The sequence below is a fragment of the Peromyscus californicus genome, unplaced genomic scaffold (genome assembly GCF_007827085.1).
Source record: "Peromyscus californicus insignis strain IS unplaced genomic scaffold, ASM782708v3 Scaffold_11__1_contigs__length_118956290, whole genome shotgun sequence".
In the NCBI taxonomy this organism is placed as follows: domain Eukaryota; kingdom Metazoa; phylum Chordata; class Mammalia; order Rodentia; family Cricetidae; genus Peromyscus; species Peromyscus californicus.
In genome coordinates, this window is record NW_026294402.1 from 9,282,090 (window position 1) to 9,426,268 (window position 144,179).

General features: G+C 40.6%; 1 protein-coding gene and 1 long non-coding RNA gene across 5 annotated transcripts; both read left to right on the forward strand.

Annotated features, from left to right (window-relative positions):
• The first annotated feature begins 33,919 nt into the window (after nucleotides 1–33,919).
• On the forward strand, nucleotides 33,920–102,414 carry LOC128119058 (uncharacterized). 4 transcript variants are annotated; one of them, XR_008221434.1, is made up of 6 exons: nucleotides 33,920–34,063; nucleotides 45,541–45,751; nucleotides 56,111–56,309; nucleotides 89,482–89,607; nucleotides 93,945–94,011; nucleotides 95,864–102,414. It is a non-coding gene; the product is annotated as an uncharacterized LOC128119058 (long non-coding RNA). The 4 variants fall into 4 exon arrangements; XR_008221435.1 differs by lacking the exon at nucleotides 45,541–45,751 and adding an exon at nucleotides 76,203–76,241; XR_008221436.1 differs by lacking the exon at nucleotides 45,541–45,751 and having other exon boundaries at nucleotides 95,864–96,052; nucleotides 97,810–102,414.
• Nucleotides 102,415–108,982: 6,568 nt separating this feature from the next.
• LOC128102904 (dual specificity mitogen-activated protein kinase kinase 4-like) lies at nucleotides 108,983–110,981 on the forward strand. The gene is given in 4 exon segments (XM_052726826.1): nucleotides 108,983–109,029; nucleotides 109,031–109,215; nucleotides 109,218–109,647; nucleotides 109,860–110,981. Coding segments are annotated over 4 exon segments (1,191 nt in total). The 5' UTR covers nucleotides 108,983–108,997; the 3' UTR covers nucleotides 110,404–110,981.
• The last annotated feature ends 33,198 nt before the right edge of the window (nucleotides 110,982–144,179 follow it).

Below are 144,179 nucleotides of genomic sequence, written 5' to 3' on the forward strand. Positions count from 1 at the left end.
GGTGTAAATGAGCTTAAGTCCATGGAGCATGGACACATCCGCAAGACTGGAATTTTATGTCCTTACCTTGTTAGAGAGGCTGTTCACAACTACACACATTGATAGGAGGTTAAATAGAACAAAGTAAGTCTGCTGGGTGTGGTCATACCATCTGTATTTCCTACTTAGGAAGCAAAATGATCACAAATTTAAGCCTATCCCAGAGAGTATTTCAAAGCTCTCTTTTGCTTACCAACCCAAATGCATCTCTTCTGCCCCAACTCTACAAAAATAAATATTACAGACTCCTCTTCACTGCTCTTACTTTGTATTTCTTTTATTTATTTACTTTATTTCAACACACACGGGAGCATGTTTCCTTGTGGTATTTTTACACAAACTTGCTTTTGGTTGACAATCCCTCCATCCATTCCTCTCCTGCATCTCTCTGTCTCCCCATTTAAGCTCAAACCTTTCCTCCTCTCCACCCTCCTTCCCTTTGATACCACATATATCCTGCTAGCCTACACACTATTCTCCCTTTTGACCTCTCATGTGGTGATATATTGTGTACCCTAATAAACTTACCTGCAGATCAGATGAAAGAGTCAGCCACTAGATTAGACATAGAGGCCAGACAGTGGTGACACATACCTTTATCTTATCACTTGTGAGGCAGAGATCCATCTGGATCTCTGTGAGTTCAAGGCACTGGGAATAGAGTCAGGCAGTGGTGGCACACACCTTTAATCCCAACACTTGAGATCTCATGCCTTTGGTTGGGAAGTACACATGACCTTGATCCAAGGAAGTGACATGGCTAGGTAGAGAATGGTATATAAGGCATGAGGAGACAGGAACTAAGCATCAGTTCAACTGAGACCCTCAGGGGTGAGGACTCAGAAGCTTTCAGTTTGAGGATTCATGAAAACAGGATTGGCTGAGGAGTTGGCAAGGTGAGGTTGGCTGTGGCTTGTTCTGTTCCTCTGATCTTTTAGCTTTCACCCAAATATCTGGCTCCAGGTTTATTTTTTTATTAATAAGACAGTTTAGCAATTCATGTTACACTCTCGTGGATCTTCCTATACTTTGTTGGCATCTACACATACTCACTCTAACATAAATACACAGATCTAAAACTTAGAAGCCAAGACCTCTATATTATAGATAATGCATAGCATGTGTCTTTCTGAGCCTTGGCTACCTCAACTGACATTTTCCAGATCCATCCATGCTCCCACAAACTTCATAATGACCTTTGTTCTCATAGATGAATAAAATTTTACTGTGAATATGTAGCACATTTTCATTATCCATTTGTGTGCTGGTGGACATCTGGGTTGATTCTATACCCTTGCTACCATGAACAGAGCAACCATAAACATAGATGAGTAAGTGTCACAGTGGTACAACATGGCATGCTTAAGGTACATGTCCAGAAGTGGTCCAGCTGTGTTATATGGCAGTTTCTTTTTTAGATTTTTGAGAAATTTGCACACTGATTCCCATAGTGGCTGCACTGGTTACACTTCCCTCAACAGTGAATGAGGATTTCTCTTTCCCCACATCCACACCAGCACTTGTCGTCATTTGTTTTCTTGATAACACCATCTTTCCTGTGTCTCATCTATACTGTTTCTCTGGATCTTCTTTACATTAAAGAGCATCTTTGAAATTGATGGAAACATGGCAGGACTGTTTAGATTGAATGACATGTTTTTGGAAAGAAGCAGGGGGAGAAGAGTGGGTCCTGAAAAATAACCAACCCTCTCTATCAGTATAGGGTACTACTCAAACACATGGAGAAGTGAAATCACTCAAAAACTGAAGTGAGAAAATCAAGAAATCAGGAACTTCTTGGTGAAAGTATTCTGTGAAGAGAATAGACTTTTGAAATGGTAGTTGAACAATTTCGGCTGTATCTAACTTTTTTGATGTTATGTTGTATTCCTGTTTGAAACTGTCACACATCTTCATTAATACTTAAGAACATTGCACAAATCCTTAAAAACATTCTCTTGAAATTATATCCAAAGCATAAGACTAAATGGGAAGATGAACCCATCCCCATTTCCACAAGAACCTCATTAGAGAAAGAATTTCATCTTTAGAATTGGTCTTCAAAATATGGAAGAAATGCAACCATAGAATAACAGGCCTCAGTACACAAAAAATGAAACAGCCAGAGATTTCTAGTTATCCCTTAAACATATTGTATTAATAGACCCATGAAAATTGTACATCATTTATATAGATATAAAGACGTCAGATGAGATGAAAGAAAATTTCATGTTTGATGGCAACAGAGTAGAGGGAATTCACTTATAGCTGAGAATCCAATAAAGAGTCAGCAAAAACTGGAAATTCCATATGCAGAACTAAGAGTGTAACAAATTCACAGCACTCAATGTGCCATTTAAGGCAATCTGCATAATCTAAGAAAATGTGCACCAGAGACTGAGGAGCTGGCTCAGCTGTCTAAGTGTTTACCATGCAGGAGGGAGGACATGAATTCACATCCCCAGAATCCATCTAAAAAGGCAGGTGTGCCAATGTGTTCCTGTAGCCAGGACTAGCGGGGAGTGGCAAAGATAGGAGGAGCCTGGGGCTTGCTGACGAACCTTGGCAGCCAGTTCCAGAATCAGTGAGAAGCCCTGCCTCAAAAAATAAGGTGCAGAGGCATAGAGCATTGGTTGGCTTTCTCCTCTGTCTCTTGCCAATCTGCCTGTCCCCATCCATCGAAAACCAATTGCTCCAACACAACTAGACAGAAAAACTAAATATTTACCACTCACTCACAAATATATAGGTTATTTCTCCCTTGGTTCAATTAAATTAGACTCAGAAAGCTTGGCCTCAAGCCCTGGATTGATGGAGACCTGACAGTATCTGTCTGCTTCATTTAATCTACAGTTACCTGAGTCATGTTCCTCTCATAATGAAGATTAGGAAGAGGCAAGTTTAATCATGTAAGTGACTTCAAACATCCATGCAAGCTTAGTGTTGAAAATCATTGACCAAAGCAAGCCCCAAAACAGCACCATGAATAACCATTCTAGAGTCAACAAAACTGGAAGCTCCAAACTTAGAGCTAAGAGTAATAACAAGTTCAAAGCACTCAATGCACCATTTAAGGCAATCTGCATAATCTAAGAAAATGTGTGTGAGGACTTTCTATTCATAACTTAATGCACCAGGGAAGGAAAGAGCTTTCTCTAGTAGAAATGACCAAGTTGCAAGCTTGTTTGATGAGGACACCTAGAACTGTAGTTTCAGAAGAATCTTTGAAAGTATCAGATCAGTTTTATTCAAGATGGGTTTATCTTCCTTCAGGAAAGACCAAGGACATTTTAGAGTAAAGGATGTGCTGTCTAAGCATCAATTGAAGAAAAAGTTGCATTGATCAAATTCAATGAGCTCATAGGTGATAATCACTGCAACAGACACTAAGGAAAGAAAGACAAAATGCCCTGGAGCTTCTCTGTGAAACAGAGAGCCCTTGGAAGTGGGAATTTGGTCTCTGGTCTCAAGGGGAAACAGCATTTCTCAAAGAATGAATGTGGGCAAGTGGTGGCATTGGTGGTGGTTCTCTATACTTCACATGACAAAATCAGGAATCAGAATTCACACCTTTGTGATTTTATTATAATAAAATTTCCCATATATGAATGTGAGCCATGGAGAAGATCTGAAGAGGCTCCAGTTCCAGGAAGCTGTGGTTCCATTTTGGGAGCAATGAAAATGCATGTGATGATGATTACTAATTTATGTCAAAACTATATCATCTCAATTATTGACTACAAGGGAAAGTAAGCCAAGCTTTAGGCCCATTTCATAAGGAAAAAAATAGAACAGAAGAATTTCATTTTTACCCATAAGTGGATGGTGGAAACACAAACATTAAGCACATTTATTAGGCATTTTCTGAAATCACTGGAAACTCACTCAAAGGTTCACTGTCATCATCATCACCACCATCAACATCACTGCCAACATTTTCAGAGTCCTGGACAGTATATCCAGTGTCTAACACATATGAGCTCACTAAACTCCAAGATGAGCAACTGAAAGTTGGTGTTAACTTATTTCATGAGAAAGGAAGTGTAGTAGTACTTTCTTATCAGGACCGCCAGCATACAAATAATGACATGGAGACTTATTATTAATTATGAAAGCTTGGCCTTAGCTTAGGCTTTTTCCCAGCTACCTCTTATAACTTAAATTAACCTGCTTCTATTAATCTATGTTCTGCCACAAGGCTCAGTTACCTCTACTGTCTACCATATGTCCAACTTCTTCAGTGTCTCCTGGTATCTGCCTCTCTTCTTCCCAGAGTCCTCTCTCTCCTAGGAAGTCCCACCTATTCTCTCCTGCCTACCTGTTGGCCATTCAGCTCTTTATTAAACCAATCATAGTGACACATCTTCACACAGTATAAACAAACATTCCACAAGGAAGGGATTTTTCTAGGAACATATGATCTGTAATTGGGACAAACAGATTTCAAAACCAGGATAAATCCAAGGGACAAGAATTAGGTTTGAAGATCTACTGAATATTGTGTGAACACATATGATCCTACAATTGCTTGGATTTGAACTATAGTTGGATTTGGCCATAACCAAAGACACAGACCAAGTTTTAACTAAATCTGAAAGTCCATGTAAGCATGTGACACTAAAGTGTTTAAGAAGACTAAAATCAAAATGAGTCCTAAAGAAAGACAGTTACCTTTCTTTGTGCTTTAGCACACAATAAATATCAAGTTGACGGTATGCTGGGCAGCGCTCCCTGACAACTACTTCAGTAATATGAAGTGAAAATGCCAGAATTAACTGAAATGAATTAATTCTCATGTAGCACAAAGCAAACAAATAAATTCTAAGCAAACAATACATAATAAAGATTCTACAAGGCAGTAGTTGGCATTTGGATAGTAAAGTTATAAGGGAAGTCTCTCCAAAAACCTGTATTTGATCCTTGCTCAGAAAAAGAAAGCAAAAAATATCTTCTTGACTGCTTTTTTTTCAATCCTGCAAGCCTTGCAAGTACACAACAAATTCAATAATTCATGTAACATGAGAAGGAATTGGTTGTGGTCGTGAAATATTGACTGTTAACCCTGACAGCAAAAACTTAACGTTCTTATTCCAAAAATACAATGAGGAAATTGCAGAAAGGAACAATTTTTCTAAGCATGCATTTTAAAAGCTGTAGACTTCAGCAGTGAAACACATTCATGATTCTGCTGATTTTCTTTTTTTTTTCCTCGAAATTTCTTTACTAACTAAACCTCTCACTATAGCAATAGGTAGATTGCAATATGGACTTCTCTATTTTTTCCACATTTTTTCTTTCCAGTCAATGTGTTTCTGAGTTTCACCCTAGATAGACCCCTCCTGGCCTCTCCAAAATCTGATCGTTCCTTTCAGTGCTGCTGCTAACCAACAACTTTAACCTTCCCATAGCTGGACATTTTTTCTTTCATAGATTTTTCTCAGTGACAATTTTTCTTGGCAGTCAATAAATTATATTGCCATCTAAATTGAGTATCAAAAAATATTTTTCTATGGTATTTTCTTACTGTATAGGGCTTCCTGGACAAAAATAGCTTTCAACAAGTTTGCAGTAAATTCTTAAAGCAAAGTTTAGATTTTTTTTTTCTCATTACTACATTTCTTCCCACATAGCAGTTATAAACAGAAAGCAAAACAAAATGGCCCTAGATTCTGTGACTTCTACAAGCACAGCTTATGGGGTTCCCCATTTATAACTTTGTGTACTCATTAACACTCACTTGGTGGCAAAACATCAATGCTCAGCTGAAGCTACTACACTAGAAGAATGCATGTTATTGCTCAACTGAAGCATGGGGTGCAAATGGCCTCAGGCAAGCCTGAAAATGAAGTTCAAACATTCAGGGACCCATGAAAGCTCCATCTATCTCCACTTCTCTCTCTCTCTCTCTCTCTCTCTCTCTCTCTCTCTCTCTCTCTCTCTCTCTCTCTCTCTCTCCACACCTACCCTCTATAGTGAATATTTTCTTTTCTGTTTTTTTTTTTAACTATGTAACATTGTCTGCCCTGGAACTCACTATTTAGACCAGTCTAGTCTCAAACTCATAGAGATCTTCCTGCCTCTTCATGTCTAAGTGCTAAGATCAAAAGCATATTTCGCTATTTTCCAAGACTACAGACAAATTTTTTTAGATAGACGGTGAGAATGGCCATTAGCAAGTCTTAAATTTTATTCCCATACTGAGGCCACCAAAGAGACAGTATGGGATATTTCATATTTTTTGATCTGCTTGTATGGGTGCTGAACCAGAGGCATGAGATATTATGATTGACTAGTCTTGAGGTCTATTCTTGAAGAACACATTGGATATCAGGTAACCCATGATGGGCCTGAATTTGTTAGATTCTACAGATAAGCATTATTGAACATGGATAATCAGTGTTTCTTACAACATTCCACTGTAAGCTGCTAAGCATCTATGCACATTTTTCTTTCCACTAATGCAGAACACTGTTATGCTATCACTTACACAAAGAAACTGAAAATACTAAGTAAAGGATAATGTCATGGTTTAGACATGATGCTTCCTCCAAAGTGGTTCATATATTGAAGGACTGGACCCTGATGCAAGCTGTGCTCAGAGATTGATTGAAGATGAGGGCGTTCACTTCATCATGTGTTGATGAAGTCCTACCTTGGTGTCATTATTGAGCAGAGGCAAGGCAGTGAAGCACAGCTTGAGGCAGTAGGTCAATGGGGACCTGCTTTAAATGGCAATTGGACATTTGTCCTGACATGCAGTGTAACCCTCCTTTGTTTCATGGCTGATGTAAGTCAAGTATTGTTGCTCCACCACAGTCTCCAGCCACCAAGGTGGCATATTTAACCACCCGCCCATAGCTCTGGAGCCAGCTGACCAGGACTGAAACCCAGAAACAGTGAACCAGACGAAATCTGTGCTTCTTTCAGCTGCTACCTGGGCATTTCTTCTCAGTAATAGAAAAAAAATGAACAACATAACAACACCCAGCCTCAACCAATACAGTGTTCACCCGAAGTTCTAGCATTGATAAACTATCTGCTATCTCCTCCCAACGTTTTTGATGTGGAATAAGTTGAAACAGTCAAATGGATAGATTTCAAAAATAAGCATCACTGTGTATTAAAAAGTGACCACAAGGTGGTTTTTGCTTTGACTCAAAATCAATTGCTATTACTTCTTCCCTGAATTAAGCAGAATTACCAACAGAATCAAGAACAAACAACAATAACAACAGACATTTTTTTGAAAGTGTCTTATGCTACATCCCCAAGAACAAAATAAAACATGTTTTCCAAGAGCAGTAAGGTCCCAGAGAGAGAACAAAAGAAAAGGATGAGCAAGACAAACACTCAGGTTCACAGTGAGTCTCATCTTTGAGAAGAATGGAGCTTGGGGACATAGTAAAATGTGTGGAGCACCTGCCTGGCACACACAATGAGTTCAATCCCAGTATCAAAGAGGGAAGAAATGATAGATGATAAATAGATGGATAGTCAGAAAATACTGGCCCCAGGAAGAAAAGGGTTATAAGGTTAAATGTTTCTTTTTCATGCTTATTTCAAACTATTAAACTGTAAGAAGAAAAGCTTAAAGGATTTTCTGATACATACTAACATTAGATTTGGGGGATTCATATTTGAGAAAACTGATCCATAAGTATGACAGGTGATTAATCAGCTATTTTAATATGCTGCTTATTTTGTTAACACAAAGAGACAAAGAATCTTCATATGCAGGGATAGAAGAATCCTTGAAGTCCATAGCAGTTTCAGTAATCCTGAATGAAATGTATCAAAATCAATGTTTTCTTGCTGTGGGATGTTAAATGTATTGCTCTGATTGGTTAATAAATAAAACATTGATTGGCCAGTAGCCAGGCAGGAAGTATATGCGGGACAAGGAGAGAGGAGAATTCTGGAAAGTGAAAGGCTGAGTCAGAGAGATGCTGCCAGCGCCCCCCCCCCCCCATGATGAGAAGCAACATGTTAAGATACCGCTAAGCCACGAGCCACATGGCAACTTATAGACTAATAGAAATGGGTTAATTTAAGATATAAGAACTAGATAACAAGAAGCCTGCCGTGACCATACAGTTTATAAGTAATATAAGTCTCTGTGTATTTACTTGGTTGGGTCAAAGCAGCTGTGGGACTGGCAGGTGAGAGAGATTTGTTCTGACCGTGGACCAGGCAGGACCAGGAAAACTCCAGCTACATTTCCTCACAATGTCCCACCATAAGTTGTCAAGAATCTAAACACATTTTTCCCACTAATTAGAAAACTATGAGTTAAATCATCACCTGCAAGAAAAAAGAACAATACAATAATAAATAGTTGGTAATACTACAGTTTAGACGTGAAGTGGCCTCCATGAGAGTTCATGTAAGAAAGGACTGGTTCTTCATGCAAGTCATATTCAGATGTTTGGATTTTCACAAGTTATTGGATGATAAGGCTTTGACATCATCATCATCTATAGATAGATTCCTAACTTGGTATAATTATTGGACAGTGCCAGAGACATCAGGAAGTGGGAATTGATTGGAGAAGAAGGTCAATAGACCCACACCCTGGGATAGACCACTCACATCTGTTTGAGTACATATACCACTACTTTAACAAATCTGCTACTTGCAAACACTATACCTGTCAATGTAATATTTGTTTATATGAGATAAGAACATGAGTCCAATATCTAAATAACAAAAGGTGCTTTGGGCTTTCTATCCTTAAAATTCAGAACAGCTAACTGTAGGCCAAAGTAGGTCTAACTGCTTTGGTCTTGTCTCTGTCTTTCTCTCTGTCTGCCTCTGTATCTGTCTGTCTCTGTCTATCTGTGTGTGTGTGTGTGTGTGTGTGTGTGTGTGTGTGTGTGTGTGTGTGTGTAGGTGCATGTGTGTGTATGTGCATGTGTGTATGTGTGTGTATGTGCGTGTGTGTGTGTGTGTGTGTGTGTGTGTGTGTGTGTGTGTGTGTGTAGTGTGTGTGTATGTGTATGTGTGTGTGTATGTGTGTGTGTTGTGGGGGGGCTATCCCACCCCCACTTCTCCCCAGAGTACTCTTGAGTAGAAGCGGCAGGAAATATTAGGTAGAATTGTAGAGGGGAGAGAAACAGATAGAAAATACAGGATAGCCTGGATCCTAATCCATCAGTCCCCAACTGTCTCTGCCCTAGGGTATTTATAGAAACAGCAAAGGGTGGAGCAAAAGACCTCCTCCCCCAGCACAGCCAAGTGCAGACCATCTCAGACACCTGCACTCAGGCCCATGGTCCTAATCATCCTCTCTATGCAGACCTGCTGGGTAAAGCCACGAGGAAACCTAAATGGGCTCCAACAGTGTGTAATTTGTGTGTGTATATGTGTGTGTGTGTGTGTGTGTGGGTGTATGTGTGTACATATGTATGTGTGTATTGTGTATATGTGTGTATGTGTGTATATGTATGTGTATATGTATGTGTATATAGGTATATGTGTGTATGTATGTGTGTATGTGTGTGTATATGTGTATGTGTGTATGTGTGTATGTATGTATATGTGTGTATATGTATGTATGTGTGTGTGTGTGTGTGTGTGTGTGTGTGTGTGTGTGTATCCTGCTCTCTCTCTCCCTGTCCTCCCATCATTTGCCTTGCTGTTTCATTCCCTGTGCAGAGCTGGTCCCAAAAGTGGTAAACAACTTCTTGTGCAAACGGGATCTAAGCGAATAATGAATCTGGAGATAAATGTACTAAACTCACCAACCAGAGGTTGACTTATTAAGAGAGATCAGAATTATATAAAAGAGCAGAAACCCGGCTCCCACAGGCCCACCCTTCCTTAGGCAGACCCCCCGTCTCTGTGCATGCACCTACCTTCACTTGGTGCTTCTTCTTTGCATGTTATTGACATTGTTTGGAGAGCACCCCTCACTACAGGACCCCTCACAAGAGGACCAGAACGAGTCCTTCAGAGGACAGCAGCTAGTGGGGACAAAGAAGTTCCTACCCACAATTTAATGAAGTTAAACTCTGTGAGTACTGAAGTCCAGACGCACTCCACGCTGCTTTATAACTGTGACATCATTTAAACCACTGTGTTTGCTATTACTTTCACAGTCCTTTTCTTTTCAATTTTCTTAAGAACCTTATACATGAGTATTGTACTTATATCATTTCTATTCTTCATTCTCTGCTCTTCACTTCCTCCCAAATTCATGATCATGATCACCTCTTTATCATTGTATACACACACACACACACACACACACACACACACACACACACACACACTCACACGTGCGCGCGCATACACACACATGCATATACATACACACACACACATACATATACATACACACACATTTATATTTAGTGTGTGTGTGTGTGTGTGTGTGTGTGTGTGTGTGTGTGTGTGTGTGTGTGTGTGTATGACAACTTATTAGGGCACTCAGGGAACTCTGGGAGCTAGTAATGCTCAGGAATGAGACTTCCAGGTCAGTTCTAGCTAGATTTCTCCAAGCCTAGATTTCTCCTAATCTAGGAATTAGGAAAATATAAATTTAAATTACCTTTGAATTTCATCAAACCCCAATCAGAAAGGCGAATACCAAGGAAACAACTGACCAAAAATTCTGGCACAGAGGCAGGAGAGGAAAGTCACTGTTGGTGGGATCCTAAGAACCATGCAGTGGTGCCTTGCTGAAGAAAGCACATGGTGAATGTCTAACGGGAAAACGTCAGACAACTAGTAAGAGCCCCTTATCTTTCATGGAGCTAACAGAAGTCAGGTAGGTCTAGACCTCATTAACAGTCTCCACAAATCACATTTAGAGCCTGTACTATATCCAGTGTGATACTACAAAATGCCGTTTAAAAAGACAAGTCTGACTCCCCTGTAGTATAGCGTAGCCTTGCAGAAACTGGGGAGACTAATTTTGACTCATGCTGTAATGAGTGCAAGCAAAACTCTAAAAGCCACTTGGCCAATCCCTGACTCTTCCAGACAGTGGGGAAGCCTTCGAAAAGCCTGAGTTTGGATCACTGGCACAATCGATGCTCTAAAGGCGCAGCACAGCAGCAGCCACCTGGCTCTTAAGAGATAACTACGGAAGGAAATGAAGTCTTACTTCGGGATCTATTTAAGTAAAAGTGGAAACCTTCTGGGTTTTTTTTTTTTTGATTGTCCATTAATTTCTCATAATCAACCCATGTGTGGGAGTGAGCTGACAGACTACACTGGTGGGTTTTCTTCTCTGCAGAGTTCTGTATGTGATCTGCTTAATGGGGATTTGTTCCCACTGATCTCATTACTGTTGGAGCAGGGCGGGTGACTGCTTTCTCAGGAGCAGTGATGGGACCAGTTGGAATTCTTTTATGGACACCACAGTAATAACTCAATGGGTGTCAGGAAGAACCCATCCTGGGCTGCAGGCTCACACCTGCTCATTCACCACTAATACTTGCATTGCATTGTAAAACTCACAGTGAAATCCAAACGATAAACAAGAATTTAGTTGTCTTCCTGGGTAAAACCACTCCCAATTTAGCAGGCTTGGAACTCTTTAAGGAAGACATTTTTAACAGTTCCTTTGCAATCTCTTCTCAGTCATTTCCTGTCTTACAATTTTCTATGGAACCAAAATAAATTTTATCTAAACTAGTGCCTGTTCTTGACAGACAAAGTTGGCCGAAAGAGCCTCTGTCTATGGTGAATTACACTGGCTTGATGTGTAAACGGTAACTCAACCTGAGAGTATCTTAATACCCTGGGACTAAGCTCTTACATGGAGTAAGAAGAAACAATCTGATTCAAGGAACTCAGGAGAAAATGGACTGTTAACCTGAGAGAAAGGATGATTTTGGAAAGGCCAAATGCTTCAGTGAATAGTTGACACTTGCACCTTTTTTATATTTAGGCACCTAATGTAGGCATCATATTTGCTGTTTATAATTAAGCACTAACTTGAATAACTAATACAAACTGTCACGGCTCCACCTCAGGATCATTTTAAGGACAGTTTTTGATGGCACCCAGGCATCAGAGCCTTAATAATGGCTAAGGATCAGCCTCTGAGTGGTGATATCAGGTACAAAGTAGAACAAATACCAATTAACCACCAAGAACTAAAAAGACATCTCTCATTTGCTTTATAAATTCCCTATTAACTACCCCCAAACTTCATATTGCTATGAAACCCAGATGTAAGAAAGCAATTGTAAAAATGAAGAGAGATTTTTCTCACTACCTTGGCAAATGAGACTTGAGATCCAAATACAAGCTAATTTTGAAAAGAATAAATTATATTTCCTCATTTTTCCTCAAACATTGTAAGGAATTTATTTATTTATTTTTTTTTTTTTTGCTTATGTCCCATTGAGATCTCACTCAAGATTACTGGAAATCATTTTAATATTTACAGTGTCATTATCTATTCACTAATCAAAATGCAAGTAGTTGAGCTTATCTGTTTTTAAAACATAGCCCAAACCCTGTTGGAGAACATAAAGCAGCCAGACGAATAATGTTAAAAAGCATGCTAACTGTTAGAAGAACAACACTGAGAACAGGGCACAGGTCCATGCCATGATTCAGTTTAGAGAGAGGTTTTATGAATGGTCAAAAACACCCACTGTAGGTAGTAATTGAGTTGTAGAAGATTCAAAAAGGAAAAGACACAATCACTCCATAGAGGACCATTTTCAAGTCCTATTTATCAATCTGAGAGACACTTTCTCAGGGAAGGAAGAGGAGAGACAAAGAGGGGAAGGGGGGACACTTGGCAGCAAGCTTACAAGTACGGTGGCTCTGCTGCGTCCTAAATGTGAAGATAAGCTCAGACATGGTCTATCATCTTAACAGAAAAAGCTGTGTATCTTCAACCTCTAACAGAAACGACGAACTCAAGGAAGATAATATAGAGATGGAAACACATTCCACAGACTCCAATTTTTTTTAATTTATTTATTTTTTTAAAAAAAGTTTTTTTTTTTCATTTTACATACCAATCCCAGTTCCACCTGCTCTCCTTCTCCCGTCCCCCCACCTCTCCCAATCCCACCCCCATCCACTCCTCAGAGAAGATAAGGCCTCCCTGGGGTGATCAACAAGGTCTGGCATACTAAGTTGAGGCAGGACCAAGCCCCTCCCCACTGTATCAGGCTGACAAGGTATCCCACCCTGGGAATGTGTTCCAAAAAGCCAGTTCATGTACCCGGGATAGGTCCTGGTCTCACTGCCAGGTATAGACACCACTTTTAAAAAGCAACCGAATCTTTGGGAGTGCCCATTTCTCAGATGATATAGCTGCAATTTTCGTTCAAAGGCCAAGCTGTTAGAATGTCATACTTAGGGCCTCATGACTCAGAGTGCTATAGCACATGGAGTGTAGGATTGAATTGCTCAATTTCCTGAGGATCACAGATCCAACTTCTTCTGTCATGGTGAAAACCAGAGAGCAATACAAAACAGTTTCTTGAATCTCCATCCAAATGAAAACGAAACCCTGTCTACATTTAACTAAAGCTCAAGGTTGATTGAGAAAATTTTGGCAACAAGACATACAGATTGTTTATCCAAAGAAAGAAGGGAGGTGTGTCTGGAGGCCATGGCCATGCCCTGCCAACCATACCAGATGGTAAGGACGAAGGCAGTAAAAAGCCGTGGGTGCTCTGACTTTCCTTGTGCAGACTCCCCAACAGCTCACTGCACAGCAGAGCAAACCTGGAACCATGACAAGTCAGGTGGCCTCTTCATCTGCTATCAGTGCTGTGCCTGGAAAGCACACAACACAGACTGAGGACAAGCCAGAGGAGCCAGCAGAGGCCAGGCTGGCAAAGGACTTGGAATGCTGAGTTGTCTCTGCTTTGAAAGCACCAGATGAGGCACAGAGTGCTAGCCACAGGGTTGCAGGAAAGATGCGCACAGACAACAGAAGTTGAGGATGACACACTTCTAGGTGTCTTTGTTTGGAGCAGTTCTAAGTTGTTTCTGGAGCTCTGGGGACAAACAGTTTAGTGGTGATGACAAGATGCTGGCAGAGGACTTGGAAGTCAGTCTTCTCTACCATCTTTAAAGAAGCAGCTGCCTGCTATTCCCCAGAATGCCTTTTGCAAAATTCCACCTGCACATCTCACTTCTGCAGCAGTCAGTCCCCACACACAGGCTTCCTGGGGCTATTCTAACTTGACTGCGAAGCCATCTTATCACTCTGCATTAAGGTTCTTCTGATTAACATCCATGTGTCATGAATGAAGATAGAGTGTTTAAATTGGGAGTTTATGTTCCTTAGCTGCCCTAATGGTCACTGTGCACACCTTGTGCTTGATATTCCTGCCTTCCTCTGTGCCTGGTCCTCCCCTTGGTGGACTGGATATGAGGAGAGCATTGCGAAACACAAGCCCAGCCATAATCATATTTGCCAAGTGATAACAGATGCAAACAGGGGTTTCCATAAGATGGCAACAGCAAGCCACCTTAAACCAGAAGCTGCCTGGGGTTGAAAACAGCATTCAAGTTTTGAAAATGACAGTGGTTACAAGTACTTTTAAATAAAATAGAAGAGCCCTGTGGAACAGGTTTTCTCCATGGAATTCTTGTTTATAATTATGACACAGAAAATCTTGAGAAACAGCTCAATAAAGGTATTTATACTGCTGGCTGATCATTGCTAAATCCTGGCTTAGTAGAACCTTCCAGAAAAGACAAAAATCAATGTCTCTCAAAGCTGGTGAGGCTGGTAGACCATGCACTTGTAAGGTTTTGGTCCTTATTTACGTCCTTTAATTACGTCATCAGCCTTCGCCGGCTTCCCAGCCTAAAAAAGCGGTTGAGCCCTCTGTGGGCTCTCTCTGTCCCCTCTTCTTTGCGCTCCTTCCCCCCCCCCCCCCCCCCGTCGGTCTCTCTCTCTCTCCCTCTCCCCCCCTCTCTCTCTCTCTCTCTCTCTCTCTCTCTCTCTCTCTCTCTCTCTCTCTGTCTGTCTGTCTGTCTTCCTCTGTCTCTCTCCCCAAATAAAGATCTAAAAAGGTAACCATGGCTATGATTCTTTCAATCAGCACGCTCCTCCGCAGGCATGCTCCTCCGTGGGCATGGCCGCCGCGGGAGGTGACCAGCCACAAGGGGCAGCTCGGCGGCATAACCAACAGCACTGTCTAGCTAGACTCTGGTGAAGGTAAAGTCAAGCAGAGCAATTGACTTCTGGAAGACAAAACCTGTGTAAACTAAATGGTTTTCTAAGCCAGAGCAGATTTGAGTAGGCAGCTTTGAGACAATCTCTTTAAGTCATGCAACAGGTACATCTCTGTGTGGTTATCTAGTTCAAGATTATTGGGAATCTTGAGATATAATTACTTTTCTGAATGAGATGCTAATGCCAAATGGTATCAGTTTAATCTAATGGAATAGACTGATTCCAAGACCACTATGGTTAATTTGTCAGCTTGATAGCATTTAGAACCAACTGGCATAAATAGCTCTTGGATGTCTAGGAGCGTTCTAGGAGGGCAGAAAGTGGAAGACACTGTAACTGATGTAATAGAAAGAAGGAGGAGTTCAGCAGTATGGTTCATTACTCTCACTTCCTGACTTAAATGCAATATGACCATCTACCTCAAGTTCCCATAGTCATACCTCTCCCACCTGACTGACTGCATCCTGCAACTATGAGCTAAAATAAATCCTTCCTTCCTGCCTACCTTCCTTAAATTGTTTTTGTCAGAGCATTTTTGTCATAGCAAATGTAAGGACTATTTGGTGGATTTTGTATCAGTACATTTAGTTATACCAAAATTAGTAAATAGTGTATTCATTGGTAAACCCATGAAGAATCATAGCCATGGTTACCTTTTTAGATCTTTATTGTGGGGGAGAGACAGAGGAAAATAAGTCCATATTGTTGAAGGCACCACAGATTTAGGATATGGGACTAAGATGGTTCAAGCTGGATCTAACCTGAAAGTCTCCTTCCTATGGTCTCACTTCCATAGTAACAGGAATTACTATGAAATCTTCACAGGGAAGAAATCAGTCAATTGTCCTGTCTAGCTGCAATGCCTATGAACTGCAACAGTGCCCAGAATAGCAAGATATCCTTAAATATGTAAGAGTGGCATTCATATCCTAGTGGTAACAAAGAGCTGTCCAATTAAGGCCTACTCAACAAGAAGGAAATGAAACCATTCCTGGTACTAGAAATATAGCCAACTACCCAGTGCTAGAGAAGTCTTGGATCTTAGAAGAAAACCTCCTACCAATACTTTACTAGATGATCATAAGTCCATTCTAAAACTCTCACGCCCACAGATAAATGTAGCTACTGCCCCTCATCAGAAAGAGCTTCTCTTTATAGTCAACAGAGACCGTTAAAGAAAACCACAACTGGACACAATGCTAAGATCAATGGATTGTGGGGAACCCAGCCCCAGTGGATACATCTACAACACAACTATGGCACTTAAGGCTCAGGGTACATTCTGGAAGAAAAGGCAAAAAGACTTTAAGAGACAGAGGACCAGGAAGTCTGATTTGAGATTGTGTCTCCTAGAAATGGTTGCCCAAACAATGGCAATATCAATAGACATGCAAATGAAGAAGAGAAAAACATCTCACAAAGTCCCACCCCTTGTCAAAGAACTGCAGGCAACTAATGGCTGTTGAGAGAGAGAGAATTAACCTCTCCTAGGGATGAACCTCCTAATTTGTATCCAATACCAAGTGGTTAGTCCTGAAATTATACACATCAGCAACAAAAATGGACTCATCATGTTGCATCTGTATATTCGTGTAACAACAATAATCAAACAGTAACAATCAAAGAAAAAGAGACCATCAATTTGAGGAGTGAGTAGGGTACATAGGAGGAATGAGAAACAGGGGGAACTGGGAAGAAAGGAAAAGGGGCTAGTGATGTTCAAATATATAAAACAAACGAGAAAACTGCAGCACATAAGTAGGTAAATAAATTTAAGAGTGTTTATTAATCAAAAAATCATGAAAAAGGAAGAACTCAAAACAAGAGGTTCATAGTTCCACTCAACAGTGGCCAGGGAGCTATTACAGAGAAAGTGTGGAGTAGCCCCATGCCTCAGAGCACAGCACCTGCCTGGCTTGGCCATAACATGATGGGTATTGCCCTCACTGGAGCATAGTCTGATCATCTGGCTGCCTGTGATTGGCTGCACTCAGCTGTTCTTGAATTGCCAAACCTGGTTGTTCACTACAAAAAGTATATTCTTATGTTCAAGTTTGTCTATCCATTATGTGAGGCTGTGACTTTTTATGTAGAAACTTAACATACAGAAAGCCTCATTCTAATGACCTCCTGAGTACTGAACCCAGCAATAATAATGCAGCGTGTTTAGTAGAGATAAAATTAATAAATACTGAAATAAAATCACACACACACACACACACACACACACACACACACACACACACACAGCGCATCAGAAGGGGCATTCAGAAAAAGGGCACAGCCCACGTACAGGGGACAGGCACTTCAGACAGAGACACTACACACTGAAGAAAGTTACCTTTTTGGGGCTATGCACTCATATACAGAACCCTAAACCAAGACTATAATGACTAAGACATACTTAGTGGATATGGATAAGCTAAAGACGTAGAAGGCAGAAGACCCAACCTGATTTCTCAGGAAATTCAACTCTCTAGAACCTCTCTTAGAGATGTGAGCCAGAATATAACTGCGGCACAGGGTGCAGAGGAACCTGCCAATGACATACCAAACTGAACCAATGCCAATTTTGGCTAGATGTTGGGAAAGACAGTATGCTTTACCTCCATCAACTTCAGGATCACAGCAAGACACTCCATGTCAGCCTCCTGCAAGGGAAGAGATGAGTTCTCAGAGAAGCAAGGGTCAAATAATTTTAACAAATTTAACGAAAATGTGATAAAGGAGTCATAGCTGGAAATTCCATCTTAATTCATTTTTCTTACACTTTCTCAGCCCAAGCCATTCTAGGATCATGCAGGAAATCCCCCCAAAGCCACTTGATTTACTTAATTCTTAAAGGCAAGACTTAAAATACTCAGGGAGAATAGAAATCATCAGAAACACTGGCTTAACTATGGGAGCAGTTGCTGAGGGAATGTGGTGCAGGGGCTCCTAACCACATTTGTAACAAGATGTCAAGTGCAGAAAATCTGAGTTCAGAAAAATATGGATGATAATTTGTGGAGGAGTTGTTTTATTTATTTATTTTCTTGATCTCTGATTTAGAGTCAAAAACTGAGATATATTGGATCCTGCTCATCTCCAGTAAGTGGTCACAGGCTCATAATCTAAGTACCCTTTCCTAGGAACTCTCATGTGATAGAATCTAAAATAAGAATTAACAAAGGTATCCACAGGCCCACCTGGTGCCACTGGGCTCAGGCAGATGAAAGACACCTACAGGTCAGCCTGGGCCCTCACCGTCTGGGCTGCCTGAAGATATTCACAGGCCTGCCTGGTGCCACTCGGCCCAGGTGGGCACAAGATACCCACGGGTCAGCCTGGGTCCTCACAGTCCTGATGGTGCCAGGTGCCATCATGATGAGTAAATATACAGTGGAGAAATGGGAGAGAAAGAGAAACAGAGTGGTCCATGTGTTGTGGAAAGAGGCAGTTCTGAAGAAACAAGCGTGGTGAGGAACAGGCTGATGTGTGTGGCCTGTTTGCTACCTGGGACCAGGGTGATGTCCGGGCCTGGGCTGCTGCCGAGAACCGTGTCTGGGTCCATTGCCCTGCAGTAGCCAGGGTCTGAGCTGATGTCTGTGGCTCCTGTTACCACTGAGGGGTGTGTGTGGATGCCTAGGGTCTGGTAAGACACCTGAGACCATGTTGGTATCTGAGGGCCTTGCTGCCACAGGGGCCATATGGATCTAGATGGCCTATGCTGCCTCCAGGGCCATGGTGATGTTTAGGCTTGAGCTGCTGCCAAGGGCCATGTCTGGGTACCTGTTCCTGCTGCAGCTGGGGTCTATGTTGATGTCCCTGGCCTGTGTTACCACAGGGGGTAATAGGAGCCATATGTGTTGAAATCCAAGGGCTTTGATGATCCGGCCTGCCTCCTCACTGACCTTGGGATAGCTGAACCTACCCTCAATGGACTCTGTGAGCAGAAGAGCTGACCCCACCCCTCATTGGAAAACTGGCCCCACACTCAGGAGAAATAGCCCCATCCCTCACCATGGGCATGGAAGAGCTGGCTCCACCTCTCAACTGAGGGAGGTGGTCCCAGTGGCCTGGACTGACCAGTTTATCTACCACCCAACCCCACATCCTGGGCCTTGGGTTGGCCCACCCTAATATCTACCACATCTATGACCTGCTGGAGTGTGTGAAGGGACCGGTCCTGTGGAATGATAACAGCAGGGTCTCCATGACTTGAGGCAACAGCAGAATATCCTAGAGGAGTTTCAGTGAGGGTCCAGTGATGATGGTGTGCCAGAGGCCTTAAACCAGGACAATGATTCATCACAATGAACATTTGTGGGTGGGGCTCATTGGACAAGAGGGTACACTGTGTGACACACTGCAGCTCCCGATCCCTCTAAGATGAATAAGAAAGTGTTGGAGAGAAAGGAAAGACAGAGGAGCGAGATGGTTTTGTTTGTTTTTAATTAATTTGGGGGGGCTCTTTTGGTGGAGATGCTGTAGAGGTAAGGGGAAGATATGGAGGGACTAGGAGGTGAGCAGGATTGGGGTGCATGATGTGAAATTCCCAAAAAAAGCAAAAATAAATTACGGTTTTGTTTTGTTTTGTTTTTTTAAAGAATTTACTAAACACATGGGGGCGGGGAGTCCCATTCCTGCCATCAAACCTTTGTGGTTATTTGGTTTGAGTTGGGCTTGGGTTGTGTTTTGGTTTAATTTTTGAGACTATGTACCTTTTATTGGCTTAGGCATGCTGAGCAACCTAAGCCGACCGAGAACTCATAATCCTCCTGTCTTTGCCCCCCAGCTACTGGTATTACTGGTGTGTGCCATCACACCTAGCACTTATCATCAAATCTATTTTGAGAGATAACTCAACTTGATATAGACTCTGATTCAAGGATATGTCAGTGAAAGATGAGCTCCAATTATAAGAAATAAAAACTTAGGTTCTACAGGACCATGGGGAAAGAAAGAATTCCATGTGTGGTCCTGGTTAAGGCTGAAACAAACCAGGTCTGAAGAGATTCATGGAATTCTCTAACGAGGCACTATAATCAATGGGGGAAAGTCTTTTAAGGAAAGCTTCCCGTCTCCCTAGGAAGGGGAGAGACTGAGGTGGCATTGTGTAGCATGATGAAGGCCTGGGTGGTCATAAGGCTGTGACATTGTATAGCATCAAGAAGGACTGGGTAGTCATAAGGCCATATATGTTACATATCTGTATAACCACTAAAGTCTGAAAACAGCTTTTCTTCATTCCACACACACATATGTCAGTAACACCTCAGACAATAGGAGACCTAGTTTAATGGAAAATGGGGAATAAGAGACAAATTTTGTTTGATTTGGATTATAGAAAGAAAAGTGGTGTTTCTTTCCCAGGTCTTAGGGCAAATAATTCCACTCTTGGTGTAGGTTAATACTTGCCTTTTAAACAACAGTTACATTTCTCTCAAAATCTACTGGAGGATAGCCTTTCTTGACTATATATTCTTTGTTCAACAAAAGATTTTGAGCAGAGTATATTCCAGATAGCTGGTACCAGTCATGAAAGTGTGAGCAAGGTATGGCTGAGTGTTTGCCTTGTGTGTAAGAGGTCCTGTGTAAGATCCCCAGCACCGCATTAGACTGGGTGTAGTGGCACAAGATTCTAATACCAGCACTCATCAGGTAAGAGTGGGAGCATCAGTGGAAAACTCCAGGTCATCCTCAGTTTCAAAGGGAGTCTGAAGCCAGTCTAGAACACATGAAACACAAATTATGAAGCAAGAGGGACTTGTCACACGCCCTCAAGACACTTTCCTTCTTACCCTTTGCCATTCATATGCTAACTTCCGGTTCTGTTTTCTCAGACTTCTCATTTCTACCCCCTTGTTGAGGAAATTGAATGCTTCCTGCGGTTTGCTTCCATCCCTAAACCCATAGTAATTAAACGCAAAACCAAGGCAGCTGACTTTTCAGTCCTTCAACATTCAATGGTCACAAGGAGCCTGTTTTGTAAACAGCAGTATTTAGGAGTATTATGCAGACACTAAGAAATGCAGAACTCCTTTGCATCATACATAGGCCCTAAACTATAGTTTAGCATAGTATAAGTTGTTTAAAACTGAACAACCAAAATAGAAGAGTATCCAATGGTAGTAAGTCTTACAAATAACAAAGGCAGGGGTTGACATTTTAATAGGTGGGATATTAAGGGTGTTGATCTTTTTTTGAAGGGCACATTTGAGAAATGATACCAAAAATGCAAGACATACTGTATACTGAAATTGTGATATTCAAACTTTAAGTACATCAGTACTTATCTTGATATTTTCTTGTCTCTCCAATCATCTGAAATATTATATCTAAACAAAAATATTTGTCTTCAGCTATTGTCAGCATAGTAAATACTTTCTACTGTTCTCAGTACCAGACTATTTCTCTAAAAAGCTAGCATTGTTGTCTGTCTGAGGTAATTTTAGAAAGTAGGAGATAGGCACTGTGTTCATTGTACCATAAACAGCACAGGCAGACCCAAATTCAGGCATCTCATAACTGTGATCACATGAAGAGAAACTGAACTTTGACACATGGAAAATCTTTTTTTTTCTTTTTTTGTTTTTTTTTGTTTTTTTTTTCTTTTTTGGTTTTGGTTTTTGTAGCTAGAGTTTTCCTGCCTGGCCCACAGTCAGGACAAATCTCTCTCACCTGCCAGTCCCACAGCCGCTCAGATCCGACCAAGTAAACACAGAGACTTATATTGGTTACAAACTGTATGGCCGTGGCAGGCTTCTTGCTAACTGTTCTTACAGCTTAAATTAATCCATTTCCATTAATCTATACCTTGCCATGTGGCTCGTGGCTTACCGGCATCTTCACACGCTGTTTGTCATCGTGGCAGCTGTCAGTGTCTCTCTGACTCAGCCTTCCATTTCCCAGCTTTATTCTCCTCCTTGTTCCGCCTATACTTCCTGCCTAGCCAATGGCCAATCAGTGATTTATTTATTGACCAATCAGAGCAACACATTTGCCATACAGAACATCCCACAGCAGGTTTTTCAAGACAGGGCTTCTCTATGTAACAGCCCTAGCTGTCTCAGAACTCAGTTTGTGGACCAGGCTGGCCTCGAACTCACAGGGATCCACCTACCTTTGCCTCCAGGTGCTAGGATTAAATGCATGTGCCACCATGCCCAGCTGACACATGTGGAAAACCTTAATGCATCTCCTATTTCTAGTTTCCCAAAATGGGATGTGCTAGGTAAGCAGTGTTTCAAAATTGATGTTATAAAAATGAGGAAGCATGGGGAGATGAACAGAGACATGGTGCCTGGGAGGTTTCCTTTTGAGCAAGATGGAGATAGATGCTCTCTCTATACCCTGTGATAGAGGGCCAACACTTCCAGATGGAAGGGGTTTGTGATCCTTAAAGAGTGGCAGTTCATGAAGGAATTACCAGGACCTAAATGCATTTGAGCTAAGAGATAGAGATGATAGGAACACCCTCTGTACCCTTTCGTGGGTTTGTTTTTCGTAAGCAGCATTTGTTTCGGTCATTAACTTGACAGATCTGACACTTCTTTATAGAAATATATTTTGCTCAGTAAACCATGAGAGAGAAATCAGTGGTTATTAGACCCTAGTTTGTAAGTACAGAACATCTGAAATGGAAATTAAACACAACTCTCCCAGTTGTAACAATCAGTTCACACATTGTATAAGGAACGACTACATCTATAATCACCACAGGCACTGAGGCCTCTGACAGTAAGCCCCTCTTCCCACTCACAGGGCAGGATCTCCTGTGGGTTCAGCTACCAATGCCTGTGCTCTGGACATCTGCATCTGGCATAGAATAAAGGCTTCATCTTCTCTGAACACTCTTTTTTTTTTTTTTTTTTTTTTTTTTTTTGCAATACAATTCAGTTCTACATATCAGCCACAGATTCCCTTGTTCTCCCCTCTCCCGCCCCCCCTCACCTTCCCCCCAGTCCAGCCCCCATTCCCACCTCCTCTAGGGCAAAGCCTCCCCCAAGGACTGAGATCAACCTGGTAGACTCAGTCCAGGCAGGTCCAGTCCCCTCCTCCCAGGCCGAGCCAAGCGACCCTGTATAAGCCCCAGATTTTAAACAGCCAACTCATGCAATGAGCACAGAACACTCTTAATGTTGAGTTTCTTTGGCAGCTTTATTTAGCCTTGGGACTACAGGACTTTCAGTCTATTATTCAACCCCTTTACAAAACCTGCACTGTAGAAAACACTCAGTTTATTACTTCAAAAGAAGCTGAATTTGAATAAGAACAACTTAGAATTCCTACATTCCATTTGTAATACCAAGGATCTGCCAAACTGTCCTCCTGTGAAATGTCCTTGAGTCTCAGGCCTTGGTGGCTTCTGCTAAGTCACATACCAAAGTCATACATGTTTATTGTTTGACTTGTCACAAAAGCCAAGATATGAAATAAACCTAGAGATCTACCAAAAGATGAATGGATAAGGAGCTATGAGATATGTATAGGATTTTATAAAGCCATAAAGAAGAACAAAATGACAGGATTTGCAGGACAATGGATGGGACTAGAGATATCATGTTCATTGAAGTAAATCAGACTCAGAACGACAAATATTGAATATTTATTCTCAGACTCAGGAAATAGATTGACATTTACACATGGCTGTGCGTCTGTGTGCTTAGGATATGAAAGTAGTAGTGAGGAGCCAAGACAAGATGATGGAGTATATGTGATATGACAACAGAGTGAAAGTTATTTTATATAAATGGGACCAGAAAGAGGGAGATAAAGGGGGAGGGCAATAAGAGCAAAGTATAACGATAAATATAGATACAGATATATAAAGAAAATATCACAGTAACAGCTACAGCTCCTTTGTTTGCTAACTAAAATAAATGTTTTAAATAGTAAACCACAAAGAAGCCCTATGATCAGCTTGTTTCTCTTAGTGTTAGGAAGCTTGAAAAGTAATAAAATATCTCAGTATCCCAAAATGAGCCATCTTAATACTGCAATCTGTCCTTCACTCCAACCCTGTCCACACCTGGAAGCCTTAATGTGGAGCACACTAGTCCTGTCCCTCTATGTCCCCCTACACTGTGAGATCCATCATTTGTGCCTCTCTGCCCCCACACAGCTCCCTTGCTCCATCACCTCCCATAACCAACCTATGACTACAACTTACCCATCTGTGACTGAAATTCGAAGACCCTTCTCCACCTGTACAAATACCTGTCAGTTTCAGTCCCAATCAGGGGTACATGAGATCATTACAGGATTTCTGAACCCCTCTAAGAATAGGGAATGTAGAAATCACACAGCCTGTTTCTCAGGGGTGTTCTGAATTCATCTCAACTTCTGAAAAAGCTAGTGAGAATTAACTATATCACTTTTGTGAATGAGAATTCCTGGAAAGAAGCTATGTCTGCAAGTGATGACCAACTGACCAGAGTCAGAGTGAAGTGGATGAGGTGGGAATGGTTCATGTCTAGAGCCCAGTTACAGTTTATCTAGGCCTGTCTTTCGCCCCCTAACCAGCCATTCCCTGACCTCTTCTGTAACAAACCTAGCTTCCTGTCCATAGAAAATTTAAATAAAAAAAAACTAACTTTTGGAATGAATTAACTTAACAAACCCCACTTTCCACCAATCATTTGGCTAAGAAGAGGATCCGAGGCTATAGCTGAGATTTCTCTGTATGGCTGTAACTTCCTCTCTGATGTTTCTACGAATGTATTTGAAAAGTGTCTTGATTAATGACTTTCTTTGTTCTGTTGCTACAAAAACTTCATGAAATTGCTTTCACGTTGAAACATGAATTTAGAGTAACCAAATCTGTGTTCTCAGGACATGGTGACTCATGTTTGGCTCTAGAATAAATTACCTCCAATCCCTTCTGAGGTACGAATTGTATTTTTGCATAGGCATACATACCATTTTTAAAACAGCCAAACTGTCCACTGCTAAAAGGGTCCTGTAAATAACTGAGAACACCCTGCATCCAGGAACAGAGGCTATGAAACTTTAGAGGGAAGACTTTAGTACCCATCTCTCTCTTCATTCCTAACAACTCACTAGTCAAAGATTCAAGATTTGAACATTAACGAGATGAGTCTGTCTATAGATAATGAGTAGAATGGAAAATGTTTGGAAAGTTAGGGTTACTTTGGTCTTTCTTCTGATTTACTAGGTTATTAGTTTTCAGTCATGAGTTATGACCATAAATGAGAGCTACTATACAAAAACATGATGTAAATGTCATTTTTTTCAGAAGCACATACATTAACTCAACAACACAGGGACCCACTGGAGGGAAAAGGCAAATAATACAAGGCAAACTCACAGTCTTGCAACCTAAAGATAGAGAAGAAAATAAGCCAACCAGCTCTGCCACCTACCACCTCCACAAATAGAAATACTTGCAGAAACTGCAAAGGAAATAACAGCACCAGATTCAGAGATGTGTGACCATAAAATGCAAAAGGAAACAAGGCCCCAATCTCATTCTCCTCAATGACTTTCCTCTGAGGAAACCTCACTCTTGAGTCCATGAGCAACTCCCCATTTACAGAGGCAAAACACCCCCCTCCCTAGCAGCAATCCCCCCCGCCATGCTCTGCTAGCAGACAAAGTGGCACACTCAACTGTAGGTACCACTTAAGCTTGTCCTAGTCACATCCCCAGTGCAGGACTGGCTGAACCATTTGCTTTTCCTTTTACATCTTTTCTCTCTCCCTAGAGCCTGTCAAAGCCTAGCATCACTCTGCTTGCTTCTGTTGCCCCAATAAACATCTCTGAGATCAATTTTCCAACTGGAGATGAGCATCCTTTGCTTTCTGAGAGACTGGCCATTGAGTGTCCTGTCTTTCAATGTACTCATGTTGCATTCCCTCTTAAAATTCCCCAAATCCATTAAACCTTCAAGTGCAAGCTAGATTGAGACACCCAATCCCTTTAAACCTCTCAAATAGGAAATACATTCTTCCATGTACTCACAAGGCTGCCACTGTGTCATGTTAGCCAGAAACACCCTCACAGTTTATGGTATCTTAACTCTATATCCAATGACCACTCTCTTATAAAGGAGGGTGGATGCAGATAGTACAAAATGATCCAAAACTTAAGAGAAATAGATGTTTACTCCAATTTCCCTACCGTTTCTAACACTAACACCATCTGGCTTCCAGCCAAACTAATACCATTCTCATTATGGTCATAAATTTCTGTTCCTTTCCACCCTTCACACAGATGCACTCTAGTTTTTCCTTTCCTATGGAAATCAATAGTGTGCCATGGCTCAAGGGTTTACTGAAGCCCCTGCTTATTTCCCCTGGGTCCTGAATATGAATCAGAAAAGCTTAACCTCCTGAAAATGTGCAGATTACTTTCCTGTCTGCTCACCTTATTTTGGCAGCTTGTTTGTGTGCATCTGATATTTATTACGAGCTCTTGCCTATAAGGGATGTAAGTTTCCCAAGGACAAATGCAGTTGTGCATGCCCCAAAGAAGTTACCTTGGTTGTTTGGATCGAACTGTTTGGGGGCCACCCAGGCAGGGGGATCGGGATCTGTCCCTGCTCTATGGGCAGGCTTCTGGGAATCCGGTGCCTGTGGTGTGACGCCTTGCACAGCCTTGGTGCAGTGGGAAGGGCTTGGACCTACCTAGGCTCAGTGTGCCAGGCTCTGCTGACTCCCCATGGGAGACCTTGATTTGGGGGATGTGGGGATGTGGGGTGGCTTGAGAGAGAGGGCTGGGGGTGGGAGGAGGGAGGAGGGGAGATCTGTGGGTGGTATGTGGAGTGAGTAGAAAATTTCTTAATAAAGAAAAAAGAAAAAAAAGAAGTTACCTTGGGACACAACGCCTCCTGTGGAGGGAGTATTCTTTCTACTCTCTAGATGAACACTAACTGACAAAGGCTGACAGGTTTGGCTGGCTAATGTCACACCTGGATCCTAACTTTTCTCTATTGCTTCCATTTCTACAGTGTAACCAGAGAAAACATCTGCAGGCCCATTGTTTAGAGCTGCTTTTTGTCTGCATTCCAAAACCTCAAGTCCCTCTATTATCTTCCTATGCTCTTGGACTGTCTGATCACTCCTTGCATTAATCCCTCCATTCTTTACGCACACATGGGAAAGATCGCTTTATATACCTTCATCCAAAACCAAAACTGAATCTGAAGCCTTGCTAGATGCTTTGTCCTCCCATTCCAACCTGTGATAAGTCATCTCCCCTTTGCTTCAGTTGCTGCTGCTGGCCACTCAGTGTCGACCACTTCCGGCTGAGCTCCAAGTTCCATATTCAGCCCCTGTGCTCCATGCAGTTCATCCTCTACTGCTTGTTGAAAATGCACAACATGGTTACTCTTCTGCACACAAGCTCTATGGGATCCACCTAACTTCCCTTGTCCATGCTCTCCACTTCTACCTAAACCTTCATCCTCTCTTCTTTCTCCGTCGATCTAAATGGACTCAGGACTTTCCATCACACAGTCTAGTATTTCTCCTCTCATTGTGGTGGTGTGGATGAGAATGGCTTCCATAAACATCTACATACTTGGTCTCCAGTTAGGGGAACTCTTTGGGAAGGATTGGGAAATGTGTCTTTTTTTAGAAGAGGTGTGTCATTGGGGGCAGGCTTTGAGGCTTCAAAATCCCATGCTTATTCTTTTAAACAGATTAGAAACATGTCAATGAATGGATTTAATATATCCTATTCATCTTTCTGTCAGTGTTGGAAATTTTACCATTCCACATTTGGGCTATTATGAATAATGCCATTGTAAACTTATAAACATTTGTGTGAACAGGCTTTTAATTTTTCTCAGGGATGGTCCCAAGAGCTCCATTGTAAATTATATGGTGATTCCATACGTGACTTTTGAAGGCTCTTCCAAACTGTTCTCTAGAGCAGATGTACCATGTTACACAGATAACAGAAGAGTAATTCCTATGTCCCCACATCTTTATCCATGCTTCTCATCTTTTTAATAGTAGCTATCTTTATGGTAGTGAAGTGGTATCTCACTGTGAATTTAATTTTCATTTCCCTAATGACCAATAATGTGTGCTTTCTCCTTTGTTTGCTGGCCATTTGGCTAACTCCTTTAAATGTTTCTTTTACCATTAGCTGTTTCTCCCTCTTGCCTCTTTTTCATGTGGTCTTCATTTACCTAGAAACATGCTCAGAAGTTTTGGATGGAGTCCAGTGAGTTGACTGCTTGTTTCTATCGCCTTTCTTATAATTTTTGTTCGCCACACCTTTTCCTCTGGGTTCTACCATTTCCTCCAGACTTAAATAACCCTTCGTATGTAGCTTAAATGGAGACATAACATCATGCTAGAAGAGATGGTATTTGCTTTTTTTTCAGTTAACAGATGCCCCTTTCCTCAGTTCCCCCTTTTGCTGGTAGAGCTTTTCACTGCCAGGTCTAATGGCCTACTTGCAATCTTTGCTATTAACTAACAGAAAATGAAAATTTTAATCAAAAAACTAGACCATTTAGTACAGTCAATAGAGAGTTCTAAAACCTTACAGATGAAAAGTCCCAATGAGCCCTGTGCATCCATACGGCAGGAAGCATGAACCAGAGAACTTCTGCCACTTCCAGTCTCCTGCATGCCCTGAAAATATGCTTATGTCTCCTGAGAGAAATGGACAGATTTGTGCTCTCAGGCCTTTAGCTCAACCATCTTCCTGTACTATTTGGATTCTTCTCCTTCTTCAAACTTTATCATCAGTCATAAATGCCCCCATTGCCAAACTGCCTCCCAAATACCAAGACTTGTATCAAACTGTGAGCTTCGGTCTTCCTTTCTCTGTGGATCTGAGACTCTATAGAAAGGAAACTAAGAGCTTGGGCTTGGTGTCTACATCAAATCACATGTGTACCACTACTGTGCCTTGAGATGACATACTGCAGTATGGGCCAGACAAGAAGTGATGTGAAGCTCCTCTATGTCCCCTGGCTGTCTAGAGGAGATAAACATCACTATGAACAATATGGTAAAGACTCGACATATTTCCACTCCAGAAACTTCTAGAGCTATATATTCACTTAGCATTTCAAAAGATCTGGGCATCCAGGGGAAGGACATATACAGGGCTCAGACCATTACCCCACATTTATTTCCCCAAATTTCTCTGACCTCTTCAATACTCTTAAGAACATTGAAGATACTTCCCATAAAATGATGTGGCATAATGGCATACCCATGATACAATCCTAGTATCAAAGAACCAGTACACCTCAATCCCTGCACTCCTTTGGACTGGTAATCAACTGGCTGTGTCCTGGTACTGTTATTTAAGATAGCCTCTAACAACTACTTTCCTTAGTATTCTCCCAGTCATCACTTCATTAAATGCTTTGCCTCCAGAACCCCATATAAGTTCCAGAATATCTTCAGATCAGCATAGATGGTTCATGTTGTGTTTCAAGAACAAAACTATCAAGAACCCAGTCAAAGTTTGGACTAGAACACCAAGAATTGACCCAAAACTTACTAAAAATACTCTAATATTTAACATTTCTCTGAAGCCAACAGTGGTTGTCTAAAATGAAAAGGGGAGGGGAAGAGAGGGAAGAGGAGAGGAGAGGAGAGGAGAGGAGAGGAGAGGAGAGGAGAGGAGAGGAGAGGAGAGGAGAGGAGAGGATCTAATTCTCCCTTTGCTGGTAAGGCCTGACATTGACATTCCAGTTTCCCAGACTTGGCCCCATGACTGAGAGACAAAAGTACTTCTTATAATTGCTTCACTGAGTTTATATAGATTTGACTCCTGAAGACAGTTAAGCACATGGAAGAAAAACAAAAAAATTCCTATTCAAATAAATGATTGAGGCTTCTATGGTGGTATTTTATTTGTACTGAAATGTGATTTTAATTGTATGTTAATAAATAAAGTTGCCCGGGGGTCAGAGCTATTAGAACCATAGCAAAACCTGGGCACTGGTGGTGCATGCCTTTAATCTCAGCATTTGGTAGGCAGAGCTAGGTAGATCTCTGTGTGTTCAAGGATACAGCCAACAGACAGTGACGAGGCAGTCATGTGGTTGGTTTTACAACCAATGAGAAGGCAGAACAGAAAGTCTATATAAAGACAAACAGACAGGAAGTAGGTCTCTTTCGGAGAGGTCTTTTGGCTGAAGGGGCTAGCTGTAGCAGGTGGATAAGGCTCTTATCTCTGATCTCTTGGCTTTCTTCTTTGCATTGGTTCTGTGTTTCTTATTTAATAAGACGGTTGGTTACATCTACAGGCTTTCTCTTCTCTCAAAGCAACTCCAATCAGAATCACCCTATCTGTAGCTTGTTTGCTCCTCCCTGTGAAAATCTAAGGCAAAGCTACCCTGCTGAGACACTCTGATATTTGGACAGTCTGATCTCAGTTATTTGCCTCCTTACAAAAGCCTGAACAAAATTAGTCACCATGCAGTCTGTTTTTGCCTTTGATAGTTATAATTGAGAAACTTTGATCAGTATAATCATGCAGTATAAGTGGCCATGCCCATTAATAGCTGTTCTTGCTTCAACACAGCTCCTCCTACCCAGCAACATCCATTATAACGAGGAACTAGCAATGTATGGTACTAATGTGGTTTGTGTCCAGGGCCCATGAATAATGCAGCTTTCTCCAAACCATTTCATCCTTCTCTCCAAAATCCTCCCTAGAAATAAATTCATATAGAAATAAAAGCAGAGGAAGAAGTTTTATCAGATAGGCTTATTTTTATTTATTTGCATGAGTATTTTGTCTGCATATGTATCTGTGCACCTTATGCATGCCTGATGCCTAGAGGCCAAAAGAGGTCGTCAGATCCCCTGGAGTCACAAACAGTTGAGAGTCCTCTGGAAGAGCACCCAGTGCTTTTAACTGCCGAGGCACCTCTTCTCCCCTGTCCAGGGTTTTTTAACAAGTAGTACACTATTTTAGCTTCAGCCATTTGGCTAACTATATAGCAATCTCCTTTCCCTAAGTCTAGACAACAACCAATCAAAGCAAGCCCTACAGCTTTGTGCTATAATGCATGCCTACACCCTTCCCTTCCCAAGAATGTGTCAGTGAAGAAGAGAAGGATTATCTGATAGAAGATTAGAACCATTTTTCAAATTTGTGCAGAAAAAGTCCCCTGGAAATCAACTAACTTCTCTACAATCCCATCCCTAAGGAACAAAGAGAAGAGAAGGTGGTCACACAGTAGCAACATTGTCCTTACACTAAAACATTTATTTCTTTTATATTTGATTCATGTATGTTTCTCTCTGTGTATATGTCACATGTGTGGAGGCCTGCACAGGCCAAAAGAGGTCATCAGCTTCCTTGGAGCTGGAATTACAGGTGGCTGTGAGCCTCGTGGTGTGTTTGCTTGGAACTGAACACAGGTCCTCCAGGAGAGCAGCAAGTACTCTTAACCACTGAGCCACCTCTCCAACATGAAAGGTTCTAAACAGAAAATAAAAAAAGACCTTTAACATTTATTATGTATTGTGCCCACCTTCTAATTCATTAACTTTTTGCACAACAGTTAATAAATGTGATAAATTAAAGGTTCTTATGAATTCTGTGGATAATTTCAAAACTTAATATATAAGATGCATCATTATGTTTGCTTAATAATTATTATTGACACTATTTTTATCAGATAGCTACCTACTTGCAGCCAGTTTTACTGGAGTAAAGTGTGATCTCTTTGTTTAGATATATATGTTCATGAAAAAAATGACAAATTTCTGTCTATTCTTTCACCTGAAAGTGGTATAAAAACAGATATAAATCAAGGCCGAAGAGATGTCTAGGTGGTTAAGAGCACTTACTGCTCTCTCAGAAAACGAATGTTCTGTCTCCAACACCCAGGTCAAGCAGCTCTCAGTTGCCTGTAACTCCAGCTCCAGGGAAACCAAGGCCCTCTTATGGCTTCTGGGAGGCATGCGCACATGCACGCATACACACACACACACACACACACACACACACACACACACACACACATACATACACACACACACATACACACACACACACACACATACATACATACACACACATACATACACACACACACACACACACACGTGCACATGCTGACATGGGAACTTGCACACATACAATGCATTTAAAAGTAATGATTTGTTTAATTAGTGAAGATGTGAATCAAAAGGTGGCTGAGTAAGTGCTGGAAGCCCGATCATTTAAAGATTTCTTCTTTCTTGTGTGCATATGAATATATACTTGTGAATATATGCCACATAGGTGCAGATACCCATGGAGGCCTGAAGAGGGTGTTGCCTACATAAGAGCTGGAACTATAGGGCTGCAAGCCACTCCTTGTGGAAGCTGGGAACAAACTCAAGTCCCCTATAAGATCAGCAAGTATTATTACCAGTGAGCCTCCAGGTAATTTTAGAAAGTAAAAGGTAATGAATCATTGTGATTTCTATTTTTCTTTTTTTTGTAAGAAATTTTTTATTCATTTTACATACCAAACACAGGTCTCCCTCTCTTCCCTCCTCCTGCCCCTCCAGCCTTCCCCCCAACCCTCCCCCCATTCCCTCCTCCAAAAAGGTAAGGCTTCCCATGGGGAGTCAGTAGAGCCTGGTACATTCAGTTGGGACAGCCCCTCCCCCTGCATCAAGGCTGTGCAAGGTGTCCCATCACAAGTAACAGGCTCCAAAAAGCCAGCTCATGCACCAGGGATAGCAGGCCCTCTGCATAAGCGAGACAGTTGTGTAGCTTGATCTGCTTAAGTGATTTCTATTTTTCATTGTTTTAGATTCAATGTATTGGCTCATCATCCATTTAAATTCTAGGTTTTTGTTAGGTTTCTATCTAATACTTATCTTTTATTACCTGTATCCTATAATGACAAATATTAATATTCTTCCCATCTTGGAGCAGAATTTGGAGAAGAGAAAGGAAGCTTCTTTACATTTTCCTTTGCCCTGGGGACATGTGGAAGTAAGTCTGAGCTCCCAGGGGGCTTGCAGCAGGAGGCTCCTAAGAGTATTTTAGAATCCAAACAACCATGAAAGAAGCTTCAAGTCTCAGGCAGCTTTAAGTGTGAAGTGATGGCAGAGAATACAAAAGGGGTTAGTGGGAGGGAGAGGCCACGAGCCTAAGGCAGTGAGGAATATTTCTCTGCAGATGAGAAGGGCTGCCTTAGAAATAAATCTATCCCCTTAGTCATAAAACAAAAGTAAAAAGACCCAAAAGGAAAAACAGAACAATGACACTGTGCTGATGGCAAGTTTCTTTTCCAAGTCTCGGTCCACAGTCAGTAGAGGGTAGAGAGACAATGTCCTAGGCAGCCAGGTAGAGAACTCCGGACTCATCCTCATCCAAATGGCTCAGATAACAAGAGATAACTTGGAGCCCTGGTGAGTTTAAAAGTGCAGATTAAGGCATCCTGGTTCTGGGATATTTTCGAGCTGTCACTTTACAGGACATCTGCACACTTTTCATTTGGTTCTGCATTTGTATCCACTTCCCCCTCCACCATAAGAAAGTTAAACATCACCTGTGCAGGCAAACAACAACAGGAGCTCTCTCCATGTCACACTAGCCTCCCCCCCCCCCCCCCCCCCCCGCTGACTACAAAGCACACAGTCTATCCATGTCACACTAGCCTCGCCTCCCCCCCCCCCCCCCCCCCCCCCCCGCTGACTACAAAGCACACAGTCTATCCATGTCACACTAGCCTCGTTGTGTGTGGCCCCCCCCGCGCCCCCCCCCCCCCCCCGCTGACTACAAAGCACACAGACAGCCTCTTTTGTCACTGTAAGGGATACCTGGGTGCCAGGCTCTCACCAGCAAAGTGTGACCTTGAGTGTCTGCTACTTAACCCTCATCAAAAGGCAGATTGCAGGCAGAGCATTTGGAGATGTGATCTGAAAGGTAAGTCTGGCTGTCTCCTCCCTCTCTGTCCATCTCTGTCTCTCTGTCTCTCTCTCACCAACTCTCATCCAGGACTCCAGACGTACTCTCGCCTGACCAGCTGTTCATAATTCTACCCCCAGGGGAATGTAGTCTTGAGAATACTTAGAGTAAGTAAGAGAAGGGAAATTAACTGCAGATCAGGACTACTTTGGTCCAATAAACCCACTGGTTCCCCAAGCTGGGCGAGGAAGCTGGTTGTGAATGGAATCCTTTCTTCTTCCTGCAGTGTCCTCTCTATCAGGGTTGAATGTCTTTATGGCTCACCCCAAGAAGTCACACAACAGTGAAGCATTGTTTGTAAATAAATAGGTAGGCTTTAGTTGATAAAGAGTCTGAATTTCGTGAGTGGTTTAATACTATTTTGTGTGTTAAATCTCAGAAGTAAGCATACAACAGTTCAGAAATGTACATACATCTATGCTTTTTCCAGTGTTTTCTCTTTTCCCACCCACACATCTCAGTTTGACCCTGTACCTCCCAAGTATAATTAGCTATAAGTACACGAAGATCATTAATAGTAAAATTTTTATTAGAGTCATTGGCATGTTGTAAACTGAATGACACTCTCAAAAACCTTTCCCAAAGTACACCCTAGCTTCACACAGATTTTCAATACTACAGCTGATAAATTAGCATTGCACCTATTCCAAGTTTGCCCTTCAATTAGCTGAGCACTCGGGTCATACTGATAACTTTAGATTGTTTTAATGCCAATTTCATTCTGTAATTCACATTTCAACATATTGGAAATAAAAGTTTCTTCTTCAATAATGTTTAAAAAAAATCTTTCCTTAGTGACATAACTAATGAGCCACCAAAAAAGCATGTGTACAATGAGGAAAGATTAAATAACAGCTGACAGAGTCAAATGAAAAATTACTGCATTTTGACATCTAAAGGATTATTTTCAATTATTTTTCTTGGACAATTAAGCGTATTCAAATTCCATAATGGGCTGTGTCAGTCATCATCATACATAAAATGCTTCCGTGGTGTACAATAAGCTTTTCTCCTCATACAAATATCTAAGGACCTGTAATTACACCTCATTAAACCTTGCCACCATCATTTGGAAGTCCCATTCATAATATTTAGCCTAAAATTGTACTAAATAATTAAAGTCAATTATCTCCAAAGTACTCATGAACTTTTTATCTGGGAAATATTTAAATATACACACAAAGTAAAGCTTCAAGAATTAGTCAATGATGATAAATGAAATGATGAGAACAGGTGGTTTTTACTACTGTAGAAAAGGTGTACTGAATTAACTTCAATTTTTTTATTTTATTTTTAATTATGTGTATACATGTGAGGGCATATACTTATGTCTGCAGATACACACAGAGGCCAAAAGAGGATGTCAGATTCCTTGAACTGGAGTTGCAGGGAGTTGTGAGCCCCCTGACTGAGTGCTGAGACCCTAACTAGGTTCTCTGCAAAAGCAGTGTATGCTTCAGCCCATTGACCAACTTGTGATGTGCTTCCTACATGTGCTTGTTCTGTAAGGAACTGAACCTTTTCTACCATGGTTCATCGAAGTTATTGAACTCAGTCAACACTTTACCTAATGCTAAGTAGGAGGCATCCAATTAAATACACAATGTCATTTTTAAGAAAGCATGCCAAGATGTCACTAGCAGCCTCCCCATCCATGAACAAAATAGTCCACTACTCACACAGCATGAGCAGGAAACAAAGTGTCAATCCTTTCCACAGTTCCTAAGTCCCATCCCCAGAGAGTGCCATAAGAGGGACCAATGGTGCCTGCACAGTCTTTGGGTTTCCCTGCAGGAGCAGTCAGGCTCAGAGACCCTGAATCTGTTTAGTGGATGGAAAACCTGCTTGATCTTTGTAATAGAAGAAACATTGATACAGCAGTCTATAAACCAACCTACTCCTTGCTCCAATGGAGAACACCGTGTCTATCTTTATACAACATCCTCAGAAAGACCCACAGCGATGACAGCCAACCAGTGTTTCTGCTCTTCTGCTCCTAGGTAAACACATGAGAAACTACAGCAAATTGTCTCCCAACACACAGCATATAACAAGTTCCAGAAGCATATTGCAAATATGCTCCCTAATGAAATCTCATATGCTTGACCAGAATCTCCTCTTATCATGCCTATACCTCTCACATCACACATTTGTATCCCACAAATGTATACAGTCAGGATCAGTTAGAAATAGATTAAAGCTATAGTAAGCACCTTTGATAGACTGTCTACGGAAGAATGAGAGTGGTTGTTAGTTAATAGCTAAGTGGCTCCTTCGTAGATTTTTCACTTCTCTCAAATAAGTAGAGAAGAGCAAGATAGGAAGAAGATAGAAAGAAGGGGGCAAGGAAATGGGGAGAAAATGGGTAGGGACGGAAGAAGGAAAGAATAAAATGGGGGGAAAGTGAAAGGTCTGATAAATGGCGCTGGTTGCAGTGCTGTTTACCTCGTGGAAAGGTCACAGTCACAGTCACGACAGAACCCAGTGTTAGTTTTCAGAGCTTTATTAGGAGGGGGAGGGGAGAGAGGAGAGCCAGGCCTGGAGAGAGAGAAAGATGGTGAGGTTGGGGAGAGGGGAGCAGAGCAGAGAGAGCAGAGATAAGAGTGGAGTCTGTGTCCGGGTTTTAAGGAACAGATTGTGTAACCACGCCACGTACGTAGTCGTCAGCGCCCACTGATCATGTAAGACGCAAGACCTTGAACTGCGCATGTGCAGTCATGTAGCTGGAGTGAAGGCAGAATTCCAACAGAAAGGGAGAAGGGGAAAGTGGTAAGGTGGAAGAAGAAAGAGAAAGCAGGATGAAGAGAGAGAAGGAAGACAGGCAAGAGAGAAAAGGGTAGGAATGGAGGAGGGGAGAAAGGAAAGAAGGAGAGAGGGAGACCTTGGCATTTTTCATATCTAATTGGAAATATCAGTTGGTTCTGTTGGTTTGTTTCAGCTACCATGGTTGCCTACACACCTATTCTAAATTTATGCTCAGTAACTTATTTGGTAATGGCAGACTATTTAAAGACAAATCCATATGCATTCTGACGTAGCCAGTGTGAAATGGGCTGAAAAATCTATTCTCAACAGTGTTCAAGATTCATAAACACACGGTAAGTTTTTCAGTTTCATAAATTACTAAGGAACACTAAGTGAATCTAAAAGGTAATTACTATCTTCCAATCAGATTGCACTTCCCCTAAAAGGAAAAAACAAAATGAAAACCTGGGTGACAATAAGAACCATACATAGTAGTGACAATGGCAAACTGGTACAACCAGCTCAGAAAACTGTGGAAATTCTTATGATGTAGCAGTGTTACTTCCAGGCTGTGACCACAAAAATGTAAGCCAGAAAACAGAGTGGGCTAGAGGGATGACTCAGTCAGGAAAGTACTTGCTTTGCCAGCACAAGCACCTGAGTTCAATCCCCAGGACCCAACTAAAAGTTGGAGGCATGGTGGCTAGCACTGGCTATCCTAGTGGCTAGCCCTGGCAATCCTGGTGCTTGAGAGACAGACAAGCAGACTCTTGCTGGGAAGGCCGACTTGTCTTGGGGATTGGAAAAAAAAGCTGCTAAGTAGACACGCTGCCCAAGTCCTTCTGAAGACCTTCCAAATAGTGCTTCTCATACACGGAAATGGATATTGAGAAAATAGGTAGGCTTACTTTACACATAGAAGGTACACATAACGTCTCATCAATATATAATCCAAACAAATACCAGGTATTTGATGTGTCCTGAACTTTGTGTTAGAGGCAACATGCTATGAAGGACAAAGAAAAAAAACATATACCATATTTTTTGTCTTTAGATGCCTTCAGCTGAATGGGAGATGAAAACTCTTACATTAAAAAAAAGGAACATTTCCAGATAACAGAAATCACACAGAATAATAACAACAGCAAGTTGGCACAGCCAGTATAATTAGATGGTAGACAAAGTATGGAGGAGGACACAGAGGATGAGAAACATGGAGGGAGGAAGGAAGGGAGAGCACTAAGTGGATTAATTTCTAGGCTTACTGATGCAAATGCAAAAATAAAAAGATGTGAAAAAAGACCAGCACTCTAGAACTGACCAAGACCAAAGCAAGTCAATCCCTGGTAAAGCTCTAAAGACCTCACACTAAGCGAAATCCAAGGGCAACAGAATCATGGCCCCATATTCCCAATGTTAATATCCATGAGTCCATCCATTTCCTATAACCCATGTGTTAATTTTAGTCTTTCCAAAGTTCCACTTCACTCTTAAGCTGCCGTCTTTAAGGATGGTTCCTTCTTTATTTTTTGATATTTCAGAGTTCATTTGAGTGTTACCAAGTCTACCTCCAAGTATCTCCTTAAATCCTCTCAGCTCCCACTGTGAAGTGTGGCTGATTATGAGGTTATATGCCAATAATTACTATTTAATTTAAATCTAAAATAAATAAGTTCTTCGTGATATTACTCTGAACTGTTGGTATGATTACATTGCTTGTTTGATGGTACTCTCAGATAGCCTTATCTATTTGAGTACTAATGGCATGCAATCAGAAGCAGAAGAAACACAGCATATTAAACAAATTCAGAATTTCTACCCTCCTAAGTGGGTGAGAAGGGCAATTCTAAAGGAAGCAAAGGTTTGGGGTCTTATTCCTTAAATTGCCATTGGTCATACTTCTGTTTAATGTATTCCATTCCCACAACACATTTCCTCTCTGTTTATTGACACTAATATTCCAAAGACAATACTCAATTTCTGCATTGCATAGCTTTTAGCATCTGATGTTAGCTGTTTCCAATGTAAAAGGGACTTGAGACAGATAAGAGACAATCCTTCTGTAGTGGTTTGAATGAGATGTGTCATTCATAAGTCTTGGACATTTGAATACTTCATTCCCAGTTAGTAGAATTGTTTAGGAAATCTTAGGAGGTGTGTCACTAAGGACAGGTTTTGATGTTTCAGAAGATCATTCCCAGCATGCCCCCCTGTCCTGCTTGTGAATCAAGATGTGCCCTCTCACTGTTCCTGTCACCATGTTTTTACTCTACCCTCACATATTTAGATCCTTTGAAACCATAAGCCCAACTAAATGGCTTTCTCTTATAAGATGCCTTGGTCATGGTATTCATCACAGCAATAGAAACCTAACCAAGACAGCACCAAGCAACGACTTCAATGATGGAGTCAACTTTACTGTAAATTCCTTCCGTGTCAGTCATGTATGTATGCATAAATTTTCTTCTAATTGACAAATAAGTGAAGGCAACAAACCTCAGGTTCTTGACCATGGAAGATGACCCCAAAGTTCTGTTTGAAAGCAGCCTCACAAGTATCAGAAAGTCAGCAGAAGTTCAAACTTCCATTCAGTTGAGTGTCAGAAACACACTGATTCATTTAGAGAGCACCGAGGATAAGAAGATAAGTGTTGCAGAGACGTGTCCCTTGAGAAGACAAAATGTTCAAGAGGACAAAGAGAATACTCTAAATCATATTGGCATAATGAGCTCATAGAAGAGCTCTCAACATAGGTTCTGGTGAAAGCGAAAAGGTGGGGTACTCAATAGAAGCCACAGGGACCAGAGAAAGGCACATGCTTAGGAGTTGACCAGTAAGGATGTACTACAGATGGGGTAGAAGGAAACTCAGATCTGGGAAGCACAGTGCCTGTATTGATTATTTGCCGATTTGCCTATTGTGTTTCAGTCCCATTTCTATAATACGGAGAAAGAAGATGAATGTTGATTATACACGTGTCATTTCCCAGACAAGTTTTCTATCTGGCTCCTTGTCTGCCCAGGGTAAACAGGGGAAGAAGACTGGACATGAGGGAAAGGAACCACTTCCGGTCCCAACCTGTCCACATGGCAAGGGCTACTTTCTCAGAGACCCAGCTCATTAAGTTATAGCCCTGTGTCCATGATTTTGATCTCAGCAACACTGCCCCGCTGCCCCACCCCTGCATTGTAGTGAGGCAACATTTTGTTTCTGGGCACCTAGAGTAGGAACTGCTTCTCAGAATAACTAGATTAATCCTTGCCCCTCTGTTCTTCCAGTCTTCTGATGGCTGATAGCTAAAGCCCCTCTGTTAAGTCTTTTCCTTCTGAAACTGAGCACAGCATCTCTTGCCTCCCTAGTAACCAGCTGATAAGTGTATGATCATGAGCTGGAATTCTCAGATTAGACACCTCATTTTCTTGAGTTTTAATTTAGTGAAGACCCCCTCGTTGGTATAATTAAAGACATGAGGAAAATGTGTTTTTGTAATGATGCAATGATTATTTAAATTATCGTGAGTTTGCTTGGTGGAGTATCTACAGAAAGCAAGACTGAGAATCCAGAGGGAGGCTGCACTTGACTGCTACAGTGGGAATGATGTCTCTCTCCTGAGCCTGTGGCTCAACTGCATGTGCTAACTGGTGTGTATTAGAGTTAGGCTCCTACGCTCCTACAGAGAAAGAAATTATCTTTCTCTATTGCATTGAGAGTTAAGGGAGGGTTTCTTGATGAGGATATTCTTCTGAAGCCTCAGACTTATACTCAAAGGAACAGAAAAAGAACTGTAAATTCCAAGTATCTAAAGCAAATGCTCTCCATGGGAAGTTAGGGATCTGCACTCACCAATAAACTAAACTTCTTGAGCTGAAGAGGTCTTAGGCTGCCTTGGTCTTCCCAGAGCTACATTTCACTGTCCTCCAGTGTAATCCAGAGAACAATCTATAAGTGATTTTATGACCTCGACATCTCACAGATCATCATGACAGTCTACTGCATTACAGCAATGCTAGTTGGACAGAGCAAACAGGAAGAAGTGAACACAAAGAGTCTATTAGTAAAATACAGATGTTCCAAAAGTTTCAATTCCAGGAAAACGCAGAGTCACACTCAGAATACAGTCAACTGGAAAATGTCAAGATGATCTCCTCCAAATACAAAAGTAAGAGAAAGACTGATTATAAAGGAGATGATTGCTACAGATGTCTGATGGCTCAAAGTCAAAAAGGAAAAGTTAGTGTGGGACTGGATTATCCTCCTGGAAGCAAGACTGCAAAGAACTCAGGACTTTAGCAAGGCAGTTTCATGTCACCCAATCAGTGGAAGAGCTCTGAGCTCACCTTCCTTTGCTGTGAGAGCTGAAGGCAGAGGGAGTGTCACAGTGGTCAAGAGCATTGTGGCCAGCTATGCAAAGAAGAACTAAGCAGTCTAAGAGTACGTTCTTCCTTGTTCAGTATGTACTTGATTAAATTCACTATTTTGCTTTCTTCTTTTCACCCTTATAAAGTAATTTAAAAATTATTGATACCAATTGACTTAACAAGTTGGCCTTCAGTTGACTTGAGAATGTTTCATGAGAACTTGACTGTATAAGAAGAAAAATTAGTACCACTCAAATATTGATGGTGACTATTGGAGCTCCTGCCATTGGGGAAACATTGACAATGCATTTGTTTTTAACTTGTGCGTGTGTGTGTGTGTGTGTGTGTGTGTGTGTGTGTGTGTGTGTGTGTGTACACAAGCACCTGCCATGGTATGACTGTAGGGAGAAAGTTCTGTCCTTTCATTGCATGGGTCCTGGGCAATGCACTCGGGTCAGGCTCTGTGCAGGCACCACGCATCTGTGGTTATAATGATTTGGTTTGTGCATTGAAACATCAGTAGAAACTCTGAGCTGATATTTGACCCTGAAAGACCGTGAATGTTGCCTGTTAGGAGTGATCCATTCCTGTGTTGCAATCCTTCTAACTTGTTCTACTGTCCTGAGGCCGGTGGTCCTGGATGCTCTCACCAGATGGTTTCACATCAGGTCCTACCAAGAGGGTCAGGAAGGCTTTAAAAATAAAATAGAAGAAATCCACTCTGAACTACAAATTCCTCTCACGACTTCAACAGGATGTAGCCACTAAAGCAGCTACATCTTTCAGTATCCAGGACAAGCACATGGTGTGTCCTCATTCTCTCCAGTCCCAGTAAAGAGTCTCCTTAAATGTCAGTACCAGCTAGGTGCCCACTCAGACATCTGCATCTGTACCCTCCATGCACCCAGTCTCTGCAGCTCTGTCTCAGGTTGACTGTTCCCAGTCCTTAGACGGTAGCAGCTTTTAGGGGTGGGAGCCTCTCAGACACTTACTTGCACCTGTAAAGGAGGCAGCGTCTGATTTCTACATTGTGACATTTCCTCCTTCTTTTCTTCCACTTACAGGTAAGAACAGCTTCCTGCAGCTACAAACCTCTTACTCAAAATTATTTCTAATTTTCAAACACCACAGAGCTACTTCCTACATTGTATTTCCAGTTCTTTGAACATACTGCATTGAAATAAAATAAAATTGAAACAGTGCCCACAGCTACAGCATGACTTCATACATGATTATCAGTGATGCATGGATTTATTGCTTCTTGTATTTCACTATCTGTTGTGAGCTTTCCAGAGTGTGCCCTAGTAGAGGCAATAGTTAAAGCATTATTTCCATGAAAGGCAATTAAAAGGACAGTTATAAGATAACAGCAGCTATATTCCCTACCTTGACCAAAGTGAGAAAATGAAGAGTATAAGGGTTACTTGAAACTAAAAAGCCTAAACTCTAGATCCTAGAGGTGATACCTCAACAGCAAAAATAAAATAGAATGGGAAAATGAAATAAAAAATGGGGAGTTAAGGAAGTTTAAAAACACCAAAGCAAAATAAGGGTAAAGTCTGATATTAATTCCATTAAAAGGCAAAAGATCAAAGCCCATATGTTCAATTTTCCCCTCTGCATTATCTAACTCTAGCATTCCACATTTCCTATGTGGATTTTTACTGTCTATTTTAATATAAGATTAAATGTCATCAAAGCTAAGATTCTTCATGAGTTTGTTATCCCAGTATTCACTGGGTATGAACCTATAGATACAGACATTAAAAACAGACCAGGGACTGGAGAGATGACTCAGCAGTTAAGAGGGCCCACTCTTCTTCCAAAGGACCTGAGTGAGATTCCTAGCAACTACACTGGGTAGCTTACAATCACCTGGAGCTATCTCCTGAGGATTCAACACCCTCTTCTTGCCTCCAAGGATATGTTCACTCTGGTGGCATATACCCACACAGACAGAAAGACGTGCATAAATTAAAATTTTAAAAAATCTTTTTAAACAGACTATAGCTAGAGTTTTCCTGCCTGGCCCACAGTCAGGACAAATCTCTCACACCTGCCAGTCCCACAGCCGCTCAAACCGGAACAAGTAAACACAGAGACTTATATTGGTTACAAACTGTATGGCCGTGGCAGGCTTCTTGCTAACTGTTCTTACAGCTTAAATTAATCCATTTCTATTAATCTATACCTTGCCACATGGCTCACGGCTTACCGGCATCTTTACATGCTGTTTCTCATCATGGCGGCTGGCAGTGTCTCTCTGACTCAGCCTTCCACTTCCCAGCTCTATTCTCCTCCTTGTTCCGCCTATACTTCCTGCCTGGCCACAGGCCAATCAGTGATTTATTTATTGACCAATCAGCAACACATTTGACATACAGACCATCCCACAGCACTTCCCCTTTTCTTTTCTTAAAAAGGAAGGTTTTAACCTTTACACATCTCCAAAGTCAGCTTGGTATATTTGGGAATTTGGGCGTAGCTTCTCTTACTACGTCCTGCTGGAGGGGGGCGCTGTATCTTATGGGGACACAAAGAATATTTTAGGATTATGGAGTAGTCCGTGAGGGTGTATCGTCTGAGCCAGTTGCCTTGAAACCATTCTGGATGTTGGATCATCTGGGCCATGGTGTCATCGGAAACCTTTCAGGGAGTCTTGGCTGGTCAAACCTGATGTATCTTAATCTGGAACAAATCCATAGCCTCTGGCTTTCTGTGGAAACAAAAGCAGAGCCTCCTTTCCAAAGCAACATATCCTTACATCCAAATTTTGAAGTCAGGGTACCTTTAAAATATACATTTTGGCATAACTCAACAGCTTTTGCAATCAAATGTTTTTCTTCAGTTACGAATATCAAAGAGAACATAATCCAGATTCTCTGTGTGGTAGCCAACTTTACATGGCTTATTTTTTTATATATTAGCTTGAGCCTATTGCTTTAAACTGCAACCTTCTAAGCCTGAAATGGTGCTGGCGCTATGGCTGCTGGCTCTGCCCACTTCAGCTTCCCAACATGGCGGTGGTACGTTTTCCGCCAGCTCTGGGAGCCATCAACTCTCAGAAATAGTGGGTCTATGCTTCTATCAAAGCAGCGTGTAGCCCAGAAACCTCTTTTTTTTGTTTTGTTTTGTACTAGCAAAGGCTAAATCCACCACACAGCTTAATGTGCCACTTGCAGAGGCCTCATTCCTGCCATACTGCAGGTCGAGTGTGCACGCTAGGAACCCACAAGTAGCTCAAACCGGCAGCTGCCGCTCATTTGAGAGAGACAATTAGGAACTGTTTTTAGCTCCGTTTTAGAATCTTTTTTCTCGGTTTTTAGGTGGAAACTCTTGCCACCACGTTGGACACCATTTGTAGATGTAACCAACGGTCTTATTAAATAAGAAACACAGAGCCGATTCAAAGAAGAAAGCCAAGAGGTCAGAGCTAAGAGCCTCACCCTTCCTGATTCAGGGATCCTCTTCAGCCAAGAGAGCTCTCCAAAAGGGGAAAAGGGGAAGTGCTGTGGGATGGCCTGTATGTCAAATGTGTTGCTGATTGGTCAATAAATAAATCACTGATTGGCCCGTGGCCAGGCAGGAAGTATAGGCAGGACAAGGAGGAGAATAGAGCTGGGAAGTGGAAGGCTGAGTCAGAGAGACACTGCCAGCCGCCATGATGAGAAACAGCATGTAAAGATGCCAGTAAGCCGTGAGCCATGTGGCAAGGTATAGATTAATAGAAATGGATTAATTTAAGCTGTAAGAACAGTTAGCAAGAAGCCTGCCACGGCCATACAGTTTGTAACCAATATCAGTCTCTGTGTTTACTTGTTCCGGTTTGAGCGGCTGTGGGACTGGCAGGTGTGAGAGATTTGTCCTGACTGTGGGCCAGGCAGGAAAACTCAAGCTACAACAGACAAAATACTTTCCCATCTAAAATGTAAGTGGCCTCTGGCTGGAACTCAAATACCTGGAAAATTAACTACTACTTATTCAGTTCTTTTAGTCAACTGATGAACATAGAGATGGAGGCAATGAATTTCACTTTTCTTAATATATGAGAAGATGGGTTCATCCAGTAACTCACATGAGAAGATTAAAATTTGATCATTTCAAACCAAAAGCATGTGTTTAGTAGGTTTTACCAATGGATTAAATTAGTATTCTAAATATTCTAGCAGTTGCCTTACTTCCAGAACATACACAAAGAGATAATTGGAGAAAGTTCTATTTGGGGGCACTCACTTCACACTTGGATATTATTACTGCTGTGTTGGGTTAGTTGTGGTTTTCTGTATCCATGCCCTTTACTATGAATTTTGCTGTTACTTCTGTTTCATTCAGTTTTAGAGGGAACAAACAAGGCCAGCAGCCTGAGAACAAGCCACCCAGTCTCAGAGACAACTGTGGATCTCATACGTGGGTGGCTTTGCTAACTATGCAACTGGGCATCAGACTCAAGGAAATGATGGAGGGAAGGAGCAGAGTGACCACAGCCTCCATCCGCAAAACATGGACGTTGGGACTGTCTAAGACCCATTATGGGTTAAAAGCAGTGAGTTTGATGTTGAGAATGAGTGCACATTAATTATCTCATACTTTTCACTATCTGGTGGTGTGTTATCGGAGGTTGGTGGTCTCGACAAACATCATGCTGGTTGATTGAACCTTATTCTTTCTCCCTCCTGAGGGCTAATCTTTACACGTCTGTATAACTTTCTGCCTATACTGGAGGGTAGGTACTCAATAAGCAATCATTAAAAGGGTCTACTATGTTCTGAAGTGGGTGTGGGTACATTATACATAACTGTACATATCATATTAAGTGGCAGAAAACTGATCCGTAAGCTAGAGGCTACAGTCCAGACAACTGTGTCTCATATAGCACAGGATAACATCTGAGAGAGGTCGAATAAATTAGCATAAGTGTATGTGATCATTTTAAAAGTATCAAGTGAATGCATTAATAAGTAAAAATTTCAAGAAATGTTCTCTTTAATTCATGAATCATATTAACTATTAATATCAAGACGGTGGAGGAAGGGTACATAGTCCAACTAAAAGGCATCCTGTATAGAATTCATGTAGGATAAATTTATTCTGCAGCCTACCACTGTGGAGAGATTCCCTGTTCCTGCATACCAGGCAGCCCTGAGCTCTCTCTCTCTCTCTCTCTCTCTCTCTCTCTCTCTCTCTCTCTCTCTCTCTCTCTCTCTCTCACACACACACACACACACACACACACACACACACACACACACACACACATACTGTTGGTGAAAGAAAACAAACTTCCATTGACCTGGTAGAGCTAGTCCCTCCTGCCTCCTTGGCAGTAGTAAGGAACCAAAACAAAATAAACGAGACTGAAGGTGGAAGCCCCATTCTGGAAACAGAGCCTTAGGAAGGGATAGGGTCCCTGCTGGACACCAGGGAAAGAGGGTTTCCAAGGAAAAGAATGTCTAGTATACCAGAGAGGTTGGTGAGTATTTCCCTAGAACCACAAAGGAAAAGATTTCTGCAAAGAGCTGTTAGATAAGTCCTGCACTCAGCTGATTCATCTAATTATAGGAAATCTAAGGTGTCCCATTAGTTCAGACTCCACTGTATTAAGCGACAGTTTTCGGAGATCGAAATGACTCTGAAATCAGAGAAAGATGCCTTGACTCTGTGAGTGAGCTTATCTCCCAGACGTCTCCCTAGCTCAGCTCTAGTGTCTGGAGTGATGTTACCCCAGACACAACAGTTATTTAATCTCACTTCGTTTTTCAATGTCAGGACACATTCATATTTTATTAGTAGAAACAAAGTCCATTACCAAAATTTTCACATGAATAAATGTGCAGCTGCATTTAAAGTGGCATGATTCCTTTTATTGTTATAACTTCATGTTGATGTTAGATACCTAAGTGTAGAGACCTGTGTTCTTCTCCCGCTCCATTTATCGTCCAGTAACAATGAGTAAACCAGTGACTCCCTTGATTCATTAAGCAGGAAAACAGGCTACATGCATTATTGAAATGATAGCTACCTAAAAGGAAACAGTTTTTATCAAGAAAATATTAAAAAGCTATAACTTAAAATCTTAAGAGTAAATTATGTTATCACAAGGCTATTGTAATTTAACTAAAATGCTGGTGTTATATTTGATATTTTTGTTGCCAAACCTTAATAATTTTTAAATGACCATTAAGTAGTAAATATAAAGAATTTAATCCACAGGACACAGTTCTAAATTTATTACAGTATTTGTGGTAGACAACTTAGAATACGTGGAGGAAATATCTCAGCTGAAGCAATGATATAGCAGTAATGAGCATGTGCTGCTCTTGCAGAGGACCTGAGTTCAGTTCCCAGCATCCACATGGGATGGCTCACAACTGCCTGTAACTACAGCTCCAGGGATTCTGATGTCTCTAAACCATCAGAACCTGACATGTATGATACACACACACACACACACACACACACACACACACACACACACACACACAATTAAATATAATAGAAACATTTTTTCTATTGTTTCTATTATAACATCTGGAAAACAATAATATCTCATCAGAACAAACCCATCCCTCACATTCTTAGTTCTAAGCCCCACTTTCCTGCAGTTTTTAGTGGCACAGATCAGACACAGCACAGTGATTTCACTAGACACTCAAAAGTCCGATGTTTTTTCTTGTATTTACCGTGTGAAAGTTTTTCTATCAGTTAATCACTTTCTTACTGAATACTTTGACAAACATACTCCACAAACACTCAACACCATAACATTTTAGAATTTAAATTTAAAAATAAATTTGAAAATGCTTGTGCTCCCAAAAGTAAACAAAAGATAATATACAAATTTCATACACTATTAAAACATCATAAGTATGGCCACCCACCACCCAGCTCAACCCTGCATCTATTTATTTATAAAGTGGATAGAGCACCTCACCTTCTTCTATGTAAACCATGGCCTGAGGCACATGCCACACAGCTATTCCTGGAAAGCCTGGATGTCCCTCAGGGGCCTCCCTGTTTGCTGGAATGGAGAGGGCTTCAGAGGCTGCGAGGCTGGGCTCCAGAACCTTCTCTTGCCACTGTTCAGTTAGATTCGTTGTCCATGGTCCCCCTTTACCCACAAGTTGACTGTCGAACACTATCTACAACTTTAACTAGGAGTGATGCTGCATACCTGTAATCCCAGCACTGGGGGCGTCAGCCTTGGTTACATACTGATGCTGAGGCCAAGACTGGAATATATGAGATACTGTCTCATAAAAAGTTGATGGATTGGGGGTGAAATTAAAAGGCCTACTGCTTTGATTTCACAATTTTAAGCACCTTTGCAGGGTGGCAACATGTCAAGAGGGCATTTTCTTCTTCCTTGTATGCTAATTCAAGAACCCGCAGTGTCACAGTGAGCGAAGGAGAACAAAGATGGAGAGAAAGTGTCAGCCATTTCTGACTGGCCACGTGATGCTCTTTCCTGTTATTCTTTAGAACACAAACCCAGGAAACAGACACTAAAAATTAATTGGCTTTCCACCCTCTATCCTTATCCATCAATTTTGAAATCATCTTAAATTCATGAGTGATATTTGTTTGAGATGTGGGTGCTCGACCTGGGATACTGAGTGCTATCTATTAAACGGACAGTTTAAAGCCTTCTCAGCAGGGTTGTGCAATTGGACTGTTTTATACACAGTGAGTGAAAATCAATGGTCTGTCTATGCCTATCACAGCATGTCACATCTGTGATTGAATCTTTTCAACCAGCTTATCAGACATACAGCACAGGGATAAATTTATCTTTACACTCTCTATATGTGTCACCAAAAATAGCCTGAGGATCAGTATAACCTAATGAACTAAGAATGTCTGATAAATGATCAGAATGTGCTCCTCAGTGAAAGCAGCAGCCTATCCTTTGGAGGTAGAGTGGAGGTAGTGTGTTTCTAAGGAAAATTTAGGTCCTTAGAATTTGCTTCCAAAAAAAGCTGTACCTGTGCTATTCCCACACCAGCCAATTGCACTGTCTTAAGAGTTCTGCCCCCACTTTATTTGGATGTTGATGAAAACATACACAGAGGTTGTTTGAATCATAGCTATCACACTGGGTTTTATAATTTTGTTTTTTGTACCAAACTAAAAGCATCCATATTTTTAACTTAAAAATCTGCTATAAATACATTTTAAAAGTATTTATCTAAATATTTTTAAATTTATTTTATTTCATTGTGTGTGAGCACATGTGTGTGGATGCCCCCTGAAGCCAGAAAGGGGTATTGGATTCCCTGGAGCTGGAGTTAGAGGCAGCTGGGAGCACGCCACCCTGAGTGCTGGGAGCTGTGCTCAGGCTCTCCGCAAGAGCCTCAAGAACTCTTAACTACTAGGCCATCTCTCAAGGTCCTTATCGAAATTTCTTTTGGAGGGGGTAATTCCTTGGTTTTTTTCATTATCACTGGAAATTTTCATATGTGTATACAATGTACCTTGGTTGTGTCAGTCAATAAATACCTTATGATCAATTGTTTCTAAGTGAGTCCAGCTTGGTGACCTTTACCTGAGTTTTTGGAAGGTTAAATAGTATGTTCTGCTGTTAAATTACTCACATGAAAATCAAATAAGAATAAACACCCTGAAAATCACTAAAAACAAAGAAATGAGTCAGTGAGGGAAATCATTATTGAAATGTTAAAATAAAACAAATTCTGATCAGCAACAGTTTTACACAACTCAAATTTGTTTCCTAATCCATGGTGATACTTATGTGTTCTGTCTTATCATTGCTACAGACTTTCCCAGTATGTTATTTCCAAGCATAGACTAGTAGTATTGGGCACTGGGGAGGTGGCTCAGGGATCAAAGCACATGCCTTAAAATCCTGAGGACTGGAGTTTGGACCCCAAAGTCAATATAAATACTAGGTGGGCATGGTGGTCCACCTGCTTTTAAAGTGTGTAGAGGGTGGAGACAAGGGATTCCCTAAGCAAGCTAGCTAGAAAGATTAGCCAAATATGGGAAATCTGGGTTCAACTGAGCCACTCTGCCAGCATGAATAACGTAGAAGTGACTAAAGAAGTCTGTCAAATGTCAGCTTTGGGCCTGGACTTTTAAGCTCACACAAAGACATGCACACACTCACACCCATGTGCCCTTATTCACATACCCACACACTTATAATAATAAAAAACAACCTCAGTAAACTTTAAAAAAATGGTATAGACTAAGGAGCTGGCTCCACAGATGAAGGCACTTGGTGCCAAAGTTGATGACCTGAGTTTGATCAAAGGGTCCTCATGGTAGAAGGAGAGATTTGACTCCCACAAGCTGTCCTCTCATTTTCGTGTGTACACACACGAACTGAAAATGAACACAAGGTAACAAAAGTAGTATAAGGCAATTACGTGTCTTCATAGGATGGCGCCTGCATGAGTAAAGGGAAAGCTATCAACTAACATTGCTAGGGTGGGTGTGAGGGTGATTGCTCCATGAATGGAAACAGACTTGCAATCATGCATGCAAACTTGCAAAACATCGAATGTCTGCAAGACTGGTGACATAAAAGGATTATTTATGTCTGTATGCGCATGGCTACCTAGGCTCACAGTATACAGACGGAGCAAACAGGTGACATAAAAGGACTGTTCATGTCTGTATGCATATGGCTACCTAGACTTACCGCATACAGACATAAAAGGAGCAGACAGGTACACACAGAAGTGGAACTTACTACCTTAGCTTCATTACAAACTCACATATCACATGAAAGACACAACATCACCTTTCCATTGCAAACACACAAGTGTCTCTAGAAAAATGCAAGTGAGGTTAGAAGGTCCATTCTGAATGTATAACTGTACTTCTCACTCCATCCTCAACTGTGTCCTCATCCATCTCACCATCTATGGACACTGTGTGCTGAGCCATCATCACAGGCACATTGGGCTCAAAATGAGCAAGTAATGATGTCACCCCTCAAGGAGTTTTCGTGTCAAGTGGGAAAAGAGACAGACAATAGTGTAAGCAGCCAATGTAACAAAATGCGTATTGTTTAAATTCCTTCAATAAAAGATTGAAGGAAAGATTGAGTTCTCAAAACAGAGGCCTGGAAGCCATCAGGGTAAAGGCTGAAATTTCCAAGCACTCAGAGTTCTGTTTAGATCTTTAGTGTGTCCTTCTTCCAGTTCAAAGTGTGCCCTGTCTGTTCTTGCATGATGCTTTCCCACGATCACAACTGCACTACAGATGTTACTTCCTTTTGGTTTGCTTCTACCCATCACTACATGTTGTCATTTCTTGATGTTTTCTTTCAAATTTCAATAATCTAGAGCCTACATCAAAAGAAGGGCTGTACTTGTCACTTTTATAGTCTACTATTGTCCAGTATCAAGGCACTGAACAAGAACTATGTCAGTCACTGGCAAATTAAAGTTGAGGGAAGGAATAGTTGTGAGGAAGCGGGATGTGAGACTCCTGCTAGGGAGTCAATCCACCTAGTATATGGAATGATGCACAGAACTGATGCAGCTCTAACTCCTGAAACATGTAAGAATTTGCAGCACCAAATAATGGTGATTAAATCTTGGAAACTAAATTCCATAGACCATATTCTTCTACTAGTATTTGCTACAGACTATGGCAGTGGGACAGCAGTCACCTACTGTGTACATATTTCATTGTGTGTGTGTGTATGAAATTCTCAAAAGTAATGTAAAGTGTTTAAAACATGCTGTTTTACCTTAATAATTTGAAATGCTCTAAGACTTGCTCTCTGCATTTGTGCCTCACCTAATCTACATCAGGATTGCTATGTTAACATTAATCTCTGGTACATTTATGTGATATACATTCAATGCGTGATAAATGATATTGCTGGTCAAAATGTGTCAGTTTTCCTGAAAACTACAGAAATGGGAAACTTTTAAATGTGCTGTAATTTGATCTTCTTGGACTCTGTGTGAGTCAGCATTCATTGCCAGAGTTAGGAGTTATCAGTTGCTAACCTAGGTGACAGCTGACTGTTTGAATAATTGTATTTCAGATGTGGAGACACGTTTTCTTTCTTTCTGAATCTGAGTCCTCCTGGCTGTCACATGGTAACTGGAGATAATTTAATGAATGACTGAATCTTGGAATAGAAAGATCCTTTACCCAAACCTTGTGTTACTCTACCACAGTCTTTCTCAATCCTGTCCTCTGGATGAGTCACACACACACACACACACACACACACACACACACACACACACACACACACACACTTCTAATTAGGAGGAAATGTAAGTCAGATACAAGTCTATGCAAGCTGGAGGAAACTGTCAGAGTGACTTAGAGGATGACATGATCTGAGAGCCACATTCCTCTCACCAGTAATATCACAGTGATCCAAAGGCACTCTGGTGATCAGCCTCCACCCCGGCAGGTATCCATCCACAGTGCTACTCTCTGGGTCCAGGTGTGCAATTTCCAGCTTCTTTATTTATTCAGGATGCACACCTGCGACAGCAACTGAAATAGTTTTTCTCAGCCAGTCTGGCATCTCAAATCAATGATATGTTGCTACATGTGATAAGTCCCTCAGGACAAAAAACAAAGGTAGAGGCAGCCAGAGACACGTATCTCATTCGCAACCAAGCATGGTGTTCCAAACACAACAACTCTGAATCTCCACCCGTGGTCACTTCTTGGCAGCTATCCATGGGCTTTAGAAGTTCTTGCTGTGTATATAGTCTTACAAGGTCAACATTTCAAAATGGTAACACCTCAGTCCCTCCACTTCTGGACTTTAATCTATATAGGCTACAAAGAGACCCTAATTCAAGTTTAGAAAAACATTATGTTAAAGATCTTTTGTTTATGTAAAAATCTGCATCTAGTGTCTGTCTCTAAGCTAGATGTGGTTGTAGGTCCCAGTAACCTCTATACTTGGAAGCCTGGAGAAGAAGTGTGATTTGTATTATGTAATGAGACACACACACTCTCTCTCTCTCTCTCAGTAACCTCTATACTTGGAAGCCTGGAGAAGAAGTGTGATTTGTATTATGTAATGAGACACACACACACTCTCTCTCTCTCTTTCTCTCTCTCTCTCTCTCTCTCTCTCTCTCTCTCTCTCTCTCTCTCTCTCACACACACACACACACACACACACACACACACACACACATACTCACAAATGAATGTCTCTAGTATCAGACACACACACATACACACACACACACACATACTCACAAATGAATGTCTCTAGTATCAGACACACACACACACACACACACACACACACACACACACACACACACACATGCTGTGGGATGTTCTGTATGGCAAATGTGTTGCTGATTAGTCAATAAATAAAACACTGATTGGCCATTGGCTAGGCAGGAAGTGTAGGCGGGACAAGGAGGAGAATAAAGATGGAAAGTGGAAAGCTGAGTCAGAGAGACACTGCCAGCCGCCACGATGACAAACAGCATGTGAAGATGCCGGTAAGCCACGAGCCATGTGCCAAGGTATAGATTAATGGAAATGGATAAATTTAAGCTGTAAGAACAGTTAGCAAGAAGCCTGCCACAGCCATACAGTTTGTAACCAATATAAGTCTCTGTATTTACTTGGTCTGGTCTGAGCGGCTGTGGGACTGGCGGGTGTCAGAGATTTGTCCTGACTGTGGGCCAGGCAGGAAAACTCTAGCTACACACACACATGAATCTGTCTCTAGTATCAATATCAATCAGTTTAGGAAGCACAGAAAAAGAAAATCCAGAGTTGGAGGGAGGTAGAAGATCAGGCTTGGGGTAGAAAGAATTTGAACCAATCATGATAGATCAATACTCTCCAGTTCCCAATGGGGAAAACTCTATTTCATAGTACAGAGTAGAGAAACTTTATGTTGAGCCAAGTGACAAGTGCCTGTGTCTTTCACAATGGTGACTTACTCAATTCTCCCTAAGAGTCTGGGCTGTGAGGATCCTAGTTGACTGACAGACTCCAGCCCAGCCACCGGGACTTTAAACCCATGGCCACAGTTCCTCTGGCAGCTGACCACAAGACATTCTCTACAGCAGAGACTGAAGCAGGAATTCATTTGCTACTCAATGCAGGGTGAAAGCTGGCTTGGAGGCTTCTTGTGAGGCTATCTGAGATTCAGAGATGAGCTTCCATCTGTGGCCATTTACCCAGCCATCCTTCGGTCCTTTTTAGCCCCCATGTCTATATTGCAGTCTAGACCCTGTTCCTGCTACCTCTATTCTCGTCTTCCACAGGCATATGCCTCCACAGTGCATCCCCAGGATGTCTAATCTCATTTGGAGTGTCTGTCCTTTAGAAGGTTTGAATTTTTGGTATATAACAATACAAAAAGCATGAAGTTATGCCCAAGTTCTACTCATACAGGCGATCTTTTAGTACCTTCATTAGCCTGTCTGTGTTTTAATATTCCTAGCAAAGACTGGATCTCTTCTATTACATTTTTCAAGAACTCTAACAATCCAAGCAGTCAGCATAGGAGACGCTAAATCCTCCCTTCATGCTTCACAGGAAGTGTGTGTTGAGTAGTTTTCAGGCTGCTCTCTCACATGGTTTTCATTACTACCAAGATATTTAATGACTATAACATGTGAACTGTCCCAGGAGCCTCTATGTACATTCAAACATGTCAAATACATAAAGAAACTAGGATGTACTAGCACTAGGGAGAGCCACATTGTAGGTAACAGTCAGCTCACCTTCCTACAAGCTCTTACTACTAATAAAAGCCATTTTCCCAATGTATAACATTATTTTCTGAGTGTGAACATTTGGGATATTCATTTGTAGCTATTGACTTACAATAAGAGCACACTTGGTTTTTACTTTTGTCCCTGTGGTCATTACCATTTTCCCCTCCTGATATATTTATCCCCTACCTTGCTATGACCAGACATCAGCAATATCTCTCAACCACCTGAAAGCAGTTTATGGTTCATCCATCTGTTGAACTGTCTGTTTCCTTCTTTCTGTTTCTATTTTATCTTTCCGGTGCTTGGTGGTTCTCATAAGTCTTTTTCTTCTCAGACTTGCATGACCCTGAGTTCTAATCCTTCATGTCTTATCACTATTTACAAGTTCTTCATGACTGACTCATCTCTCATGTCAACTACTTCATAAACAATTTTAAAAGGCACCAGGTTTGATCTATAAGATTGAGTATTATGTAAGACATGTCTCCTGGTGTATGAGATATGAGTACACAAAGCTTATGTGACATGCCCAGGGTCCAAACATGCCCCTCTTCTGAACTCTAAAGTCATGATTTCACACATTTGGATCAATGGGCACAATCTCCTGAATGTTTAAATACAAAAGATTGTTACATCCTATCTTCTAGCTAAATTGAATTTTTTCCAGGAATATCATTTGTACACTATGTGTTCACCAGAGTATCTCATACTTAGTTGACATTCAGAAATGTTCTATGCAGTAATTTTTTTTATTTGTAGCAGATGTAGGCAGGCACAAGCCTGATAAGATAAAAAGATATATTATTGAATCTACTTTTAGAAAGCAACTACTAGTTTTAAATATTTTACATTGGATTGGATTTTTGTATATTCTATACACATTTTGTATATTGATACAAATTTGAGATTAATTTTGTTAGAATATACTGTACATACATTTCTATCTTGTTCAAGGTATTGTACCTATACAGTTTATTTAACAATGTCCTTAAAATTTATTATTACCAACTAATTAGGAGATAAGAAATCCAAGTTAATAGGTAGTCATTACAATCAAACTTGTAGTCGTGTTAGGTATGTTTTCAGTGTCAAGCAGAAATATATTTTAGATAGACAGCTCATCTTCAAACACTTCAGAGATCTATAGAATATGGCATTTAAGAAGTTTTAATGACATAGATTTTTTTTTTCCTTTTTTAAAGACAATGAGACATGTCTGCTCCTGCAGCACCAATCTACTTCAGAAAAGATGATGGGCGTCGAAAAAACTCCTTACCTTCATTGTGGCAAAAGTTAGCCACTGGGCAAGAAAGTGACCTTTCCTCAACTGCTGACAGTATGCTGTCCAAAATGGAAAAGTAGGACACAAAAGAAAGGACTGCTGATCCTTGCCAAGACAAGGTAGGAAGGCTCTTTAGAAAACCCTGCTTCACAGATGAGTCTGTCAGATACACTAAGCCTATAGGCCAAAGATGGATGCCCCAATGTTGCAGAGGAACTCTGGGTGACAATTCAGGCAGTCAGCTGTTTCTATCATGTCTCACATTTTTTGGAAGTCATTTGTTTATATTTCCTGCTTACTCAGTTAGTATTATTTCCTTCTTGGGTCTCTGAGGGAGTTGAAGATTAGTTAGAGTTTTCCTTGTTAACAAATTCAGAGAAGAAACTCACTAAGTGGTGTAATAAGTGTATAATTTGAAAAATATCAAAAGATAGCTTTTGGTTGATAATATAAGTTAGGATAGAAAGTGAATTAAGTACATTCACCAAAATAGGCTAAATAACAGAGTTTTTGTCTGAATCTGTCAAATGTTAATGGACTAGATATTGTTAATGTGATTCTTGACTATGTATATTGTACATCCTTATTGTACTTATTGTATATAGTTTTTCTTATATTAGTTATAGCCTTCTTTTATTATTTTAGACACAAAAGGGAAAATGTGATGATATATTGTACACCCCAATAAAACTTATCTAGGGATCAGAGGACAGAGCCAGTCACTAGATTAGACATAGAGGCCAGACAGTGATGGCACACATCCTTAATCCTATCACTTGGGAGACAGAGGTCTGTCTGGATCTCTGTGGGTTCAAGGCCACACTGGGAACAGAGCCAAGTGTGGTGGCACACACCTTTAATCCCAGAACTTGAGCTCTCATGAAGAAAGATGGCAGGGCAGAAAAAGGTATATAAGGCGTGAGGAAACAGGAACTCATGCTCTTTAGACTGAGGATTTTGTAGCAGTGAGCTAGTGGCTGCAGCAGTGCAGCTGAGTCCCATTCGGGTGAGCACTCAGAGGCGTTCAGTCTGAGGAAACAGGATCGGCTGAGGAGTTGATGAGGTGAGGTAAGCTGTGGCTTGTTCTACCTCTCTGATCTTTCAGCTTTCACCTCAATAATTGGCTCCAGGTTTGTTTATTTTTTATTAATAAGAGCATTTAGTAATTCGTGTTACACAAGCCTCCTTAAATCTCCATCTAAATCCCCGCTTCCTTGGTAGCCTGGCTAGGTAACTAGTCATGGACTTTCTGTCAAGGGCTGGACTCCATAAGAAAGCCTGAAATCACAGAAGAAAAGGAACTGACTCACAAGGTACTTTGAGAGGCCAGGGAAATGACTGACAGTAGAATGCTTGTCATGCAAACTTGAAGGCTTAATTTCAATTCCCCAGAACCCATGTAAAAATCTAGGCATAGCAGTATGCCAGTAATCCCAGGATGGTAAAGAAAAGACAAGAGGACCCCTGAGTCTTGACAATCATCTAGTCTTTGTGAACTGGTGAGATCCAGGTTCAGTGGCAGACTCTTTAAAAAAAAAAGTTAGATGGAAAGATTGAGAAAGACACTCAACTCAATGTAAACTTCCATCCTTCACACACATGGATGCACATGTCAGTACATACATGAACATGCACACAGGTGTACATATGACAGTTTATTTAATTTAGTTTTGATGCTTTTGCTATCAAAGAGTAGACTGTTCTTATCTGTCACCTGGTTCTGAGTGAGTCATTTATAGTAACAGCCACTTTTCATCCCCTTTGGGCAGTTATTGTCCCAGTTCCAAAGTCCTGGTGATTCTTATAACTAAGTCAGGTTTGTTCCTGAATCAAAGTTTCCAGAGATCCAAAGCTATACTTAGTAAGCAGAGAATATATGCAAGTTGACATGTGTAGATCCATTTGATCAAAAATCATCAAAAAATGATGATTTTCAAACTGCATTTCAAGTATTGGAACATTATCTATGATGCTATAATTTACCTCTTATTTTATTTTATTTTATTTTGATAAATTGATCTAAATATGCTCTAGCTAGTCACTGACCAACAAGGTAGTCACTCTTCACATATGGATATTTTAAAAGTAAATAATTACATTCCATGTGCTAATTAGCCACATATGATTGGTAGTGACCATATCTGAGTGCATGCTGGGACATAACCATAGTGCATGATGGGATATTTCTATTGCTGTGGAAAGTCCTACTGGGGAATCTTTCTAAACCATCTACTAACCTAGAGTAGACATACAACTTTGATATCAGTTGTCATCGGTGCCACCCTTAAAATGATCATAATTCTTACAACTTAAGGGGAAAAGTAACCAAACAGTTTCATGTGTAAAAGGTGCATTCACAGCTACTGAGTTTCTGTTCCAGTGACCCCTGAGTTTGCTGTGGGATCAACAGTCCCAGATATCAGTATAGGACCAAAGCTTTGACTTCAACAGTGCTGAAGTTTACCAGAAGACCAAAGTGTATAATCCAGGATCCTCCAGTCGGTGTGAGACCTGAGTTTTAACTTGCAGAAATCACCAATGTTGTGGAATAATTACTTAACTATGCAAAGATGTGTTACAGTTGTTTAACTATGTAAAGATGTGTTGCTTTTTACCTTGCCTGTCTAAGGCACCTGATTGGTCTAATAAAAAGCTGAATGGACAATAGTGAGGTAGGAGGTATAGGTGGGACTTCTAGGCAGGGAGAGTAAGTAGGAGGAGTAACTTAGGCTCGGAAGACAAAACAAAAAGAGACAACAGGGAGACACCAGGGTCTAGACAGACAGACATGGAGAAAGCAGGAAAGTAGGACATACAGAATGAAAGAAAGGTAAAAGGTGCCAAGGCAAAATATAGAGGAATAGAAACAGGTTAAATTAAGTTAAAAGAGCTAGTGGGACAAGTCTAAGTTAAGGCTGAGCACTCATGATTAATAATAAGACTCTGTGTCTTTATTTGGGAACTAGTTTACAGCCCAAAGAAAATTCCAACTACACACCTAGGGATATGATTCCAGTAGTCCCAGGGTTCATCACAGGAGCAAGGCACATACTCCACTGTTCTCAGAGGTCACTGCAGAACCAGAGTTTTGATGTCTGAGGTTAAAGAGATGCCCTAAGGACCAGGGTTCTAACTATAGCTTCCAGCTAGTTCGAATAGCTCAGTAAATGACAAGGGCTGTGACCCTCCTGCCACCCTGGTGCTCAGTATGTGTTCCTGTCATTTGTCCTGCTGTCCCCTCACTAAGATCAAATCATCTCAGTGGTCCCACCCAGGAATCAACATCAAGACTCACTAGTCTCCACATCTGGACATGACATCATACAGAACTTTCTCTGGAGGACTCAAAGAAAGCAAGACAACCAGAGTTGGAAATAAGGGAAGTTAAAACTAGAAGGAAAACCCATTCCAACAGACATGCAAAATATGATAAGGAAAAACATGGACTATGACACTACTACCAGTCACAGCCCATCTCCAATGTCCCAACTATCCCATGGTATAATCCAAGGTTACTGCATAGCTGACACCTCTGAGAAAGAACGTAGAACCGTAGTTTTAAGAAAATCAATGACCATATAGAAAACCCAAACAAACATATACACAAACCATGGAAATAAATCTAATACCTCCACAAGACAGTCTCCAAAGTGAATGAAACAGTGAACTGGAGATGAAATTGCAAAATGTGGAGAAAAAAAAAAAATCATCAAGGGAACTAAAAAACCGAAGGAAAAAAAACAAGCAGAAATGGTCACTTGAATAAAAACCATATCAAAAAACATCAGCAAGACAAGACTATGCAGAACAACAAATTCCAAGGATGTAATATGAAGCAGAGACAATAATAAAAACATCCTTATATGTAAAAAATTATAAACCAGTATTTCCAAGAATTTTGGGATCCATTCAAATGGCCAAACTTGAGAACTCATTGGATAAAAGAAGGGACAAAAGAAATAGACTATTTAATGAAATGTGGTGGAAAACTTCCTCAACCAAGAGAATGAAGTAAACTCTGAACACCAGGCATTTAGGACTCCCCAGTAGACATGACAAGGGAAGAAACTTCATAACACAACAGACTCCACATCAGAGTATCACTACAGAACACTCAGAACACTTAAACTCCAAAAAGCTATAAAACCTAGAAGAAATTGGTGAATTTCTAAATGCACATGGCCTAACAACATTAAAGCCAAAAGATATAAAAAACTCAAACAGACCTGTTACAAACATGAAACTGAAGTTATAATCAAAAGCCTCCTCACATATAAAAGCCTGGATCTCACAGATTCACTGCAGAATTCTATTAGACTTTTAAGGAATATGTAATACCAACACTTCTAAATTTGTTCTACAAGATAGAAAGAAAAAAATGCCACAAAATTCATTCTTCAAAACTAGTATTTTCCTGACACTAAAACCAGTTAAAGACAACAAAAAAGAAAACTACGGACCAATTTCCCTAATGAACATAGATGCAAAATTTCTCACTGAAATACTTGCAAACAGTATTCAGGAACACATTTAGAAGATCATACATCATAACCAAGTGGGGTTCATCACAGAAGTGCCAGGTTGCCTCAGCATACACAAATCAGTAAACGTAATCCGTCATATGAAGGAATTTAAAAACAGAAATCTTGTAATCAAGAAATGCAAAGTTCATTTGACAGAGTTCAATATACCTTCATGATTAAAGTTCTGGGGCTATTAGAAACAGAGAGATTGTACCTCAAAGTGATAAAGCTGCATACAACAAACTATAGCAAACATTATAGTAAAGAAGGAAAACCAGCATTTTCCTTAAAATCAAAAATAAGACATGTATGCTCATTCTCACCTCTCTGATTCTGTATAGTGTTCAAAGTCTTAACCACAGTGATGAAGGAAGAGATAGACATAAAGGAGATGGAACAGAAGGGGAGAAGTCAAACCATGCCTACTTCCAGATGGCATGATTTTATACTCAAAAGGCCATATAGAACCTCCCAGAAAACTTTTAGATCTGATAAACACTTAAATAAAATTGTAGGAAACAAAATAAAGATTTCATTTATGAAGCAGCCTTCATATAATCCAACAAATGAAAGAATGTAGGAGGTTAAAAATTCATCCATGAGAGCTCAAAAAAAGGTGCCTTGGACTAAACCTAACCAAGTGAGCAACAGACTTATTGTGAAAACTTCCGGAAATTGAAAAGGGGAATCAATACTCAACAACAGAAGGACTTTGTATGTTCCTGGACTGGCAAAATTAATATCATGAAAATAGCTATATTAACAAAACTAATTTGCAGATTCAATGCAACTGCCATCAAAATTCTTATCCCACTCTTCACAAAACCAGAAAAAAACATCCAGGATTTATATGGAATAACAAAAGACCATGAGTAGCCAAAAGCACCCTATAGAAAAATTAAAACAGTAGAAAATATTCTTTCCAGTACCTGAACTCAAACTGTGTTTGGGCATATGCCCAAAGGACTCCATATCCTCCAAATACACTCGCACGCCCATGGTTATTGTTCTATTCACAATAACAAGGAAATGGAGCCAATGCAGATGTCCATTAACTGATGAACAAATAATGAAAATGTGCCACATAAGCACAATGAAATTTTAATGTGATAAAGAAACTGAAAATTACAAAATTTTCAGAAAAGTGGCTAGATCTGGAAAGTACAATTAACAGTAAGAGAGCTGAACTAAATTCAAAAGAGAAAACAATACATCATTTACTCCCCTATGCAAATTCTAGTTGGAATATTGCGTCTGCCCAACGCATTTGAAGAACTGGAAAAGAGGTGTTGAGCACATGTGAAGAAGTAATTATTACAGTGGGTCATGGTGTGCATCGTGAACGCAGGAGGAAATGATAATATCAGCAGGAGAGAATAAAAAGGTGCCAGAGTCAGGCAGCCATTATTCCTAATGGAGGTAAGAGTCAACTTTATCAGCAACCTTGAAAGGTATGAAAGACATCACATTTATGCTTGGGGAAACTAAGACTCGAATATGCTAATAAGCTTTTCTAAAGTGAATAGATAGACAAAAATCGGTAATGCTTTCATCCCAACCTGAATATTCAGGCTCTAAACCCAGTTCTCTGCCCTCATGTAATTAGCCCTAAGGCCTGCCCTGCAAGGACTTTCATCCTCAGGCAGTAATTCTCACCCAGGGTCAATTAGAATTCCCACATCACTATCAGTCAAATGTTGTGGCAGCTCATATTTTATTTTGATTTTTATAACACTGTAAATCCCAGTTTTCCAGAGTCGCTATTTGCTGTTATCAGATAGGGGACTTCCCTTGAAACTTTTTAGTTATGTCTCTCTAAGAGTCTCGTGCTGTGGACAATAGAGAACACAGCTCACATTTCCATAATCCATTCATCCTCTATTTCAATAACTTCCCCCCACCCTCTTTCCTCCTTCTACACTCTCTTCTACTCATTTTCAGAATTAAATTTTAAGCACACTATTTTTTGGTTCCACACATCAACTCCAAAGCACCAAGGACCGCCTTCTCAAGCAGCCTGCGATTCTCAGAACGTCTAGTTTTTTGACTATTTTCCCTCTCCCTACTAATCTTTCAAAGCCATCAATGTGAGCTATATAGATTGTATAATCATGACCTTGTAGCTTCAGACAGCGGCACTTTGGCGCTAGTTCTGTACAAACTGACACTTATTCTTCAGTAAGTAAGAACGGATACAAATGTGTCTGTCATCATTCAGGAAACTGTTGCTTAAGTCAGCCAGTTCTTACTCTGATGAGTCAGAGGACACTGAATGGTTCTGTTGTCTTCCAGGTGGTGCGCAGCCTTCTTTACAGCATCCATTTGCTAAGACTTTAAACCTTCGGGCGTTGGGAGATGCTCTAAAGCCCAGTGACACTGTGCTTTCACATCTCGGAGGACATTTGCCACACGTAGAAAAATATTCATCAAGAGCAAATTTTTCCCAAAGTTATGTCTTGGAAATAGTGTTATTAAAGAATGACAGTTTGTTTCAGAGGAAATAAAATAACACCTCATTTGAAAATTGGAATGCAGAACTCTGATTGTCCTCCATGGCTACACTCACCAACCCAAGGATGATCTATGTTCAAAGATACACTTACCTTGATATTTTTCCATTTTCATTTTACTCCTAAAATTCAGTATTTCTGCCTGAACTTATTCTCCTCCACTTACTTCTGAGTTCTCAACAGCTTTTTGTACTGGGTTTTCCTCTACAGTACCTTACCCCTGCCAGTTCTGCAGAACTCTTCTCCTGTTGCTACAAAGTGTCTTTTTTTCCTCAAGCCCCAGACACTGTAAATGTGAAATACTGCTGCACAGACACTACAGCCATTGCATCTGTATGATTAAGACAACTTAATTGCTGAGAGATACAGGCCCTCAGTCAGCTACTAAAACAAATCCAGTGGTAATTGTAAGCTGAGAGAAATAAAGAAACCCTGCATTACCTGTTTGCAGATGACCATCACTAGGAAGTCAGTGCTGGGGAAGGGAGATGTCATCAGCAGTGACGGGGCAGAATTGACAAGCAGCACATCTACAAAAGTAGTGTTGAACCACAGATAAAAAATAATATAAAGTGCACATTTCAAATAGAGAGAGGTACACACACAGAGACCCATCTGGAAGCTCATGTCAGCCCAATGAACACAAAAATGTAAGAAGGGGATAGCACTCTACAGTCCCCAATAGTACTATTTTTTCATTCATGCATTAACAGAACAAAGCAAGAAAGAGCTCAGCCCCACCCCATACTTTCTATACCCTCACAAAGAGGCTGTCTCAAATTAACTACCACAAATTCTGTCTTCAGGACCAGAAGCAATTTTCACTCTTCGTGCTTTTGTTTTCTGCTACTTTGCAGGGCTAGAGTGAGTGAGTCTATTTCACAGGCAAGTGCTCTGTGATATTTCATGAGACTTTTTATATGCCAGGCATCTTGCCAAGCACTCTACATGTCTTATGTTATTTAAGGTTAGCAATAAGTCTATAGAGAAGATATTATTATCTCTAGCTTGTAGTTTTAAAAACAGTAAGACTTCCAGTCAAGATCAGAAGGCAAATTCTGTTTCTCTAAGAGCTACATGCATGTGTGTATGCACACATGCATACACACACACTTATTCATGCATACTAATCCTTTCAAAAAGCTTTTATAATATATAAAAAGCTAGTATTATAAATATGCAGCCCTGCTAGAAATGGTAATACTTCTTTGTAGCTTGAAAAGTAGCAAAACTAAAGACCAAATGAGTGGATGAAGAGCAATGGCTTGTAAACAGCAATGCTTTGGCTAAGTTTCCCACACAAGTATCTGTGTTAAAGGCTCCACCTGTAGTCCACAGCATTATTGAGAATTGGTAGAACCTTCAAGAGGGGCCACACAGGGAGACCTTAGATAATTGAGGTCTTCAAGTGAACCTGAAAGGGATGGGAATTCAGTGCCCTCTTTTCTCTATTTGCATCCTGGCCAACGATGAATGCTTTGCTATATCAAAAGCTCCTGTGATGATATACTCCCCCAAGCAATGACTATACCTTAATCATGGACTAACATACCTCTAAAGCCATGAGACCAACTAAGCCTTCTCAATGAGTTAATGTATGTGCTGATCAGTTTGCATTCCATCTGTGGAGACAATGTAGCATCATTATGGAAAGTATAGCCAAGAAAAGCTGCTCACATCATGGTGGCCACAGAGCAAAAAAAGAATGAAATGAATAGAGAGAAGATACACCCTTCTAGAACATTCCCATAGTGAACTGCTTCCTCCACATAAGTACCCAATCTCCACCACCTCCCAATAATGTCATTAACTTATGACTGCATCAATACACTGACCCACTTATAGGATTAGAGCGCTTATGATCCAATCACTTTCTGAAATCTTTCATCTCTAAACCATAATGATATACAGCGAGCATTATCAGAACATCAAGATATTTACACAACGAGGTATTTACTCTGTCATCAGAAAGAATAAGGTCTTGTCATTTGTATCAAATGAACAGAACTGGGAAATTTTATGTTGAGGGAAGTAAAGTAGGCACAAAATTCAAATACTGAATATTCTCAGCTGTGTGCTGAATGTGAAAGCATTGACCCCAAAGAATAGAGCAGGATGTGATTGATAGTAAGGATGATGGGGAAGACTAAGGGGGTTTGGATAATAGATATCAAAAGACAGCTAGATAGGAAGACTATGGCTTATTCTTCTACAGAGCAGCAGGGTGACTACAGTTTAAATTATCCATTATACACATTGAAGAGCTAGAAGGCAGGAATATAAAGACTCCTAACACTAAGAAATAGTGTCACTAAAATATATTTTGTAAGAAGCTGGGAATGCAAGTGCCCTTTCTGATTGCTACACATAGTCCATGTGTCCTAAATTACCATAAATATGTGCAATTATTATATACCACCTAGGATTTTAAGATAACATTTAAAAGCTGGACTGGTAGCACAAGATATTAAGCACTCAGGAGTCAGACAGGTGAATCTTTGTGAGTTCAAAGTCAACCTTGTCTACATAGTGAGTTCCAGGACAGTCCTTAACTCTAATAAAAGAGGCCGGGCGGTGGTGGCGCACGCCTTTAATCCCAGCACTCGGAAGGCAGAGCCAGGCGGATCTCTGTGAGTTCGAGGCCAGCCTGGACTACCAAGTGAGTTCCAGGAAAGGCGCAAAGCTACACAGAGAAACCCTGTCTCAAAAGACCAAAAAAAAAAAAAACTCTAATAAAAGAGAAAAAGAAACATCAAGCACATATTACCAGTATCAAGAATGAAAGCATACAATCAATACATATTTTATGTTAACAATGTAATGGGTAGGGAATATGTAGCCCATGTGTGAGGCCCTGGGTTCAATCTCCTAAGAAAATGTACTGGACAAGTTCGCTAAAATGTAGAATATAACAACTATAGCAAGAGGGAGCAGGTACCCTGCACAATAACATGTGTCAAAGAAATTAACACATATTTTAAAATATCTTGCCCCGGAGTCTATAGTGGTAAATTTGATTAATCAATAAAGAAAAAACATTTTCGTATACTTTTGAAATTTTTAAGAGGTAAAAACACTTTTCAACTTGTTTTAGAACCTGACAAAAGCATTGAGGAGAAGTTGCATTCTGAAATCCCTCATCTACAGACAGACATGTGGAATCAGCTAACGAAATATAGTAAGTCAACCCAAAGGACACTTAGGGGCTTCATATACCAGAAAAGGGAGAAGCAAACCCAGGAATAAAGGAAAAAGTATGTAATTATCTCAATAAACACAATGGAATATTTAGCCAAAATTCAATGCTGATTCTTGGTTTGAAAAATCTCTCAGAAACTAGACGTCAAAGAAGGATCAATTTTGACACAAAACATCTACAGTTTTTGTCACACTTGCTGGTAAAAATGGATACTTTTGTCTCTAAAGTCACAGATAAAGGTTAAGTATATCTGGTCTCAGCACTTCCATTCAACATTGTGCTAGTGTTCACTATTAAGTACAAAAAATAAATAGAATGCATAAAGATAGGGAAATAAAAACAAATAAAACTGCTTTTATTTGCAAATGAAATAAACATATACCTAGAAAGTTCAAAGGATTCTAATAAAAAAACTATTAAATCTACTACATAAATTCAACCAAGTCCTAGAATTGACACAGACACTTTTTAAAAAGCCGTTCTATTTGTTTATAGAAGCAACAAATACAAGAGGTAGAAAAATGTTTTAATCCATACATTTTGCAGAAGCATAAAAAAGTCTAAAATACCTAGCAATAAATTAACAGAAGACAGAGGAGCTCACTATTTAGCAAACTTCAGAATTTTGTTTTGAGAAACTGGAAAATTAATAGGTGAGAAGGCATACATAACGCTGACTTAGGAGATTCAGTTATCAAAAAATGCCATTCATCCCCATATTGATCAATAGATTCAATACAAATCCTGTCAACAGCCAAGCACATTCTTGATAGAAATTTGCAAACAAGTACTAAAATTTTTATAGAAATACAAACAACCTAAAATAAAAAAGCAGTTCTTGAAAGTACAAATCTGATAGGAACACACTGTCTGACTACAATTCTTACTGTGTGAAACTATAATTAAAATGGTTTCATGATGGCTAAGCCCTGAAGAAGATAAATACATAGAACCATGCTGTCGTCATTCTCTTGTAATTGAAACATTCTCTCCTGAAAGTTAGAGTTTTGCCAGGCTCAGGAAACTAAGAAACTATATAAGGCTCAGGAAGGTCCTAAATTTATAAGATTACCAAGACCCCTCCCCAAGGTAAGAAAAGCAATAAGCAGCTGCTGGGGAGGGGACCCCCTTTGGGAGCAGCTGCTGGGGAGAGGACCCCCTGTGGGAGCTTCCTTCAGGTTGTGGGGAGAGCACCACAGATACTTCCTTCTTCAGTCACCACCCATGCTGAGAACAGCCACCTTGGAATCACTCATATTACTATAAGTAACTCTTCACAGGTATTCCTCTGATAAGCTAAATGAACTGCATGTTCACCAAAATATACTCTGGTTGAATCACTCCTTGGGTCTATCATTGCTGTTATCTGTAGTGAATAGATGTTTGTGCACCTCTCTCTAGGAAAAACCATACAACAACAGAACAGAATAATATCAAAAAATAAGTGAGGCATGCAATGGTTTCTTAAACATAATTAATGAATGCTAAACATAAAATATAAACTTAGAAAGATTTTAAATTTCTGCTCATCAAAAAGCATTTTTTAAAAGAGGTAAATGGACCAGAGGCCACACCAACACCTAGATTCCCAACCCAAGCCACCCAACTCCAACCTACATTTAGGGTGGAAGCGCCCTACTCTACCAGAGGCCACACCAGCACCCAGATCCCCAGAAGCCATACCATATCCAGAACCTCAGAGGACCCCTGACTAGACCAGGGGTCTAGTCAGCTACTTGGCTGCCAAAATTCCAGCCCCCAACATGGACAGAGACCCTCTCCTCAACCACAGACCACTCAGGCAAGAAGACCAGAAAGGAAACATAAATCAAGGGACAAAACACCCATCCAATAAAGACAAACTCAGAAATCAGCACCTAGACTTATCATCACCCCAAACCCAGATGCCTAGTCACCAGTGTAAGAAAACAATCAACAAGAGCCAGGGTAAAATGTCACCACCAGAGCTCAGCCATCTTACAAGTCCTAAATATTCCAACAGAGCTGAAGCACCAGAAAACTACCTTAAACCCAACTTTGTAAAGATAATAGAGGACCTTAAAGAGGAAATTAATAAATCAATTAAAGAAATTGAGGAACAGACAAACAAAAAAAATGGAGGAAATTAATAAATCCCTTATAGAAAGCCAAGGGGAAAAAAACATAACAACAGTTGAAGGAAATGAATAAAACAGTTTAAGACCTGAAAATGTAAATGGAACCAATAAAGCAAATACAAACTGAGGGAATTTTGGAAATAGAAAATCTAGGTAAGCTAATGGAAATGACAGACATAAGTATCACCAACACAATACTAGAGATGGAAGAGAGACTCTCAGGCATTGAAGACACCATAGAAGAAATAGAAGCATTGGTCAAAGAAAATTTTAAATCTAAAAAAATTTTCTGACACAAAAGGAAATCTGGGACACTATGAAAAGAACAAACCTAAGAATAATTGGAATAGAAGAAGGAAAAGAATCCCAGCTCAAAGACCCAGGAAATATTTTTAACAAAATCATAGAAAAAAAAATTTCTAGTCTAAAGAAGGACATGCCTATAAAAGCACAAAAAGCATACAGAACACCAAATAGATTGGACTAAAAGGAATGGTTCCCCCCTACCCCTGTCACATAATAATCAAAACACTAAACACACAGAGAAAAGAAAGACTATTAAAAGCTACAAAGGAAAAAGCCATATAACATATAAAGGCAGACTTATTAAAATTATAACTGACTTCTCAATGGAGACTCTAAAACACAAAAGGGCCTGGACAGCTGTGCTGCAGATTCTAAAAGACCTCAGATGCCAGCCCTGATTATTATACCCGGCAAAACTTTCAACCACCATAGATGAAAAAAACGCAAGATATTCCATGATAAAGTCAAATTTAAACAATATCCATCCACAAATCCAGCTCTAAAGAAAGTACTAGAAGGAAAAATTCAACCCAAGGAAGTTAACTACACCCACAAATATACAGTTAACAGATAATCTTATACCAGCAAAACCTTAATAAAGGAAACACATACATACACACACACACACACACACACACACACACACACACACACACACACACACACACAACTAACACCAACAACAAAAAGAACATAATAACAAGAATTAACGACCATTGGTCTTGAGATCTCTCATTAGCAATAGACACAATTCACCAATAAAAAGACACAGACTAACAGAATGGATTCAAAAACAGGATCCATCCTTCTGCTGCATATAAGAAACACACCTCAACATCAAAGATAGGTATTACCTCAGAAAAAAAGGTTGAAAAAGATTTTCTAAGCAAATGAACCTAAGAAAGAAGCTAGTGTAGCCATTCTAATATCTAACAAAATAGGAGGAGTAGACAGGAGAAAATAATCAAACTCAGGTCTGAAATTTAATAAAATAGAGACAAAGAGAACAATGCAAAGAACTAATGAAACAAAGAGTTGGTCCTTTGAGAAAATTAACAAGATAGACAAACCCCTATCCAAACTAACTACAAGGCAGAGAGAGAATATCCAAACTAACAAAACCAGAAACAAAAAGGGGGAAATAACAACAAATGTTTGGGAAATTCAGAGAATCGTTAGGGCATACTCCAAAATCCTTTACTCCACAAAATTGGAAATCTAAAAGAAATGGATTTGCTTGATAGATAACACTTACCAAAGTTAAATGAAAATCAGATAAATAATTTAAATAGAAGTATAACCCCTAAGGAAATAGAGGCAGAGGCAGTCATTAAAAGTCCTCCCCTCCCCTCGCCCCGCAAAAAAAAAAAAAAAAAAATTAAAGCCCAGGACCAGATGGTTTTAGGACAGAGTTCTTAGAATTTCAAAGAAGACATAATACCAATACTCCTCAAATTATTCCACAAGATAGAAACAGAAGGAATATTCCCAAATTCATTTTATGAGGCCACAGTCACCCTATACCCAAACCACACAAAGATTCAACAAAGAAAGAAAATTACAGACCAATTTCCCTCATGAACATTGATGCTGTAAAAATAGTCAATAAAATACTTACAAACCAAATCCAAGAACACATTAAAAAGATTATCTACCGTGATCAAGTAGGCTTCATCCCAGAGACTCAGGGATGGTTCAACAAACAAAAATCTGTCAATGTAATCACCACATAAACAAACTGAAGGGGAAAAAAAGACCACATAATCATCTCATTAGATGCTGAAAAAGCTTTTGACAAAACCCAACACCCCTTCATGTAAAAGTATTGGAAAGATCAGGGATAAAAGGGACATACCTGCCGGGTGGTGGTGGCACACGCCTTTAATCCCAGCACTCGGGAGGCAGAGCCAGGCGGATCTCTGTGAGTTCGAGGCCAGCCTGGTCTCCAAAGTGAGTTCCAGGAAAGGTGCAAAGCTACACAGAGAAACCCTGTCTCGAAAAACCAAAAAAAAAAAAAAAAAAAAAAAAAAAAAGGGACATACCTAAACATAATAAAGGCAATTTACAACATGCCAACAGCCAACAGCAATCATAAAATTAAATGGAAAGAAACTCAAAGCAATTTCACCAAAATCGGGAACAATACAAAGCTGTCCACTATCTCCATATCTATTCAATATAGTATGTTGTGGGATGTCTTTCTGTCACTCCCATTGGCTAATAAATAAAGCTACATTGGCTTATGGCAAGGCATATTGGAGTGAGGTAGGAAAATCCAAGAGAGATAATGAAAGGAAAGGAAGGGGAGACACCAAACCGCTGTCCAAGAGCAACATGTAATGGGATGCAGGTAAAGTCTTAGAACACGTGGCAATACATAAATTAATAGTTATGGATTGAGTTAGGTTATAAGAGCTTGTTAGCAAGAAGCCTGAGCCATAGGCCATATACTTTACAATTAATATTAAAGCTCTGAGTGGTTATTTTATAACCATGACCACAGGGCCAGGCAGGACCAGAGAAACTTATGGCTACAATAGTACTTGAAGTTCTGGTTATAGCAATAAGAAAACTAAATGAGATCAAGGGGATAAAAATTGGAAAGGAAGAAGTCAAAGTATTGCTATTTGCAAATGATATGACAATATACATAAACCACCCAAAATATTCTATCAGGGCATTCCTACAGCTGATAACACCTTCAGTGAAGTGCCTGCATACAAGATTAACTCAAAAGTATCAATAGCCCTCCTACTGATTTATACAAATGACAAACAGCCTAAGAAAGAAATCAGGGAAACAACGCTCTGCCCAATAGTGACAAATAATATAAAATATCTTGGGATAACTCCAACGAAGCAAGTGAAACCCTGCATGACAAGAACTTCAAGTCTTTGAAGAAAGAAATTGAAGGTGATATCAGAATATGGAATGATATCCCATAATCATAGATTGATAGGATTAACATAGTAAAAATGGCCACTTGACCAAAAATAATCCACAGATTCAATGTATTCCTACCAAAATCCAACCACAATTCTTTTCAGGCATTGAAAGAACAATACTGAACTTCAAATGGAAAAATAAAAATACCCACAATAGGTAAAATGATCCTATACAATAAAAGAACTTCTGAAAGTATCATCACCCCCAATTTCAAGCTGTACTACAGAATTACAGTAATAAAAGCCACACACTATTGATATAGAAATAGTCAGGTTGATCAACGGCATCAAAATCAAAGACCCAGACACAAATCTTCACACCTATGGACATCTGATTTTTGAAATACACAATGGAAAAAAGAAAGCATCTTTAACAAATGTTGTTGGTCTAATTGGATTTCGGCATGTAGAAGAATGCAAATATACTCATATCTTTCACCTTGCACAAAACTTAAGTCTAAGTAGATCAAAGACCTCAACACAAAACCAGATACACTGAACTTGATAGAAGAGAAAGTGGGGAATAGCCTTGAATGCATCAGCACAGGAAACAACTTCCTGAATAGAATACCAAAAGCTCAGGCACAGACATTGACAATTAATAAATGGGACTTCATAAAACTGAGAAGTTTCTGTAAGGCAAGGAATACTGTCACCTGGACAAAATAATCAAGGCCAGCCTGGTCTACAGAATGAGTTCCAGGACAGCCAGGACTACACAGAAAAATGCTGTCTCTTAAAAAAAAAATGGGGTACAGATCTAAACAGAGAATTCTCAACAGAGTAATCTCAAATGGCTGAAAAACACTTAAAGAAATGCTCAGTACCCTTAGTCATCAGGGAAATGCAAATCAAAATGACTGAGAGTCCATCTTACACCTATCAGAAAGATGTAAGATGTCTAAGATGAAAAACACAAGTTACATCCCATGCTGGTAAGGATGTAGAGCAAGGAGAACACTCCTCCACTGCTGGTGGGAGCGCAAACTTACATACAGCCATTATGGAAATCAATATGGAGATTCCTCAGAAAACTGGAAATTGATCTACCTCAAGACCCACCTATACCACTCCTGGGCATGTACTCAAAGAACGCTACCACATCCTACCACAAAGACACTTGCTCAACTATGTTCTTAGCAGTTTTATTCATAACAGCCAAAAACTGAAAACAACCTAGATGTCACTTAGAATAAAAAAGAAAAAAAGTGGTATATTTACACAATGGAGTATTACTCAGCTGTTAAAAAAAATAACATCATGAAATTTGCAGGCAAATGGATGGAACTAGAAAAAATTATCCTGAATGAAGTAACCCAGAACCAGAAAGACAAACATGGTGACTTACAGAAAAAAATTAGAACATATATACACAAGAAAATATCTGTAACAAATACTGAAGATCTAATTAAGAACAGGCAAAAGAATTTGGGCAGGCTCTTTAGAAAGCCATGTATGCAGAGAAAATATCTGCAGATGAGAAGATGTTCAATTTTTGTTGGTCCTTGGATATTCATTAAAACCAAGAGCTCTGACTTCACACTCACAAGGACAACTGCCACTTAAGAGGATGGCTTTATGACCATGCTGAGGAGCTTCACCTCAGAAGCCAGGCAAGAACTTGAGGCAGTGTTGCTGGCTCTGCAGCTGGGGTCCCACTGTCTCTGATCCTGGGGCCAGGGAGTGAATAGGTACAGAACCAACGGCACAGGCTCTGGTAGACTACAAGCAGTTTCCTTTATTAAACAAAGGACTGAGGTATATATGTGTGTACATTCTGGCGGGCTCTGCTTCCAGCTGCTGTGGTGTTTCCTGGTTGGCTCTGGATTGTATGTCAGCAGTGGTCATCTTGGGGGTCTGGTTTCAGGGTCCTCTGGATCAGGATACTACTGTGCATGTCAGAGCTCTTTGATTGCTTAAGGCATTCCCAGTGCTTTCAGCCTTACTCCCTTGAGGCAGAAACCAGGAACAGAAACGGTAAGGGAAGGCTGCTTGCTGGTTCACTCTTGCTTGCTCCTAGCATCTGCTCGTCTAGCTCTACTAAACATGCCAGGTAACCTGTTTATGAATGGTTCTTCTTACAGTGGGCTGGCCCCTCCTACATCAATCAGCAACCTAAACAATGCCCCGCATACCTATGCTCAGCCAAACTGTGACCTAGGAATCCCCTAACTCAGACTTTCTCAGATGATGCTGGACTGTGGCAAGTTGTCCTAGTTTGTCATCTGTTGCTGTGATAAATACATGACCAAAGCAACTTGAGGAGGAAAGGGGGCTTTTTCACCTTACAGGTTACAGTGCATCATCTAGAGAAATCAAGGTAGGAATCAAGTCAGGAACTGGATGGTAGGAACTGAATCAGAGACCATGGAGGAACACTGATTGCTGGCTTGCCCGGTGACTCATGCTCACAGCCCAGACCCATCTGCCCAGGAACCGCGCCGCCTGTACCAGGCTTGGCCTTCCTACATCTAGCATTAATCAAGTTAATGTCCCAGAGCCGTGCCCACAGGCCAATATGATGGAGAAAATTTCTACATTGAGATTCCCTCTTCCCAGGCATGTCTAGTTTTGTTAAGGTAACAAGAACAAGGCAGCACACAAGTTGACAGCTGAAGCTAATAAGAACAGGGCCCTTCAAATCTTTGACATTTCTTTGTGCATACATATGTCCCTGCATTTAACACATTTTATTAGAACAATCTCTTTACATTTCCTTCATCATCTTATTATATGCTACAAAAAGACAGTGGATTAAAAAAAATTTATCACCCAGCATGCATCACAAGTCTTGACCATTTATAGGTATTTCAAAAGTATTTGCTGAATGCTCTTACTGTTTCACCATGAGAAGGAGTGACTTTCATTTTAAGAAATGCTGGCAGAATATCCTGTTGATGATGTTACAGAGAAGATTATAATGAGTTCCAAAGACAAGTGAAAACCATAGTCCTAGAACTTGACAAAGATGGCCCATGTAAGCTCTATTCCAGGATGTATGATGCTGACCTTGATGGTTTCAGTTTGATTCATCAATTATTTGACTTTTGGTTCGTACATATCCTCTTCCACATGTCCTAGAGAGTAGGATTCTAGAATTAATTTCTTTTATAAAAATATTTATTTTTATTTTTAATGTGTTTATTTGTATGTGCATGTGTACATGAGAGTCCAAGTGCCTTCAGAGGTTATAAAAGGTTTTAGATCACCTAGAAGTGAAGTCACAGGTGGTTGTGAGCCACCAGACTTGGGTGCCAGGGACTATACTCAGGTCCTCTGCAAGGGCAGTATATGCTCTTAACTCTGAGTCATCTCTTCAAGCCCTAAATTTATTTCCTTAAAACAAATATTATGTAACTTCTCTTTCCCATGTAAAAATATCCTTCCTCCTTAGCTCTAAGTTATTTCTAATAATGATTTCATACTACAGTATAGTGCATACCATATATTAATTTACATAACTCTAGATTACTATAAAAAAAGAGATCTAAAAACTGCAACAACCAAAAGAGGGAAAATCCAAGATAATTTTCTTCAACTCATCACTCCAGTGGCTGGTTCCAAACTGCTGCTTAGGGCTGAGCTAGTGACAACACCACCAACATGAAAGTTGTCCAGTCCTTGTCATCCCACCGTGAACTGGGGAAAGAAGCAGGGGTCTCAGTTAGGGTTCCTATGGCTGCGATGAAACACTAGACAAAAAGCAAGTTGGAGAAGAAAGGGCTTATTTGGCTCACACTCCCAGATCATAGTCCATTTTTGGCGGAGGTCAGAACAGGGAGTCAAGCAGGGCTGGAACCTGGAGGCAGGAGCTGACGTAGAGGCCATGGAGGAGTGCTGCTTACTGATTTGCTCCACATGGCTTGCTCAGCCTGCTTTCTTATAGAACCCAGGACATGCAGCACAGGGATGGCACCACCCATCAGGGGCTGAGCCCTCCCCCATTGATCACTAATTAAGAAAATGCCTTCCAGCTGGATCTCATGGAGGCAATTCCTCAGCTGAGGCTCCTTCCTCTGATGACTCTAACTTGGGTCCAGTTGACACAAAACCAGCCAGTACACTGAGTGCATGTGGCAGGTGTGCACATCCATTCTGGAATTAGCGTGTGTCATGCCCACTCGCACTTCAGGGGCAATGGTTGACTTACAAAGCTGCCATGGCCACCAGGGAGCCTGGAAGCACCAGCTAAGCAATCACAGTACAGCTACAGTTTAAGCAAAAGGAGAGAGGCTTTGGTGGATAGCTCACACGCTTTGCTGCATGTGGATTTACCAGAATTTGTGGCAATTTTTCTCTAATACTGGCTCTGTATTTCTTATTTGTCCTTACTGCTAGTGTTGTTATTTACACTGATTACGGGAAATGGAAGTACATTTCAATAAACATGTTCACTTTGCTCTCCTCTGCAGGCTGTGACTCAACTCATTGCATTTTTTGTTAGGACATAGGTAAGCAGGCTCCCTTTTCTCCATCATTCCTGAATCAGCAATAGCTAAGATCTGGTGTGATCTCTCTTTCCTGTGCCTCTCTGCTGAATGTAAAACTATAGCTCATCACTAAATTTAATTTACTTTTTCATGATCATCAAAAACCTTCCAATTCTGTTACATATTTAGTTACATATACTCTTCTCTGAATTAGCTCTTTGTAACCCTTCCTACCTCCCAGCAGCTAATGTGTCTTTCTGCTATTGGTTTTTATCTTGCTGAAATTACATTTTTTAAAATGAAAATACAAAAGATTTTGTAGACTTGAAAACTTTGCCTTTCAGATTTATCTTCTCATCCCTCTCTCTACTTTGTGAAAATCACCAGCCCTAACATATTCAGCAGGGCAATGTCTCAAGCACAGCAGAATGTCCCTGAGTTCTCCTGTAACTCTTACCATGTAATCCTGGGCTTAGACTGGTTTTACAAACAGAATAATGGATCCTGCATGCTAACATTTCATTTAACAGTTTTAAAATCTGTTTACAAAAATTAGGCATCAACAAGTCTTTTTGTCAAGAAACACAAAATCCTCTGCCTTCTAAGTCTCTACCATGCCAGCATACAAACTGTGGAGGACTATAAGTCCTGTGGGAGTAAGGTGTTCCACTCTCAAGGAATGAAACACAAGAACCCTAGTCAAACATAGTGTGTGGATTTGAGGTTGATATGCTAGGCATTTGACAAACTTAATTTGTTCCCTAAGGAGATGTAATCAGCATTGCAAAATCTCTCATACAACACTGGGGTGAGTTTGCATAATCTTCCATTCAGCATTCAGAAAAACCCCTCAGCAGAGTACATCCCTGAGACAGAATAATTATGTCTACCTTTCTTTAGAGAGCTCAGAGAGGTTTACAAGCCAGAATTAAGCCAGAGAGCATTTATGAGGCTATGAAGCGAGGGCAAACCACTGTTTTCTTTTTAATGCACAAACTGCTGGTTAAGAACTGCTGAAGAGTCAGTGAAACCGCCGGTTAAAGACAGAAGTGCTGATGTCAGGGGAGACTCCAGCCATAACTCCTCCCTACCCTGGTCATTTAAGAGGGCAGCTGCGCAGGCTCTCCCTCTCCTAACAAATGCAAGCAGCATAGAGAGCCTACGTCGGTCCAGCCAGCAGGTAATAGGACAGTATCACTTGAGTGAGCTCCAGCTTACTCCTTCCAACGCATTGTCACACAAAAGGAGAAGGAAAATTAAAATCTTTTTGCAAGGCTTGTTATCTCTTTCTGAGAAGATGAGAAGGCTCAAGTTGGAAATACTATTAAAATTGGATTTACCATAATTTGACTCAAGTAGGAAGATCATTTTAGTTTCTTTATGAAGATAAGAAAAGGGGCACTATTTAGCATGGCTGACAGAATTCAATAGACATTTTAAAATATGTACAATTAGTAGAAGATAGTTTTCTTGCCAAGCACTTAGAATTTTGCTACATTTAATTGTTATAATAACTATCAAATTATATATAACTAACATGTTAAGAATGGCAATAATGAATGTAGCAATACTCTAAATGTCTGTGGTATCCTTACAAATTTTACAAAATATGTAGACACTGAAGTATTTATTGTAGGCATTTTAGAATGTGATTTTCTTCAGTGTTTCCTTTGAGGGTTGTGGAAATAAATTACTCATCAAATCTTCTAATGTTTTTCAAAATGTTACCCATCCTACTAGGCATCAGAGAAAGCCTGTGGGTTCTACCTTCAAAAGCACTTCCCTCTGCATTATTTGCAAGTTTTCAACTTTCCTCTCTCATCCTGGCACAATCCGTACTGCCCTGGGCCTTTTGTTTTCACTGGTAACATTTTAGGGAACTTTCCCACCACCAACCAAAACAGGAATTTGACAACACCTCTATCAAAACTGACACTTACCCTTTACAGACAGAATAAAATCAACACCTCTCAGGATGAATTATAAAATCCTATGTGACAATATAATTAGCATCGAATGCCAGCATCTGCATTTTCTATACTTACGTATTGTCTATTTTCTGAGACAGGGTCTCATGTATCATATCCCAGGTTGGTCTGGAACTTGCTGTGTAGCTGGGAATCCTCTTCTGATCCCATGTCTTACCTCCTGCATGGTGGGACAACTGGCATGTGTCACCAAGGTCAGTTTTATGCAGCTCAGATCAAACCTAGGCTTCCTATAAGTTAGTGGGTGCTCTGTCAACCAGGCTACACCCCCGGCACTGTCTGTTGTGTTTCGAACATTATCTGTAGTTATGTACAAATCCACAAGGAGACTTGGGGATTTCTTCTGAAAATAACAAAATAGTTTAGATCTGCTGTCTATAACAATGGAAGGCTTTCCTGGCGTAGTAACAGTTTACTAGAAAATTTGCAGTAAGCTTGTTGTGGGAAGCCAACAGGTTTTAGGATTAGGACAAGGTTGTAAGCAAATACAAATCAGTGTATTAACCAATAAAAAGAAGATGATATTCTACTTTTTCTAGGTTATTCTTTATGAAATAAAGTATAGCCAGCAAGCCAGAGATCGGCATAAAGTCACTTTGATAGTATGTTAAACTTTTCTTCTTTCCATAAGCAGTGATGGAAACTTTTTCCACATAAACTCTTAGAGATTCTCCTTTTCCAGGCACAGTGAAGGAACTGAGTTATTTTAAGATTCATGACTATTCTAGCATTTCAACTTCTTGAGGCAAGAAGGCTTTTTAGTGATCAGTTTAAGAAACATTCTCTCACCTTAGAGCTTTAATTTTGGCCGTTGCAGTCACATTCTCTTAACAAAGGTTTCTTTTTTGGGCCCTGTATGCATGACTCCCATTCAAGGTTTTATGTTCTGATCTGATGTAATTTAATTTACTACAACTCCACTCTCAGCACTATGAGATGGGGAACATTTCATTTTTAACAACTATGTAGCCATTTTTAAACTCTTAAATGCTTTAACAGTTTTTCTTCAAGTAATGATTTCCCAAAATAGCCCTTTAGTCATAGTTAAGCTTTGCTTTTAGAAATGTGTAGAAACTGGAAATAGTCCAAAGAAGAGCAGTCAAAATGAATAAAGGGGCAGAAAGTAAATTATCTTGGAAAAAGTTGGAGTTAAAAATGGAAAGCAAAGGTATTATATAGTGGGTCTAATTCACCAAACTCTCCTGCAAATCAGCATTAATGGGTTCACAAAATTGTCATGGAAAAATGAGCACACAGACACACAACACATACTTCTCAACACTCATACATTCTCACACTCTCACACACTTCTGAACCACAAGAAGCAAGAAACCCCTAAGGTCTATCCCTAACCTTGTGATCTATCTTGAAACTTAAGATCCACAACATTTGAGCTAATCAGGTAGTATGAATGGATGTTCTGAGGATTGTGAAGCTTCACTTACAGAAGAATCTCTTCAAAATTATTTGCTCGAGTATTAATTTCACATCCAGTTATGCATCATTAAGACACCCTGGTGTCTATGAAAATCATGTGATACTCAGTGCCTGCTGTTACCAGGGGAACAAGAGGTCAAAGCAAAGTTATCCTAGTTTCTCATCTCAAGCAAACACCTGTCCTTATTCTCTGAGCAGCAGGAGAGACAGCTATGGAGGCAGAGATGGAGATGTCTTCCTAGGAGTCAGGGAATCACCAGAACCAAAGAAAAACAGTCTCAGAAAATGGTCCCGAAACTCTGAGTTTCTGTTGCATAGCTCTATGGAAGGACTGACCAATCACAGGCCAAGGGGGAATGTGATTAAGACCTTGGTTCCTTGACTCGATTCCTGCTGCACAGTCAGAGATTAGCTGATTAATGTCACATAATCCACTGCTCCTCTCCTGATCTTTCCCCAGGCCAGTAGTTCCTGTAAACACTCCACCTCCTCGGTAACTGCTTCTAACAGCTTAGACCGGAGCACTGCAGTCGGCCATATTGACTTTGTTAACTTTGGGCACAGCTTTGCAAGTAATCCCATTGCTAAACTCTACCCAAATTACCCAGTTTAAATTACCACAGACTGTAATTATCTGGGGTCCTGATGGTATAGTACACCACCCTTAGTTATAGAATTTTACCACGTATTCAATGAACATGGACACTTACACAAATGTTCCCCAAAGCTGGAGAATTACGTTTTATATACAGTCCATTGTGATGTTGGACATGAAAAATAACCCAAAATAAACATAAACGTCACTGGGGAGGGGACTGTGTTGAGGGAGTTAGAAGGAGAGATGAGGGTAGATATTATTGTGTTTAATTGTATACGTGTATAAAATTCTCAAAAGTAAAGAAAAATATAAAAAATGGAAAAATAGACTTCATAAAGTATTATCTTGACTAACACAAACATTAGCTCTCATTTTATTTTGTATATCTCAAGATTACCCTATTCACAAAGCTGAAATGATCACTGCTTAGCAAAGCTCTCAGACTTGTCTTTTGAAGTATTAAGGAACATATTGATTATAAAGATTAAGTAATTAAGATTAAACCTTGATGCTTTTCTGATATTTCCTGCAAGGATTAAGCTTCCAAGTTTGTCCACATTCAGCAGTTTGCTGAACTACTAGTTAACACACTTCCAGGTAACACATTAAAAATAAGATGCTATGGGAAAGTAAGATCCCAAAACAGAATGAAATGGAAAAGGCATCATTTCCCGGCTCTCCTCCCCAAGAGAGGTCACCAGCAGGTACGCTAAGAGGGTAGCCATGAACCCGTGTCTGCTGCTTGCCTCTCAGAAAAGCCAGTGATTTGACGATATGTTGTAAAGATAGGGGAAGATGAAACACTTGTGTGCGTCTGTGTGGGTGAACTCATAGCCCAGTGTGAGTGATCAGGTCAGAGGACAACTTGTGAGAGGCAGTTCTCTCCTACCAAGTGGGTTCCAAAGACAGAAGCTCAGCTGTCAGGCTTGGCCTCAAGCAACTACTGTACTTGCTGAGCCGTCTTACCAGCCTCCAACTCTTCCCTAAAGCTACCACTCCAGTACACTCTCCACTCCCGTCAATGAAACTGAATGGTACATAACAATGGCATCGGAGTCCCTAATGTGCTGTGAGCATTTAGAGAACCTTGTACTAGGCTGAGCACTTTTTGAGAATCATTTATGACTCGTAATCACCCCCCTGATGAGATGTAGATACTAATAAAACACAGAGAATGCAGACAAGCAAAGCAGAGGAGACTCCATGAATTATTCAGTTATGTGTCTTTGCAGACTAACACTCTAACCTCAGATTTAAAAACACTTGTGCCTTCCTTTCAAAGATACTACAGGCTCATAAAGTCTTGCAGTTTTTACTACCATACAATACATATCTCTTCTCTGCTAGAGTACAGCTATGTTATGGGGAGTCTACTTAGAAATTTGTATCTCCTCGACTGACAGTGTGGTAGTTCTCTACAATGTGACTGGATAAATGAAAAAGATAAATATCCTTTAATGTTTGTAAAAAAGTGAACAAGATAAAGGAACTACATGGGAAGTACATCCTCACCAATATGCACACCCGAAATGTTACAACCATCTCTTAATCTCACAAGAGATCTAGGTGAAACTTAGTTCTCTCGCTAATAACTCTTGAGCTATCTAATTCTGAAATATTACCAAAGGCAGTTAAGTGCCTGTCTGTGCATTAGAAACCAAGCTCTGAAGATCAATAAAACTCAAATTGCTTTTTAAAAAGAGATTCTACCACATTTTTAAATACTTCAAAAGCAAGATCAGGATCATAAGCTGAGCACAGAAACAGAAAAACATTAAAGATTCCCAAAGTGCTCTCCCCACAGAAACGAGTTTACACTCAGACAATGGACAAACAAGAAAAGGACAAAACTGCTGCCCAACCAACATGCACAGAGACCATGCGCTTCCCTACATCTAGTGAAGATGGATGTTGAGTTCGCACATGCTCAATGTCTGAAGCCCTCAAATCACACTCAAAACAAATGTTTTTCCTGCTCATACCTATCTCATTGTCGTCCCCAACCTCAGTCCCAACAAGTGACAGCTGCAGCTGACTGTATAGTCAGAGCCAACAGAGTGTCTGTGGGTCACTCAGCACGCAAAGAAAAAAACAGATAAGTAAATAAGGAATGGATGCCGTAGATCTGGAAAGATAGCTTGTTCTTTCTGGTCAAAAGAGGGGACATGTTGTCAGGGGAAATACCTCCCAGATATCCCATAAATCTCACTTTCATATTCATGACTTCTCTCAAATTCTTTTAACTTTTCCTGGTTTTGATTTTAATCTCTTAATACATATATTATACATGTTTTGATTTACTTGTCCTGTGGAAAGGGGTATGCAAGACCATGTGGAAGCCAGAGTAACACGCCAGTTCCCCTCTTCATGCCCTGTGGACAGGTCTTTCAGTGAACCTGGAACACTCCATCCATTTCCAGCTAGACTTATTCAGCATGTCCAGTGACCATGGTGTCTCTGCCACAAATCCCACAACACGGAGTTTACTCAGGGGTTCACGCCAGCTGTGTGCAGCCGTGCCCAGCTTTACACTTGGGTGCATGGGATCTGAACTTGGGTGTCAGCGCTGGCTCAGTAACAATCAAAGCCATCTCTCCAGCACCATCTGCTTTTAACATACATAGGGAAATGACTAACAAAATCAAGCAAATTAACACACCCATGGCCTCTTAATACTCCACAGCAGTTTGAAGTATTTTTCCCTTGATGTACTACAATAGTTCTCACATTAAGAAAAAGTATCTTGGGAAGCATTTTTTTACAACGCAAGGAGCTAAAAGAGGTTCCTAGACCTATTAATTAGCATCTTAGATGGCAGAAATATGAACTGATAATGACCTGAATTAAAGGATTTGGAGAGAGTATTTTAAGTAGGAAGATAATCGTTCTCTCCACCTGGGACAACTCCATACCACCTGTTATGCTGCAGGATTCTTCATTCTCAGAAGTGTTTTGTTTGGGTAATGGATTGTAGTGCTCTAATTACAGTTCACTAATGATAAAAATCCCGTGCCGTTCATAATTGCTTGTGGCCGCACTCTATTTTTCTTAACTATTTTCTTTATTTTTCAGACTTCCTTTCCTATGGTGTATTAATTTTATCAATAATAGAGTGAAGAGGCAATGGGATAAATTCATTTATTATCACAACAAATTGCCATGTTTCCATAAAGGTGGACTTTTAGTCTATTTAAACCTGTGCAAATGAAGATCATGAAGACAATAAAATTTTATGAGATACAGCATGACAGAAAACACCCATTAGAAAATGCAGTATCAATTTATGCCTAAAATAGATGGCTCAAAATATATAAAGATCCCCAGCTTATTTTAAATAAAGCAATCTTTTCAGCACTGCAATCTTAAGGCCAATTTTACCACAAAGTTCAGGACTCCACAGCACACTTGATCCATTCATTTGAACTACCTCAGCCATCCAGGCAGCTCTCTCCAAAGTCAATGAGGCCGTGAAATCAGTATTGATCATAAAAAAAATTGAAATTAATAAATCAGACTCATAAGAAAATCGTATGCCTGACCCAGGGTCAGTAGAGAAATGGATTATCATTTCTAATGTGCTTTTACAAAGATGGCCCTACAGGTCTGTAATGAGGAATTTTCCATGAACTTGTTTAACAGTGAAGGGCATAGACCACTTCATTCATTCCCATTCATTTCTTCGCTCTTGTATAAACTCTATTTTTCTAATATCCTAATAAATGTGAAATGCTGTGGGCAATTAAGGGAGCAGAGGCCCTACTAACTCACAGACAACAGGAAAGATATAAAGTGCACAGGATGTGTCAAAGAGAAAGATGCTGTAAATATGGCCCAGGCGCCTGTTCAGGAAATCAGCAGGCAGATGTAAACACCTAACTCCAGCAGTGTGAAATACTCTCAGAAACGCATGGTCTCAAGGCTTGTTTGGAAGGTGGTGCTATGTGGGGGGACTGTGGAAGCTGGAGATGGGAGGAGATAGCTGGAGGAAGTGTTAGCCAGTCACAGAGGCAGGTTGGTGAGTTATCTTGTCCCTGACTTCTTCCTTTCTGACTCTCTGGTGTGACTTAGCCGTGAAGTGACCAGCTGTCCTCTGCCACACATTCCTGTTGTGGAGATGCCTGTACAATCATGAGGAGATAAATAAGCATGAACTGCCCCCACCCTCTGAAATTATGAACCAAAGAAACTATCTCTTCTGTTTCTTCCAGTTATCTGGTCGGTCACACAAATGCCTGGCACATTGTCATTCAGCATCCTACTCGATCCACCCAGCTTGCCTTTTTTCCTTCATCTGGAATTCCTACTTTTCCTATACCCAGCTACTGGACACAGCATCTGCAGTCTCATTTGGCCATGCACCCATGCCTTCCTGAACACTCCTCTGACTGCTGTGTCCTCACCATATGTCTCACTCCATGGCTCCATATTCCCTGAGACTCAGCTTGACCATTTGCTGACCTCCAGCTCTAGCAAGTTCCACTTTTGGAGTTTGTCATGTGTTTTTTCTAAGTTTAATGCTGTACTTACTTAGGAATCCCCAGCATCTAGTTCCATACATACCACAAGCATTTATTGAATGAATATATAGCCATTTGATTATCTAGCAATAGGTGGAGTCATAGAGTTAGCACAAAACAAATAGAAGTTAGTTTTGTTATAATTACACTGTCTATAGGCTTCCTAAATTCCCTATCTAGGTATTTAACTTGGAGAAACAGAGACATATTCACAGATTAAAAGCTGTAGTTGAGTGATGTTTTATTTATAATGGCAAGAGTGTGCATAATCTGAATGTCTGACTAGAATACTATTTAGCAGTAAAAAGTAACTAACCACTGATTCTCATAACATTACTGATGATTCTCAAGACCGTGAAACTGAACACAAGAAACAAGGCATGAGTAAGAACACAGTGAAAGACTCAATTAATAGAAAGAAAGTGGAGGAATTAGCTCAATTGTTGCCCTTATGAACAGCATAAAGATTTAATGAGATGTCAAAAAAAAAATGAAAGGAGAAAGCATAAAAGTGAGAGGGGATGCTGTAGGATGTCTTTCTGTATGCTTTGAATATGTGTCGCTCCCATTGGCTAACAAAGCTGTTTTGGCCTATGACAAGGCAGCTTAGAGACAGGTGGGAAATCTAAGGAGAGAGACAGGGAAGAAAAAGGCAGAGTCTGGAGAGATGTGAGCCAGCCACCCAAGGAGCAACATGTAATGGGATACAGGTAAAGCCATGGAAACATTCGGTGATATGTAGATTAATAGTTATGGGTTAAGTTAAGTTATAAGAGCTAGCTAACAAGAAGCCTGGCATAGGCCAAACAGTTTGTAAATAATATTAAGCCTCTGAGTGATTATTTTATAAGTGGATGTGGGACTGTGGGTGAGAGAAGATTTGTCTTGACCACAGGCTGGGCAAAACCAGAGAAAACTTCCCAGTACAGGGGGATGTCTCATGGGGATCCAGGAAGAGCTAGAAGGGGAAAGAGGGTATTGGGTATATTTTGTTGTATTATGTAAAAAAAAATTGCAAAGATTAAAAAAACAAATAAAAACTATTGATTTTAGTGGTGACTATATGGATGCATACTTTGGTTTTTTATCAGATTTTTAGTATACTTAAGTTTTGTTGGTTTGGTTTTTCATTTTAAATAAATACTAGTTTAAACTTAATTTTATATATATGAAAATATATGATATATAGTAAGTTATATGTATAATATATAATTATATATTAAGTTAAAGCTAGTATCTATTTAAAATGAGAAGCCAAACTAATAAAACATAAATATTTTGCTTGTTTTTTGTTTGGGGAGGGTTTTGGTTTTGGTTTTGTTGTTGTTTTTTCCAAGACAAGGCTTTTCTGGGTAGCTCAGCTGTCCTGGAACTCACTCTGTAGACCAGGCTGGCCTTGAACTCAGAGATCCACCTGCATCTGCCTCCCAAGTGCGGGGATTAAAGGAGTGTACCACTAGTGACTGGTTAAATAATAAATATATTATAAATCTCATAAATACTACAAACACTACAAAATACAGTCTGAAAAATCAGTAAAGATTTTTATTATGTACTTCTAGAACATTCTTTTTCTACAATTTTCTACATAGACTTTGATTAACTTTTCATTGAATAAGGATTTCATTGTTTTTGCTTTCCAGAGAATGAAAAGGTAATTTGATATTTTCTCTAACCTGAGAGGTTAAACTTTGGTGTTAGGAAAGCATCTTTTGACATTGGTGTGTGTTGGCAAGGTCATGTGACCTTATAAGGTATTGGAGGAAAACTTTTAACCACCACTCAACAACCAGAATAATCCCTAACTATGCTTAAATATGTGTCCTTACACTTACAGATAAATGCAGTTCTTTCCCCTCATCAAGGAAATGTCTCTTTGCAACAGTCAGAGACCATTCCAGAGTGTCACAGCCAATCAAAACGTAGAGTGGTGGAGCCCAGTCCCAATGGGTACATCTACAAAACACTCCCACACATAAGGCTTGGAACACTGACGACGAGGGGGTGGGGAGATTGTTTAGCACCAGAGGACCAAGGAGTTTGCTGTAAGACTGTGTTTTCTGGTAATTCAGAAGCAACACACACAAATCCTCACCAACATGGCTGCCTAAACACGAGCTGAACAAAGACCATCACAGACATGCCAAAATGGAGGGGGAAAGACAGTAAGGCCTCAACCCTACACAGAAACTAAAGGCAGCTAAGGGAGTCCGAAAGCAGAAGAAATGGTTTGCCCCAGAGAAGAGCACACCAATCGGTTATCCAGTACCAAACTGTCAGTCCTGAGAACATACATACAGGTAAAAACAGGCAGACTGAGCAGGGTGTCTTATGTTTTTAGAAATATCCATGTATATAAATACACATGGATGTATATAACAATAATTAATGATAAAAGAGTCCATGAATTTGAAAGGGAATAAGCAGGGATGTCTGGGAGGATTTGAAGGGAAGAAAGGAAGGGAGGAAATGATGTAATTATATTATAATCTCAAAAAATAAAAGCAAGTTTTTTATGTCAATTTTTAAAAGTAGCTATCATCCTTTCACTCCTGAGCTCTTACAGATTCACACACTGCTAAAATATGCTTTCTTATTTTACATATTTCAATATTATTTTATGAATTACCGCATAAATCGTTAAAGTATAGTGTACACATGATCGTATGTTGTACTGCAAAGCACAGTAATGCTAAGAGAGGGTCATTTGACCAGATGTCAATGAGACCAGAATCCTCTACCTAAAACTTAATACAGCCTCATATCTGAGAATATTATCTCCCGGTCCAACTCTGACTTCTACTTTCAAATTGTCTCTTTTTCCCACCACACACCCCATGTATTAAGCACCACAAGAGGCTTAATAAGACTGTGTTCTGTAGCTGTGTGTTTGTTTTTCTGACCTTATCCAGAGTGAGCTGATAGAGGGACTATTAGTAAGAACCCGTGCACACTCTAACCCGTGCACGAACTTACACATGCCCAGAATTGACCGAACATCACACAAATATTCTACCAAACCCAAACTGTCAAAACACCACCACTTTCTCTTAGATTTCAAATTATCCCTCACTGGAATTGCCACGCTCCTGACACAGTACGAGGACGCCAAAAGTACAGAGAAGGAAGAGGGAGGGGTCAAGTGTGAGCAATTGGTCGTCCAATGTATGAAGCTTACAATTTTTTATAAATGTGATCATAGTAACATATAACTGAGGGCCATTGGTCAGCTGCACATTGATCCTCATCTTCAATATAAGTGACAGCATTTGTCATATTTTTATGCTAGTCCTCTAATTCTGATCAGTTGGAGAAAAATTCCCAGCAAAGAATATAATTTAAACTTTATATCTAGTAAGAAAAAAATTACAAAGAGTTTTTCTGGACTTGTGAACTTGGTAACTTTTAGTGAAATTCATTGTGAAGCTGTGTAATTCTAAATTGATGGTATAAGTCAAAATGTTTCATACAAGACACTGAGGAGGTCCGAAAAATGAGTTTCTTCTCTGGTTTCAGTCATTATAGGTACATTATATCTGCCAAACACCCAAACATTTCACATGTATCTTACCTCAAGCTCATAACAGCTACACAAAAACACTGAAAAACAAAATACTTCCTGTGTGGCAAGGGAAATATATTTTGGGTGATGTGAAATCCAGGAACAATGTTCTTCAAACAGCTTAGGGGAGGAAATGAACTGCTTTCTGAAAAGATTTTTCTAGCAAGCATTTCTCGGGAGAGTAGGCAGCAATCTATATACAAAATATAGCTATGCAACACACTCTCACTGTTCTGGGGAAATGATCTTCCTCTGAGACTGTAAACTGGATGACAGGAAGCTGATTAACTGATTGATTAGTTGGAGGAAACCAGAATACATGAGATAAGCCAATATTTGCAATTCCCTAGTTTTCACACCTTGGTGTGATACTAGAAGATGCTGTACTTTCTACCACACATTTTTGTGCCTTAATCAGTCACTTTATTTCATGAAAGCTAAATAATTTGCTTGATATTTTTACCTTTTTTAAATATAGTAAGCAAAGTGTACTAAATATTCTATCCAAAAATGTGAACTAGCTCTCAAAACCATGAACATTTACATCAAACAATAACACAAAATGTGAATGGTTCATGCTGCACTAATTATAAAGACTTAAAAGTGCGAAAGAGAGACGAGGACAAGCTTGTCCTCCTCCTCTTTGGCACATCTGTCTCCACCTCCTTCCATCTGAGGGATCGTGTACGGTCCATGTGAATTCTGCCTGCTCCAGCACCATTCAGTGCTGATAACCATGGCCATAACTCCACCCCACACCCTGCCCATCGTTAGATCTACAAGGGGTGGTAAAAATGGGGGTGCCATAAGCAAAGGTACATGCACAGTAATGTTCAGGTCTATGTACACAATTCAGTAGAGAGCGGGCACAGAACAGCGTGGAAGCTTCTCTCCCCAGCCTGCATCTCAGCCTCCAGAACTGCTGCTTTCTCTTGAGACAGCCGACAGCGCTCCTCTTCTCAAGCTACGTGATCCCTGGTGCTATCTGTGTCGTTTCTGTCCTGGTCTCATCCACAGTCTGTCTGCTTCCTTCCACATGGACCCTGCAGGGTCTCTAACAGAGGAACTCTGGTTTTTAACTTTGGGGGAAGCATATTGAATTAGACTTTTCCTGTCTTTGACAAGGATTCTGCAAACGATGTCTGTTCTCTGTTCCTAGGAGAAACCTCTCCCCCTCAAGCCTCCTAGATGTACCTGAATCCCAAGGAGAGGAGAGCTGAGCCTCAGGAGAAGAGCCGCTTTCACTATGACTAAAATTGAGATAGAAGAATCTTGATGAACAATGGTAATAAGAAAAAAATAATGGAAATAAGTTATATGTGTGAAATGAGAGGAGCTTATGTGTAAAGAACTTTCAAAGTCTCCCTAAAATTATCAAGACTAAAGCACATTATTTTTTAGTATTGTAACTTGAAAAAATATTATTGTGTATAAGGATGTTTTAAAAGCCTGCCCTTATGTCTATGTACCACATTTGTGCAGTACTCCTAGAAACAAGAAGAGGGCACAAGATTTCCCGGGGATTGGCGTTAACAGGTGGTTGTGTGCTGCCCTGTGGGTGATCGGAGCTGAACTCAGGTCCTTTGGACAAATAACCAGGGCTTTTAACCACTGAGCCATCACTCCAGCCTGGTGTACTACCCTTTAATATATATCTGTTCTTTTTTTTGAGGGGGGGTTGTTTGTTTGTTTGCTTGTTTTGGGGTTTGGGGGGTTGTTTTGGTTTGGTTTGGTTTTAGTTTTTCGAGACAGGGTTTCTTTGTGTAACTTTGGCGCCTATCCTGGAACTCGCTCTGTAGCCCAGATTGGCTTCAAATACATAACTGTTCTTTAATGTTCCATTTCTTCTCCCAAAAATACAATAGACTACAGCCTGAAAAGAAAATAACATTACCTCATAATGAATGGCTACTACATCTTAAGTCAATGCAGAATCTCACCCTTCATGAGAAAAACAATACGCAGCTACTGCTCTTTTCTCTATGTTATGCAACAGTATTGTCTGACATCCAAGACACTAATAATAAAAAGAATTTATCAGGGCATGTCGGCACAGGCCAGTGACCCAACTCCTTGCAAAGCTAAAGTAGCAGAATAGAGAGTTCAAGGCTTGACTGGGCTAGGAGTAGACTCAAGGGCAATCTGGAAAACTTATGTGACCCTGTATCAAAAATTAAAATGGGAGACTGAAGAGATGGCTCCATGGTTGCAAGCACTTACTGATCTTGCAGAGGACCAGAGTTCAGGTTCCAGCATTTACAACCATCTATAACTCCAGTTCTAGGGGATCCAACCCTTCTTCCAGCCTCTGCAGGCATTGGGCATGTAACAAGGTAGACAAACATACATGCAGGCAAAACACTCATAACATAAAATAAATAAATCTTTAAGAAACTGAAATACAGCTTAAGCAGAATGTTGGTCTTGCATGGCTGAGACCCTAGGTTCACTGTCCAGTGCCACAAAATAACTAAAAATTGGTCATGTTTCTGCTTCCAGCTGAAAATGTACTGTAAGGATGACATCGGTATATTTAAATTTTCTATAGGAAAATATGAAGCTTCTGCTTTAGGTATCCATCAGCTCTAATATGTATCTTCATTTCTATTTTTCAATTGAGCTTTGTGGCTGTAGCATCCCAGGTGTAAAGTTTATATTTGAAAAATCAACAGCACAAAGGGTGCAAGCTTGCAAAACACACAGCTTTATTCTCCCATCGGGAGATGAGCTGCTTAGCTTTTGTCAACTTGACAAAAGAGAGTCGTCTCAGAAGAAGGACCCTCATTTGAAGAACAGCCTCCATCAGATCTGCCTGTGGCCGTGTCTATAATATATTTTCTTAACAACTAATTGCAGGAAGGCCCATACCAATGTGGGTCCTGATTGCAAGGCCAAGGATAGCTTAGAAGGCAGTCTGAGCAAGGCATGGAGAGCAAGCTAGTGAGCAACGTTCCTCTGCGGTCTCTGCTTCAGTTCCAGCCTAGAGCTTGCACCCTTGCTTCCCTCAACCATGGACTGCAACTTTTAAGCCGAAACTAACCCTTTCCTCCCCAAGCTGTTTTTGATCAGTGTTTTATTACAGCAACAGAAACCAAACAGCAAAAGTTATTGAAACTGATTGTACAATGATCAATTGTAGGATACATCAACTGATTTCCAAAAGTTCACATAAATCAAGGGAAATTAATGAGATAAGATGAAATTAACACCATATTGGTTGTTTGTTTTAACTTCTGTGTATGTATAGTGTATATGTGTGCACGAGTGTATGTGGGGGCCAGAGGTCAATGTCTATTGTCCTCCTCAATCACTCCCATTTTATTTGTTGAAACAAGGTCTCTCACTAAATCCAGTGCTCATGCAGCCTATCTAGACTGTCCGGTCTACCTGCACTGCCACAGGTTATAACACACAGTACTGTGTCTGGCTTTTTTACACAGGCTGTAAGCACCAGAACCAAGATTCTTAAGCTTGCACAACTAACTGACACATTTCATCAGCTCCTAGGAATATATTAATTCCCATGGATGAATCAATTCATATTTCCCCAAGGAAAGCAGTGAATTTTCACAGACATATTATACACCACATATAAAATGCTTGAACTAAAATTTCCACTTGATTTTGACATACTACTGAAAAGGAGGAGCGATTAGCCAGGTTAACAAGTGAGAAAAGCAAGATGTCTAAAGAGTTCACACCATCGTGCTGGGTGATATGACAGCTGAGCAGCAAGCTGGGGTTTGGCAGACTCTGGATTCAAGACAGAGGTTCGCCTTCTACACCGCACTGCTTTTAAAAGCACGAACCCCGAGGAAGTAATCAAAAGGCCTTTGAGGTTAACTGTTGTTGTATGTTGAATTATTTTACAAGTTACAAAGCCCAGTGGTGGGCAAAGCTTTTTGAGACCCCACAATGACAAGGTTAATAGAGAACTGCTTCTCTATTGGTTTTCACTACATTAATGTGTTGACTTCAGCACATTTGGTAAATACCCTCAAATTCCTGTGTTAGTATTTGCTAAATAATGTGTTCAACACAGAAGTCCCACTGAGAGTCCTCTGGTACAATGTTCTCACTGATCACTTTTTCTAAAAAAATAAAATAATAATAATAATGAGATCTCTCAGCATTGACTGGCATTAGTAAAGCAAAGACAGTGAAATTGGCTTTTGTGTTTCTGAGACCAAAAACTCAGAATGACTCCTCTGGGTCTCCCTCCTTCATTCATTCATTAACCCATTTGCTGGCTCATTCCTTCAAGGAACAAAATGTATCAAGTACTTCCTACATTCCTGGCAAGGTTTCTGTGAGAAAAAAAAAGTCTATTTTGCAGAGCATGCCCTTTAGATCAGAAACATCTTGAGGTGGAGGAGTCATTACCAGCTCTGTCCCCACAGAGGTGAAGAATGTTGTCTCTGCCTGTTGACCCTTCAGGTGTCCCTCACCACACAGCTATTCTCCTCAGCTGCTGCTGCTGGGGCTTACAGGAGGAACCGTGGCTCAGGGCACTGCAGTGTCCTTGCTGTGTTACTCCATGCCCAGCCCTTTATTAAATGTTCCTCAGGAATCTGAGAGCATGTGGCAGACATGTGCCTGAACCTCGTATACAGAGCTGGGTATCCTCTCTGTGACTGCCTCAGAGTTCTTGAGTCCTACATGTCTCAGGAACCATGTCATGCTTTAGAAAGAAAATGTTCTCCACAGGCCTTGTGTGTTTGTACATTTAATTCGGTAGCATGATTTGGGAGATTATAGAACCTTTGGGACACAGATCAAACAGAAAGCTATAGGTTTGGGCCTTGAGGACTATATGGTAGCTCTGCTTCCAACCCAAGCAATCTCTGTTTCCTTATCCAACGGACCACAGACTCATGCAGCCACTGATGCAGCTCATCTGACATGTCTTCCTCTTCCTTCCTCTTTAAATTGTAAACCACAGCTAACCATTCCTCCTTGAAGCTGCTTCTGACTGATATTTTTCATAATGATGAAGAAAGTAGCTAATATGCCCGCACATGTGAAAAATAGGCCTAGGATAGATAGATAGATAGATAGATAGATAGATAGATAGATAGATATCAAGGAAATATAGGAGAGAGTTATGGATCCACAGGAGACACAGACACAGACACACACACACACACACACACACACACACACACACACACATATATATATATATATATCAAGGAAATACAGGAGGGAGGGAGTTGTGCACCCACTGGAAACACAGACACACAGACATTATCCAGTCGGAAACACGGGATTTGTGCTACAACAGGAAAAACAGGAGTTAAGTGCCAACAGGAGACATGGAAATCATGTACTAATAGAAAGATATCTTGGTTTACCAACTCCTTCCTAGAGACCTTCTCTGAAAGATAATTTTATAGAAAATCTCTCTCTCTCTCTCTCTCTCTCTCTCTCTCTCTCTCTCTCTCTCTCTCTCCTCTCTCATCGTGTGTGTGTGTGTGTGTGTGTGTGTGTGTGTTCCTTCCTCTCCTTATGGCAAGCTCTGTCTTTCTGAAAAGCTTTAATTATTTTTTGGATTGTCATAAATCTGCCAAATGTGTCAAGTATTTATCTGGTGCTCAACACCACTCTATTATTTCATCTTAGGTCAGATGTCAGTCACAACAGCTGTAATGTCACCACAGGAAAATGCCTGCTAATAAATGTCCATAAGGTAATAAAATTTGAAAACTCAATACTTTGACCAATATAAGATTTGATGTAAGCAAGACTTATCAATAAATACTGAAATCAGTGGTTAAAAAAAAAAAAACATGGCTAAGGAAAAAGTTTCAAAAATTCTGATGAATTATACAATGAGTCCTTTAAAATTGATAAAGGAAAGATTATACCTTTGCATATGAGACTTCTGAAAGCTACCTTCTTAACCGGAAGATCAAAGGCATGACAAATAAAAGCACCATCTGATGCCCTGTGTCTCTGAAAAGGATGGGCGGTGAGATATGGGTCGTCTTCTGTCAGTCTGTCTTGTCAAAATGTTTATCTGGTGTCTCATCACAATTCTCCATCTGACTTCTAGAAGAGGTAAAGAGTAGAGAATAAAGTTAATCAACAGAGCATAAAAAGCAGTTAGGTGGCACAGACCGTGTGCAAGACAGGTGGCCAGAGCTTTTCAAAAGCCAAGGGCAGAAAAGTAACATGAAGGAAATGGTCTACATTTAAAGAGAGCAAAATAGAAAACAAAAAAAATGTGTGTGTATGTGTACACCCAACAAAGTAAACTTCATGCATCTTAATTGGATTCTAGATTTTCTGAGCAGCCATAAGTGACCTTAGGGAATATCTAAATGAACTTTAAATACTAATTGGATGGTATTATATAATTGCTGTTATTTCCCTGAGTTTTACAGTTGGCTGTAATTTTTTTAGAAGAGATGGCATGTGAATTTCAGTTTGATGCACGAGTCTGAACTCTTACTTCAAGGAGTTTTGTGTTTTGTAACTGCATGTAACTGAAAGGAAAGAGGCCACTGCTTTGCAAAAGTGAATGATTCAACTTCAGATCTTTATGTTGTGTGTGGTTATTTATTAGTCCGTTGTGTCCATATTTGAGAGGTTTGAACTTTTTCTTTTAAAAAATTGGAGAAAACTGAAGAGCCAAGTGATATTTATCCTAAAAATGTATCAAGTCATGGTGATCATAGTATATTGTCTAAGAACATTTCCATGAATGTATTTTATAGACCATTAATCAAGAGCTCTGTCAGGAAAAAGAAAGAATTCCATGGCCTGATATGTTTGTGGGACTCGTACAATAACTTCTCCTAGTGGGAATGCACATTTGCAGAGTGGGGATGCACATTTGAATGGTGGGGATGCACATTTGCATGGTGGGGATGCACATTTGCATGGTAGGGATGCACATTTGCATGGTGGGGATGCACATTTGCATATTGACGATGAAAGAACATGCTGAACAAACTCCTCCTTGGCCTTGTGATCGACCTTCACAGAATGATGCTACATATGAGCTGGTCTGAAAGCCACCAGCCACAGCTGGAGAGTACAGAATTTCAGATTCAGAAACCATAGTATGTAAATAGACAACTCTCCACTGTGAGCAGAAATCAAATGAACAAAGTTGATTAGACACATGAAGTAGTTTAAATTTTCTTTGCATCCCTAGTATCTTAGTTAAAAATCAATCGTTAATCCTAAAGAAAGGAACATTTGTTGGCAGTCAGATTTCAAGCACAGCAAACTCAGGAAGCTTCAATAAGAATGTCTAATATTTCATGTTCATATTTTACCCTATGGGGTTGCAGTGACTAGAATGACAGCTAGCCTGTGCTGTACACCATGGCAAAATTTAATGTGGCTTGCCAAATGCTCATCACCCAAATGTGCCCCAAGATATTTAATTGAAGTCAAATTTTATGAGACTGTCACTGAAGAGGATTTAGTGTGTTTGATGCCATTTCCACCTTATATTGTCAATAACAGGTCATACGAAATGTTCTCTGCAAACAAAACTATGACATGTTCATTCATTTCACTTTCAACAGCCCGGCTGCCTAACAGTTCTCGATGTGAGTCTGGTCTGCTTCCTTGGACTAAGATGGCTCTGGATGCAAATGTGAGAAGTCCCGATAAGGATTTTACATATTCCTCCTTTCCATTGCTTCTTTCATTTCACGAGTGCCTGCCACAAATTCAGGCTCTAAAAAGTTCAGCCCAGTGTTTGCTGTGATGAGGTGAGAACAGAAGGCCACCACTAGTGGCCACATTCACAGAAGTGGTTGCATGACCGCAAGGTTGTATAACCTAGTGAGGTCATTTTAGAGAACAATAGGAACTCAACAGATAAATTAATTTATTCATTTTTAAATGCTAGATAAACCTCTATGGTGTGCCAAATACTATTCCATATCTGAGGAATACAGATGTGAATGAATCAAATATGAACAATTGTGTTACTTACACTCTTCAGTGTAAATGAAAACTTTGTTTTTAGACAGCGTTAAGTGCATAGGGTAGAACCTCCACGGGGCCAAGCCATGTGCTGGTGCTGAGCCATGTGCTGGTGCTGAGCCATGTGCTGGTAGGGAATGACTTTTGTCAGGGAAACCTTCCTGTAGCATGACACAGAAAGAAGAAGACAGGATCGGTTTCTTCAAAGGTCATCCCCTAATTTATGAATGTGGGGACACTGGAAATAGGCAGTCACAAGAAAATAGCTAAGGGCCAGCTAGATGGCTCCATGGGTAGAGTTGCTGGTCCTCGAGCTTTGTGACGTGAGTCTGATCCCCAGGACACACATGATGGGAGAAGAGAACTGATTGTCCTCTGCCACAGATGTACACACACACACACACACACACACACACACACACGCACACGCACACGCACATGCACACGCGCACATGCACATGCACATGCACACACAGGCACATGCACAGGCACACACACATGATTTAAAAAAGAGGAAAAGGTTCCCACCACAACACATCCTTAACCAAGAAGAAAGCTGTAACGCTGTGTTTATGATTCAATGTTTCCTTGCCAAGTTTTCTGACATGTAAATGAATTGCAGGGCAAACAGTTTTGGTTTCCCCATCCTCTCCCAGGCCCTTGGTTCTCAGGGAACTCAAGGCCAATAACGTCACCTCCTAAAATTAATGCTCATATCCATTCAGTGTGGGGGAGGGAGAATAAACTCATATATAATAACCAGACAAGATTACTTTAAAAAGAGGTGTGTTCCATTATTCTGTACTCTCCAGCTGTGGCTGGTGGCTTTCAGATCAGAAAAGAAATGACTGACTGCTGTTTTTCTAGATTGAGTGTAGGACAAAGAAAAATCAGAGTTGATGACGTTTAGCTGAGTTTAGCAGCCTGCCCACCCACCCAGCATGATCTAGGTTTTTTTTTAAGGAGCGTAAATGGAGGGATACACATGCACACACCTCTGCTACTGGAAATGACAATATAAACAATAAACATTGAATGTTTTTTAATGTGAATGAAGTCACAGTAAAGACAAGCGATGGAGAAAATGGAAGAGAAAGTTCTTAGTGTCTCCCTTTTGAACTACGGTAACAACACAAACAAGGCATCATCAATATAGATAGCCAGAAAGGACGAGTATTACTTTAAAAATCATACTTAATTTTAAAACTGGAAAAAGACACTGAGAAAACTTCAAGGATGAGGCTTGACAGACATGGAAGGGAGAGAAGAGAGTGGAGGCAACAGTAATCAGAAGGCAATTGTCAAAGAACACATTTTATAAATGATTGAAAAAGACACTCAGACATTTCTGCTTTAACAGTAACTTTATTTCCGTCAAGTGTTTTATGAATCTTTGCTTAAGTGTGTATGTATTTAAAGCATAGCTATCATATTGTACATACTATTTCAGACAGTTATTGCAAGAATAATGCAAAATCTTTATTGATCATGATGGGAAGAGCTTGATAGAGCGTATTTACTGTCGTTGTATTTTTTTGAGTTTTACTGATTAAAGCCTTCTACACTGAACGGAGACAAGAAGAAAGGGAGGAAATAGAAGATAGGACTCGGGTCCTTTGGCAAGTTGTGCTGCCCAGGGCATCTCTAGCAGGTAGTTGTAAAGGCTGTCAGTGTTGGCAAAATGTCTTCTCTGTCCCCTGCCTTCTAGGTGGGTTCAGATGTCCTTTCCTCTTCACAGGCTTCTCATTGGTTCTGGCTGATGATTTTTCGGGTGGCATAATCACTTTTGAGGACAACCTATTTGGTTGTCAGTACTATGCCTTCCAGAACTGCTCTTCCCTTTGGGCGGGGAGGGAGGGTTGCATCATTCCTGGCGGTGGCATCACTGACATACTGGATCCTATGATATGGAGCCTGCAGGTTTCATGATGAGTTTGGTTGTGTGAGTGGAAAGTAAAACTTTCTTCTTCATTAAAAGTGAGTCTTTGTTTATTGCTGTCACATAACATAGCCCATTCTAAAATAGAAATTGGTAAGAAAAAGTGGAGGATTGCCACAAAAATTATAAAATATATAGCTTTGGCTTGGAGATAGGTAGCATGTTTTAAGATAGAGGGAAAGCTGGCACTCCACATTAAGCAATGGGCAAGCACTTGGTAAGACTATCATCTATAGTTGGTGGTGTGCTGGACCTGGCATACATCCAAGAGAACTAACAGAATCTCTGTCCAACTCTGAATTTTGTTATGTCAGCATGGTAACTTGGATCTGCCATAGCAGGAGAAATTATACCGATGAAATTTGGAAGCCCTGTAAATCATGACATTTGGGATTTTGCTTTTTCCTCGAGTGCTAGCTATTAAACATCACCACAACACTGACGACATAGTTTAAAGGCAGGTCCCACATCTAACAAATGTGTATTTCTGGGAATGGCCAACATCTGAGTGGAACATCAGCCACAGTGGATGTTTGTTGCACTTTGCAATGTATTAAAAAGTAAGGGTAAGATGGGAATAAACAGGTCCATCTCGTGCCAGAATAGCAGGCACAAGAAAGCGCATATTCAGGCTTGGACTGGAGGAGGCAAATGTTTCCCAACTCCAAACTGGGAAGGACAAAACCAAGATTCATTCTGAGAGACAAACGCTAAGAAAACCTGGTTTCATGCAAGTGGTAAATAGAGTATACGTCCTTGAAGTCTTTGTTACAGTTTTCTGAATAACTTAAAAGGAAATCCAGTAAATCCTTTGATTTGGTCAAAAGTATTCCACAAGAAACCAAGAAAAAAACCTAAAGCATGTCTTTTCCCTCAAAGTCAAGATTGTGTGTGCATGCATGTGTGAATATATATTCACACCTATATTCATATTGTGTCTGTTGCCAAATGTAGGAGACTCTAATAAACAAGTAAAAAAAAAATCTGTGAAGTTTAAAAAAAAAAAAACTTATGATGCAAACAAATCAGAATTCTATAAGGCCAGAAGTGGAAGAGAAAGAAGAGGAAAAGGCAGGGAGGGGGGAGGATATGGAGGAGGGGGAGGTGATGGAGGAGGGGGAGGTGACGGAGCAGGGAAGAAGATGGAGCTAGAAAGTGGTGAGTCTCCAAGACTGACAATTGACTCTTGGGCATCTTTCTCTGGGCATGGGACGCCATTCAAGAAGCAGCTCAATCCAAGATGAAGCATATTCTCTAGTCTCCACTGCACTTGGAGGGAAAGAGGATTATATGGAAGGAAGAACCTCAGAAAGGGCAGAGTAAGGACCATAAAGAGCAACGAACTACAGAGATCCTCCTGGAAGAACCAGGGCTAAGCCAACACATCCCTGGAGCAGCCAGCCTTGGAATTTCAGAATTGCTGTAAATCCTTAAGCTCCATGAGTCTTCTTTGCTTTCCATTTTGAAACCAGAGTGGTTGCTTGTTGTCTCTCCCCACTGCTGTGCATCAAGTGGGGGGAGGCACATTACTCCTTTTAGTTCAAAGATGTATGACTGAAGAAGACCCACATCTAAACCTAACAGAGAAATCCTGTGGCTCTGCTCCACAATTTACAAATCACCACAAATTACCCAAAGAATTTGAGCTTTGATTTGCTGTTAAGACTGGCTGGAACTTTTGCATTTTCTATCCTGGGAGGAGAGAGAAAATACATCGGTTGGAAGAAATAAGCAAGCAAATACTTGTGCCCGAATAGTTGAAGTGTGATTATCTTGACTGAAGTCACTGTCCACGTCTAGTCACCTGCCTTTCACTCACAAGAATAATTATCTGCCTGGCTTCCTTCTGGTTGGTGGGGGTATTAAACCCAATCTGGCAAATGAGGCATTAATAAAACTAACACAAATCGCTTCTGAATCAGAACATTTAGCAGGCTCTCCTATCCATCTAAAGGTCATTTGCTCGTTTCCATAACGACTGGAAATGCCCCAGTCACTGAGGTCTCCCAATGCCAGCACCCCAGAATGCAAATCTGTGGAGAAGATCTTCTCTGTGGCATGTAGGGAAGTAAAACATGAGCAAGAAATAAGTTTAGGGCCAGAAAGACGACTTAACAGGTAAATGTACTTGTCACCAAGCCTGAGACCTGAGCTTGAAGAGAAAGGACTCTCACAAATGAGTCCTCTGGCTTCCACACATGCTGTGGCATATGCATACGCACCTGGGATGGACACACACATTGAGTAATACATTAAAACTAATCAATAAATGTAAAAAAAAAAAAACTAAAGAAAATTTTAAGACAGTGAAAGTCAGGAGCAACTTATGGCACACATATAAATTCACATCTCACATCTCCATACTGATTTATTGACTTACATTATCTTTCTGAAATCTACCAAAACTGGTAAAACTTGAGCTTTTTTATTTGCATTCTATTTCATTGAAACGAGTGAATCACTCATCTCCATTGTGTAGCAACAGATTCTGCACAGATTTATTTCTCCTGTTAAGGAAATGTGAGGGAGCAAAGGACACCCCTGCAGGAACCCAGGCTGCCAAGCGTGCCTGGCAGCTGCCATCGGGTGCTTGGTGACTTACACAACCACTCTCCACTCTCATCTCATTTTACTAATGATTGTTGCTCTGTTCTCCTGATCACTCATGTCAAGTACTACATAACTGAGAATGAGCATTTGAACTGTTCTTCTTTACCTATCATAGATCATTTTCCAAAGTCTGATGTTTCCTAATGTTGGTAACTTACTGCCTTCTCCTTGCTCTACAGTATTTATACACAATGCCCATATTTTCTTCCTTTGTCTCTCTCAAATACAAGGTAATCACTGACCATGGAAAAGGCTCATAGATTTTACTGGATCAGTTCACTATTGATTTGTATGTTCTTCGATCAAATTGTATTCTAACTAAAAAGAGAACTGTCATATGACCCAGCTAAACATTCCTGGTTTTACATTCAAAAAGAGAAGGCCAGCCCAGCATAAGAACCAAACATAACTGGCAATAAAAAAAGTCAATGAAATTATTCCTAAGGCTGTTCTGCTATACTCATGGATTGGTGCCTAGCCCAATTGCCATGAAAGAGGCTTCACCTAGCAACTGATGGAAACAGATGCAGAGATTCACAGCCAAACATTAGGCAGACCTCAGGGAATCCTGTGAAAGAGAAGGGAAAGGATGGTAGGAGCCAGAGGGGTCAAGGACACCACAAGAAAACCCATGGAATCAACTAACCTGTGCTGTGGGATGGTCTGTATGTCAAATGTGTTGCTGATTGGTCAATAAATAAATCACTGATTGGCAGTGGCCAGGCAGGAAGTATAGGCGGGACTAACAGAGAGGAAAATTGAGAGAACAGGAAGCTGGGTGGGAGAGACACTGCCAGCCGCCATGAGGACAAGGAAGATGTAAAGTACCGGTAAGCCACAAGCCACGTGGCAAGGTATAGATTAATAGAAATGGATTAATTTAAGCTGTAAGAATAGTTAGCAAGAAGCCTGCCACGGCCATACAGTTTGTAACCAATATAAGTGTCTGTGTTTACTTGATCAGGTTTGAGCGGCTTGGGACTGGCGGGTGAGAGAGATTTGTCCTGACTGTGGGCCAGGCAGGAAATCTCAAGCTACAAATGGCGCCCAACGTGGGGCAAGAGTTTCCACCTAAAAACTGAGAAAAAGGATTCTAAAACGGAGCTAAAAACAGCTTCCTAATTGTCTCTCTCAAATGAGCGGCAGCTGCCGGTTTGAGCTACTGGCGGGTTGCTGGCGTGCGCGCTCGACCTGCAGTATGGCGGGAATGAGGCCTCTGCAAGTGGCACATTAAGCTACATTGTGGATTTAGCCTTTGCTAGTACAAAACAAAAAAAAGAGGTTTCTGGGCTACACGCTGCTTGGATAAAAGCATAGACCCACGATAGCTCCCGGAGCTGGTGGAAAACGCCATGTTGGGAAGCTGAGGTGGGCGGAGCCAGCAGCCACAGCTGCTTCAGCTTAAAGCAACAGATTCACAATAAGACAGATTCAGATGTAATAGTTTAAAATGTGTGTAAAATATACGTAGGCTTAAAAGAGACAAAAAAAGGTGATATATACAGTATAGAAACAAATACATAGTTTTAAAAAATAAAGTCTTTAAAGAGACAGTAAAATTAATATAAAAAATTAGCCACGTAGAGATGACTATTACACAGAGAGTCTGGATTGTGTTGTCTTTGGGATTCTTAACTACAGAGAGATATTTGATTGTAAAGGAAGCTGAGTTAAACCAGTATGTATATTTTAAACATACTTTGACTTCAAAATTTGGATGTAAGGATATGTTGCTTTGGAAAAGAGTCTCTTTTATTTCCACAGAAAGCAAGAGGCTATGGATTTGTTCCAGATTAAGACACATCAGGTTTGACCAACCAAGACCCCCTGAAATGTCTCCGATGACACCATGGCCCAGATGATCCAACATCCAGAACCGTTTCAAGGCAACTGGCTCAGATGATACAGCCTCACGGACTACTCCATGATCCTAAAATTTTCTTTGTTTCCCCAAAAGATACAGCGCCCCCCTCCAGCAGGAAGTAGTAAGAGAAGCTACGCCCAAATTCCCAACTATACCAAGCTGACTTTGGAGATGTGTAAAAGTTAAAACCTTCCTTTTTAAGAAAAGAAAAGGGGAGGTGCTGTGGGATGGTCTGTATGTCAAATGTGTTGCTGATTGGTCAATAAATAAATCACTGATTGGCAGTGGCCAGGCAGGAAGTATAGGCGGGACTAACAGAGAGGAAAATTGAGAGAACAGGAAGCTGGGTGGGAGAGACACTGCCAGCCGCCATGAGGACAAGGAAGATGTAAAGTACCGGTAAGCCACAAGCCACGTGGCAAGGTATAGATTAATAGAAATGGATTAATTTAAGCTGTAAGAACAGTTAGCAAGAAGCCTGCCACGGCCATACAGTTTGTAACCAATATAAGTGTCTGTGTTTACTTGATCAGGTTTGAGCGGCTTGGGACTGGCGGGTGAGAGAGATTTGTCCTGACTGTGGGCCAGGCAGGAAATCTCAAGCTACAAACCTGGGCTCATAGGGACTCACATAGATTGAACTAAGAACCAAGGAGCCTGCATGGAACTCTACATATATGTGACATATATGGGACTACATATAAGAGACTCTACAGATATAGGACTCTGGGCCCTCTACATATATGTGACAGTTGTATAGCTTGGTCTTCTTGTGGGACTCCTAACAGTGGGAGGGAGGACTATCTCTGACTCTGTTACCTGCTATGGGGACCCTTTTCCTCCTACTGGGTTATCTCTTCCAGCCTTAATCGGAGAGAAGGTGCCCGCTTTGTTGCAACTTGATATGCCATAGCTGGCTGATATGCATGGGAGGGCTGCATTTCTCTAAAGATAAAGGAGGAGGGTGGATTGAGGGAGAGGCGGGGAGGTTGGGGAAGACACTGGGAGGGAAGGGAGGGAGGGAAACTGGGATTGGGCTGGAAATTAATTAATTAATTAATTAATTACTTTAAAGGTTGAAAAAAAGAAGAAATATCTAAATACCTGTACTTACCACCGCAGTGTCTACAATGACCATGCAATGAAGTCAGCCTACACACCTATCAAAGGATGAGCAGAGAAGGAAATGTGACATACACACAATGGAGTATTATTCAGCTTCAAATCTTTTGCAAGAAAATGGATGATGTTAAATAAAATACCCAAGATAAGTACCACAACTTTCTATGTGGTTACAGAGTTTTGATTTTCCTCCTTTATCTTATAAAAGTTTTTAGTAAAAACATTCTGCACTAATAACTACAAGCAAAATTTCATTTTAGGTAAAAACTTTTCTTCTCATCTTGTGTTGACTCTCTGGAATAGACCCTGCCCCCTACTTCTATCAATCTTCCCTCTCTACACACCCTGCCACAAATAATCTCATTGTCTCTCATGTAGCCAGTGTCTTAAAAAGCACTCAATTCTCAATACAAATCAATCAACTGATATGTATTGTATATTTACTAAGTTCAAGCCCCTGGGATAAACACCATGAATGAGAAGCACATGGAGGAAACATAATTGCTGCTTCCACAGAGCACAGGATCAGGCTGACCTGGTGATACCCAGCAACCCTCCTCCAATGAGATGATGGCTGTGGTAGGCAAACTGAACTATAAGCAATTCAGTCCCAAACTAAGAAATAAGCAATCAGTTCTCAATTGGAGTAATATTTGAGGAGAGACAACTCACGCATCACAGACCCAAAGTCACATTCTGTGCTGTGTAGGCAAGCTTCCTCAAATGATGTGACCTCAGTCAATGTTCATTCATCTGCAGCAAGAACTTAGCAAAGCCTACATGTTGTGGTTTGTTCTATGTTTAAAATAAACAAGAAACAGGCAAAGCTCTCTGGAGAGACTTTCTCGTTTGCTGATCTATTCCTTTGTATGGTCACCATTATCGTTTGTAATAACAAAATGGGATTGAGATTGTGTATAATAAAGACCAGCATATACGCACATGCAAAAATAATGAGCCAGTAGAGAAGGGATGAAATTTCCAAAAAGAAGGAAAGGCAGGAGAGAAGGAGAAAAACAGAGAAGGGAGAAATACAGAAAAAAAAAACATTTTTACTTAAATTTCATTTCAGTCTTTAGTTTGATCCTTTTAAGACAGAGTTCTGATACATAGCCTAAGCTCGTCTCACACTACGTGGACCCAGTAGGCTTGGAACTCATCATCCTCCTGCTTCGTCCTCCTTAATGCTAGGATAACAGATGTGAAACTCACCACACCTAACCACACCTATAATTTTCTTCTTTGGAAACAGAGACTTGCATTGCAGTCTAGGTTGGTCTGAAGCTTACAATTCTACTACTAGTCTCCTGGGTGCTTGCACTTGAGGTGTGTACCACCAAACCCACCTCTGCTTATACATTCTTTCTACCACTCGGTAGGAAGACAGGATTTCTATTAGTAAGTGATATCCTACAGTATCACTCACATTGATTGTTCTTTTCCATTTTGACTGGCGTGAGAGTCACTTGTGTTTGTGTGTGTATGTGCATGGGGCATTGTGAAGGGGTGTGTACCTTGCATATGCTAGAGGACATCAGATGCCCTCTATTACTCTCTGTAGACAGTGTCTCTCACTGAACCTGCAGCTCTCCTTCTGCCCACCCACCCTTAGTAGGTTGACAGTGAGCAACCCCCACCCCCACCGCCATGATCTTTCTGATTTTGTCACCTCTCACGCCCCCACAGTACTGATATAATAAACACAGGAAGCCATACTTGTCTTTTCTGTGTCATACTAGTGACCTAACTCCAGGTCCTTTGGCTTGCACTGTGGGTGCTCTTACCCAATGAACCATCTCTTCAGCCCCCAAGATTGCCTTTATACCTGGATTTTAGGAAGCTAAAAGGCTAAAATTTTAGATGTGTTCTAATAGATGTTGCTATTATTTAAATATGGAATTGAAGTAGGCTAACAAGATAGGGAAGTTTAATTAAACTAATAATAGCTAATAATAAAAGAAGACTCTTTAAAGGGGAGTCAAGATCATGGTGGGGAAGCCCACAGAGACAGCTGACCCGAGCTAGTTAGAGATCACTGACTCCAGACTGACAGCTGGGGAACCTACATGGGACTGAGCTAGGTCCTCCCAATGTGGGTGACAGTTGTGTGGCTTGGACAGTTGGTGGGACCTCTAGCAGTGGTACCACGATTTATCCCTAGTGCATGAACTGGCTTCTTGGAGCCCATTCCCTACGTAGGGATATTTTGCTCAGCCTTGATGCAGCGGGGAGGGGCTTGGTCCTGCCTCAACTTGATAGGTCAGACTTTGTTAACTCCCCATGGGAGGCCTTACGGTTTCTGAGGAGTGGATAGGGGTTGGGGTGGGGGGAAGTGCAGGGGAGAGGGGGAAGGGAGAGAGGGGGAACTGTAGTTGGTATGCAAAATGAAAAAAAAAAACTTAAAAAAAAAAAGACTGCTTAGGTCATTGGGGAAACTTCTTAATTCTCAAGAATAAAATTCTTGATGTACTGCCCTTACAACATTCTATTGGGGACTTTTGGGAATTTTACCCCCTTCTGCTGGGAGGATAAGGCACTTTAAGTTGTATGTAACCGAGACATCCTTTATTTCAAAGGACCAGTCTGGACATACCTATCTAAAACAATAGGTGCTCAGCTGCTATGAAGAAGCATCCTGACCTGAGGCACAGGAAACACACAAAGTCACAAAGTCAAAAGAGGATTTTGATTTGTTTTCATTTATTTCAATTACCTTACATTTCTGAAAACCAAAATTCATGAAGAATAGCAGACTGGACCTGAAGCTTTTGACAATTTTCTCCTGTCACCTAGCTGGGAAGAAAGGACTCTTCATATCCACAGTGACTTGGCCATAGGAATAGAAGAGAAGGTGAGCCTCACACCCTGAGAAGATAAGATTAGACTTCCAAATGGCCCTGTTGTAGAGGAGGCAGGTAAGAGTAAACATGCTAAGCTGTTTCAAAGTGCATTTTGAAGTGAGAAACAACGCATGAAAGCTCCAGATCAGAACCAGCAGAGATTATGGAGACCCAAAGAGACACAGACATTGCTAACCTCCAGCTCCATAGGTGTCCAGGGGAGGAAGCAAAGAGCATCCCTGTCACACACAAGCAAGAAAAGCAAGCAGTTGTGTGAAGAATTCATGCAGCATTTCTGGAACATGTGACTGAATTAATCCAAGGAAAATATGTGGAATTTAGAGAGGGCTTAAAGGGGGCAACTATGATTTTGAGGGCAAAAAAATCCATTTTAAAGCAGAGTACTTTGGCCTTAGTTACAGCAAGTTAATTGGGATTCTCGTGTATCAGTCTCATGTATTTCCAGAAGAAACAAGTTGGCCTACTCTGTGTGAAGGTGCTCTATTCTACAAATATTAGCTGCCTGGTTGCTACATTTTGGAAATTCTAACCAGCAAAATGTTATACATAATATCACAAGAGAATACAGAAAAATCTGATGGAGTTCAGTGAATATTCTAGATACTAATATAAAAGAAGTCAACTAGCCTCTGAATAAATATCTTTAGTGAGGAGTGTTTCCTTTCTCATGATGATAATGATGGTGATGTCAACCATGATGGTGATACATGATAGTGATGATATAATGATGGCTATGGTGAAGATGGCATATAATAGTGATGATGTAATGACTACTGTGGTGATGATGATATGTAATAGTGATGATTTAATGACATAGTGATGATATAATGATGATGATGGTGAAATAACGTTATGCTGATGTGATGATAAGATGATAATGATATAATGATATGATGGTGAGAGTGAGGGAGATGGTGGCAGTGGTGGCTGTGGTGGTCTTTACTATTCAGTGGCCAGTACTAAGGTTCACACATGCTAAAAATCTTAAAAGCATAGTAATATTTAGCCTGCATTTCGGTAGGGAAACTGGAAGCTATAGCGGTTAAATCACTTGTCATGTTGGAAGGACAGATAATTGACCGTGTGAAGACTGACTTTAATTATGTTGAAACCCATGTCCAGAACACCATGGCTCAGAAACACTCCAAGGTCACATGCTGACAAAACCCAGGTTCAGCACATACATCTGCCTGATTCTGGAGCATGGGCATTCACTCCATGTCACAGAGTCTCCTGCTGACACTCAGAGACCATTTGCCAAACTTTCTCAAGCTTTTGCTGTACAGAATCTCTATACATTGAAGAATATGGCAGGCTTCCAATAAATATTCATTGCCTAAAAATAATTAGCTTCAGACAATAACAAGGTGCGTTGTAAATGAACTACAATGTAAAAGCTGCAGAAATGAGGTACCATGGAAAGCAACTCTAATAAAGTAAACATTCACCTTCCTCACATTGTCCCCTAGAAAAGGCAAAACCAATTCTCTGTAGACTTGAATGAATTTTCTCTAAATGTGGTCACTGAATCACTGCCGAATTACTACTATTTGGTTTTTGTTATAGCAGGAAATGTCAGGGATCAAAAGGCCTAGCCTCTGAAAAGTAGATGGAAGCCATGGACAACCAAATCAGAAGCCTTCACCAGAACACTGCAATCAACAGTGAGCGTGACTCACTGTTCACCAGGATTCTAACTAAGACCTACAAAATGAGGAACTTAACTGCTTCTCAGCATCTGTTCACCTCTGAGCTTGACTTGAAGAATCTCCATTAAGGTATTCATATTTAAACATCAGGAAAACACGCCTTTAAGGAAGAAAGACATTGCAGAGCTCTCAAGCAGTCCTGAAGGAAGATGAAGTGGGCTGTGATGTTCACAAATATAATTAACAACCTAATAGTGTGTGCATTCAGTTCTGATTGCTGTATAATCACTTGACTAATAGAAAGAAACTAATTTGCCATTATAGCAGTTGCGAGATTACTTTTAAAGGCAAATTCACAGCACGGTGGGACTGCAGCACTAGATGTTAGCTTTGAAAGAAACCAATGTTTCCCTCTCGTTTCTCCATTAATAGTTGCTAAGAACAGTAACTAAACATGGCATTAGCATTGAAGTCCTACAGCCGCACAGACCACATGAATATACTGGCCTGTTATCACTGTCTTGCTTCAATACCAGGGCCTAGAGACAGTGAGGAAGCTTTAACTGTGGCTAGTAATGGAATCAATCTTTACAAGGACATAAACGCTGAGAATCCTGATCAAACGTGGTCCAAAGGATTAGGAATGCTCAAAAATCCTTTCATTTGGCTCCTCACTTCCAACAATGGCGGCTCCGACCCCAAGCGGCAGCGGCGGCTGGCTCTGGGGACGGTGGTGGCACCCCGGGCCCCATCAGGCCTCCCGCCCCCGGCCACCTGGCCGTCAGCTGCATGCAGGGTAAAAGCAAAGCACTGAAGTTGAATTTTGTCAATCCACCTGTCAAATCGACAGCACGGTTTACTCCCCATCCTAACACTACAGGAGTCCAGAACCCACACATAGAATGAGAACACCCAGCATTGAGTCATCAGGAAAACTGAAGATCTCCCCTGAACAACACTGGGATTTCACTGCAGAGGACTCGAAAGACCTTGGAGAAATTGGACGAGGAGCTTATGGTTCTGTCAACAAAATGGTCCACAAACCAAGTGGGCAGATAATGGCAGTTAAAAGAATACGGTCAACTGTGGACAAAAAAGAACAAAAACAACTTCTCATGGATTTGAATGTAGTAATGCGGAGTAGTGATTGCCCATACATTGTTCAGTTCTATGGTGCACTCTTCAGAGAGGGCGACTGTTGGATCTGTATGGAGCTCATGTCTACCTCGTTCGAAAAGTTTTACAAATATGTATATAGTGTGTTAGATGACGTTATTCCGGAAGAGATTTTAGGCAAAATCACTTTAGCAACTGTGAAAGCACTAAACCACTTAAAAGAAAACTTGAGGGCTGGAGAGATGGCTCAGAGGTTAAGAACACTGGCTGTTCTTCCAGAGTTCCTGAGTTCAATTCCCAGCAACCACATGGTGGCTCACAGCCATCTATAATGAGATCTATCGCCCTCTTCTGGCCTGCAGTGCAGACATGCCTGCAGGCAGAACACTGCATACATAATAAAAAAATAAAAATAAATAAAATTAAAAAAAAAGAAAACTTGAAAATTATTCACAGAGATATCAAACCTTCCAATATTCTTCTGGACAGAAATGGAAATATTAAGCTCTGTGATTTCGGCATCAGTGGACAGCTTGTGGACTCCATTGCCAAGACAAGAGATGCTGGGTGTAGGCCATATATGGCACCTGAAAGAATAGACGCAAGTGCATCACGACAAGGATATGATGTCCGCTCTGATATCTGGAGTTTGGGAATCACATTGTACGGGTTGGCCACAGGCCGATTTCCTTATCCAAAGTGGAATAGTGTATTTGATCAGCTAACACAAGTGGTAAAAGGAGACCCTCCACAACTAAGTAATTCCGAAGAAAGGGAGTTCTCCCCCAGTTTCATCAACTTTGTCAACTTGTGCCTTACAAAGGACGAATCCAAAAGGCCAAAGTATAAAGAGCTTCTGAAACATCCCTTTATTTTGATGTATGAGGAACGTACTGTCGAGGTCGCATGCTATGTTTGTAAAATCCTGGATCAGATGCCAGCTACTCCCAGCTCTTCCATGTATGTCAACTGATACCGCTGCTACATCAGACTTTAGAAAAAAGGGCTGAGAGGAAGCAAGACGTAAAGAGTTTTCATCCTGTATCACAGTGTTTTTATTGCTCGCCCAGACACCATGTGCAATAAGATTGGTGTTCGTTTCCATCATGTCTGTATTCTTCTGTCACCTAGAATGTGCATCCCTGTAATTCCTGACTGATCACAGTGTTAGTGTTGGTCAGAGACCTCATCCTGCTCTTTTGTGATGAACATATTCCTGACGTGTGGAAGTCAGTACAATCAAGTTGTTGACTGTGATCAGATCACACCTTAAATTCATTTCTAGACTCGAAACCTGGAGACGCAGCTACTGGAATGGTGTTTCGTCAGACTTCTACCACCTGGAAGGACACAGTGATGGATGTGCTGTCTGAACATAGAGACTTGGGCTTGAGTGAGAAGAGCTTGCACAGCCAGTGAGACACATTGCCTTCTGGAGCTGGGAGACAAAGGAGGGATTTCCTTTTTTTCACCAAGCGCAATAGATTTCCTGATCTGATATTCTGTTGCTTTACAGTCACAGTTGATGTTTGGGGATCGATGTGCTCAGCCAAATTTCCTGTTCAAAATAATCATGTTAAATTAGAATGAATCTATCTACCAAAAACCTTGCTGCTTTCAGAGAGGTGAACATTAAAATACTGAGACGGGGGAAAAAATCCTTTCATTTGACAAGGAGAGCAGACCTGTTCCGAGGTGTGTGTGTGTGTGTGTGTGTGTGTGTGTGTGTGTGTGTGTGTGTGTGTGACACATGCATGCCTACCTATTTTCACATATGTGGACATACATGTGCATGTTCATATATGTGCAAGTACATGTGTGTGTGAGTGTACCGATTATATAGGTACAGATATGTGCATGCAGAAGCCAGCACCCAACCTCAAGTGTCAACCCCTCAAGTGCCACTTGTGTTTTTCCAAGACAGAGACTCTCATTGGTCTGAAACTCACCAAATAGGCTAGACTGGCTAGCCACATGAATACATGTAACTCCGCCTCCCCAGGAATAGGCTTAATAGCATGTGTAGTCACACCCCACTTTTTATGTAGGCCCTAGGGTTTGAACTCAGGTCCTCATGATTGTGGGGAAGCACTTTATTCGCTAACCCATATCCCAGCCCAGTGTCTTTACAGTTCTGTGGGAGTAAAACGTCAAGTCACACCTTTGACATATTAAGGGTTATGATAAATAGGATGAATATAGTACTACACTCTCATAATTTCATGAAGATTCACACAGATTTACACTGTCACTAATGAGTCTTATCTGTATGTATCTGGTTTATGTATGCATGTATAAAGATAACTCAAACTAAGTACTATGGACATTTTGAGTCAAATAACTGCAGCTTGTAAGGAGACTGTCCTATATATTGTAGAATCACTATTAGAAGCCTTGTAGTACACATGTTGCCTCTCCCATAAGATGTGACAACCAGAAATATCTCCACATAGAGTGGTAAACTAGTCTCCAGTTAAAATTAAATGATTTAAAGTAGCATTCGCAATACATAGTGTTAGGAGGGACATACCACTGCCATGTAGTATTGGAAGACAAATTTCTAACCAATTTTAAATATCTGCAGAGTAACCAGTAACATGTTTCAATTCCATATGAGGAAATAGCCTTTGTTGCTATTATTAGAACCTTAAATTAGGAGGATTTATTTGTAGTCTGAGGTTAACAAGTAAAAGCAAACAGTAAAAAGTAATCCATCCAAAAGCACACTAGTCCAGCAGTTAAGGGACAGCCCAGGACACAGGGAACAGAGGTCCATGCTTACCTAGTGAGAGCAAAGAGAAAACAGGCTGAGCTGACTCAGCCAAATCTGTCCCTGACCTCAGTGCTCAAGCACTAAGTGATGGCTGACATCAATACTTTCTATTTTTTAACCCTACACAAGAAATATGCCAGTACCATCATTTCTTCATTCCTAAAAATCCCCATAGTCTGTTCATCTAGTCCCTTAGATCCAAGTCCATGTGGCTGAATCCAAGCAGTAAGTTTGCTTTTTAACCTGGTTTATGATGATTTTTATGACCTTTAACTACTTCTCACCTAAATTTCTCTCCTCGTCTTTAAAAAAAATGAGATAATGGCATGAGAATATAGCTTTCTCCTTAACAATTAACATGTGTAATTGTTTTAAAATCATCAAGAAATATATATAAGGTATCCTGGCAATGAATATCAACATACACTTTGGTGTGAGAGTATCAAGTTCCATTCTGTGTGGGATTTTTGAGAAAGTTATGTATGGCTTGAGAGTTATCAAGCCATAGACAGTTATGTTAACACTGTAATCCAGTCTCTTACAATCAACCAACCAAAGATATGTGCCCTGGCAGGTCAGCAAGCTTTGTCACACGCTTCACAGGCTGCTGCTGAGGGATGAGCAGGAACCAGCACTCCACTACTTCTCCTTAGCCAAGACAGCACAAAGCCAACTCTCTGTAAAGTAGTTCCCAACTCTAAAAGTCCATGCTTCTTCCTACTCATTTTCTTCTTGTATGTGCTCAATACTCCTCTTTTGGTGCCAATGTGAATAAGGGATGGAATGACACTCCCTGTCAATTTTAGAATCTAAAATCAAATTGTTACAGGGACAATAATGTGAAGGAGCATGTCTTACTAGGGAGATTACTGAGAATAAGATTTCTGAAGGAAGGAGACATGGGTGGAGAGAGAGCTCAGTTGGTTAAGATGCTTGTGAGCAAGGATGAGGATCTAAGGTTGATTTCCAGGACCACGACATAGTCCTATCATTAAAGCACTGGGAGATGGACACAGGCAGCTCCCTGGCTCCCTGGGGCTTTGCAAATCTTGTCTCAGAAAAACAAGTGGACAGCATCCTGAAGAGTAACACCTAAGATTGACTTCTGATTTTCACACATATGTGCATGTACACACATGTGGGGGCGGGGGCAGGGGGCGGACAACAAGCTCTTGATGAACACAAGTCAAAGGAGAAGTTAGGCCTAGAGAAGACAGGTGGGCACACACTCACTGCCAGTCACAGCTGAGTGTAGTGGGTAGGTGTTCCAGACATGAAACATACACTGGACAAAAGAGGCTATCATCAATGAATGGTGCTGGTCAAACTGGATGTCTGGACGTAGAAGAATCCAAATAGATGCATATTCATTACCCTGAATAAAACTCAACTGCTGATGGATCAAAGACCTCAACATAAAACCACATACACCATCAGACTCTACTGACTCCCCACTGGAGGCCTTGCCTTGGAAGTGGTGGAAATGGGGGGTGGGAGGAGGGAAGGGAGGGGATCTGTGGTTGTATGTAAAATGAATATAAAATTTCTTAATAATAAAAAATATAAAAAAGAATAAAAACAGATACACTGAACCAGATAGTAGAGAAAATTGGAAATATTGAAATCATTGGCACTGGAAAAGACTTTCTGAACAGAACACCATTAGCATAGGTACTAAGATCAACAATTAATAAATGGGACTTCATGAAACTGAAAAGCTTCTATACAGCAAAGGACACCATCTTTCAGATAAAGCAGCAGGCTACACAATGAGAAAAGATTTTTACCAACTGATCATCCAGCTGAGGGCTAATATCCAAAATACTCAAAGAACTCAAAAAGTTAGGTAGCAAGAAACAAATAACTTAATTGAAAATGAGGTACAGATCGAAACAGAGAACTCTTAAAAGAGGAAACTCAAATGGCTATGGAACACTTAAAGAAAAGTTCAACATTCTGAATCATCAAGGAAATGCAAAGAAAAATTACTTTGAGATTTCATCTTGCACCTATTAAAACAGCTAAGATCAATGAAACAAATGACAGCCCATGTTGGCAAGGATGGGGAGTAAGGGGAGCACTCAGTCATTGCTGGTGGAACTACAAACATGTGCAGCCACAGTGGAAAACATTTCCTTAGGAAATGGAAACTGAGCTACTTCAAGATTCAGCTAAACCACTCTTGGGAATATATCTTTAAGAATGTTTCATCATAACACAGGGCCACTTGCTCATACATGTTCATTGTTGCTCTATTCATAATAGTCAGAACCTGGAAACAGCCTAGATGTCCCTCCACAGATGAATGGATAAAGAAATGTGGTACATTTACACAATAGAATATTACTCTGTCATTTCAAATAGTGAAATTCACAGGCAAATGGATAGAACTAGAAAAAATCTGCTGACTGTAGTATCCCAGGACCAAAAAGACTAATATAGTATGTATTCTCTTATATGTGGATATTAGCTATTAAGCCAATGATAAATAAGCTACAATCTGTAGAATCACAGAGGTTAGGTATGGAGTAAGGGACTTAGCAGGACAGATAGATCTCCCAAGGAAAGGGAAATAGAATAGATAGTTATGCATAGATGGGGAGTCTGGATTGGGAGAATCAAGTGTGGAGGGGAAGGGAAAGAGGGGATGAGGAAGAGATACAATGAGAGACAGTTAAAATTAAGGGCCATTTGAGGGGTAGTATAGAAACCTGATACAGTAGAAGCTTCCAAAAAACATATACATATATGAAGGAGATCTAAATGAAATCACCGAAATAGAGCCCCAGCTGGATATGTCTTGTCGCCAAACAGATCTTCCAGTACCAGAACTGAGTTACATCTATTTGCAGGCTAAAGGGATCCCATGGGAACCCCTAAACAACCCAGCCTGTTGCCAAGGCTATGGGTTTTTTTCCACAAATTGACAGCAAGGCCCTGTTGCTGAAGACATTACATACACAACTCATTGAACACTGGAGCACTCCAGTTGGGGCCTGGAGAGAGCCTTCACTGCTATGTCTTAATGTCTCTGGTAAAGGAAAGTCCTCTGCATGCTACCAAAGGAGAAGCATAAACATCAACCTAGCAACAAACACTCTGATATACAGTGGTGTCCTGCCTACAAGATAGGTTAGTGCAATGGTGGTATAAAGCTTGTGGGAGTAACCAACTAATATCTGACATGCTTTAAGGCACACATCTGGAGTGGAACCCATAGCTGACACTGTTGGGTGACCAAGAACCTGAAACTTGATAGCCCAGGAGCTGGGGTGAAACCAAACACTACTGGTTTAAAAAGAAAAAAGCTGCAATAAAATGCCTCCTAATGACATTCTGCTGTACCTTTGCTCAGCCATCATCAGAGAAGCTTCCTCCTTCAGAAGATGGGAAAAAATACAGAGACCCACAGCCAGACATTATGAAGAGAATGATGAGAGGCCTTGGAACACTCAGTCCTAAATAGGATGTCCCCATCAAATCCCTGTCTTTAGGACTCAGGGAATCCTGAGAAGAGGAAGCAAAAAGAGTGTAAGAGCCAGAGGGGATGGAGGACACCAAGGAATCAAGGCCATCTAGGCACAAGGCTGATGCACGCACGAACTCACAGAGACCGAGGCAGCATGCACAGGGCCCTCACAGGTTTGGGCCATGGGTCCTAGAACTGAAAGAAGTGGACACATGCCCCCCAACCCAGAAGCCATTTCCAATTGATAACCACTTGCAAATGAAGTTTCAGTTCTCTCCAAGGGAGTCTTAACTGGGAAAACAAGCCACTGTTAGGAGTAGGCTGCATGTCCAGATGCCGACAGAAAGGAACTCAGGGGCACCATTGGAGGGTCCTTGTCTCATAACATAGTATCAAGGCTTTTTCTATTCTTTTTTAATTTTATCACATTTTTATTTTTATTTATTTTATGTATAAATTTTTCTCTCTTTTTACCCTACAGGTCCTTTTTATGGTTCCCAGTTTAGCGTTTTTGTAGGATCCTGAGTGTGTGAACAACTGGGTCTCTTCGTCTTTATCAGTTCCATGTGCCTCTTTTCGGGCACTTTTTGTTCTTTTGGTTGGTTGTTTCTTCCTCCTATACATTAGTTTTTGGTTTATAATATTATATTATATCCCTGTAGAGGCCTGTTTGTTTTCTAATGAGGGACAGAAAAGGAGTAGATCCAGATGTGAGGGGAGGTGGAGAAGAATTGGGAGGAGTAGGGAGGAGCTATTTTTAGTACAAAGGGAAAAAAACACTTCTAACACAGGAAATTTGAAATTGAAAGACAATTCTACAAAAAAAGGCACTAATTTTAGAGCTTTTGATTATTTATTTCTGAAATGTTATATTTGATATTTCTGTAATTTAGTTGAGTCTAAACAACTGAAGCCACAAACACAAAAATATGAATGAGGAGAGATTAATGTATATTAAAATATTTGATCTGATTCATTATTCTACATGTCATATACTTAAAAATGATTTTGCACGGTGGTGCAATAAACTACCAAGCTGGAGAAGCACTGCCTGGATATTCAACTGAGAACAATAACCGACGTTTTTCAGGGTACTCTGTGGATAATGTAGCCAAGGGTGTTTCATGCAGCCGGGCGGTGGTGGCGCACGCCTTTAATCCCAGCACTCGGGAGGCAGAGCCAGGCGGATCTCTGTGAGTTCGAGGCCAGCCTGGTCTCCAAAGCGAGTTCCAGGAAAGGCGCAAAGCTACACAGAGAAACCCTGTCTCAAAAAACCAAAAAAAAAAAAAAAAAAAAAAAAGAGTGTTTCATGCACCAGCAACACCAGTAACCTCTTATTGTTTTATTGAATTGTCTTTTGATTTCAGATTTTCTGTTGGAAGTAACATGAGCAAATATTTATTTAAATGAGGTAACATGTATTTGATTTAGCATACAAACTGAGATTTCGAAGACACCCTGAAAGTTCCAGAAGCAAAGATGAAGGTCTTGGGTCCTCATGCTTGCATGGTGGGTACTTTACTGATCAGCCCTCCCCTGGACCTCTGAGGTCATTCATTCCTTATTCTCTGCGCTTAGTTAAAGGCGCCGAGGGCTAGCAAGACCTGGAGCTGGACAGATAGCTCAATGATTAAAACACGATTGCGCAAGCTTTGTCCCCAGCATCCATGGCTAGCAGTTTACAAGGGTCTGGGACTCGATCTTAGGGGGTACAATGACCTCTTCTGGCCTCCTTGGACACTGCACTCACTCAAGTCCACAACACACACACACACACACACACACACACACACACACACACACACACACACAATTTAAGATGAAAATAAAATATTTCAACAAAAAGGCAGTGGGACTTTAAACAACTATGATAAACTTGTCTCTTTAGGACATGTGGTCACACCTGTAATTTCACCAAGAGTGTGCTATTTGGTGAATTGGGCTGAAATCACTTACTGAAGATTAAAAGCAGTCTTATTTTGAAATACGAAATTCCAGGACTAAGAGATCACTATTTATATTATATTTCACAAGCAGTCATATCCCATATTTATAAATAAAAAAACACTTATCATGTGTAGAGAATCACAGGAAAGCCACACTGGTAATATTCTTTTAAATATCATTCCAGGCCAAAGTAGAAGTTCTTCCAGTGGATCATTCGCCTCCCAAGTTACAGGTGCTTCAGAAAAGTTAACTCATGCTGATCACCTCTGTTGCAGTTTCCTTAGTGTTTTCTTTCCACCTACAGCTTACCCCACCTTCTCATATCAATTTCTATATTAGTTTGTTACATAAAAAGCAGCCCAAAACCTTAGTGCTTTATAATGATAAATACAGTCCTTGCCCAGGAAACATGCTGGTAATTGCTATGTAGCTATGAGGTTAATTCTATGCCTGGCATGTGCACTGTGTGGAAGAAGAGATGAGAAGAAGGCATTGCATCCTGCTTAAGGCCTTCCCATGAAAGGGCATTGTTACTTCTTCATACGGTCCACCGAGCATGTTCTACATGATGGAGTCCACATTGTATGGAAGACCCTGGGAAGATGCATCTCACACACACACACACATACACACACACACACACACACACACACACACACACCCCTTCTCACCCTAGTGACTGAACCCATGAAAGACCAAAGTAATGATTGCACCAAAGTCCAACTTGGTGAACAAATGAATTTTTATTAGGATTACTTGCAGAAGTTTGGGTAAGGACGGGGTCACTTAGAGGAACGGGAATGACTCAAGAAACAGCTGCATCACTGAAAAGAGCGTCCCCCCTCCCCCCACAAGAGAGACCCAAGAAACAGCAGCCCTGGAGCCCCTGAGCAGCCTCCAAGCACTCAGCAGCCCCAGAGCCATTCTCATTGCCGCTAGGCTGTGCAGTCACTCCCCCGCCGCCGCTGTCTACTCCTTTATAATGCAAGGGAGGGGCTTCTAGACTCTTCTAAGGTTCTGCTTTGGAAAGCACATGATCTTTTCTTTACCTCCGTAGCCTCATGAGCCCCTCCCTCCTAGAGGGACACTATCAATTCTGAAAAAACTATCGAAGAACAGTGCATGTGAATTTCCTCCCTAGCCAGGGAGAAAATGCAATCCATATTTTCAAGTAACACAACCTACACGCACTTAACTGAAAAGCTACACTAATAAAATCTTGGGGTTGAAGACATGCCCAACCAATCCTAGAAATCCCTAGTGCAAGAATCAGAATTGTGTGTTGGTGCATGCATGTGTTCATGTATGTGCAGATGAGCCTGTGTTTACACATGTGAAAGCCAGAGGCTGACCTCAGATGTCATTCTCAGAAAGACCATCACCTGCTTCGGAGGGCTCTAACCGGCCTGGAGTTCCTCAATTAGGTTAGGCTGTGTGGCCTGCAAACCCTAGGGATGGTCCTGAGTCTACCTTCCCAGCCCCGATTACTGTTACAGCACATGCCACCACACCAAGCATGTTCATGCGGATTCTGGGCATCAAACTCAGGTCCTCGTGTTTGCAAGGCAGGCACTTTAGTGACTAAGTCACTCCCCTCAGTCCCAATAGCGAGAATTTTTTATATCATTAATTATTTATTCATCATTTAGCAAAGAAAATACAGGAATTTTATCTACTTGTTGGCTTAGCTGTGAAATATCACAAGAAGGTACAGAACTAAAGTGATCGATGAAACCACCGAAGAAGTAAAAACATATCAAAGAAACATAGTTTCTTAATTTCTTACTTTGCTGTGTGAAAATGAAACATGTTTGGCCCCACAAGTCCATTTTATGTCTAGCTGTTCAGGTGAATTGCTGAGTTCTTCCAGCCTGCATTTGATGCAGCCAAGGACTTTGCATCATAATGGGCAGGAGCAGTCACTGGGAAAAAAATCCGTCCAGAATTGTGGGGTGTTTCTGATTACTCCTAAACACTCCCAGACTGCAGTAAACGCAGTGTTTCGGTTCCAAGAGGAGCCCTGCTGGGCGGCGGGCTTCAGAAAGATAATAGAGTCGAGAGCGCCCCATAGTGGTCACTAAAGCTTGGTGCTAAACAAGAACTCCAGAGTTCCTGCTTTCTGCATTTGACTTCTTAACCCTGTCTCTGGAGTGAGTGCAAGAAGTTGGATTTTTAGAAAAAACTATCTATAACATCTTAAGACCCTCTTTTCCTGTGTCCAAAAGATGTTTACTAGAAAAGTATCAAGGATTAGATTCTCTTCACATAAAAATAATAGATGTTAGTCTGTTTGTCTCTCTTACCCTAGAACTATCATAAACATACGTTCGATTTTGTTTTTTAGGGAAGGAATAAAACTTTGCCTTGGGGCAAGAGCTTTAATAATTTGCAATTTAGATTTTGTTTTTATTAATCACAGGTCAGTGCAATATCACGAAAAAATATCTAAATAGTTTCTGACTCTTGACATTTCCAAAATGATTACATAGTTTATTAATGGAGGTCACAACAATCCCAGTTTACTGGTATCAGTAAAACCCCAATGCCATGTGTTAATTAAGAATCACCATGGCGATGAAAAATGGGTGTCACCATTCTGGTGCCTTGCAATGGATGCGTGAGTTCGCAGCGCCCTCTAGTGGGCAGCAAATGGCTGGTGCGGGCTCTTTTTTTTTAGCTAAAATTCCATTAGGAGCACTGGGGACCTCACCCGTACAGAGACCACAGGATGAGGCCTTATATTAAAGCGTTGGAAGGAAAAGTCATTAAAGCTTTATTGTGTAGGTATGGATTGTTTCCATAACACCACGCTTTTCTTCCTCCCTCAAATTTCATTTCAAATATGACTGCTTCTGTGAGAAATTAGAACTTGTTAGAAAATGAGTCGAGAGCCTTAGCTTAGAATCTGACTCTCCTTTTGCGCAATTAGATGCATTGTTTTTTTCTTTTTTCTTCTTCACTAAAATCTAATTCATATAGAAGGTCTTTTAAAATGTTTCTATACTCCCAAAAGAAATGCCTTCACTGAGTGGTAAAAAACATTAAGGCTTAGAATCACTTGCTCTCGGATTAGGATGGAATGAAGCAATGTAGTCTTGGAGGGAAAAAAGTTTCTCTCCCTCTCCCTCCCTCCTCTCTCTTTCCCCTTCACACTCCCTCCCTCTCTAATCTCTCTCTCTCTCTCTCTCTCTCTCTCTCTCTCTCTCTCTCTCTCTCTCTCTCTCTCTCTCTGGATCTGGATGGTTCTGATCTTGGCAGGAGTTGTTCCTTCACTTGGCAGACTCAACCCGCTCATCTGGGATCTAACCTATGTATCCTGAGCCACATGCTCCGCACCCAACCCCTTCTGTGGTCTCTCTGTGCTATGAAAGGCCTCAATTCCGGTCTCAGAGCTCTATAAAAAGGGCGAGGCGGGTGGGGGGTGGTGTTAAGTGAAGGAAGTAATGTATATAACCCCCCACTCAGAGCGAAGCATTTCTATCCACAAATGAGTCTTAACTAAACGTGAAAACACGTACCAGTTTTCTGTTTCTGTGAAGGAAATTATCTGCAAATCAGGCAGGTCTTAGGATAAGTTTCTCCTGTAAAATCCTGCTTATTTCATTTAGCTCAGCTAGTTAAATGACTGCTTTGTAAACATGAGGAACTGTGTTCAGATCCCTGCACCCCATATAAAAACTGGATGCAGCCAGGCAGACAGCCAGGGCTACACAGAGAAATTCAGTCTCAAAAAACAAAACAAACAAAAAGCTGGATGTGGTATTGAAAGGACCAAGCAGACGCCATAACAGACTGTCAGTCTTCTCTCCAAGATCAGGCCTCAATTTCAGTTTCCTGGGACTTGAGCAAGCAGTTTCTGGGAGGGCTACGACATAGTCCTTGCAGTAGCTCCCTTTCGGCATGTACTGTGACTGCTCAAGGTTCAGTCAGTTGTTTACTGTCTGGGACCCCTCACCAACTTAGAGTTACGTGCATGGGTCAATGTGAATGTGTGAGGTCAGCCAACCTCCATGGCAGCTCAAGGACAGAGTCTGGGCCACTGAGCCATCCCCCACAGTCAGTATGTGCAAGACCAGTCAGCCCCCATGACAGCTCATGGACAAAGCCTGGGACTTGTCCAGGCCTTCCCAAAAATGATAACTGTAACCCCCAACCAGTAAATTCAAAGGTTACATACCCTCACCCAATCATATGATGCAAACAAAGGCTTGCACCACCCTGTTTGTGAATTTTCCCTTTAAAAACCCCTCACCCTGAGAGCTCAGGGCTGTCCTCCTTCACCTGGCTAGCCAGTGTGTTGGACACGGACCAAGCCCGGGCTTGCTTGTTATCAATTAACCCCTGTGTGTTTTGCATTGGATATTGGCTCTGTGGTGGTCTTGCTTGGGGGCCTCGCAATATGGCCACAACAATATGTGGTGGCTTGTATCTGTAACCCCAGCCCTAAGTGCGATAGTAAGACAGGTGATCCCTGAAGTGCATTGGCTAGCCACTCTAAACAATAAGTGAGCTCCACGTTCAGTAATAGATTCAGTCTCCAACCACAAGGTAGAGGAAGCCTCTGACTTTGACCTCTGCCCTCCAAATGCGCACACACACTCATAATAGCCATCTTCTGCACTGTGTCTATACAGAGCACGGTCAGATGTGCCTTCAACAGGAAAAGCAATCTCATTCCCAGAAAGGCAGTGATTATAGCCCAAGGCATTTCAAAGAAACAGTGTTAAAATTTATCTACACTATAAGAGTCTAAACAGTACATTTAACTTGACCGAAAATGAATTATCTTTCTCATTTTCCTCCATCCAGTACATATATATGACTTGGATTTGTGGTCACCATGAAACAGTAGAAACAGTAGAGGAAACCAGGAGCCCTGAACCCAGGGAAGTACCGCACAGCAGAGACCAGATCTTTACCATTTCAGTACAGCCCCTGGGAAATTCATGACTCTGTGAACAGTGGCAACATGGTTGCCTTTCTTTCCCAGTGGCAAAGATGAGATTATTAAATGCTGTATTTATTTAAAAAGAAGGTGAAAAAGATATTTTCTAGACCTGGAACACAACAAGATGGCGTCGAGATACTGTGGAAGACACACTATGTGCATTGACAGTAATCACTTATCTCAATACCTGCTATTCATTCTGAATATTCACTGGCAACTAACTATAAATTACATAAAGCCATGAATTTTATTTACGATTTATTTTGTTGGCCTGGAAAGATGGCTCAGTTGTAAAGAGTTCTTGATTTAATTCCCAGCACCCTCACAGTGGCGCACAACCACCTGTAACTCTCATTCCAGGGAATCCAACACCCTCTTCTACACTGCATGGGTACCAGGTACGCACATGGTACACAAAGATACACACAGGCCAACACTAGTACACATAAATAAATCTAAAACTGTTATTAAAAAATAAAAAGATTCATTTTATCATTTATTGCACATGTGCATGGGTGGCCACAGAGGCCAAGAAGGGGCATCAAGAGCCACTGGAGCTGTAGTTACAGACAGTTGGGAACCACCTGACTTGGTGAAATTTAACGGAGGTCCGTTCCTAGAGCAGCGATACCCTGAACTGCTGCGCCGTCTCTCTAGCTCAAATCTAGAAATTTTCCAATACATTTTTTGTAACAATTCATTTGTTCTCGGAGCATTTGTTTGTAGTTTGTAAATTATTTTAGGACAAATTGTTTATATAGGAAGAAGCCTAGAAAAATGGGCTCAAGATTCACACACACACACACACACACACACACCCTTAAAGTAGCCAGAACGAAACTCTTGGCTGTCTCCACATTCACAGTAAATTCTTAGCATCCAAAGGGAGAAGGCAACCAGGTATTGGTGGCACTGGTAATGATTGCTGCCCACAAGGATGGAGCTATATATGCGTGTTCTTCCACACTTAACCATCCGAAAGTTGCAGTTAATTTCCTTTGGATGGAGAGATGGCTCAGCTCTTAAGGATGTTTACTGTTCTTTTCAGGGGACCTACATCAGGTGGTTCACAACTTGCTGTGACTCCAGCTCCACAGGATCCTACACCCTCTTCTGACTGCCACAGACATCTGTACCTGTGTGTATGTGTAATTTTAAAAATAAATCTTTTTAAAAATTAGATTTCTTCATTGTTTCCAGATTCTTCCTATTACAAATAAAGCTACTATGAACATAGTTGAGTGTGTGTCCTTGTGGTATGATTTAGCATCCTTAGGGTATATGCCCAAGATCAGTATAGCTGGGTCTTGTAGTACGTTGATTCTCAGTAACTTCCAAAGTGTCTGCACAAGTTTCCACTCCCACCAGGAATGGAGGAGTGTTCCCGTTGTTGCTCCACATCCTCTCCAGCATAAGCTGTCGCTTGTGTTTTTGATCATAACCATTCTGACAGACATAAGATAGAATCTCAGAGCTGTTTTGATTTGCATTTCCCTGGTGGCTAAGGATGCTTAATATCTCCTTATGTGTTTCTGAGCCATTTGAGATTCTTCTGTTGAGATTTCTGTTTAGATCTGCACCCCATTTTTTAGTTGGATTATTTGGTTTGTTGATATCCAGTTTCTTGAGTTCTTTACATATTTTGGAAATCAGCCCTCTGTCATACGTCAGACTGGTGAAGATCTTTTCCCATTCTGTAGACTGCCATTTTCTCCCATTGATGGTCCTTTGCCTTACAGAAACTTTTCAATTTCATGAGGTCCCATTTATTAATTGTCGATCTTAGTGCCTGTGCTATTGGTGTTTTGTTCATGGAGTTGTCTCCTGTGACAATGTGTTTGACATTATTTCCTACTTTCTCTTCTATCAGATTCAGTGTATCTGGATTTATGTTGAAGTCTTTGATCCATTTGGACTTGAGTTTTTGTGCAGGGTGATAAATATGGATCGATTCACATTCTTCTGAATGGTGACATCCAGTTATACCAGAACCATTTGTTTAAAATGATTCTTTTGCATTGTATAATTTTGACTTCTTTGTCAAAAATCAGGTGTCCATAGGTGTGTGGATTTACATCTGGGTCTTTGTTTCGATTCCATTGACCAGCTTGTTTGTTTTTATGCCAATACCATGTGGTTTTTATTACTATAGCTCTGTAGTAGGGCTTAAAATCAGGGATGGTGATACTTCTGGAAGTTCTTTTATTGTGCAGGATTATTTTAGCTTTCTTGGATTTTTTTGTTTGTCTATATGAAGTTGAGTATTGTTCTTTCAAGGTCTATAAAGAATTGTGTTGGGATTTTAATGAGGACTGCATTGAATCTATAGATTGCTTTTGGTAAGATGTCCATTTTTACTATGTTAATTCTACCAATCCATGAGCATGAGAGAGCTTTCCAACTTCTGATATCTTCTTCAATTTTTTTTCAAAGATTTGAAGTTCTTGCCTTTCATTTGCTTGATTAGAGTTACACCAAGATATATTATATTATTTGAGGTTATTGTAAAGAAAATGTGGTACATTTACACAATGGAGTATTACTCAGCTGTTAAAAACAAGGACACCAGGGAATTTGCAGGCAAATGGATGGAACTAGAAAAAAAAATCATCTTGAGTGAGGTAACCCAAACAGAGAAAGACAAACATATTATGTACTCACTCTGTGAATATTAGCTATAAAATAAAGGATAACTGTGCTACAATCCACAGACCCAGAGAGACTAGGTAACAAGGAGAGTTCATTGGGGGAACACCCAGATCTCCTGGGAAGGGGAAATAGATTTTTTGAGTGGACTGAGGGCAGGTGGGGATGGGAAAACAAGCGATCAGATTGGGAGGGGCATAGAAAGGGAGAGCGCTGTGGGAGACTGCTGTGGGAAGGGCATTTCAGGGTCAGTCAAAAGCATGGCACAGGGGATTCTCCCAGGAGCCTATGGGAAGGACCTCAGCTTAGACTCCTATCAATAGTGGATAAGCAGCCTGAACTGGCCATCTCCTGTGCCCAGATTGGTGCCTGGCCCAATTGTCATCAGAGAGGCATCATCCAGAAACTGATGGAGGCAGATGCAGAGACTCACAGCCAAACATTAGGCAGAGTTCAGGAATCCTGCAAGGAGTGGAGGAGGAGCCAGAGGAGTCAAGGACACTATGGGAAGGCTCACACAATCAACAAACCTTGGCTCATAGGGGCTCCCAGAGACTGTACTTACAACCAGGGAGCCTGCATGGGACTCTTCATATGCACTCTGCATATATGTTGGAGGTGTGTGGCTTGGTCCTCTTGTGGAACTCCTAACACCAGGAACAGGGGCTGTCTCTGACTCTTTTACTGGCTTGAGGGACCCTATTTCTCAGAATGGGTGCCCTGCCCAGTCTTAACACATGGGGAGGTGCTTAGTCTTACCACAACATGATATGTCATGTTTGTTGATACCCATAGGAGACCTGCCCTTTCCTAGATGGAGACTAAAGATGAGAGGTTTGGGGACTGGAGGTGGGGAATAGGGGAGAGGAACTGGGAGGGAAGGATGTGGGGGAGCTGTGACTGGGTTGTAAAATAAATAGATGTATAAAATAAATTTATCTTTTCCATTATAATTTTAATTGACACATGATTGTAGCTAGAGTTTTCCTGCCTGGCCCACAGTCAGGGCAAATCTCTCTCACCTGCCAGTCCCACAGCCTCTCAGACCCAACCAAGTAAACACAGAGACTTATATTGCTTACAAACTGTATGGCCGTGGCAGGCTTCTTGCTAACTCTTCTTACAGCTTAAATTAATCCATTTCCATAAATCTGTACCTTGCCACGTGGCTCGTGGCTTACCGGCATCTTCACATTCTGTTTGTCATCGTGGTGTCGGCTGGCAGTGTCTCTCCCACTCAGTCTTCCACTTCCCAGCTTTATTCTCCTCCTTGTCCAACCTATACTTCCTGCCTGGCCACTGGCCAATCAGTGATTTATTTATTGACCAATCAGCAACACACTTGACATACAGACCATCCCACAGCACATGATAGTGATGGGGTACTGTGTGATATTTAGATACACTGTAATGTTTAAGTCAAGTTAAACCTATCTGTCTCCATGCTGAGGAATCCTGGCTCTCAACTGTATTGACTTGAGACTAACAACAATATCAGTAAGGCCAGCTGTGGGTATAAATGTGAAGCCATTTCCACAGAGGATTCACTAGCAGAGAAGACAAGCCCTAAATATGAGCATCACCATCACTTAGGCTGGGGACCGAATGTGAAGGAGGAGGGAAAAGAAGAGGCCTGCTGACTCAGACACCCCTCCCTCTGGGGTGAGCTGCTCTGTTGAACCACACTCTCCCTGCCACAACCAAATGAGAACTGTGAAGACAGAAGCTGAGGAACAAAAAACTAACATAACAGAGCAAACCAGTGTCAGAGAAGTAGAATTGTTGTCATGACTACCCAACCATGCAGTTCAGAAGTCTAGGGAATGGTATATGGTGGGAGGAGATTCAGAAAAGTTTGAAGATCCAAGGTAGAAAAGGCCTAGAATGCTATAATAAGAGCTTAACGGATCATTCTAGGAGTTGGCTCAGAAGACTAGAATGCCAATAGAAATGTAGACAGTAAGTAATAGTCTCATGATGTTTCAAATGAGAATAAGAAATCTTTGAGAACTGGACTGGAGGCTTTTGATGTTTTGGCAAAAACAAAAGTCTATGTTTTATCCATGACCTGAGACTCCTGATTCTCCCCATTTAAAATAACAGGAGGTTTATGAAGTAAGACAACTGTTTATTAAATCCATTGCCCCAAAGATAGCATCATGCAATGGTGCTAATAATAATAATGAGTAATAATAATATTAAATACCTAATAATGACTCATAATGTATATGTGTGTACATTTGGATATGTGTACATGTATGCAGATATGTGTAGAGGCTAGATGAGGTGCCAGATGCCTGGAACTGGTTATGAGCTGCCCAATGTTGGTGCTGGGAACTAACCCCAACCCTCTGTAAGGGCAACAAGTGTTCCTAACTTCTGAGCCATCTCTCTGGCCCCTTGATTGAGTGTTTCTAAGGTGAGTCTTACAAAGGAGAATATGTTTGAATTGGGTAGTTGTTTTTGCTCTATTTGAGTACATTTGGGTTGGTACAAACAGTGAGGTAGGGACTCCAGAGGAAGTCTCAATGAATAAACTGGTAGTCTCGATGGGAATGTGAAACTGTTTTCCCAGAAGGACTTAAATTAAGGACAAGGAGTAATACTATCCTTCTTGTTGTACAGACAGGGCCAAATAATGCTGTTGATTTCAGCTCTCAGCAGTCACATCATTGACTTTGGCCTTAGGCCCATGTAACCAATAAAGCCCTGGCTAGCAATCACAAAGGAGGAGGAACTGCATGAGTTACTACAGCATCCATCCTGTTGTTACTGTTAATAGCTTAATAGCTACCGCAAATAACTGGAAATTGAATATATAGCATTTAAAAGGAAGAGGAAACAGCTATGATTGAAGTAAAATCCAATGTTGCATTAAACTGAACACAAGATTATGATGGAGACTAGAGAAAGGGGTAAATGGATTACTATAATTCCTCACTGAAATTTCTAAAGCATGTAAAAAGTCACAGCATTCTACCATCTGTGAGCATGTGTCCCTTTATCCAACTTCCCTGAAATATGATGTGAAATTTCTCCTGATCTGGTCTTAGCTACCTCACCTACAGTACTCTACATCCAATAAACATCAGGTTACCTAATCCACATTGCTTTTTTCAGACCTTGAACACGATGCTCCCTCTGTCCACCACACTGCAAATTCCTTCTTACCTTGACCACTGTCCTGGATAAGTCTAAGGTATCTTTTAGTAGTCAAATATCATACATTTAAGAAAACAAACATGATAATCCATAACTACATTTAGTTGTGCCACCCCATTGTCCTGTAGTACTCTGTGAACACCTGCCCCTCTTAGCAGACTTCACTTGGTGCCACAATCCCCATGAACTTGCCTTTCTCAATGCTAATCTGAAAACTGTCAGGGCTGAGGTCTCTGCCTTGTTTGTCTTGGGCTTACCCCAGTGCATTACCATGTGATGAGTGTTCAGTCTTATTAAGATGTCTACTGAATACCATGAGGGAGTTCAAACTTCCCACAAGAAGGATATTAACTGGAGTGAATGGATTTAAGTGAATTTTCATATTGCAATAATGTCATTTTTTATATGCATTTTGTTCTTTGAAATTTTTTAAGAATTGTTTCTGTCTCAAAAAGACTCTAAGGAACTTTCTAAATTGTCATAAACAAAATGGAACAAGAACTGACTCTTGGAAAAACTGTTAGCACTTTGTGTGCATCGTTGTTTAGCCTGTAGGGCTCTTTGCCAACTCCAAAAGTCAATTCTAATTAGGGAAGATCAAAACTTCTAGCTACCCAAGCAAAAGAAGTGACAATATACAATTTGGAGGATAAATCTCTCAAGCTACAGGAAATATTATCGATGCTAAACTATCAATGCACTGATAGCAAAAAAGGAAAACTGTATACTAAGAATCATGACATGAACCTGAAGGACAATCACTTGGTAGGACTTCCTAGAGAGTAATATAAATCTCTCAGTGACATTTGGGAGGGTTTTAGTCTACTAGCTATTCCATTGAACAACCAATCTCTAAATCTACCAATATACACAAAATCTTCTATAGATGATAGCACGCGCTAGCATTACAAAATGACTATACTAATATGCAGTGGTATTAGGTTTTATTTTTGAAGACTCTGAACAGTTTTCTGAACATGAGCATTTCACAGCTAAAGATGAAGAGAAGTCCTACTGTTCCCTGGCTCCTCTCTGGTTTCGGGGCCAGTGTCATCACTCTGTGGGCTCCACTGTGTCTATTTCCTCATCAGATGGTCACATGTGAAGCCTAGCAGTTACATGTGACCTCCTTAACATCTGGAGTTGAGGGGAGTCTTGGTGCAGGGGACTTGGTTGACTTCTCACTACCTGTGTGTTCAGGCCCTGACCTGCTTCTCCACCTCAGATCCTAGCAGCAGTCCAGATTTCTTCCAGAAAAAGAGCCCTTCATAAGAAAGAACTCTTAAACACTTAGTAAAAATGAGAATCTGGCAAACCATCACCAAAAGTAGTATGGAATTTCCTCCAAGTCATAAAACCACACCAGCTAACAACCTAGCTGTATTATGGGGTAGGCAAGACTCCTAAAGCTAAATATCATTTTTTTTCTTTCTGTATTGTTTCTTTCCTATTGATGTGACCAAAAAAATCATGACCAAAGGCAACACATGGAAGAGAGGCTTTATTTTGGCTTCTGGTTCCAGAGGGATAGAGTTCTTACGGCAGGGGAGGCACAGCATGGCAGCATGAGCAGGAAGCTTGCTGAGCACTTTTTTACTGCACAAGGAAGCAAAGGGAAAGAAAGCAGGAAGTGGAGTACTGCTACAAGTCCTCAAAGCTCTCCCCAGTGATGCATTTCCTCTAGCATGTCTCCACCTCACACAGGCTCCATGGCCTCCCCAAACAGCCCCCACCAACTGGGGAGCAAATGTCAAAGTACAAAAGCCCATGGAGGATAGATACTTCAAATTCAAGCCACCACACTCATACATGTGGCATTAAGACTTTTAACAAAAGACAAAAAAGTGAAAGGGATCATTTTTAAGAAGAAGGGGACCAGGGAAATAGATGGAGTTCAAGAAAGGATAACAGGTGGACAGTAGATATAATCAAGTTTATTATATGCATGGTATCAAAATGGTACCCATTTTGTACATAATGAATATATGTTAACAAAAATTATATTGAAACAAGAGATAGAAGAGAGAATCTCTAGCATTCATGATAGAATAGAAGAAATAGATACATCACTTAAAGAAAACGTTAAATATAAAAAATCCCTGACACAAAACATCCAGGAAATCTGGGACACATTGAAAAGATCAAACTTAAGAATAATAGGAATGGAAAAGAATTCCAGCTCAAAGGCCCAAAAAATACATTTAAGAAAACTATAGAAGAAATTTTTCCTAACCTAAAGAAGGACGTGCCTACAAAGGTACAAGAATCTTACAGTACACCAAATAGATTGAACCAGAAAAGAAAGTCCTCTCCCCACATAATAATCAAAACACTAAACACACAAAGCAAAGAAAGAATATTAAAAGCTGCAAAGGAAAAAGGCCAAGTAACATATAAAGGCAGACCTATTATAATTACACCTGAATTCTCAATGGAGACTCTAAAAGCAAAAGGGGCCTGGAAAGATGTCCTACAGACTCAAAGAGAACACAAATACCAGCCCAGATTACCATACCCAACAAAACTTTCAATCACCATAGATGGAGAAAACATGAAACTCCATGATAAAGTCAATTTTAAACAATATCTATCCACAAATTCAGCCCTACAGAGAGTACTAGAAGGACAAATGCAACCCAAAAAAGTTAACAACACCCACAAAAATACAGGCAATAAAAAACTCACACCAGCAAAACCCTAAGAAGGGAAACACACACACACACACACACACACACACACACACACACACACACACACACACACACACACACACCACCAACAACAACAACAACATAATAATAATAATAACAGGAATTAACAGTCATTGGTCATGGATAGCTCTCAATATCAATGGACTCAATTCCCCAATAAAAAGACACAGGGTAGCAGAATGGATGCAAAAACAGGATTCATCCTTCTGCTGCATACAAGAAACATACTTCAACATCAAAGACAGACATTATCTCAGAATAAAGGTTTGGGGAAAAAATTCCCAAGCAAATAGACCTAAGATACAAGGTAGTGTAGCCATTCTAATATCTAACAAAATAGACTTCAAACCAAGGTTAATCAAAAGAGGCAGAGAAGCACACTTCATACTCATCAAAGGAAAAATCAACCAAGATGATTTTTCAATCCTTGACATCTATGCCCCCCAAACAAAGACTTTATCAAAGATTTATCAAAGAAGTAGTACTAAAGTTTAAATCATACATCTACCCTCATACATTGAAGGTGAGAGACTTTAATACCCTGCATTGGTAGGACAATAACCTGCATTTGTCTGGACAGGTCATCCAGACAAAAACTAAACAGAGAAATACTGGAGCTAACAGATGTTGTGAACCAAATGACCTAACAGATATCTACGGAACATTCCACTCAAACACAAAAGAACACACGTTCTTTTCAGCACCTCATAGAACATTCTCCAAAATTAACCACATACTAGGTCAAAAAGCAAATCTCAAATAGATACAAGAACATTCAAATAACCCCCTGAATCCTATCAGACCACCATGGATTAAAACTGAATCTCTACAATAGAAAGCCTACAAACTCATGGAAACTGAACAGCTCTGTACAGCATCACCACTGTGTGAAGGAAGAAATAAATGAAGAAATTAAAGACTTCCTAGAATACAATGAAAATGAATGCACCACATACTCAAACATATGGGACACAATGAAAGACGTGTACTAAGAGGAAAGTTCACAGAACGGAGTACCTCTATAAAAAATTGGAGAGATTTCATCCTAGCAACTAAACAGCACACCTGAAAGCTCTAGAATGAACAGAAGCAAACACACCCCAAGAGGTGTAGACAGCAGGAAATAATCAAACATAGGGCTAAAATCAATGAAATAGAAACAAAGAGAACAATACAAAGAATCAATGAAACAAAGAGTTGGTTCTTTGAGAAAAATCAACAAGATAAACAAACCCTTATCCAAACTAACCAAAAGACAGAAACAGATTATTCAAATTAACGAAATCATAAAGGAAAAGGGGGACATAACCACAGACACTTAGGAAATCCAAAAAATCATTAGGTCACACTTCAAAGACCTGTACTCCAAAAACTGGAAAATCTAAAAGAAATGGACAATTTTCTTGATAGATACCATTTACCAGGGTTAAATGAAAACCAGATAAATAATTTAGACAGACCTATAACCCCTAAGGAAATAGAAGAGTAATTAAAAATCTCCCAACCAAAAAAAGCCCAGGGCAATTTTAGCACAGAATTCTACTAGAATTTCAAAGAAGAGTTACAGTCAATACTCATAAAATTATTGCACAAAAGAGAAACAAAAAGAATATTGCCAAATTGGTTTTATGAGGCCACAGTCACCCTGATACCCAAACCACACAAAGATTCAATGAATAAAGAGAATTACAGACCAATTTTCCTTATGAACGTCGATGCAAAAATACTCAATAAAGTACACACAAACCAAATCCAAGAATACATCAAAAAGATATTCTATCGTGATCAAGTAGGTTTGATCCCAGAGATGCAGGGATTGTTCAACATATAGAAATCTGTCAATGTAATCCACCATATAAACAATCTGAAAGAAAAAAAAACCACCACATTATCATCTTATTTGATGCTGAAAAAGCCTTTGATGAAATCCAACACCCCTTCATAATAAAAGTCTTAGAGAAATCAGGTATACAGGGACATATCTAAACATAATAAAGGCAATTTACAGCAAGCTTATCACCAACATCAAATTAAATGGAAAGAAACTCAAAGCAATTTCACTAAAAATAGGAACAACACAAGGCTGTCTACTCTCTTCATATTTATTCAACATAGTAATTTGTAGCTAGAGCAGTAAGACAACTAAATGAGATCAAGGGGATACAAATTGGAAAGAAAGAAGTCAAAGTATTGTTATTTGCAGATGATATGATAGTACACATAAGCAACCCCAAAAATTCTACCAACGAGCTCCTACAGCTATGAACACCTCTAGTGAAGTGTCCGGATACAAGGTTAACTCAAAAAAATCAGTAAATCAGTAGCCCTCTGATTTATTTACAAATGACAAATGGACTAAGAAAGAAATCAAGGAAACAGAACTCTTCACAATAGCCACAAATAATATAAAATATTTTGGGGTAACTCTAACCAAGCAAGCAAAAAACATGGATGGCAAGAACTTCAAGTCTTTGAAAAAAGAAATTGAAGATGACAGAAAATGGAAAGATCTCCCACGCTCATGGATTGGTAGGAGTAACACAGTAAAAATGGCCATCTTGTCAAAAGCAATCTACAGATTCAATGCAATACCCATCAAAATTCCAGGACAATTCTTTACAGACTGTTGGGTCCATGCAAGAGGAACAGCAAGCAACTTTGAAACTCATGGAAAATAGCACAGCAGTCAGTATAATCACATTGGGTGAGCCTTGGAAAGGCAGAGCCCTGGGGACTAGTTTCCTGAGGACCTCGTGATGTTATTGAGCACAGCTCTATTTATTGCCCTCACGGTCACCACATCACTCATAATCTGTGATTTGTATGAAAACTGTAAGGGGTTTCTAGCCCCTCACTGGGCAGTGTCACTGGTACTTATAATAATAGTGATTGACTCTTTCCAAGCATTGCTGTTGGAGAATATTAATGATTCAATCATGCCCTTAAAAAAATTTAGAGATGTAGATTATCAGTAAAGTTAGGGTGAGATGTTTTTGTTAATGGCTTTGATGTAGAAAATCTTGGGGAACAAATTAAAGTTTAGAAAGGCACACTTGTTCAGTGAGCAGAGGACTCATTGAAGTCAAGGAACAAGAAAGAAAGGTAGCCTGGTTATTACTAAGTGATGTGCCTTTCTTGCTAAAGATGGGTTGGTGAGCAAAGGTGATAATTAATTTATTGTACCCATTTTTGCCCTTGGCTTCCTGGTATGATTTAATAAAAAAAATTGTTGAGTAGGTATACACTCTGAGGACTTAAAGTAGAAATGACTGTTTTTATATATAACAAGTTAGATTTGTGATTCTTTTAAGTTTTTTTTAACAAGATTAGCTTTTGGGATAAATAATAAAATGATTGCAGCCTTCCAGTAAAAGAACTGGCTGAGAAGAATACCTTGCTCGGTTACACTTTGTTAATCAATTATAAAAGAATCATTACTTTGGGATGAAGATGTTATAGTAGGAAAATTAATATAAAAGAAAATGCTTGACTACTTGAGGGCTTCTAAAGAAAACATGTAACTTGTGATTATAATGTGATTTCTTCCTGTGTAAAGATTTTAATTTGTTTTTGGAAAATACATAACTTGTGGTTGTGAGGTAATCTTTTCTTGCATAGAAAGGTTTGTCTTAGGAGTTACAAAGGGATGAGAGAAAAAATAAATTAGTAGAAGAAAAGATGTAGAAGGAAAACATCAGGGAAGATATAAAGAGAGAACAACTGGGAAGAAGGAGGAAGAGGAGGAGAAGGAGGAAGAGGAGGAGGAGGAGGAGGAGGAGGAGGAAAACACCAGGGCAGAAGAACAGAACACAAAAAGAACAGAGTAGGAACAAGTAACAGAAAGAGGAAAATAAAATAACTAATTAAGCTTTGGCCCTCAGAGGTCTTCTGTGTGTATGTGTAGCTGCACCAACTCTAAGCCTTCCCTTTACAACCTGACCTACTAAAAGGGGGTCCCTTGGCAATAGACCTTGAAAGAACAATACTCAACTTCAAAAAAAAATGATAGCTGAAACAATCCTGTATAATCTTCTGGAAATATCACCATCCACAATTTCAAGCTGTGCTACAGAGCTTTGAGCTACAGAGCTATAATAAAAAACACGTGGTATTGGCATAAAAACAGACACACAAATCAATGGAATCAAACCAAAGACCCAGACATAAATCCACACACCTATGGACACCTGATTTTTGACAGCAAAGCCAGAAATATACAATGGAAAAAAGAAAGCTTCTTCAACAAATGGTGCTAGTCTCACTGGATGTTAACATGTAGAAGAATGGAAATAGATCCATAACTTTCACCTTGCATAAAACTCAAGTCCAAGCAGATCAAAAACCTCAACATAAAACCAGACACAGTGAACTTGACAGAAGAGAAAATGGGGAATAGCTTTGAATGCACTGGCACGGGAGACAACTTCCTGAACAGAACACTAACAGTTCAGGCACTAAGATCAACAATTAATAAATGGGACCTCATAAAACTGAAAAGCTTCTGTAAGGCAAAGGATACTGTCACCAGGGGAAAAAAATGGCAACTTACAGGATGGGAAAAGATTTTCACCAACTCCACATCCAATAGAAGACTAACATAGAAAAATACATAAAGAATTCAAGAAACTAGACATCAACAAACCAAATAATCCAATTGAAAAATGTGGTACAGATCTAAACTGAGAATTCTCAATAGAGAAAACTCAAATGTCCAAGAAGCACTTAAAGTAATGTTCAACATCCTTAGCCATTTCAGGGAAATGCAGGTAAAAACGATTCTGAGATTCCATCTTATATACCTGTAAGAATGGCTAAGATCAAAAACACAAGTGACATTTCATGCTGATGAAGATTTAGAGTACAGGCAACACTCTTCCATTGCTGGTGGGAAGGCAGACTTGTACAGCCACTATGGAAATAGATGTGGAAATTCCTCAAAAAATTAGAAATCAATCTACCTCAAGACCCAGCTATATCACTTCTGGACATATACCCAAAGGATGCTCCATCCTGCCACTAGGATGCTTGCTCAACTATGTTCATAACAGCTTTATTCATAATAGCCAGAAACTGGAAACAACCTAGATGTCACTCAACCAAAGAATGGATAAAGAAAAAAGTGGTATATTTACATAATGGAGTATTACTCAGATGTTAAAAAAAATTAACATCATGAGATTTGCAAGCTAATGGATGGAACTAGAAAAAACTCATCCTGAGTGAGGTAACTCAGACCCAGAAAGACAAACATGGTATGTACTCACTTATTAATAAGGAGGGGGCGGAGCAGAACTCAGCTGTAATGGCTCTCACTAAGAGAGGAGCAGGATCGCTATATTCTGACCATCCCCCACCACACCCCAGCTTCAGGTACACCCTGACTTCCTGACAATTCAAGATACCTTTCCCTCCAGAGCTGTAACACTTGCAGGTATAGCCTGACTTCCCAACAAGTCAGGATACCTTTCCTTCTGGAGCTGTAACACTTGCAGAGAGTACTGGGAGAGATGACTAGAATTGGGGAAGAGGGGCATTTTGGTAGTGAGATTGAAACATAATGCAATGGAAGTTCCCAGGGATCTACAAAGGTGACCGTAGCTAAGACTCCTTGCAATAAGGAATACGAAGCCTGAACAGGCCATCTCCTGTAACCAGGCAAGACTTCCAGTAGAGAGATTGGGCGACCAACCCAGTCACAAAACCTTCAACGAACAATTTGTCCTACCTACAAGATGTGCTAGGGTAAAGGTGGAGCAGAAATAGTGGGAATGGCCAACTAATGACTGGTCCAGCTTGAGACCTATACCATGATACTGCCTGGAGGGCCAGGACCCAGAGGCCAGATAGCCCAGAAACCTAGGATAGAACCAAACATGACTGGGGAAAAAAATTAAATGAAATGATTCCTAACAATATTTTGCTATATTCATAGGTTGATGCCTAGCCCAATTGACATCAGAGAGGCTTCCTCCAGCAGCCAATGGCAGCAGATGCAGCGAACCACAGCCAAACATTAGGTGGTGCTCAGGGAACCCTGTGGAAGATGGGGAAGAAGAATTGTATGATCCAGAGGGGTTGAGGACACCACAAGCAAACCCACAGAATCAACTAACCTGGACTTATAGGGGCTCACAGAGACTGAAGCAGCAACTAGCAAGCCTGCGTGGACTGACCTAGGCCCTCTACATATATGTAACAGTTGTGTAGCTTGGTCTTCTTGTGGGAATCTTAACAGAAGAAGCAAGGACTGTCTCTGACTCTTTTGCTGACTTTTGGGACTCTATTCCTCATTCTGGGTTGCCTCTTTCAGCCTTAATACAAGAAAAAGTATCTAGTCTCACTGCAACTTGATATGCCAAGTTTGGTTGATATCCATGGGAGGCCTGCCCTCTTCAGAAGAGAAACAGAGAAGAAGTGGATAGGGAGGCAGAGGAGAGGTGGATAAGCAGGGACTGGGAGGAGGGGTGGGAGGGGAAACTTTGGTCAGGATGTCAAAATAATGATGTTGTTGTTGATGATGATGGTGGTGGTGGTGGTGGTGGTGGTGGTGGTGATGATGATGATAAAGTATATTGAAAATGAGCCCTTATTGGAATCCCCAAGAGGGCTGTGTGTGCCTCCAGTGTTTGGAACTTGCTTCATGTTGTCCCAAACTCTGACTGCAACTGAAGGTTTATCTAAAACTCCACTCTGTGAAACATCACTGGATAGTGTCTCAATCAGTTTAGGCCATCTTAACCAAATAACAGACTGTATGGCTTAAACAACAAACAAGTATTGCTATGATTGTGTCAGAAGAGAAGTTCAAGGTCAGTGCTGTGGGATGTTCTGTATGCTGTGAGTGTTGCTCTGATTGGTTGATAAATAAAATGCTGATTGGCTAGGCAGGAAGGATAGGTGGGGAAAATGAACAAAGAGAATTCTGGGAAGAGGAAGGCTGAGAGAGGAGACTCCAGCCCACTCTTCAGAGAGCAGCATGTAATGGCAAACAGGTAAAGTCACGGAACATGTGGCGACATATAGATTAACAAAAATGGACTGAGTTTAAGTGTAAGAGCTAGTCAGTCGTTAGCCTGAGCTAATGGCCAAGCAGTTTTAATTAATATAAGCCTCTGTGTGCTTACTTGGGTGTAAGTGGCTGCTGGACTGGTAGGTGAGAGAGATTTGTCCTGACCACAGGCCAGGCAGGACACAGGAAAACCTCAGCTACAGGTCAAGGCACTGGATGACACAGATCCTGGTGAGGAATCTCCTCCTGTTTGGGGGACAGCTACCTCCTTGTTCTGTCCTCACATAGGCAGAACAAGAGCAGACTTTGGACACTAAGCCCATAGACCAGGAGAAATGGCCTCCATTAGTCTTAATCACCTCCTTTTCAGCCCTGTCTCCAAATCCAGGCACAATAGAAGTTAAGGTTTTATTGTATAGGGATTTTATAGAGAATGACTGGTCACAATTCAGGACCACAGCACATACAAGATTAAACTAAGCTAAATTTTTCTATGCACATTCAAGAACAATGACATCAGTAACATTTACAGCTTGTTAAACACTGTCATCAAATTATTGCTAATGTTTGGGATCACTGTAGAAAGTAATGTTTCCCCACTACAAATCAGTGGAAATTAAAGGCTTAAGGTGGAAATAAAGCCTTCCCAAAGCCACACAGACACAGAGTGATATACTAAGACCCCAAACTCATGGCTATATAAATTCAAACTGCAACAGGAGTCCTTACTCCTCTCCTTTTGTCCTTCACAGATACACCTGAGGGTTTTGCTGTTGCTGTTTGGTGTGTGTGTGTGTGTGTGTGTGTGTGTGTGTGTGTGTGTGTGTGTGTGGTGTGTGTGTCTGTATCTGTGTGTGTCTGTGTCTGTGTTGTGCATGTACTTTATGTGTTTAAGTGTGGGGTGTGAGTGCATGTGTCTATGTGTCTATATGTGTCTGTGTCTATGTTGTATATGTACTTTATGTGTTTAAGTGTGGTGTATGAGTGTGGTGTGCGTATATATGAGTGAGTGCATGCTTATGCACACCTTTGTGTGTATAGAGAGGCAAAAAGAAGACTTCAGTGTCCTGCTCTATCCCAGCCTCCCTTGTTCCTTTGAGACAGGATCTCTCACTGAGCCTGGAGCTAGGCTTTTCACATGAGTGCTGGAATCCGAACGTCTTAATGGGTGTGCAGTCTTTGCTGTTATCTTAAACACTGAGCCGTCTCTTCCACCTCATATATGAGTTTTGATGATCGTGGAGCTGTTGGTGTGTCAAATATTTAACAGCTATGATTGGATGCTGAGGAAGCACACATTATGCCTATATATCTTCATGCACCTGAAAAGACAGATGTGAAACCAACCGGTTCTAATGATGCTTTGGTGTGCTATAAGCACATTTTACAGTGCTCTACCCCTTCCATTCATCCTCATGTTCTCTGAAAATCCACATTTCTTTTTATGAACACCAGCTGCTAAGCTAAGCTGACATCACGCTTACCTTTCTTTCTTTCTTTTTTTTTTTTTTTTTTTTTTTTTTTGATTTTCGAGACAGGGTTTCTCTGTGTAGCTTTGTGCCTTTCCTGGAACTCAATTGGTAGCCCAGGCTGGCCTCGAACTCACAGAGATCCGCCTGGCTCTGCCTCTCGAGTGCTGGGATTAAAGGCGTGAGCCACCACCGCCCAGCACGCTTACCTTTCTTTTTGTCTTCCTCTGTTTCACTTTCACTTCTGCTTTAATTGAAACGTTTAACAGATATTGTCCAGCAAGTGCTGTCCTCGGTACTTCTGACACTTCAGAAATGAAATAGCAAGTCGTCCTGTACTTCTGGATATTATAAGGAAAACAAAATATCTAACAGATGAAAGAAAAAAGCGAAATGCATACTGCATAGACCTTATAATAAGCTCTACAGAAAATAAAGACTAGAGAGGTAAAGGCATTCAGGAGTAGGGGGGACCTTCGGTGTGAGCCTCTTTGAAAAGATGACAACTATGCAGAGTTACAAAGATGTAACAGATGTAGGATTCCAAACAAAAGACCTGCAAGAAAACAGAAGGCCTTGGAGTGAAAACAAGTATCACACATTTGAGCAAGAGCAGGGTCCATGTGTGGGCACGCTGCAGAGGTGTCAGAGAATGACTGGGGGCACAGACTGGGGGCACAGATAATGACGGATTTACAGGTCATCATAAGGAATTTCGTCTCTATACTGAATCAAATTGGAACTCATTGCAGGAATCAGAGCAGAAAGATGACAAAGACCACATTCGGGGGTTTAAAGGGTCACCCTAGCTGCTACACAGAGTGCAGGGGACATAGGACAGAAACCAGGAGCCAGTGGCAAGGCTATTACAATATCCACCTAAAAGAAGTTTGACAGGTTGGACCAAAGTGGGAGGTTCTGGTGATGGAGAGAACACATTAGATTTTGTGTCTGTTTAGAATATAAGAGAGCCTCATCTACGGACCCAGCTCTTCCTCAGTTTTTGAGCCCAGTGAAAGAAGTGTCTCAGCAGGCTTAGCCCTGGACTTGTCATGTCTGGCACTAGAATCCTCAAACACGTCATTCCAACTTGCTGATTGAGGCAACATTATAGGCTTTAGATCTGTTAACTCTGGGCAGATAGCTAGAGCTCAAACACCCAGGGTGGCCAGACTAAGTACTTCCCTGCTCACCACTGAGGCAGAACACAAAATGAAATACCAGCAGATAATGAGCTTAACTCTCAAATGAAAGATCTGTGGGCAAGGTGATCCTGCAAGTGCATGATCCCCAAGGAGGAATACGACAGTGTTACAAAGTCCCCCACATTCCTTGATGGTTAGGGCACCTGATTTAACACTTCCTTAATGAATAGAAACAGAGTTATGAACATTCACTGGGGCACTGGGATCCAAGAAGCAAGCTGCTCCTGTCATTCAGCCTTGGGGCAGGTTTCTGTGTGATTCTTTCATGGAAGAGTATATTGAAGTTAGAAATGACAAAAACAGATTAAGTAGCTGGCTGAACATGAAGTGCGTTTCTGTAGCTTAGCCTTGGGAGAGGTAAAGAGAGGTGATCTGGAGTACAGCTGGGCTATGGGACCTGTTTCTGCCTCTAAGGAAGAAGGCCTGGCAATGACAGGGCCTGACAGAGGCAGTATCTTATTTATGGAACTCCCCTGCAGGGAACTAAAGCTGTATGTGTTGTTTAAAATAAGCAACAGGTAAGGCTCTCCCTGCTTATACGATCTTACAGATGAGTGAACAGGCTGCAGTCACAGGTTCCCACGCTCTCCTCACAGAAGCATTCAAAGTGTGTTGCTGCTGGCCAAGTGCTAATGGAGACTGTATGGCGTGTGTGGGGTTAGTGATGTCAGCAGGAGTCCTGCGGGGGGGAGAGCAGCTGGGCTTGTGCCTTAGAAAGGAGCCAGCAAAACAAAAAAATAAAATAAGAAAGGAGCCAGCAAGACAGCCACACAGTATTGTTACTCTGTGTTGAGATTTGACAGCCTGAGAGACCAGGGGAGTGTCAGAATTCAAATAGGAGCAGTCTAACTCCCTCTTAAAATAGTGTCAAAACTTCCAGCTCATCTTTTTTTTTTTTTTTCAGGTGAGGAATTGTATTTTTAAGTGGATTTTTAAAACATCATTTGTGGTGTTTCTCACTGCTGTGGGAGGCAGCATTCTGAGACAGCCTCAAGATCCTTACATTTATTCATTCTGATGCTAAAGAACTAAGTGCTGCTGTGAGAAATCATGTAGACATGAGAGTCTTAGCCAAGGGACATTGAGACAATAGGAAATCCTCATCAGGTGTGATCTATTCAGTGCTTTGAGTCTTGGTTCCTCCTGGTTAGAAGGGACTCATTTGGAAAGGAGTCCCCTTGCTCACTTTACAGGTAGAGGGAGTCAGTTTGCACCTAGAAGCCAACAACATCCCAAGTTGAGAAAAGAAGTCAGTGGGGACCTCAGTTCTTCAACCACAGGAGACGGAATTCTTCCAAAAACCAGAATGAGCTTGGACGTGAGGGTTCCTAAGAGCCTTAAGACAGCAATCCAGCATTGCCAGCATCCTGACTTCTTCACCTTGTGAGACCCAGAATGCAGAACAGAGCCGTTACAGGACCAGACTTCAGATCCAGAAAACTACTGACTAATAAATGGGCCTTTAAACTACTAAATTTATGGCAATTACAAAAATCAAGTCCACACTTTTAAGTAAATCAATAGGAGTTCAATATAACATTTAATTATTATCTTGTGACAAATATTTTCTGAATGGATCCCATCTTGACCTGAATACTTTCCTTAATATTTTTCTTATAGTGAAAGTTAATAACAAATTTTGAGATTACTTAAAGCATGTTTTTCCCTCATTGGGTTGCTTACAGTAGTCGAGAGATCATTTCCACTGTGAAGTTGAGATACGTAGCAAAGAAAATAATGCCAAAGACAATTTTCATAAATGCCATGATTTATTATGAAACCATTTGTGAATACATTGCTTGCTTCCTGATAGTTTCTCTAATTGAGCCATCCCCTCTAAAGTACTGCTCCAGTTTCCTTCCTAATATAGGTAGTTCATAGCTAAACTTTTAAAAATAATGTTTATGTCATTACATTTCTGCACACAATCCATTAATATAATAACCAGAAACAAAAATGCTATAAAAGACTTTTCAGAACTCAAATGAAAAAGACTATTTAAAAATATAACATTTTGGCTCATAAAAGTAAAAGAAATCAATGCCCAATTAAGGAAATTTTATCGAGACTCAAGGTCTCCTCAGGATTTTAAGTATCCAGTTCAATTCTGAAGTGCTGGCTGCCAAATAACGAAGGAACGTAGAAGGTGTTGAAAACATTCATACATTCCAACTTTTTAATTAAAGTTTCTGCTGAAAATGATTTTAAAATGGCAAAGGGAAGGAGCCCTGTCCTTTGATGTTTAATAAAAAGAAATGTATGCATTTGCTAAATGAAATGTAAGCATTTGCTATCTCTCATGCCCTGTCTATAACTTTCAGATGAGGATGAAAATAAAAGGATTAAGCAAAGGCCTGGAGCTGGAAGATACTGACTCCTGTTGCTAGGAGACAGACTTCAGAGTCCACACTCTAGGGTTACCACTCAGTGCAGTGCCTGATGCTGGTTACATCATGCTAATGAGGCTCCTCAAGATTTAACCCAACAACAACATGACAGGCTAGTAAAGACATCTAATTGCTAGAGAAATCCCAAACCTGGTCAAGCGGGTCCTGTGACCACTCAGCTCTTAAGCAACCTCAGACTCCTATGAACCTAAGGCAGGAAACATCCATCTAACGCTTGTGTGGATGTAGGTGGGATTCTTGGCAGCAAATGACAGAATCTTGCTTAAGTGGTGACAATATTTTGAAGTTACTTGACTAGAAATTACTGAAGTAACCCAGGAGTGTCCCTCAAGTACACAAATGTGTTTATCTGTCTCTGTTGTGGAAATGGGAGTCCCCAGAGCCCTGTGCCTCACAACCTACCACACTACAGCTGTAGTTAGGAAGTACTATCTTCTCCAAAGCCGGTGAAAATGAGTTTGAAGGAGTATAGCTATGGGGCGAGAGCCATGTGCCCATCCCTTTGACTGAGAGAAGACAGGGGGGTAAATGCAGATACATTAGACATGCACTGTGTGTTGTACCACACCCTATGGAATGTGTCCTTTAGAAAATTCGGGTTCTATGTTAAGAAGACAAGGTGGAGCTAGCTATAATAGTACATGTTTGTAATATCAGCCCTTGGGAAACTGAGTCATGGCAATTCCAAATTTGAAGAGAGCCTGAACTGCAATGTCTGTGTCTCAAAAGCAAAAGATGCTGCTTTAGAACAGGGAAAGATGAAGATTTAAAAAAAAAAAAAAACAGGAGGAGAGGGAAGAAGGGGGGACAGATGCTAGGAAACAAAATAAATAAAGGTCTTTCTTTGTACTTGAAGACAATCCTTATCTATGCCACTTTCAAGAATAGCCACTGGGGACCATGGATTAGGGAGATATTTCTGAAATAAAGAAAATATAAATATAAAACACATGCAGAGCTGAGGGGATGGTTCAGTCAGTAAAATGCTTGCCACACAAGCAT